Source organism: Esox lucius, chromosome 20 (genome assembly GCF_011004845.1).
Source record: "Esox lucius isolate fEsoLuc1 chromosome 20, fEsoLuc1.pri, whole genome shotgun sequence".
Classification (NCBI taxonomy): Eukaryota; Metazoa; Chordata; class Actinopteri; order Esociformes; family Esocidae; genus Esox; species Esox lucius.
In genome coordinates this window covers 9,340,000-9,484,178 of record NC_047588.1, presented here as the reverse complement: position 1 = coordinate 9,484,178, position 144,179 = coordinate 9,340,000, and the positions used below count along the sequence as shown (strand labels likewise).

The 144,179-nt window shown below is 41.4% G+C and overlaps 4 protein-coding genes across 5 annotated transcripts; 3 read left to right on the top strand and 1 right to left on the bottom strand.

Moving 5' to 3' along the window:
* The first annotated feature begins 57,780 nt into the window (after positions 1-57,780).
* gnl2 (guanine nucleotide binding protein-like 2 (nucleolar)) lies at positions 57,781-75,992 on the top strand. Its single transcript, XM_010885372.4, has 16 exons — positions 57,781-58,005; positions 58,657-58,747; positions 58,880-58,974; positions 59,710-59,849; positions 67,818-68,002; positions 68,213-68,279; positions 68,455-68,613; positions 69,555-69,668; positions 70,322-70,450; positions 72,309-72,413; positions 72,813-72,971; positions 73,476-73,583; positions 73,984-74,528; positions 75,099-75,178; positions 75,551-75,633; positions 75,791-75,992. Exons 1-16 carry the CDS (start codon positions 57,942-57,944, stop codon positions 75,932-75,934), a joined length of 2,268 nt encoding a protein of 755 aa, XP_010883674.2. The 5' UTR covers positions 57,781-57,941; the 3' UTR covers positions 75,935-75,992.
* A 2,775-nt stretch (positions 75,993-78,767) lies between these two features.
* On the bottom strand, positions 78,768-81,419 carry dnali1 (dynein, axonemal, light intermediate chain 1). The gene is made up of 6 exons (XM_010885373.4): positions 81,231-81,419; positions 80,872-81,008; positions 80,292-80,461; positions 79,916-80,094; positions 79,461-79,625; positions 78,768-79,151 (listed from the first exon to the last, which is right to left on the bottom strand). The coding sequence occupies exons 1-6, from the start codon at positions 81,309-81,311 to the stop codon at positions 79,116-79,118; spliced, it is 768 nt and encodes a 255-aa protein (XP_010883675.1). The 5' UTR covers positions 81,312-81,419; the 3' UTR covers positions 78,768-79,115.
* Positions 81,420-81,656: 237 nt separating this feature from the next.
* On the top strand, positions 81,657-84,837 carry snip1 (Smad nuclear interacting protein). The gene is made up of 4 exons (XM_010885374.3): positions 81,657-81,985; positions 82,302-82,425; positions 82,594-83,210; positions 83,608-84,837. The coding sequence occupies exons 1-4, from the start codon at positions 81,810-81,812 to the stop codon at positions 83,858-83,860; spliced, it is 1,170 nt and encodes a 389-aa protein (XP_010883676.1). The 5' UTR covers positions 81,657-81,809; the 3' UTR covers positions 83,861-84,837.
* A 15,596-nt stretch (positions 84,838-100,433) lies between these two features.
* Positions 100,434-134,052, top strand: si:ch211-1i11.3 (mitogen-activated protein kinase kinase kinase 5). 2 transcript variants are annotated; one of them, XM_010885375.3, is made up of 28 exons: positions 100,434-101,228; positions 101,361-101,500; positions 102,125-102,312; positions 105,985-106,153; positions 106,966-107,072; positions 107,292-107,462; positions 109,346-109,458; positions 109,592-109,751; positions 110,599-110,749; positions 110,901-111,005; positions 111,583-111,635; positions 112,790-112,885; positions 113,420-113,504; positions 114,338-114,471; positions 115,661-115,788; positions 118,288-118,424; positions 119,499-119,604; positions 120,784-120,941; positions 121,492-121,684; positions 121,947-122,112; positions 122,537-122,708; positions 123,344-123,529; positions 125,002-125,107; positions 125,204-125,435; positions 128,140-128,243; positions 128,831-128,928; positions 129,260-129,336; positions 132,412-134,052. In XM_010885375.3, exons 1-28 carry the CDS (start codon positions 100,883-100,885, stop codon positions 132,518-132,520), a joined length of 3,990 nt encoding a protein of 1,329 aa, XP_010883677.1. In that variant the 5' UTR covers positions 100,434-100,882; the 3' UTR covers positions 132,521-134,052. The 2 variants fall into 2 exon arrangements, with proteins under 2 accessions (XP_010883677.1, XP_019896942.1); XM_020041383.2 differs by having other exon boundaries at positions 101,212-101,260.
* Positions 134,053-144,179: the final 10,127 nt, after the last annotated feature.

Here is a 144,179-nt window from a genome sequence, read left to right as displayed (position 1 = left end):
AGAGTACTTAATTAGTGCTTAAACCCACAACCTTCTAACTGTCAACCAAACTGCTTACCTTACTGACATCAATATTCATACCCTTACACTATTTAAAAACATATTTAAACAATATTAAGTTGAAAACTAAGAACCTTTTGAATTCCGCTTGAATATCAGTGACATTTTTCAAATTGCAAAATACATTTTTCTAACAAAATGATTCACACCCAAAACCTAATATTTAGGTGCACATCATTTGGCTAAGATAACTGAGGTTGAACAGTTCTTGTAATCAGTTCTTCTAAGCACTTCTCAAGTTGCAACCTCCTTCCTCAGCTGCAAATCACAAATGTTTTGCAATGTTAGTAGGGTACTTTTGCCCAACTTCTTATTTCAGCTCTCTCAATGGGTTTTCTATTTGTTTAAGATTTGCATTAATTGCCTGTCAGTTCAGAATTCAATTCAGTTGGTCTTCCACTTGTCTTTCTTTCAGCAGTGTGGGCTTCCTGGGCTTCCTACTGTACCATTTAACCCTTGTCAGTTTAATTTTTTATACTTTTTTCTTTGTCCTTTGTGGTTGTGACACAAATCAAAGCATCGGTGAACACAACTTCTTTCTTGTATTTCAACATATTTGTTTAAGACATTTAAATACATGCTATGTCCTGATATTGTCATCTTTTGTTTTTGCCACTCAAACATGAGAAGACAGCAGAAATGTTTAAAAATGTCAAAATGAAGTTCAATACTGAGCGATTAGAAACAGTGATTTAAGGGAGCTCACATCCACCTCCACCACCAAAGTTAATGGTGCAAAAATGATGGAATGTTTGGGAAAATAGGTGAGGCATGAAAGATCTTGTGAATAGGCTGCCAGGCCCTGGGATTGGGTATCGTTCAGCGCAAAATAAGGCTGTTACAACGCTCTTCAGAATGAGCACCAGAGCTGGGTTCAAATACTATCTGAAATAATCTGGAATAATTTTTATGTGCTTAACTAAGTTTATCTGTTGGCATGGGACTACTAACAAAGTCCTCAAGGTGCAGATTGAACTCTGACAAACTTTGACAAATCTTTGAAGTATTTCAAATGCAAGCATTTCAAAGATTTAAAAAGCTATTTGAACCCAGGTCTGATGAACACAGCTCAGGGTAAAGACAGCGCTCCCTATGCCCCTCTTCGATTCCCTTCTCTATTTGTGTCTCTTTTCTTGTCTTGTTATTCCAGACAAACGGAGAGATCCAGGGCCATAAACGACCTCAGTAACACCAAGAAGCTAAATTTATGGGGTCCAGCACAGCAAGACAGTCTTGGTAATGCCAAACCCTCAGCACATGCATGCCCGGTTGGAAAGCACCATTAGCTGCCGCAGTCGATTCATCAAAAGGGGGTGGGGGGAGGGGTCTAATTTACAGGTCCTGTGGTCCACCACGAATGGAGTGTTGTGATTGGCCAGCAATGCAACTGCTCCAGCTTATAAAGTCTTATAGTATATTCTTATAACATGGGAAATGGGGAACTTAGCGATTCTGCTTGGCTTCTCCATTACTCATTAAGGAATACAAAATGATGTTCAATGTTCAGTCAATAGCTGGTTACGGTGACATACATGGGCAATGATTCCTTGACCAGAGCCCTCTTGCCTTGGCAGTGGTTGGTGTTGTTTGTGTTAGTTAACATAAGTTGGAAAGTCTCCTCCTTGGTTTATAGTCTACAGTATATTCACTGTGGGTTAATGCTTTAAACCAATATTCAATCTGCTTCAACTGGCCAACCAATATGACTTGGTTGGGCCAAGCACTATGTTTTCATTTGCACAAATCAGGTCAGAGCTAGGCCTAATACAACTCTGATTCTTTTAAGAAATCTAAGGGTCTGCATGCCGATAGTTAGTTCGGCTGTCTGTAAGTAAATGGCAGGTTGTAGGTACATTCTAGTGAGCCATCGGATGGCGTGCCCTGCAGCACACCAGGCAGCTGTGCTCTGGATAATTTGATTACTGCCAGCCGTGATTAAACTCCTGTGTGGGTAACTTAATCTATGTGATGACCACAGTTACACAGATCTCAGAACATTCAGTTTTGAAATACAATGACTTCACGACCAAAATGATCCTATTGGAAACATATAAAATACATTATCTATACAGCTAATATCGACCATGCCAATTGAAAAAAAAAAAAAGTTTGACATTGGGTTCAAATTGCTCTGTTCGTTTCTTCTTTGTTCATAGGATTTAGTTTTTTTCTCTCACTTGTGTATTCTTTATTTCAGGTCTAACAAAATATAAAAACACATCCAGCATGATCCATATGTTAGTGTTCAATAACAATATTTGAAACAGATACAGAGGTTAAATAAAGTGTGTTGTGAGTTTTTTGAAAATGGAAATATCACAAACAGAGATTAATCAAAGCAAACTCAATAAAGGAAATTTGCAGCGCTGTGGTATAGTGGTAACACTTCCTGGCAAGAGTCACATATACAACTTCCCACCAGAGACCAGGGGTCAATCCCAGTGTCCATTCCAGCATTTGACAGTTGTTTGACAATGCCATTTCTGATTAATATCAATGTCAAACAAGTTTTTTTCAACCAGAGAAGTGGGGTTTTCGTTCACTTGCCTTTCTGAAGCTTTGTAAAACAAGGCAACTTAGAATTGGAAAAGCATCAGAGCTAGTTGGATATTACTGGGACAACTTGACAAACTTTGTGTTGATGGCATTATAAACTGCTGAAAAGTCCTGGTGATTTATACCAAAAACATTGATTCGGTCAGATTTTTTCGCTGTTTTACAGGTTTATTGCTTTATTGTGCCAAGCTCCGGAATTAGCCTTTTCCATGCCTTCCATTTTGGATTTGTGGAATTGTTTTCTTCATGCATTCATTTCCATTTGGACCTTGTTTCTGAAGACATTTGCCATAGCACATGATTTTTCAGTGATTGGTGGATCAGTTGCTTGATCTTTTGGGTGATCCTTGGTTTGTCTGAAGGATACATTTTCACCATCAATTTCAGGCAACAGAGTGGTGCAGAAGGCGTTAGCTTTTGCACTGGTGGTGGTTGCTTCATATACCTCCAGCCATGTATGAGGGGTAATCCATTTTCCAAACTCTCTTAAAGGAGCATTTCACCATAGCACAACTAATAAAGGTACTAATGTTATCAATAATACGTTTGTGTCATAAAAGCACTAGATCTCCTTAACACAATCTTGAACAACCAAACTTGAAATTCCTTCCTCTGTATTGGTCTGTTCATAAATACCACAAGTTACATAATTTATAGCAAACATACAGCTCAGGAAAAAATCAAGAGGCCAGTGCAAATTGAATGCTTCTGTTCCTCACTCAAAACTTTCTTTTTCAACTTTTTTGGAAAGGAAAGAAAAGGGTGCAGTGGTCTCTTAATTTTTTACAGAGCTGTATATACAGCCTCACTAACAAAATGGCGATTGGAGAATATGATCATACATTTTAGATGAAAAAGACTGTTTGAAAAAAAGAAATCTCTATGTGCTGTCCTGTGTCTGTCTGCAGAAAATACCAGCCAACGCAGAATGTTTTTCATTTTGGTTCTCGTTTGCTTAGTGCCACCACAAGCAATGCACCCAGAAATGACAATAAAATCTCACTGGTAAAAAACATGTTCACGCTTACCTTCTCTTACCAACAATGACATGAACACATTTACCAGAGGAAATTATTTCTATTGATCATTTTCTTTTGACTAGCTAATTTTACATGACTAAATTGCAAACATCAACACACTTTCACCTGTAGGATAGAGGATGCCAAAATGTTTTCAATATAGCCATGCTAAAAAAAGAGCATGCCTGTCGGCATCACCCTGATGAAAGACTGATGATGTAGAGCTAGAAGGAATGTAAGAGACAGAAGTGATGTAATACTGTTAGGGTTTTAGGGTGCAAAAAGGGCTTCTCCTGGCCAATTATTTGTGAAATGAATTTCACTGCACTAGAAATCTCATAATTCATTTTACAAGTCTTGCTGGCCCGAGATCGTGTCCAAAGAGGATATCAGGGTGTAACGAGGACGCGCATGGAGGACGCGCGCCACCCCTCCCGACGTGGTGTTCGGCGCACGTCATCGCCGGCCTTCTAGCCACGCCGCTCCTCCTCCCACGGCACTGTCCTGTCTTGTTATTGCACACACCTGGTGTCCATTCCCTCATTAGATCGCTTATATAAGTTCCTGTGTTTCTGGCTGTCTTTGTGTGGTATTGTTCTATGTGCGGTGTACATTTTGTATTGAGCTGTCTGCACGCTTGAGTTTTACGCGTGCCCTTCTGTTATTATATCCTTAGCGATTGAACCTACCTCCCTGCGTTGGCTCCTTATTTCACGCACCTACTACACCGATTATAGAATACCACACCAGCCGAATGGAGTCAGCGGGGAGCGACCTGATTCTGCAGCATGGGAACATGATCGCGTCCCTGGGGTAGGCCGTGACGGAGATGGTCCACGCTATGCGGCGGTTGGAGGCGAGGCTGCCATCTGAGCAGCAACCCCCGACACAAGACCCGGCTGGAGGGCCCCTGCCATCGTCTCCACCGTCGCCGAGGAGGACCATACAGCTGAGCCTTCCCCAGGGATTCGGCGGGGACGCTGCCCAGTGCTCTGGGTTCCTGCTCCAGTTGGAGCTCTACTTTGCCTCCCTCAGCCCTCACCCGGGGGATAGGGAGAAGGTCTCGGCCCTTGTCTCCTGCCTGAGGGGCAAGGCGTTGGACTGGGCCTACTCCGTTTGGTCCACTAACGGGCCGGAGTTGGCCCATTACGGGGCGTTCGTCGGCCTCTTCTGGGCCGTGTTCGATCACCCGCCCGACGGCAGGGAGGTCGGCGAGCGTCTCGTGCACCTGAGGCAGGGGACAAGGAGCGTGCAGGCCTTCGCCCTGGAGTTCAGGACCCTGGCGGCGGGGTCGGGCTGGAACGACAGGGCACTTATCGATCATTTCCGGTGCCACTTACGGTCTGACGTCCGTAGGGAGCTGGCATGCCAGGACGCCATGTTGACATTCGACCAGCTTGTCGACATGGCGATCCGGCTGGACAATCTGCTAGCCATCCGCGGACGCACCGGGAATGATCAGCCCCCTCCGGTACACCCCGTCGCCGGACCTGAACCCATGGAAGTGGGAGGCGCCGCACGTAGGGAGACGGTGCGGTCTAGGGAGTGTTCCTTTTGTGGGAGGAAGGGACACTCTGCCTCCCACTGTTTCCAGCGAGAAAGGGCAGAGCGGAGGAGGCCTGACACCCCTACACTGAGTCAGGTGAGTAGACCACACACACTGTCAGGGCTCTCTGCGAAGCACATGACACTTTTGGTGGCCTTCCCTGATTTTCCTACTAACTCTCAGTGTAAGGCGCTCGTAGACTCAGGCGCAGCTGGGAATTTTATGGACAGCGGTTACGCACAGAAACTGCGCATTCCGCTGGTTCCATTGTCTCAACCTAGGTCCATTACGGGCTTAGACAGCAAACCACTAGGCACTGGTCTCGTTGAGCACGTCACGGTCCCTATCACGATGACCGTACAGCACGCCCATACCGAACAGATAGAGTTTCATGTTATTCACTCTCCTGCTTTCCCTGTGGTGCTGGGTCTTCCGTGGTTGTCGGGACACAACCCAACTATTTCCTGGTCGCAGAGAGTGTTGACAGGGTGGTCTCAGGGGTGTCAGGAGAGGTGTCTAGGTGTTTCCGTTGGTGCGACCTCGGTGGAAAGCCCAGACAGTGTCTCCGCAGTGCACATTCCCCCGGAATATGCAGATTTAGCACTGGTCTTTTCGAAGACCATGGCTAGTCGTTTGCCACCACCTCGGTCCGGGGATTGTGCTATAAACCTAAAAGGAGATGCTGTGCCGCCTTATTGTCATGTGTATCCCCTGTCGCAGGCAGAAACCGCAGCGATGGAGACCTATGTGGCCGAATCCCTGCGGCAGGGGCAGATCCGCCATTCCACCTCGCCCGCCTCCTCGAGTTTCTTTTTTGTGAGGAAGAAGGATGGGGGTTTGCGTCCGTGCATTGACTGCAGGGCGTTAAACAAACTGACGATCCGGTACTCATATCCTATCCCCCTGATTTCCCAATATATTGAGTCAATGCATGGGGAGCGCTTCTTCACGAAACTGGACCTCCGGAGTGCGTACAATTTGGTGAGAATCCGAGAGGGAGACGAGTGGAAAACCGCCTTCAGCACCACCACGGGTCACTACGAATACCTGGTGATGCCGTATGGGTTGATGAATGCCCCGGCAGTGTTTCAGTCCTTTGTGAACGATGTGTTTAGGGACATGCTGGGGCGCGGAGTTGTGGTTTACATTGACGACATCCTCGTGTATTCCGCTACGCGTGCTGAGCATGTGTCTCTCGTTCGCAGGGTGCTGAAGCGGCTGTTGGAGCATGGCTTGTACGCTAAAGCAGAGAAGTGCGCGTTCTTCCAGCGAGCCGTCTCCTTCCTCGGGTTTTGAATTTCCGCCGATGGGGTGGAAATGGAAGTTGATCGTGTGTCAGCCGTGCGTAATTGGCCCGTTCCTACCACGGTTAAGGCGGTGCCAATTTCTACCGTAGGTTTATACGGGGCTTCGGCAAGGTAGCAGCTCCTATCACTTCCTTATTGAAGGGTGGGCCGAGCCAGATATCCTGGACGGCCGAGGCAGACGAGGCGTTTCGCACCCTTAAGAGAATGTTCACCTCGGCCCCGGTTTTGGCTCACCCCGACCCGTCACTGCCGTTCATAGTGGAGGTGGATGCCTCTGAGGTTGGGATAGGTGCTGTGTTGTCCCAACTATCAGGTACCCCTCCTAAGCGTCGCCCCTGCGCTTTTTACTCGCGGAAGCTCAGTGAGGCAGAGCGCAACTATGGCGTCGGTGATAGGGAGCTGTTGGCTGTGTTTAGCGCCTTGACTGTTTGGAGACATTGGCTCGAAGGAGCGAGACACCCGTTTGTAGTCTGGACTGACCACCGAAACCTGGAGTATATCCGGGCGGCGAGGAGACTGAACCCTCGTCAGGCCAGGTGGGTGTTGTTTTTTACCCGGTTTGATTTCACGCTGTCATACGTGCCGGGTACGAAAAACGCCAAGGCAGACGCACTGTCTCGGTTGTGTGATGCGGGTGTGAGGCGGGTAGATGAGTCACCGATTCTGCCCGCCTCGTGCATTGTGGCGCCGGTTCTGTGGGACGTGGACGCGTACCTTCAGCGGGCGTTGCGTGACGATCCTGGGCCTCCTGGGTGTCCTGCGGGTCGTCAGTACGTCCCGCTGGATGTCCGTGACCGTCTCATTTACTGGGCCCACACGTCCCCTTCCACGGGTCACCCAGGCATAGACCGTACTGTGCGCTGCCTTACCGACAAGTACTGGTGGCCTGGCCTGGCCAAGGATGTGAGAGTGTACGTCTCCTCCTGTTCGGTGTGCGCTCAGTGTAAGGCACCTAGACACCTTCCGGCGGGTAAGTTACATCCTTTGCCCGTTCCACAACGACCATGGTCTCACCTGTCCATTGACTTTTTGACTGATCTACCCCCTCACTAGGCACACCACGATCCTGGTTGTTGTGGATCGGTTTCAAAGGCCTGCCGGTTCCTTCCCCTCCCTGGTCTCCCGACGGCCCTGCAGACCGCAGAGGGCTCTATTCACCATGTCTTCCGGCACTACGGGGTGCCGGAGGACATTGTATCTGACCGGGGCCCTCATTCACGTCCCGGTTTGGAAGGCCTTTATGGGCCAGTTGGGGGTCTCGGTCAGCCTCACCTCCGGGTTCCACCCCGAAGCCAATGGGCAGGTGGAGCGTGTGAACCAAGACCTGGGGAGGTTCCTGCGGTCCTATTGCCAGGACCGGGGGAGTGGTCGGAGTTCCTGCCCTGGGCAGAGTATGCTCAGAATTCACTCATCACTCCTCCACTTCCTTGACCCCTTTCCAGTGCGTCCTGGTTACCAGCCGGTCTTGGCACCATGGCAGAGCCAACCCGAGACCGGGCTTCCGGCGGTGACGACTGGTTTCCGGCGCGCCGAGGACACCTGGTCCGTAGCTCATCGGCATATCCGGCGCGCCGGGGCTCGCCAGGAAGTCTGCTTGCCGACCGCCGGCGCAGCGACGCCCTGGTCTATCACAGTGGGGCGACCGGGTCTGGCTCTCGACCCGGAACCTCCCTCTCCGCCTGCCCTGCCGGAAGCTGGGCCCGCGGTTTGTGGGGCCGTTCAAAGTCCTGAGGAGAGTGAACGAGGTAACCTACAAGTTACAACTTCCCCCTGATTACAGGATTAATGCCTCGTTCCATGTGTCTCTCCTCAGGCCGGTGTGGCTGGTCCCCTCCAGCAGTCTGAGGTGCGGGAGGTCCCTCCGCCCCCTCTGGACATCGAGGGGGGCCCGGCGTATTCGGTCCGCTCGGTCCTCGACTCGAGGCGCCGGGGGGGGGGCCTGCAGTACCTGGTGGAGTGGGAGGGGTACGGCCCGGAGGAGCGTTGCTGGGTGCCGGCGGTGGATGTTCTTGATCCGGAGCTCCTCGCCGACTTCCATCGTCGGCGCCCTGATCGTCCTGCGCGGCGTCCTCCGGGTCGGCCCCGGGGCCGGCGGGGGCGCGCTGCCGGAGCCGCGCATCGAGGGGGGGGTACTGTAACGAGGACGCGCATGGAGGACGCGCGCCACCCCTCCCGACGTGGTGTTCGGCGCACGTCATCGCCGGCCTTCTAGCCACGCCGCTCCTCCTCCCACGGCACTGTCCTGTCTTGTTATTGCACACACCTGGTGTCCATTCCCTCATTAGATCGCTTATATAAGTTCCTGTGTTTCTGGCTGTCTTTGTGTGGTATTGTTCTATGTGCGGTGTACATTTTGTATTGAGCTGTCTGCACGCTTGAGTTTTACGCGTGCCCTTCTGTTATTATATCCTTAGCGATTGAACCTACCTCCCTGCGTTGGCTCCTTATTTCACGCACCTACTACACCGATTACACAGGGTGCTTTGGTATCAGTTTGGTCTGGGGCTTTAGTAAAGTGAATGGAGTTATTTCCTGCCTTGTTGGTCTGGTCTGGGATAAACTTTGGACAGGGCCAAAGTGTTTCAAAGGTCAGTCTGTCCTGTCTCAGTCCCAATTCTTAACTCTGTAGTAGTACATGTGACAGGGGACAAGGTTCAGTCTGAATTATTTGCTATGGTGTAATTATTAGTTCACAATAAAACCTTAAAATCACCCCTAGCCTTAACAGGAAGCCAGTGTAAAGAGGCTAGTACTGGAGGAATGTGTTACATTTTTTTAGTTCTAGTTAGGATTCTAGCAGCCGTGTTCAGCACTTATTGAAGTTTATTTATTGATTTATCAGGGTAAATAGAAAGAAGAGCATTGCAGTAATCTAATCTAATTTCTTACTTTTTCTGCTGTAACCACTGGAGGGTCAACTTGGCCTTGTGCTTAGGGTCATTGTCATGCTGGAAAGTCCAAGAGTGTCCCATGCGCAGCTTTCATGCAGAAGATTGCAAATTGTCTGCCAGTGTTTTCTGATAACATGCTGCATTCATCTTGCCATACATTTTCACAAAATTCCCTGTGCCTTTAGAGCTCACACACCCCCAAAACATCAGTGAGCCACCACCATCCTTCACAGTGGGGATGGTATTCTGTTCACTATAGTACAGAATACCATCACACCAAACACCGCTTGAGGTTGTGACCATAAAGCTCTATTTTGGTCTCGTCACTCCAAATTACAGTGTGCCATGATCAGTCATATTTTCAAAATCAATGCCAAAATGTAACTATTTCTGCCAGGTTATGTAAACTTATTAGCACACCTGTACTTTGGAACTTTCCCATCACCGTGTGTGGTGGTGCATTTTGAAAACAGTGTGGCCATCACAGCCCAGTAACTCTTCAGGTACAGTATGTGGGGAGCAAACCGAGTCTCAGAGATTGCAGAAATATCTACATTGTTTAAAGTCAGAATGGCCTGGAACTCATCAGTCTTGAACTGGGATTCTACATCAGGAATGTTGTTATCATAGCATGATTGAATGATCTATAGTTTGTTAACTTTGATTAAGTTTGATGCTAGTTTCTTCTTAGATTGTAGTCTGGGTCTAGTGTGGTCACATCTTCTGCCAAGAATAATCCTAATTTTGTACAAAATCATCTTACCCTCTCTACATCCTCGTTTTCTATTTGGTGTTCTTTGTACTAATTTCTTTCTTAGGATTATTTGCTTTGTACCCCTTCTCAGCAGATGAGTTGCCGCAGTACCAGATCGTATAAAACTCTTGAGGAATTCCATAAAGTACCAAAGTACAAAACAAAGGCTTGAAACATGATACCACATCTAAAAAAGGCAAATTATCAGTAGGTAAACTGTATGTGTCATAATTGTAAAAATGTAAAGAATTTGATTATCGATGCAGTATAACATAGTTAAGGTAATTAATACTGAAAGGAGAGCTATGGATTTTAGCAAACTAATACTGGCATCGCTAGTAATTTCTGGCTGCTAGCTAATGACAACTTTGCCATCTGTCAGACTGCATTTGCTGAGATGATGATGATGGCAACATTTTCTACTAAATATAAGCCTACTTTAGCAATGCAGTTGTGTTATCAAACTCTTATAATGTAAATTTGAAAACAATTGTGGCATCTATGTTACTGACTTGGTGGAATATCTTTGTGACCGAATGACAGAGGTGCAATCCATGAATATGATTTCATATACCACAGCTTTCAGCCAGTCAGCATTTGGCATTCAAAACACCCAAGGCATAACAGACATTATACCTCTGGGCATTTGGGAGAGTACACTTTTTGAATTCTGGAAATTTGGTAATGAAAAGGTGGTTTAGAGAGCATAGTTATTTTGCACTGATAAAGTTTCCAAAAAAATTGTAAATGTGTAATGTATTGCCTAATAATGTAATAAATAACAAATAAATGAGATTGCCAATTCTGCTCCTCCACCAAAAAAAATTTTCAGCTCAATTTAACCCAACCTGTAACTCTAACCTTAATCCCTAACCCTAACAAATATGATTGGTTTCTGCCCTATTATAAAATAAGCTACATCCTGCATTTGGAAACAGAAATAAATTAAAACATATAGAACTATATGGCTACATTTCCAAAGGCAGACCAATTCTGAAATATATTTTCCAGAAATGTGTTTTTGACCAACAACATCAAGCAGTAAAACATTTCATTTGATTTGTAAAAGCCTGATATGGTTTGTCTTAAGTGAAAAAAATCACAAACCTTGAATTATTTCCCACTCTGGGAGCAGAGAAAGCAGACAAGGGAACAAAGATGAATGCAGAGAAAGAAAGAAAAGGAGGACTGCGGTCGCACAGTTTGGAAACTAATAATCCAGGAACTAATAACCACAACACAATGGCACCAGGGATGAAGGTTCTGATCTGCACAATGGTGGTTCTCCCTGGTCCCATACATTCTTCCCGGCCTAGGTTTAGTTCCTCTGGGAAACGGCACCCAGGTCAGGGCTTGTCCCTTTCCCCTGTAACAGCCAATATCTCAGATCTTTCCATGGGTCGAACTCGTAATTCTAAGCATTCAGGATTTGCATCACTGTAATATTTACACAACTTTACCTGCCCCACAATCTCTCTCTGAGGTGAAAATTGTCACACACATGGATGACACGAGTTAGATGCAGTCTGAGACAGTACCAATTTTTTTTTTCAGCTGGATATGAAATATTTTGTTTACATGTGTAGAATCTATAAGCTGAACCATTATCATACCTGAGATAGCCATGAAATTTGTTTGCTAGTGGGTGTTTTTAATGACATCTGGCACATATCTGCACCTACATGTCATACACAATTTTCGGGGACCCATTTTGGCTCGACATTGCCACTTTTACAAACAGTGGCCAGAAGTCCTGGTATGCATCTATAAAGATGCTTTACTGAGCTTTTGCATTATTTAGGCAAGACATTGCTTGTAATCTTTTACATTAAAAGTCCCCCCTCCTTCTCCCAGCATGGTGTATGAAGAACAGAAGAGTCTTGTGGACTTGCTGTGGCAGCCCTACCTCTAGCCCAGAAAACATCAAACTTTAGCCAACTCTCCACAGCTAGCACAAATATGTGAATTCAATCATGGCAAAGTGCTAAATAAATGTAAGGGATACTTCTGTTTTACTACATAAATGGAAGAAGAAAGGAGAGAGAGAGACAGGAGCAGCTGACCTTGCAATTCTTGACTAGACTATACTTTGTCCGCACATAAAGCTCCTTAAAAAGCTCTGCCCCTCTCGAATGTGACAGCAAGTTGTTTCAACACAGATTAAAGTTCCCCAAGCTGTGTCTGTGCTTGTGTCCTTAGCTGGTCCGTCAAATTTCAAACTGTGCAAACTACTGTACGTAGGGGCTGTTAATTGATAAACTGCCATTCTACAATTTTGCGTAAGAGAAAACAAAAGGAGTTATATTTGGTCTCCCAATTGTAACCCAGACTTTTCCCCAAAGGGGATAAAGCAATCCATGCTCATTCCACATTATACACATCTGGCCAAAATGAAAAGGGAGAAAATCGACATAGAGAGGTCAAAGTTGACTGAGCATTACTATAAATCTTGTTATTTGATCAGCTGGAAGACAAGGAGAAAAGAGGCACTCAAACAGAGTTAGAGGAAGAAGAAAAAAACACGTTTCATGAAAGAAAGCAGGAAAAGGGGATGATTTTCTTTCGTTTTATGACCACCTTTGCCGGGGTCATTAAAGAAACCAGAACAACAGTATTGTGGTTTGTTGGGACCGTGAGAGCCCTTAAGTAAACATGTCTTGAAGCAATGTAGAAGGGAGCCATTAAATCAGAGCTGTTTTTCTTCTTTAGCGGAGGTCATTGCAGGTTAGATATGGAGACCTGTGTCTGGAATAGGTTAGATTGAAATGCACGCACACAAACACAGAGTCATCCACAAAGACAATGAGAAACCCACCAATGCCAGGGGTGGCTCTCTGTATGTCCTTTAAAGGTAACACTTGCAGCATAGTGATACTCTGTTTTTGCTCCCCTGGCATACATGCTTGCAATGTCCCCAACTTTTAAGCACCTAAAAGGTTGCATTCAAAGATACCGGTACAAAGAAACACATTTCTTCGGTATCTTCCTTCCAGAAAGTCACTTAAAGACACTGTAAGCCTTCACTTCCGAGGATATTTAAAGTGAGACAGATATGATTGCTTCAGAAGTGGTTTGGATGAAAACCAACACAGTGAGCTCGATGAAAACAGAAGCTAACAAACGCAGGAGGTCAGAGCAGTCTGATGAGATTTTGTTTAATGAACATTTCCTGGATGTTCTCACTGAGTCACTGCAGCCCCAATTCAGAATTGTTTGCAAGTACACGAGTGTGTAAAAATATGAAATTTTTTGAAAACCTTGTTCAAGGGAAGCATAGTCAAAGTAAGTAAGTCAATAAAAAGGAATGCGAAAATATCTTGGCACACATCCACTTAGTCCATGGGTTTTTAATGAAACCACGCTGTTAGATGGTTTACCAATGGTTCCCTGGTGGTTGTGTTGAATAATATAACAAATGATATTGGATGTTGTGAAATTATTTTTGGAACTTAAAAGTTACTGATAGGTACATTTTTGTTATTTACCGGATATATTATCTCAGCCAATAGCATCATTGTTAATTTTGCCAGGTTGGCCTATGAAAATATCCAGCATCTAGCCATTTCACTGTCATCATGAACATCCTCTACAATCCTCAGCAGATATTTAATGTATCTGCAACACTTTCAGATGTTTTTTTCTCGATTTGTTGTGATTATAGCCTGACCCTTTCCTTTTTCTTAATTTGCTCCACTTTATCACTCCCAATCCATAATTGTGTGTGGGTTTTATTTTGGTTTTCCTTTCCAAAGGTATAATCAGTGGGCATTCATGGTGGCTAACATTTGGGGCACATTTTATGAGTTGCAATTCAACTTCTACTGCAGAACTTGTCAGCATCTTTCTTAGTTGCCTATTGTTTGAGCATCAATATATTTAGGTATAAATTAGGAAACTTAACACTGCATCCCATCCCAATATAAACCTCAATGTGTTGTTTTTCTTAAATCTTTTGAGGTGACACGTTGCATTTAAAATATTTGAGTAGAATTACCTGAAATCATGTTTTAGTCATTACTTAAACTAATAGCCTCCGTGACTTAGTGGGTAGATTATCCAATTTCATTTGTTCCACACCTCCAATGTTAATACAGTGTGCCTTGCCTTTTCCAGTGTTTATAGAGTTACCACCAATGATTGAATTAGTGACGGATACATGTTTTTTGAATTCATTTTAATCATGAGGCCTTTAGTGAATGGTAATATAATTACCAAAAAGTCTTTATTACATACTGTACATCTCATTAGGACCTATTTGAAGACCTTGGCGTTCATGGAGAAAGTATGCAGTTGATGGTAAATCTTAATTAACACATGTCACTTCCAGTTTATGTTTTACTTAAAAATAATTCCAATTATTAAAGTGGGGAGACGTTGGCTTCACCTTATGAAGGTAATATTACCAGTCAATATACAGCATATAGCATGTCAATGTGTGGACCATTTTTGATAATTGGACTAAAGCCTATAAACTGATTCATCCATTTACACAGCACCCCATGACACAATACCAAAGGTATCCTGTCTTTTCTGGGACTCTGAGTTTTTAGAGGGATAGAAAGAGGATCAGCACGACATCAAGCCATATACAGTACACATGGCATAAAGATAGGAATTCCGGAACATTTCATTCTTGTTACATCCCTCTGTGTTTTATATACACTCTGTCTAAAATTACTTTAACTTTAAGTGGCACTTTAATCAAATTTGAAATTTCAAGAGCCATGCCATAAAAAATGATTCTATTGCATTCACACTATTTGATGACCATTTTGGATGTGGGCTTCACATACTTGCATTTCCATATCAATTTAACACAAACCTGTGAAAGGAATGCCTCGGCAGAATGTTAAGGCCAAGGTAAGGGGAAATGTATATTTCTTTGTGGGTGTTCTCTTTGAGGCCTCCGACTGAATGGTACCTGGTACAAACAGACACATCCCAGGTCCTGTGTGGGACAGGCCAAACAGTAGAGGTATCCTTAAAGAAGGGACTGTTTCCATCTTGGTTACCATTCGTAACCTGAAATTCCATCCCACATTGTGACAGCTCCTGGGGTTGCTGCCATGACAGTGGCCAAAGGAGTTAGGGAGAGAGCACAAACAGGTCTGGGACCTGTCTATAGTTTATGAATTAATCAAGCTTTCAGGCTGGCTGTACACCTATGAAAACAATGTTGTCTTATCTCAGAAGTCCTGCAAATGGCTTGGCGAAGAGATGTATTGCTTTACCATTGGTCTTACTATACTACAGACAGGTTGATGGCCAAATTTGTTTAGAATAAAAGGCACAGATAAAGTAAACAGCCCCTAATCAAAGCAGCTTGTAGTTTAGTATCACATATATTTTTCACGAAATTCAAGAAGGAAATGTGAGGTACCAGAGCCTTTTCCGTCCTCCCCAGGCCCCCTCCCCTGGCAAGAGAAATGAGAGGTGGTGGTTTCTGGGTTCTCTTTGATCCAAACTGAATCAGGACTCTTTGGAAAAAGAAAAGTTGACGTAATCACCTGTGCTGCAGATAGCACAAGGAGAATAGCCTGAGCAGAGACTTATAATCAATCTCACTGCATGACCTCAGATGACTGCTCATCACTGGAACTTGGAGAGCGAGGAGTGCGTTTGTTTTGGACCAACTATAGAAAGACCTGCATCTGCCAGTTTCAAGCAAGTGTTCTGGCAGAGCGCAAACGGCTTGGGAAACGGAGATTGCAGGCGTGGAATCGTTTTTTGCGTTTCACTTCAAATTTGCTTTGGGTTTCTGAGAAACCCTCAGCCCTGCACATGTTTTTCTTATCAGAACTTAGTTATTTTATTGTTGCATTTAACACCCTGGGATAGCGTTCTTGACTTATTTGAAATGCTAGCCCCATAAGAAACAGATAGGTGTGTTTTCAGTCAAATAAAGAAAATGTTTGGTCTGAAAGTACTGTGAAACAGCTTTGTGCATACACACACTTGAAAAATGAGGCCTCTGGTTTTAGTGTTACAATTAAACATGCATGACCATGTACAAACGACATCTCACCAGGGACGACAACATGCTGCTTTGGGACACTTTCTGAGGTAAAGAGGAAGATTAACCCGAATTGATCACATGAATAGGGGTGTCAAAGTAAAAATGTACATAACAATGCTTAGCAGAATAATACTAATACTACACTGCATTTAAGCATAATACATATTCAGTGTTCATTATTTAGTGTTCATATTATAACACTGATTGATTTATTGATCCATTTCCTTGCATCATGATAATATCTTGACTTGCATTGACAACTCTTTGGTTATCATGTTGTGAGTCACCAGCAACTGACTCAAAATGCTAAACCTACAATAAAGACCAGATACTGACAGCTCTCTTGTGCATGAGCTAATGATGAATTAAACACCAGCCTAATAACAAACAACTGTGAAGCTAAGTGTGCAAATAATTTTGGTATCGGAGGAGTTTGTACAAAATGCTTAAATATGGACAAAAAGGCTCTCAAATTAAAGCTGACAGTTTGTAATATAACTTGACCATCACTGTATCATTTAGAATTCCACTACCCAGCTACTTATGTATTGCACTGTACTATCTCAAAAACTTCTGACTGGTGTAATAAAAATGTAGTCAGAACAAATTGTTTCTGTTTGCATAGTTTGTCAAGCTTTTGAAATAATCCTTGTAAAAAAAAAAAAAATACATATATAATTCTGATCCATTTCTAGTGTGGCTCACTAGTTAGTTATTGATGTTTTCTCAGCGATGTTTATGCAGCATGGTTGCTTAGATACTCCATTGTGGATGTCTACGTCATTATGTTGAGGTAAGCCCCTTCTCGCTACTTGCTATTTTCATTTATATATCAGTAATAATCCAAAATGTTAGATAAAGCCCTAGCTATAACTTAACAGAAAGGTTAGCAAATCTTCTGGGATTGTTCCATTTTGCTGGGAAATCTGTTAGTTCAGACAAGTACACTGTTTTACCAATTTTAAAGTCCTTGATATTGTTCCATCAAAACACCCTTGAAAGTATACTTATTTATACTTGTTTGGCGTATATGCCAGTAATAGGTCCAACATGTTTTGGAGATCACTATCTAATCAGATGAAACACTAAACCAAAGTGGAAAAGCGTTTCAGGCTAACTAATACATGCCTTACAATGTAGTAAATTACTTGAAAAGCTCTGACACACTATAAACATATTCAACCCCCACCTCAACTGGGGCAACGCCAGAATCAAAAATAGTATTCAATCAATCAACTGCATTTTATAAAGCCCTTTTTAACATCAGAAGTTACTATAAAGTGCTTACACAGATACCCAACTGAAAGAGCAATATATAAGGTCTTGAAGAACAGTGGTCAAGACTCCCTACAGCATTGACTTAGGAAGAAACCTAGACATGTGAAAAGACCCTGCACACTTACTGTGTACTGATATTCCCTGTTAACAGCATAATTATTGTTTCTTATATACTTCTGCTTTTATCTTTTGAAATTATTATTCATATAACTGTGTATGTTTAATGTGTTTAGGTTGAGAATTTTAGAGCACATGGCCTTGTACAGGTCATTCATTAAGACCTTCAAACATTCAGATGACAAGCAGGTAAAAAAAGACATACTCCTCAGGATTGTCGTTTTCAGTTGGCTTTTTATAACTAAGTGTTAAAAAAAATGCTTTTGTTTGTCAAAACTGATAAACAATAAATACATCTGACGAGCAAATAGTAGCCAACTAGCTAGCATTTGGTGTGATGTAGCAAGTTAACCTAGCTAACCTTAGCAATGCCTACTGCAAGCTAATTATCTGTGATGCAGATACACATGCATTTGATAATAGCTTCTGAGACGTGACATTAAATCCATGTGAATTGCTAACATGCACTTTTAAATCAACAAAATGTGTCTCCAGTCAAGTATTATGTCACATCCATTATAACAGGCAGTCATACTTCTATATTCATACTGACATAATGTGTCAAGGACACTCAGGTCTTTACTCCGGCCCATTTCTCATTTATCCAACACGTTGACTACGAGAACTGATTGTTCGCTTACCATCTAATCTACCCAGCCCTTGATCAACATTATTCGCGTCACCTGTGAGTGCTCATAATGTTTTGGCTCATCAGTGTATACTGGTAATTGGCTAACAAACTAATGTGATGTCTGCATTATGTAAGTGTGATTAAGTTACTTCATTAACTGTCCCATTGAGTGTATTTTTACAACAATAAAATAAAAGACCACATCCAGTATGAAAAAAAAAACAGACAGCTTACTGGTCATAGTAAACTAGGTTCTCAAAAAGAAAGACTTAAGATCACATTTCATAATTCATGTTTGACATTTCAAGAGCATCACTTGAAATCATCAATTGAACATCACTCATATGTTACTTATCATCTGTACAGCATGTGGCACACTTATTCTAGTAGCTAATAGCTAGCTACATAACTGTGTGTGTTGTCCTGATGAGACACCTTTTTCTTTGTACTGGAGCATCATAGCCCAGCCACTTCTCTGGCAAAGGTTGCTTATCAGTTAGTCTCTAGTCAACATAGTGACATTAACACACGTAAGGTCATTTTCATTAGGGTTAAGTTCAGTGCTTTGGTACAAATCCTGAGCGGTATCACAACTATACTGACTTCTTAAAATAGGTGTTTTTTTATGGTACTAGCATAAATACAGACATAAATGACCATAAGGCATCCACAGTTTTAGTTAATGTTTTCAAAATTAAACTCTGAGTGCCTGAAATAATCCCAATTTGAACTTTCTCAATGGTCCATCCATCAGTTTGCATTGATGAGGTTTAGGGTATTCCCCACACCCTAAACCACTCTGGACTTGCTAATACTCTTTTGGTCTTGTTCGGTAAGGGAAGAGGAGTGATGTTATTGTTAAAACTCAATCTACACACAGCCCCTTTCCAAGTCCCAAAATCTGACACATTTCTGTGAGACTGGTAATTCAACATTTTGATGTAGCTTGGTATTTTTATGTAGAAACCAGAAAAGGAACCAGGCAAGCCTATTTCAGCCGGCCTGCAATTAAAAGTGATAAATGTTGTTCCCTCAATGGATTCAAACACAGGTGTCCCACATCAGAGGCTGTGTCATTAACCACTACTCCACAAAGCTATACATTTTCTGAGTATCGGTATAACATCTCGGCATTAGATCATTTGTCACGCATTAACATCACGCCAAGTTAGAATATTTATACCAGACACAATTAAGCATTGTTTTAAACTGACTAAAGTTTCTTATAAAGTTTACCTCCACCACAAATAGCATCTATGAACTGTATGGCTTTTGCCACTGGCAGTGTAATCTTATTAGCCAGTAACAGGCTTACTAGTATCTACTAACTTACTACTGTACTTGGAATAGTCATAAGATTTGAGCAATTGCTAGCGAGACTGAAGATTACACTGACAAAGCTATTTCATGGCACAAAAACATTAGTTTTTCTTTAATTTGTGAATGACACTGATACAATAACTACAAATTTAGGTGACAGTAACTGACTTTTTCGTCAAGTGAAAAGACGAGAGAATCGTGGAAACACCTGCTCTTTTACTGCCCAAGTGGTTTTGATAAAGCCTATATTACTCCAAAAAGCATGCACAGATACGTACTTAAACAATCCATCAGTAAGAGTTGTAATATTGTTTAACTGTAAACAGTTTTAATTAAGGCTTACTATAACGTAGCTGCTGAAGTTTGTAGCCAGCGAAGTTTTCCTGATCCAAAAAGCAAACACAGATGCATACTTCCACCAGAAATTGTCACAATATAACTGTTTTATTTTAGGCTTACTACAGGGTTTTTCCTGGGTCAGAATGGGCCTTTGGGGGGTGACTAAGCACGATGTAAGCATGATCAGTCCCCACCCAGTAAAGGCATTGAGTTACCTTATGACAGAATTCTATGCATGTTCTTGTTATTTCTGACCATTTGATAAACAAAAATGTCAATCATGCTTGAATAAATGAAACCCCATTAACAAATAAAAATAAAATAATGTATTACAACATTGAAAGGGGGGAGGGGAGTGAGTTTGAGGGACAGGGGTGTGGGTTTGGGAGACTCAGTCAGTTGCAGAGGTCACATCCTGCTTCAGAGCATTTCACAATATTTTTATTAACAAAATAAAAGAATCTGACAAGGATGATAATACCTCAAATCAAAATCACAATTAATTGAACATTTTACCTCGATTACGATTAATGATTGATTTTTTATTTTTTTTTTACTTTGTTTTATAATGTGAAGTTTCCATTGTAACATTGTAATATCAAACACACTGTAACATTGAGAAAGGTGCTATATGATTTTTTTTATTTTATTGTTGTCACAGTTTTTACTTAGTGTGCTGAAGTAAAATATTATTCATATACAGTGGGGAGAAAAGTATTTGATATACTGCAGATTTTGCAGGTTTTCCCACTTACAAAACATGTAGAAGTCTGCAATTTTTATCATAGGTACTCTGCATTTTATTGCATGACATAAGTATTTGATACATCAGAAAAGCAGAACTTAATATTTGGTACAGAAACCTTTGTTTGCAATTACAGAGATCATACGTTTCCTGAAGTTCTTGACCAGGTTTGCATACACTGCAGCAGGGATTTTGGCCCACTCCTCCATACAGACCTTCTCCAGATCCTTCAGGTTTCGGGGCTGTCGCTGGGCAATACAGACTTTCAGCTCCTTCCAAAGATTTTCTATTGGGTTCAGGTCTGGAGACAGGCTAGGCCACTCCAGGACCTTGAGATGCTTCTTACGGAGCCACTCCTTAGTTGCCCTGGCTGTGTGTTTCGGGTCGTTGTCATGCTGGAAGACCCAGCCACGACCCACGATCTCACGATCTCCCCTCAATACGGTGCAGTCGTCCTGTCCCCTTTGCAGAAAAGCATCCCCAAATAATGATATTTCCACCTCCATGCTTAACATCCTTCTTCCTCCAAACACAGCGAGTGGAGTTTAGTCCAAAAAGCTTTATTTGTGTCTCATCAGACCACATGACCTTCTCCCATTCCTCCTCTGGATCATCCAGATGGTCATTGTCAAATTTCAGACGGGCCTGGACATGCGCTGGCTTGAGCAGGGGGACCTTGCGTGCGCTCCAGGATTTTAATCCATGACGGCGTAGTGTGTTACTCATGGTTTTCTTTGAGACTGTGATCCCACCTCTCTTCAGGTCATTGACCAGGTCCTGCCGTGTAGTTCTGGGCTGATCCCTCACCTTCCTCATGATCATTGATGCCCCACGAGGTGAGATCTTGCATGGAGCCCCCGACCGAGGGAGATTGACCTTCATCTTGAACTTCTTCTATTTTCTAATAATTGCACCAACAGTTGTTGCCTTCCCACCAAGCAGCTTGCCTATTGTCCTGTAGCCAATCCCAGCCTTGTGCAGGTCTACAATTCTTTCCCTGATGTCCTTACACAGCTCTTTGGTCTTGGCCATTGTGGAGAGGTTGGAGTCTGTTTGATTGAGTGGACAGGTGTCTTTTATACAGGTAACGAGTTCAAACAGGTGCAGTTAATACAGGTATAGAGTGGAGAACAGGTGGGCTTCTTAAAGAAAAATAGTGAGAGACGGAATTCTTACTGGTTGGTAGGTGATCAAATACTTATGTCATGCAATAAAATGCGAATTAATTATTTTAAAATCATACAATGTGAGTTTCTTGATTTTTGTTTTAGATTCCGTCTCTCACAGTTGAAATGTACTTATGATAAAAATTACATAGGTACATTATGTATTTCCTCTACATGCTTTGTAAGTAGGAAAACCTGCAAAATCAGCAGTGTATCAAATACTTGTTCTCCTCCTGTAGCACCTTTTTAAACATGTAAGAAAGTGCATAACAAGAACATCAGCACAGAAAAGAATATCTCTCAGGCCCTGTGCAAACATCTCTGAGGTGTGATTCACTGGAAAATATGCCGTCTCAAGGCATCTGTTGCGCAGCTTAAATTTATTGTCAATGTAGTGCAAAGTAAGGCCAAAGTATGGGTCCATCATCCTACTGGACCAGAGATCAGATGTGGCTGCAAAGTTCTCAACAGACTTCAGTTCAGCAACTATCTTTTTACTACCTGTTTTGTGCATGTTGGGCAGCACAGTTGAGGAAAAATATGGGCGGATTGGCACAGTGTATCTTCTGTCGAGAGTTTTAACGAGATGTTTAAACCCACTGCGCTCCATTGTAGCTATGGGAGCCATATCCTTCGCTATGCAGTAACAAATGGCGTCAGTTATTTCTTTTCATCTTCTTGAATCCTTTTCATAATGTGTAGCATTTGAAAATGCTTGTGTTATCGACACCTGCTTTGTGGAGGCACTTGTTGCTGGGTGCTTGTCAGTCTCTTTTTTTGAGCCATGTACTGTTCATATTCAGTAACGTGATTGTGCTCCAAGTGTGGAAACAGATTGGAGGTATTACCTTTGGTCGCTGAAACTGTTTTACTGTGTTTACATTTTACTTCATTTTGTTATGTGTCATCTTTACTGAAGCCAAAATGTGCCCAAACGAAGGACACTGTGTTTTTCTTTGCTACTAGTTGCTCAGTTGACTCGGCATTTGAGTTTCCATGTTGCTTCCATGCTGCTGACTGGACGGGGCAGAGTCAGTTGACTACACACGCGATAGTAGGTTTTTAAGGGGAAAGTATTAACAGGAAAAAACTAAACCAGCATGGGAAAATGACATCGGTTAGAGGATCTCACTAGCCTTTGGTTTATGTTCTGCTTGTTCAACAGTTGTTTGATAAATTGCTATTAAACACATTCGAAGAGGATTTGAAATGCTATTTTGTTTCAATTCTTATCATTTGGCGCTGGGGATTTTCCTTTGGCGCTCACTAAAACCACTTTGGGGGGGCGCCAAAAATTCCTCTATGCAGGAAAAACCCTGTTACTATAACGTAGCTACTGAAGGTTGTCTATCCAGAACAAATTGTCTATCATCAGACCGGCGTCACTTGAAACATTTTAAACATTTAAAAGGCTAGATTACACATTCTGGTAACATGACATCTATTCTTTGTCAAATGTATATATTTTAGCTTCTCTAACACTGCTGCTCTCATTATTCATCTAATTGTAGTCTATTCAGTAGCTTTTTTCTGCTCTTGACCATAAAGGTGTCACAGACCAACTCATTTTGGATGATCTTCCTCACAAACTAGGCAAAGTTTCAGCGAGTGTACCTACTATGTATACTTGGCCTCATCCCGTTGATGGAGATATAAATATTCACATTATTGTGGCTTATCTTAGCCCAAATGCCTCCCATAGCCCCTGCCAGCAGATAAAGCCATGATTTATGTGGTGTGAAAATCATGGCCATAGTAAGCTGAAGATCTAAACTTTTGGGGAGGTGAGGCAAAATAAACAGAGGTTAAAACACATTCTTAAAATATATCCCCATTAAACCAAAAAAAGTGGTGCTGTAATTCCATCCCAGCTGGGTTTTTCCAACTTTTTGTTTTTCATTTGTTCTAGTGATTCACAGTTGGTTCACATCTTTCCATCTTTCTCTCGTTTTATCCCCTACCAGGAATTCCAAACCTGTCAAATCCCACGTTTAACTGGCAAAATATTTCGATATATAAATTAGGTGTATGAGTGATCTGCAGGCAGTACTTCTATGTGGATGCGCTGGCCTGTTAGCTGAGTGTTGAGAAGCGGAGATGGAGGCCCAAGATAGCCCACTGCCTCATAGAATATAAGAAAATTGTAAAATGCTATATAATGACACTTACTGGCCAAAGCTGGGATGTTGGATCCTACTTAAAAATTGTTTTTGGCGTTACTGAAAAAAAAATTCCATCGCTACTGTCTATCTGGAATTTGTGTCACGACTGACACCCACCAAAGAAAATGGAATCTCGATCTTGGCAATCTCAATCTAATGCCTGCTTCATACTAAGCCCAAAACGTTCAGATTTGACCATACTGTTTGGACACATTCCCGCTGTGGGAACCAAAGCCACATTTACAGCTTTGAATCTAACACCTGTTAAACACAGAAATCCAGTATGAACATGGGGGTGGGGGGGTGGGGGGGGGGGGTACACACTATAATTTTGAGGGCAACTATGCTCATCTGAGTAAACCAATCCCTAAGATTTACAGAGATGATGCAAATATGGCTAGGTTGAACACCACCGCAAATCATATGTGAAAGTTATATAATGTAGAGGCAAACCAAATCTTGATGAAACGTTGAAGCTCTGCCAGGTAGCACTTACGTTAAGCTCTGAAACCCCTTTGTCATGACAGTACATTTTCTACACCAGGATCTACAGCACTTATCTGACAGAAAGAGGGAGAGATGCAGCAAAAGACAGTTTACTCTGCAAATCCTCTTTTTTGTTTGGAATGTTTGAAAGCTGTACAGTTTCACCAGACTTACGTATCACAATTTGACTAAAAGCTCAACTTCTTCAATACTAGGACTGTTAATGTAATTCATATTTTGGTAATCAAGTAATCTATGGATTAGACTGATGATTAATAAAGTTATTTGGTATAAAAACACACAATCTTTATCCACCGTTGAAATTGGATGCAGGCCTGTAATGGCCATGTTTATAACACTGTCTGCAGCATCTTTTCTTGCTGAGGTAAACATGGCCAAACTCAATGCATGAACTTGTCCATGACACCTGTTTGCTGGAAAAGTAAACCACATTATTATAACGATGTAAGTTTATATACTTTAGATAATGTTGTGATCAAAATTCATCATTACGTCAATACACATTCAGTTCATATTGCATTTGGTTGAAATCAATTCCTTTTCTGTTAGGATACTGATTTTCATTTGGCTACAGATTTTGCCATCTTAATAAAAAACAATCTCAGTGCTGGAGCGAGGGCATTGTAGAGAATTTAGCATTATTCTGCAGCACCATTACGATCATTCTCAACATTCTCTGATTTCACCGCCATGATGAATAGAAGATTTGAGGCAGTAAAATCTAAGCAAGGATTTTTTTTGGTAATTTAATTATACTTAGATTATAATTAGATAAATTATTACAGCCCCATTGCAAACCCTTTACCACAATGAAAACAAACAAACACAGTTATAGTAATTTTTTTTATTATTAAAAAAGAAGCTTCTTAAAAAATGTATTGCCCGTTTTAGTTTATTATGCTCATAAAGCTTTTTGGATAACAAGCCTTCATCAAAGCACCATGTCAAGGCGCATAATAATGTGAAAATTTTAAAAGAAATCCATTAACTATTACAATCCCAGTGTGACAGTCAATCAGAGTAACTCTCCTACAGAAAGAAAACTATAATTTAACATGTGAAATGCATGTGCTTTTTCCTTAAAGGCAGTTATTGCAATTACATCATAGCCACTCTTTTCTAAGCCAATAATAGAGAAGGACATTTTGTGCATTCAATATTTCATAGATCAGTATAGGGATGCACCGATTCCAAGTTTTTTCAGGCCGAGTACCGATACAGCTTTGGGTACTGAGTACTCAAAGCTGCACTAGGTCGGATTTTTTCAGGAAACAAAAATTCTGTCCCCTATAAACATGTTGTGGACCGGGTTCTGGTGTTTCCACGATTCTCTCATCTTTTCACTTGAAGTCAGTTATTGTCACCTATATTGATAGTTAAAATCATTCATGAAATGAAAGAAAAACAAATGTTGTGCCATGAAATTAAATAGCTTTGTCAGTGTAAAGTTCGTCCTCAGTCTCACAAGCAATTGCTCAATTCTTATGACTTTTTCAAGTAGTAAGATACTAGTAGGCCCATTTCAGGCTAATGAGCTATTAAAACAGCGAGTGGCAAAAGTCATTTGTTGTTAGCTAAAGCATACTGGCCACACACAAAAAAACGTGTGACCATAGCCTAAGCATCATACTGTAGCAGCCTCTTGAAACACTATCTCCAAACCTCCAATTCTCACAAATTCTCTAATGTTTCCATGACATGGTATGGTGTGGCATGGTATCAGAGTATGAGTAAATGAGCGTAGTATCGGCCCGATACCCAATACTGGTATCCGTGCATCCCTAGGTCAATATAAAGATTATCAATCACCAGATAGCCTGTAAACATGTTAATTCATAAGTAATCTTCAATTCAACCATTTAGGTTTCTCAAGCAGTCTGCTCTTCTCCAGGATGGCACATCCATACGTGATGATTTGCTGAATCTCCCAGTACAGTCTAAAGAGCATGGAGGAGACACCAGGAGATGGGCTGTTACATGAGGAGAGCTGGATAGGGCCATAGAAGTGCATCAACTCAACAGCAGGACTGGTATCTGCTCCTTTGAGCGAGAAGAAAAAGGAGGAGCCATGCCAGAGCCTTACAAAATAACCTCCAGCAGGCTACTTGTGTGCATGTTTCTGACCAAACTGTCAGAAACAGACTCCATGAGGGTGACATGAGGGACTGACATCTTCTCATGGGACCTGTGCTCACAGCCCAGCACCGTCTAGCTTGATTGGCATTTCCCTGAGAACACCACCATTGGCACCCCATTCTCTTCACAGAAGATCCCAGGTCTGGGATCAGGGCAACACATTGCTACAAAATAAATGTACTCTATACATACAAATGTGCATACCCTTTCACAGTACTACAGTATAGTACAGTATTGACTTTTCTCAGTAAACTTTTCCCACTGTTGAAACTGGTACCTAAAAATCAGAAAAGTAGAAGAAAACAAAAATGTATATATAACAAACATTTCCAGGGTTGAATGCCATGGTGAAAAAACATTTAAACATAACCAGTATGGCTCAAACAATGAGAAAAGAAAATGTTTCATTTTGGTGGCTCTGGCCAATTTACTGACACAATAACTAGGTTTTGAAGCATGAATTAAATATTTTGGGTGAGTTACTACATTTTGCAGACATGCCGTAGATTTGTGATGTCCCATGAAACAGTTGTGACAAATATACATACAGTTTAGAGAATGTTAAGAAAAAATTTGCCAAAGCAATTGAGAAAAACTGTATTTCAGCAAGATAATGCCAAACCACATTTCTGCATGTATTACAACAGCATGGCTCTATAGTATAAGTGACTGGATGCTAAACTGGCCTGCCTGCAATCCTGACCAGTCACCCATTGAAAACATTTGGCACATTATCAAACGATAATTCGGAAAACCCTGAACTGTTGAGCTGCTGAAATCCCATATCAAACCTATATAAAAACTACAGCAATTGGTCTCCTCAATTCCCAAACAGATTATTGTTAAAGTGGTGATGCAACACATTAGTAAATATGTCCCTGTCCCAACATTTTTGAAATGTGTTGTTGATATCAAATTCAAAATGTATTTTTCCAAAAACAAATTTCTCAGTTACATATATGTTGTCTATGTACTATTATCAGTAAAATATAGGGACAAATGATTTGCACATCATTGCATTCTGATTTTATTTGTATTTTACACAGCGTACCAACTATTTTGGAAAAGGGGTTGTACCATAAAGGCCAGATTCACGCAGTCTCCTCTGAACAGTTGATGTTGAGACAATTCTGTTACTTGAACTTGATTAAGCATTTATTTGTCTGCAATCTGAGGTGCAGTAAATTGCCAATTTCTTGGTCTGGTAACTATAATAAATGTGTCCTCTATATGAGAGGTAACTCTGGCTGTTCCTTTCCTTTGGCGGTCGTCATGAGAGCCAGTTTCATCATAGCTCGGTATTGACTGCACTTGCAGAAACTTTCAAAGTTCTTCACATTCTCTGTACTGACTGACCGTCATGTCTTAAAGTGATGGACTGTAATTTCTCTGCTTATTTGAGCTGTTCTTGCCATAAAATGGACTACTGCAGCAAGGTCATAATGATGACCTTCTGTATACCAACCATAACTTGTCACAACACCACTAATTGGCTCAAACACATTAAGAAACTCCAAAAATGTACTTTTAACAAGGCAACCAGTTAATTGAAATGCATTACGATTTACTACCACATGAAGATAGCTGAGAGTAGGCAATGAGTCTGCAAAGTTGTCATCAAGGCAGAAGGTGGCTACTTTGAAGAATCTACATTATGAAATGTATTTTGATCTGTTTAACACGTTTTTGTGTCATTTCATAATTTCGATATTATCACTCTTTGTCTACAATGTGGAAAATAGTACATCTAAAGAAACACCCATTAATGAGTGGGTGTTCAAACTTTTGGCTGGTATGGTATGTATCAATACATCTATTAATAAACGTGTTATTATGGGGTGAAAAGGTATAATGATGATTGCTCAATACCTGTAAATCTATAAACTGATGGAAAGCCATGGTTGAGTTCGGCATAGTGTTTAGCCATCACATAATTTATGTGCCCATTACGGATCACTGTTCTGCGCTCTGCAAGACATACCTTAAGATATAGTTTGTCTTTGACTAGGCCCCATAGGCAGGTCAGCATATATAAGACTTAGATAGATTTACAGTATATACAGCATCCTGGCAGAAACAAATCTTCCTCCCTTTTTAGGGGTAACATTCACAGTAACAGTGTTATGGCAACATGCACACCCTCCATATCGGTACATTCCATTCACAATGCCATGTACATTTGTCTTGAGATTAATTTGTTTGCATATTGTGTATTTTATAGTCCAGGCTCTCCTGGTAGCTTACTTGTTTCTCTTTTTTGAATAAGGTCTTTTCTTCCCATCTTTCTAATGTTTTTGTTAAAGTGCACTATTCCCATCCTTAGAATGTCCATACACAAACTAGTCTGGGAATGTCCTAGAGTGATCACAGTACACACTCCCCATCCAATTTGACTGAATGTGAGTGTAATTACAAGGAAGAATGTAAAGAAATACCCAAATCCAGGTCTGTCAAGCTGGTAAGGGCATAGTCAAGAAATCTCAAAACTGCAATAAATACCAAAGACAGTTCTACAAAGTACTGAACGAAGGGTCTGAAAAAAAGGAAAAACAGAATGAAATGTGCAAATCATATAACCCTATATTCAGCATAAAATATTACAAAATCAACATAAATGTTGAAACTGAGACATTTTATTCTTTCTTGAAAAAGATATGCCCACTTTGAAAGATGCCAGCAAAACATTTTTATAAAGTTGGGACAGTTCAAGTTGTGTAATGCAAAAAAAACTAAGCCTGGTGGAATATCACTAATATCACTAATTTGTAATAAAATAATAAATAAAAGATCCTTCCAGACCCCTCCAAGAACTGCCACCTTAACGTGGTGGAGGGGTTTGAGTACCCGAGTGACCCTAGGAGCTATGTTGTCTGGGGCTATATGCCCCTGGTAGGGTCTCCCAAGGCAAACAGGTCTTAGGCGACGGGTCAGACTAAGAGCGGTTCAAAACCCCCTTAATGAAGAATACCATTTTGAGTACCGTGACGTCGCCCGGTATGGTGCAGCCGGGGCCCCACCCTGGAGCCAGGCCCGGGGTTTGGGCTCGTATGCCCATGGGGCCCGGCCGGGCTCAGCCCGAACGGCGACGTGGGGCCGCCCTCCCGTGGACTCACCACCCACAGGAGGGACCATAAGGGGCCGGTGCAAAGAGGATCGGGCGGCAGTTGAAGGCAGGGGCCTAGACAACCCGATCTCTGGACACGGAAACTGGCTCTAGGGACGTGGAATGTCACCTCGCTGGTGGGGAAGGAGCCTGAGTTAGTGCGTGAGGTTGAGAGGTTCCGATTAGAGGTAGTCGGGATCACCTCTACGCACGGCTTGGGCTCTGGAACCACACTCCTTGAGAGAGGATGGACTCTTCACCACTCTGGAGTTGCCCATGGTGAGAGGCGGCGGGCTGGTGTGGGTTTGCTTATAGCTCCCCAGCTCTGCCGCCATGTGTTGGAGTTTACCCCGGTGAACGAGAGGGTCATTTCCCTGCGCCTATGGGTCGGGGATAGGTCTCTCACTGTTGTTTGTGCCTACGGGCCGAACGGCAGTGCAGAGTACCCGACCTTCTTGGAGTCTCTGGGAGGGGTGCTGGAAAGTTCGCCGACTGGGGACTCTATTGTTCTACTGGGGGACTTCAACGCCCACGTGGGCAACGACAGTGACACCTGGAGGGGGGTGATTGGGAGGAACGGCCCCCCTGATCTGAACCCGAGTGGTGTTCAGTTATTGGACTTCTGTGCTAGTCACAGTTTGTCCATAACGAACACCATGTTCAAGCATAAGGGTGTCCATCAGTGCACGTGGCACCAGGACACCCTAGGCCGCAGGTCGATGATCAGAGAAATCTGTCAGAGAGATCTTTAACTCCCACCTCCGGCAGAGCTTCGACTGGATCCCGAGGGAGGTTGGAGATATTGAGTCCGAGTGGACCATGTTCTCCACCGCCATTGTCGAAGCGGCCGCTCGGAGCTGTGGCTGTAAAGTCTCCGGTGCCTGTCGAGGCGGCAATCCCCGAACCCGGTGGTGGACACCGGAAGTAAGGGATGCCGTCAAGCTGAAGAAGGAGTCCTATCAGGCCTGGTTGGCTTGTGGGACTCCTGAGGCAGCTGACGGGTACCGACAGGCCAAGCGGGCTGCAGCCCGGGTGGTTGTGGAGGCAAAAACTCGGGCCTGGGAGGAGTTCGGTGAGGCCATGGAGAAGGACTATCGGCTGGCCTCGAAGAGATTCTGGCAAACCATCCGGCGCCTCTGGAGAGGGAAACAGTGCCCTACCAACGCTGTTTACAGTAGAGGTGGGCAGCTGTTGACCTCAACTGAGGATGTCGTCGGGCGGTGGAAGGAGTACTTCGAGGATCTCCTCATTCCCGCTGACACGTCTTCCATTGAGGAAGCAGAGGATGAGGGCTCAGAGGTGGACTCGTCCATCACCCGGGCTGAAGTCACAGAGGTGGTCAAGAAACCCCTCGGTGGCAAGGCACCGGGGGTGGATGAGATCCGCCCTGAGTACCTCAAGTCTCTGGATGTTGTGGGGCTGTCTTGGTTGACACGCCTGTGCAACATCGCGTGGCGGTCGGGGACAGTGCCTCTGGGATGGCAGACCGGGGTGGTGGTCCATCTTTTTAAGAAGGGGGACCGGAGGGTGTGTTCCAACTATAGGGGGATCACACTTCTCAGCCTCCCCGGGAAAGTCTATGCCAGGGTTCTGGAGAGGAGAATACGGCCGATAGTAGAACCTCGGATTCAGGAGGAACAGTGTGGTTTTCGTCCGGGCCGTGGAACACTGGACCAGCTCTATACCCTCTACGGTGTGTTGGAGGGTTCATGGGAGTTTGCCCAACCAATCCACATGTGTTTTGTGGATTTGGAGAAGGCATTCGACTGTGTCCCTTGCGGCATCTTGTGGAGGGTGCTTGGGGAATATGGGGTCCTGGGTCCTTTGCTAAGGGCTGTCAGGTCCCTGTACAACCGAAGCAGGAGCTTGGTCCGCATTGCCGGCAGTAAGTCAGACTTGTTCCCAGTGCATGTTGGACTCCGGCAGGGCTGCCCTTTGTCACCGGTTCTGTTCATAATTTTTATGGACAGAATTTCTAGGCGCAGCCAGGGGCCGGAGGGTGTCAGGTTTGGGGACCACACAATTTCGTCTTTGCTCTTTGCAGATGATGTTGTCGTGTTGGCCCCTTCTAACCAGGACCTTCAGCATGCACTGGGACGGTTTGCAGCCGAGTGTGAAGCGGTGGGGATGAAAATCAGTACCTCCAAATCCGAGGCCATGGTCCTCAGTCGGAAAAGGGTGGCTTGCCCACTTCAGGTTGGTGGAGAGTGCCTGCCTCAAGTGGAGGAGTTTAAGTATCTAGGGGTCTTGTTCACGAGTGAGGGAAGGATGGAACGGGAGATTGACAGACGGATCGGTGCAGCTTCTGCAGTAATGCAGTCGATGTATCGGTCTGTCGTGGTGAAGAAAGAGCTGAGCCGCAAGGCGAAGCTCTCGATTTACCAGTCAATCTACGTTCCTACTCTCACCTATGGTCATGAGCTTTGGGCCGGGCGATCCCTTAGAGATAGGGTGAGAAGCTCGGTCACCCGGGAGGAGCTCAGAGTAGAACCGCTGCTCCTCCACATCGAGAGGGGTCAGCTGAGGTGGCTTGGGCATCTTTTTCGGATGCCTCCGGAACGCCTTCCTGGGAAGGTGTTCCGGTCCCGTCCCACCGGGAGGAGACCCCGGGGAAGACCTAGGACACGCTGGAGGGACTATGTCTCCCGGCTGGCCTGGGAACGCCTCGGTGTCCCTCCGGAAGAGCTAGAGGAAGTGTCTGGGTAGAGGGAAGTCTGGGCATCCCTGCTTAGACTGCTGCCCCCGCGACCCGGCCCCGGATAAGCGGAAGAAGATGGATGGATGGATGGAAGATCCTTCCAGAGAGGATGGGTCTGTCAGAAGTGAGGACGGGGTGGGGTTCACCACTCTGTGAAAGACTGCACGGGCAACTAGTGGAACAATTTGAGAATAACGTTTCTCAATGTAATATTGCAAATAGTTTGGGGATCTCGTCATCTACGATCAATGCTTAATTGGTAAATTTAGTGCTCCAAATTGAATGTGGATCCTGTAAATATTTGGAAGGAACAAGGTATTATTATAATAATTCAAGTATTGCACCCAATCCCGAGATATGCCTAGCTAACTACTAGGGTTGCACGATATTGGAAATAATTGACATCGCAATATTTTGTTTTTCTGCGATATATATTGCAAAATGAAAGAATACAGGATGTCTTCAGAAAGAGCTTTGGCTATCAACCTGACAGTATGTATCCTACTTTCTTCCCCAGACCCATCCTCTACAATTAAAATTGATAAAACACATTAAACATTTTATATTTCAGAACAGGCTGCTAGGTAATAATATGTAACAGTAATAGTATAGCAATAACAACAGTAGTAAAATAGAATGCGCAATTGGGGAAAACTTTCCAACTGCAAGATGCAGTCTGTGGCCAAAGCACTGCAATCTGGTCCACTTGTTCAGGTGCAGCCTTCACCATGTTCGCTGCATTGTCTGTTGTAATCAACCCACTATCTTCCTTTTGCGTACATATAACACGGGTTCATACTTCACAATTTCGTGCTATGCATACGCCAAAGTCCTTTTTTGCGTGCAGTTGAGACGCGATCTCCCATTAATAATTATTAGTTTAATTGACACGCACCAACTTAAACCTCTTTGACGTCACCATCATCTAGGCTCGGATTTCCCGAAGATTGACGATTCGTTTAAAAGCCGAAGATTTACTTTTTTTCCTCGAAAGAACGTCAAAGGGTTGGTAAAACTTACATTTCGAATTTTTTCACCATAATTATTCATGGGAGGAGATTGCGTCTCAACTGCACGTAAAAAAAGGACTTTGCCGTAGCCTATGCATTGCACAATATTGTGAAGTGTGAACCCGTGTTATATGTACGCAAAAGGCCACTTGTGACAGCTCTTTTTCAACTTGTGCCTTGCATTTCTCATACAACTCTGGGCAGGCAACTTTCGAAAAATAGTTGCGTGATGGCATTACATACCGCTTGTATAGCGACCGGATAATGTTTTTAAAACCCTCTTTGGTAACAGTGTTAATTGGTACCATGTCTTTGGCAACGTGAAATGCTATTGAAACTGTGATTTCTCTGTATGGTGTAATACTGGCAAATGCATCCGAAATAGATTTTTGCTTTGGACGGCATTGAAGATTTGTGGTGCCGCCTTAAATGATCAAACAAATTGGTCATGTTGCCTGTGTTGTGGCAACAATTGCAAGGCACTCTCAACGTACCTGTTTTTGGTCAACATCATCCTGTCTGTAGCTGAAATATTTCCATGTAATTGGCGATGCATTTCTTTTTGCAAACAAATTCTCCATTTCGGTCTTTTTTGCCTGTTCCTCCCTCATCATTTCATCAGCAGAGCTTGCATATCAAAGAGCAGCAACGAACCGTGTTTAAAATAATAATAAACTTGTATCCAATAACCCATAAATCAGAGTAAATTACCTTATATCAGACAGATATAATGCTGGTTTTCCATTTGGAAAAAATATATATTTTAGACTGATATATGTTTACCTTACTAAATCGCATGTTCTGCGATGTGACTATTGCGGATGCGTACATCGCAATGTCGATGCTGAAACGATATATCGTGCAGCCTTACTAACTACACCGTAACATCAACATTACTATATCATAGTCAAAAACACTACCGCAGTTTCTGGAAAATTCTTATTATTACCATTCTGTTTACAGTTTCTCAATTGTTTTGGCTAATTTTTCATATGAGAATATTATTTTTCTAAATCATAAAAGTTCAAATCTCTGAACAATTAGTTTCTTGCTCACAGCTGATTAGAATTTATCAATTATTTAAGCAGATTGCAACTGTTTTGGCATGTGTGTGAAAGAATAAGTAAAATTTTCTACAATAGGCACAACACTTACATGCACATGGCTTGCTGATCAAAACTGATGACTGGGTTCCCAGTGAAATGATCTTACTCTTCACAACTTCTAACCATTCTTTCATTGTGTGAGCCATCACATGCAAAATGCAAAACATTTGATGTTGACAAAAATCTCTTGCCAGACCAACAAGGGCAAGGATGCCCACCAAGATGAAGGGAACTTGTAGTGTTACATACTGTGAGGAGGTGCAATTCATTGTTATTTACAGAACTACTGCAGGTTTTGATTATGGTTGCAATCTTTTGTTTTTCATGGATGTCATTTGTGGCGTATTTTCAGCTCACTATATATGATGTAAAAATTGACATACAAATGTGATTTTTCTGGTTACCTGTAACATATTGCTACAAAATAAATGTACTCTATACATACAAATGTGTATACCCTTTCACAGTACTACAATATTGTATAGTATCGACTTTTCCCGGTAGACTTTTACCTACTGTTGAAATTATCTAAAAAGCTCAGTCTGTTACACAATAGCATTCAGCTAGACAAAACTGACATTCTTGTATACAGTAAGCAAAGTAGAACAAAACTGAAATTTGGATATAACAAACATTTCCAGGGTGGACTGCCATGGTGAAAAAACATCTAAACATTTTGACCAGTACAGCTCACACAATGACAAAATTACTTTTCATTTTGGTGGCACTGGTCTACTTACTGACCAAAAAGTTAGGTTTTGAAGAATGAATTAACTGTTTTGGGTGAGTCACTACAGCCTTTTGACGGCCCTGTTGCTGGGTACATGATTCCGTGACGGCAATAGGAAGTATTAAAGAGGCTGGTCTCAGGTAATAGAGTAGACCAGTTGAGTAGGCAGGACATGTGTAGTTGCAGTTCCGATTAGAGAATCATAGGGAGGGAAAATTATCCTTTTTATAGCTGTTCATTCCATAATATAGGGCGCTATGGAGAACACTAACAATGATGAGATAACAATAGTGATACTTAATATTTAGTTGGAATACTCACGTTTGAATTCACGCACGAGTAATGACCTAAATAAAATGACATGATCCGTCTGTTTTGACTCCGCTGTATTCTACTGCCGAATTAGCTAATTCTCGTGCAACGCCAAGGACCTAGGGTGACGTCACAAAGTGGACTTTCTCACAGGCAGTGTTTTTCATTCAATTTCAGTTATTTTTGATCACTTTGTTGGTCAAACTCTCATGTTTAATAAGAAAACCTTATGTCAAATTGTGTGTATGTCCCAATAGGTACCAGAGAAATCTCTGTATGCAAGGGACAAGGCCGAAAACCAATAGTGGATGTCCGTGGTCTTCAGGCCCTCAGTCGGCACTGCATTAAAAACGGACATGATTCTGTATTGAAAATCCCTGCTTGGGATCAGGAACACTTCCGAAAACCATTGTCTGTGAACATAGTATGTCGCTGCATCCACAAACGCAAGTTAAAACTCTGCCATATGTGCCGGTGGTCCGTATTAAATCTGAATATGTACTACGACAACGCCACCGTTTAAGACAACACAGGTTCTTCAAATCAAGGTACAGAGACAGGATCTTCATACAAAGGCAATGATATTTATTTTGACAATGTAAAATGTTAGCTACTAAAAACAATTGTCTTTATTATGGGCAAGCTAAATTGGAAACCTAACAGGCTCTAAAATACAGCAACAGAAAAAATGAAGAGACCACTGCACCTTTTAATTTCAATTCTAAAAAAGTTGAAAAGGAAAGTTTTGAGTGAGGAACAGAAGCGTTCAATTTGCAGTGGCCTCTTAATTTTAACCCTTCTGTTCCTCACTCAAAACCTTCCTTTTCCACTTTTTTGGAAAGGAAAGAAAAAGGTGCAGTGGTCTCTTCATTTTTTCAGGAGCTGTACATGTACTTGCCAGCACCTCAGGAAGCCCAGGGCAGCATAATTGTCTGGGAAGGGGATGCTAAGCCCAGGCACATCTAGCACTGCAGTGAAACCTGTGAACACTCAACACTGCAACAGCATACAGCAAAAGGTGAATAAGTGTTTTTGTGAAAATGGCTTTAAACTTATCATACCTCATGCAGTGACCAAAATTCACTACTCCCTCACAGCGAGCGCCCACCATTTGAAATCAATTACAATATGCAGAACAGCTGCCCAGCAAGCAACACACCAGTGGCACACAGGCAGCCCGCTAGCTTTCTGCCACTGCGGCCGCCAAGCGTTGGTGCAAAGCGTCCGGCCAGCGGAAGTTTTTTTTATAGCGCGCGTCGCAGTCGGGCCACCGTTGGGCCGCTTTCATGACAATGCCTTCTAACAATACCCTTATCAGCGGCTCACCAGCTAGCCGCTTTGATGCACTAAACCCAGCGGGATGCCTCACACCCCATTATTAGGTTTTATTTATAATAATCCTTTATAATAATTTTGGTCATATCACTAATGACAATGAACCGAATAAAATCTAAACAATGTACTTCAAATAGTGCAAGATGCATACAAAAAAAACATGCGTTATGCAGCAAGCATACAAAATAAACGTGCAAATGAATTGAAATATATATATTTTTTAAATCAAATAGTGCAAGAAAACATGTCCAGTAACAGATATAGTAAAATTACAGTATTTTAATGTGAAAAAGTAAAATAAACATATCTCATCTTCTCATCTTCATCCACTTATCCGGTATCAGGTCGCAGGGGCAGCAGCTCCAGCAGGAGACCCCAAACTTCCCTTTCCCGAGCCACATTTGCCAGCTCTGACTGGGGGATCCCGAGGCGTTCCCAGGCCAGTGTCGAAATATAATCTCTCCACCTAGTCCTGGGCCTACCCCAAGGTCTCCTCCCAGCTGGAGGTGCCTGGAACACCTCCCTAGGGAGACGTCCTGGGGGCATCCTTACCAGATGACCAAACCACCTCAACTGGCTCCTTTTGATGCAAAGGAGCAGCGGCTCTACTCTGTGTTCTTCACGGATGGCTGAGCTTTTCGCCAGCCACTCTTCTGAGAAAACCCATTTCAGTCGCTTGTACTCGCGATCTTGTTCTTTCAGTCATGACCCAGCTTTCATGACCCTAGGTGAGAGAAGAAACGAAAATTGATCGTATATTGAGAGCTTTGCCTTCTGGCTCAGCTCTCTTTTCGTCACAACAGTGCGGTAAAGCGAATGCAATACCGCCCCCGCTGCTCCGATTCTACGCCTCATTCCCTATCCGGAGGAAATAAACATAATACAATACAAAATAAACAAGGGCTAGAACGACAGTAATATACATAAGTATGAACTAGCAGCAATCGATAGTTCATACTTCAATCGATAGTTCAATCGATAGAATCATAGATACATCAGTGCAATAAGCTTATGAATGGTAGCATAACACTATAACTACAGTCAGAATTAAGAACAATAAATATATTAAGACGATAATGCAATCATATATATAACACTGTACATAGCAGCACTTAAAAAAAAAAATAATAATAGAGTACTGTAGCTTAGCAGCAATATTGGTTGTGCTGGAGATGTCATTCATATTCACGGCAGATCCCTTGTACCGCCGCAACATCTTCTCCCACCTGCACGGTCAGCTGCCCCTTTCTGGTACCTGGGGACCTGGTTCTGGACAGCCTCGTCAGTGGCATCCCAGTTGGAAGGATTCTTCCTTATGGCTCCTGTAATACAGTAATCAGGTATTGTACTTTAATGGTCTGACATGATTTTGAGAATTGCATGACATTCAAGACAAATGAAATGTTTCATGAAGACAACATGCTAGCACAACTATAGTCTTGTTTTTACCTGATTGTAGAGCCAGCTGTGATAACTGCGCCCTCTGTTGCCTCTCCTCCCCCTGCAGCAGACAGGCTCCAGCGTTCGACATCACCGGCCTTCTGACACCACCGTCCATGTCATTATGCATTTCACCTGTGTCTTGTTTAGCGCACCTGGTTCTCATCCTCATCATTCCCCCCAGTATATATGTTCCCTCTGCTTCCCCTGTCTTTGTGTGTTATTGTCTCTCTTTATGCAAGAGTACTGTTAAGCTTCGCTGCTGTCGCTTTAATTAAACACAGCAAATACGCATTGCCTCGTTTTCCTGCTTCTCCTTCCCCCGAAGCCATTACAGAATAACACACCTACGATTAAATGGAGCAACAAGGAGCCGAAGGTGAGGCCGCTGTTGTGGAATTGGTTAAGGTACATTCGACTATGCTGGCCAGCCTAGGCACCGCGATGGAAACTGTTAAAAACGGTGCAGCGCCTAGAGCTGAGCCAGCAGAACCCCGCAGCACCGGCCGTATTACCGCCTCTCCAGGTTGTGTCGCCCGGCTTGGGGACAATGCACATCCCGCTGCCTAGGGATTATGACAGGGCAGCGGACCACTGCCAGGGTTTCCTGCTACAGGTGGACATCGCGCTCCAGGCGATCCATCCTGCACCGACAGACGCCCAGAAGATCTCCTCGCTCGTCTCCTGCCTTTCCGGGAAAGCCCTGGAGTGGGCCACCGCTGTTTGGAACACCGAGGGACCCACCCAGGGCAGCTACGCCGAATTCATCCGCCGCTTCCGAGCCGTGTTCGACCATCCACACAAGGGAAGAGAGGCGGGTGAACAGCTGTTCCATCTACGACAGGGGACGAGATCGGCGCAGGATTTCGCCCTGGAGTTCCGGACCCTGGCAGCGGGTTCGGGGTGGAACAAACAGGCTCTCATCAACCACTACCGATGCAGCCTTCGCGAGGACGTCCGGAGGGAGCTAGCTTGTCGGGACGTGTCCCTCTCCTTCGACCAAATGGTAGACATGTCCATCCGTCTCGCTTTTTCACTAAATTAGACCTCAGGAGCGCCTATAACCTGGTGCGTATCCGGGAAGGGGATGAGTGGAAAACAGCCTTTAGCACCACATCCGCCCACTATGAGTATTTAGTAATGCCGTACGGTTTGATGAATGCTCCATCAGTCTTTCAATCCTTCATCAACAATGTGTTCCGGGACATGTTATGCGAGGGCGTATTGGTGTATATCGATGACATCTTGATATATACAACTACCCGCGCTGAGCATGTCTCGTTGGTGCGCAGGGTGCTTGTTAGACTACTGGAGCATGACCTGTACGTGAAAGCCGAGAAGTGTCGGTTTTTTCAGTCGTCTGTATCCATCCTGGGGTATCGTTTTTCGAGCGCAGGTGTGGCTATGGAGGAGCTTCACATTGACGCCGTGCGTAATTGTCCGACCCCAACCACGGTTAAGGACGTGCAACGATTTTTAGGCTTCTCGAATTACTACTGGAGGTTTATCCGGGGCTTTAGCCAGGTTGCGGCTCCGATCACCTCCCTTCTGAAGGGGGGGGCGACCCGATTGCGATGGACCGCGGAGGCGGAGCGGGCGTTTGTGGAACTGAAACATTGTTTCACCACCGCTCCGATCCTGGCCCATCCGGACCCGTCGCTCCAGTTCATCGTGGAGGTGGACGCGTCTGACTGTGGGCTCGGTGCCATCCTCTCCCAACGGACGGGGAGTCGTAATACGCTCCGTCCCTGTGCCTTCTTCTCCCAGAAGCTCAGTGCGGCGGAGCGGAACTATGACGTAGGTGATCGTGAGCTGTTGGCCGTGGTTCGAGCCCTGTCGGCGTGGCGGCACTGGTTAGAGGGGGCTAAACACCCTTTCCTCGTCTGGACGGACCACCGGAACCTGGAGTACATGCGGGCAGCGTGGAAGCTGACCCCTCGCCAGGCAAGGTGGGCTATGTTCTTCACACGGTTTGTTTTTACTCTCACATACATGCTGGGGAGCAAGAACGTCGGGGCTGACGCGCTGTCCCACCAGCATAACACGGAGGAGAGGCCAGTGGATGATGCTCCCGTTCTCCCGGCGTCGTGCATCGTGGCGCCGGTGGTGTTGTGGTGTAGATGTGAGTCCTTGGGGTGATAGGAGCCCACGCGGTAACAATTTTTGCTCCTCTGGCGATACACACGTTCAGTCTCTCACGTGTCTAGGAAATGTTAAGGTTTTGTAAGCATTTACCTTGCAAAACATATTTTTATTCCAAGTTTCAAATTGTTATCACATTTTCAAATTCACCTGCATGCTTGATTAGCTTAAGGGACAGCCTCCCAGGTGTCTTTAGGTGGTGAACAAGTTCTGGCAAACTTGTCGTCGCTGAAGGACTGCCTGCTGGTGATGCTGTGTGGTGGCCAGTAGCAAAGTCCCCCTTTGAGCCACAGGTGTGGAACTACTGCCACACAGTCATCCTCCTCCGGGAACAAAACTACAGAAAACGTCATCACCTGAAAGCAATGTTTAGAAAAGAGCTTTAAAAAACCGGCAGCATAAGACACACACAGGCTAGCTAAGAACAATGTGGATACACAAAGACACCTCAGTAACAGAGCTTTATTTAGCTAGTCTAGCTACATTTACTGCCAAGAGTAAAGTTATCCACACAAAGAAACACAATTTAGTTAACGTTACGTATCAGTTGATAAAAGTTACAAGGAATAAGCACATATTATAACATTCTAACTTGTTGATACACTAAGGAACATGATTTAGACAAGATAGCTAACGATGTTACAATACATGTTCAACTGTTGATATGTGAAGAAGCACAAAGGAACAAAAAATAGTAAGCAACCAAACTTGTGGACTCACAAAGAAACACAAGGGTTACTGTAGGTATTTCATCTCAGGTCAACGCTGTTTTTTTCAAGCTCAGTTTCTATAACATGTTTTCTCGCCAATGATTTAGAATTTGCGTTCAGCTACCAGTGACTTTGACTAAAGAATTTGAAATGTTAAGAGAATATTGCAAACAGTCCTTGTTTAATACTAAACAGTTATTACGTTCTTACGCTAGTTATTTATAATATCGCAGAACGGAACTCACCATAGCTATGTAGGTGACTCCGCGTTCAATAATTTTTAGTCCGATGTCCAAAAAAATCTTGATCTTCGTTTGTTTCGTGAGTTCATCAAATTGTAGTAAAACAATGTCATAATCAACATGTTGTATTGTCCAATTCAGAGCATATAGCTTATACCTTACACATTTTGAACAAGAATTGTTCCTGTTCCTGAACGAAAAATCTAAATTATCCTACTAGTTTTCCCGGAACTACAACGTGGGATTCCTGGCTTTGAAAATGGCGATTGTCTTGCCTTATGTGCAATTCACATTCGCTATAGCGCCATCTACGGACACAGTGGTGTTCTTCTTCTCTTAAATGAATGGCTGTTCGCATCCATTGAAGGTGCATATACCTCAACCTTCCGTACCGGAGTGTGAGGCCGCTCACAGCCTGCCTTTCCTATATCCTCCTGCTCAGACCTGTAGCCCTGAGAAATCTACATACAGCCTTAGCTACCAACCCACTCTTCTTCCCGCCCCCCAGCAACCCCTCTATATCCCACTTCCTCCCCTCCCCTCTAACCTTCTCATACAACCTTTCCTTCTCAACATCATACTGTTCAATACATCAACACATGTTCAACCATTTCCTCCACTCGACACCCATCACACAGCCCTGTTTCATGCTTACCCACTTCCCTCTCACTTAATCCATACTCCTCCACCAACCCCTCCTGAACCCACTCACCAAACCCCTCTGTTCCAGAAAATATTCCAGCCTAGCCGTCACCATCTTCTCCATCAGTTTACCCAGGTTGGACGTCAATGCTATTGGCCTATAACTCGCCGCCTTCGTAGGGTCCTTACCTGGTTTCAGAAACAGTAACAGACAGTCCCAGACCTCCACACCTTATTATACAGCTCCAACACTGCTCGTCTCACACAATCCAGCGCTTTTTCAACCACCGCATAACATATCCGGTCTTCTCCCGGGGCCGTCTTCCTGCACCCCTCCAAGGCATTCTCCAATTCATACATAGAGAACTCTACATCCATCCCCTCACCGGTCTCCTCTGGTGAGGGGATGAGTACATCCGCTTGCCTTTGCATACCCTCCTCCGTGATATGATCACACCGATGCACACCGTCAAATGCCACACCTATAACATTGGCTTTATCCGGATTTGTGACCGCAGGAACACCACCTTCCACCAACACTGGAATCCCCCCCGTGTCCTTCCCCAACATCTTCTTAAACATCCTCCACACCTTATTCAGATCCATCCCACTCCCAATAGTCGAACAGTACTCACACCACGCCTCCATTTTCACGGCGGTGTTAAAACACAGTAAAGAACTGTCCCCCATGAAGCATTAAGTTGAGGCTATAGGCGAGTTGTTGAACCGGTACCATGCAGTGGAAAATGGCCATTAGTTTGGGAAAATATTATGGTAAGCAATCGCTGTACATATCTACACACAGGTCCTTTACACAAGCAATAATGCAAAAATATTTATAAACTACCAATGTTGACCAAGATTATGTACACTAAGTTTAAAATATTAAAATAAAGTTAATACACATAATCAGTACAAGTATAAAAGGGCTCCTACGCTCTTGATTACAACCTGATTAAAGTGCATTAAGTAATCGCTGTAAATAACAGGTCCCGCTTTACCTGAACACGGATACTGAACATGGCAGGGGAAAACCACATCATTGCAGTGTCAAAGTCCGCCACAAAAAGCACATTTATGGCACAAGAGATTTAAAACCTTGAAAAGGGAAAGGAGTTAGACCTTCCAACTGGAAACAAACGAAATCCACCGCATCAAATAAACACCTATGGGGGAAGTATTCGTGAGCTAAAGGTAAAGATACTTGCACACCAGCTAAACAGTTAGCAACCTACCTTCTAGTTGGCTAGTTCTATATCGTGAAGCTTTGCCCATAGGGGCTTCGCTCCTATTGGTTTACCACTCTGCCAATAGGCAGTCACTGAAAATGTAAATATGCAAATCACACCTGTCTGTGTTCCCACTCAGCCAGCCAGGTGATGGCCACATCGAAGTGCATTGGAGTGCATGGACCCCAGGGATTTTTGCGTTAGCATTGACTTGAAGGACGCTTACTTCCATGTCCGAATACTGCCTCGCCACAGGAAGTTCCTGCTGTTTGCCTTTCAGGGCCGGGCGTACGAGTACACATGGATTCCATTCAGATACACGTTGGCCCCCCACACTTTTACCACGTGCATGGAGGCGGCCTTGGGACCGCTGAGGTGTCAAGGGCAGAACAGGCCCGGGTTTACATGTTCAGGTTGGTGACTCAGCTCACTCACTTTTGGTCGGACGCTCGCATTGTGTGTTCTTGAGCGTCTGCTTGTGCGCCGAGTCCGGGTCTCCACTCATAAAGCTACGAAAGTATGAACTGAACAAAACTGTGTTATATAGTGCGCTTCCTGATTGCGCAATAAGGGCCAGTCCTACATAAACCCTTAGTGGTGAAACAGTAGCTAACTTCTACCGGTCACACATGCAGAGAAGAAACCATATATATATACAGGGTTGGGTAGGTTACTTTTTAAATGTAATCCATTACAGTTACAAGTTACCTGTCCACTTTTGTAATCAGTAACATAACTTTTAGATTACTCAAAATCAGATGAGACTGCTTTCATATTAAGAGGCAGGTAACTTAGAAAACAAATAGGTATAGCCTAACCAGTTGAACACCCTTTGCGGGATCAGTCAGTGATTTTGAATTTTAACTTTTGGGTTTCTAAACCATTGCTTTCTACATCACTATGATTGGGCTAAAAGTTACACGCTAAAGGTTTGTCAGATATTCAGTCATTCCAATTAATTCAATAACCCTCGATCTTCTTTGTTTTATTCATGTTTCTAAATGCTTCAAAAACATTGCTGAAAAATACATGGCAATTTCTCAAAAAGGGTACTGACGTTGATGTATAAAATCAAGATCTGTAGCTTTTCACGCGTGCATTAATACAGTAGTCTGATGTTTTGCTCCACAACCTCCCAGCCACGCGAACGCATGTTTGCAATCGTGAACATCCGCACACAAATACGTTTTACCTGGGCTAACCTAACATGATTATTAGGGCCACCAGCAATTGATTTTCAAATACATATATATAGGTACATACATACATACATACATACATATATATATAGACACAAGATACAGAAACGCTGCTGCTTTCTCTCGGCCCAAGCTCATTTAAAATGGACTGAGGCAAAGTGGAAAACTGTCCTGTGGTCAGACTAATCAAAATTTGAAATTGTTTTTTGGGAATCATGGACGCCACGTCCTCCGGACTACAGAGGAGAGGGACTATCCAACATTCGCGATGGTATGGGGGTGCATTAGTGTACATGGCATGGGTGAGTTGCACATCTGTGAAGGCACCTTTTATGCTGAACAAAATATACAGGTTTTAGAGCAACATATGCTGCCATCCAGACAACGTCTTTTTCAGGGAAGGCCTTACCTAACAATACAGTCTGCTATGAAGGATTCCCTTGAAACTAAGAACAATTTAAGTTCTAGTGATGTCTTTATTTTAAAAACATACAGTCAGCTCTGATTTCTTTTCTGGATAAAGATTTCCCATGTTCTGGATCTTTTTTCCAAGTACTAGGAGGATGTCAGGCAAAAACAGCCACCACAATGGAGATCCACATCCATCTAATGACTTGACTGGGTTGGTGCCACGCTACAGTAGGGATGCCGTGACCTCTCTCATTTGCCCTGGGCAGAGGCAGAAACGGAGTCAAGAAGCAACCCCTAAAGAGGACCCAAGAAGAATAAAGTAGAGAAAAGCAGCATACAAATCATATCTCTCTCCAGCACCTGAATGAGTGGCCAGAGGGAATGGGGGCTCCCCTTTCATCTAGCCCGCTTTGTTATATAGTCCTATAAAATCGAATGCAGAATCATTTATTTTAATATAAGATTGCTCTCTAAATCTGGTATTTGTTGCAGTGATTTGATTTAGCTGTGTTGGTTTGCTGCTTACTCTGTCTGCATAAGGGTACTGTGACCTCACTCCCATTATAAGTCACAGATTAGATGCTACAGAGTCTGGGAGCACTAATACATTCTCCATAAACCTGCCTGAACACTAGGGCATAAATAACCTTTCCACACAAATGGATGACAATATAGACCCAGAGTGATGTTTATCACATGATAAACATCACTTTTCCACATCCTAAATTGCAGCCTATTCCCTATATAGTGTACAATTGGAAATTGGGTGTCAGTTGGGACGTACATCCTGTCTGCTTTCCATCATTATAGGTCAAATATTGAATCGACTACGGAATCACATATAAAAAGTGACTTACAGTATACTGTTTAAGTTCTGCTTACATTATATGGCATACTCAGATTACAGGGAAAAAAATGTTTTGGTCAAAACATTTCAATATGTTCTGCAGTGGTTCCATATGGTGTAGAACACTTTGCGATATTACAACACTTTATGACTCAAAGAACAAAATGTTAACTAAGATAAACAGTAAAAGGGTATTAGCTATGATGACCAGAGTAATATAAATAAATTAGCCGAAATTGCACTTTCCTTGTAATCTAAAAGATAAGGAAAAAGCATACTTCAAGCCAAAAAGCCTGACACTGTTGCCTTTACTTTTTGAAAGAAAGTCACAGTTTTTTGGTATTTCCTCTGAAGTACCCTAATTAATTATCTTTCATGGGATGACCATTAACAAAACCTTCTAATGCTACTTAGTGGAACTCACCTTGCTTGTAATTTTTTTAAATAAATTGTTGAGGTGTATTAACTTGGACCTGGAACTCAAAGGATCTTGCCAGTAGCCTTTTTACAAATGAGTGGTAGTCAGGAATTTGGCCTTACCCAACCATTCGATGAGGTTGTCGATAGGAGTCCAAGTAACGGAATTCGGAACATGTGAAAGAAAGCAGCTGGATTCTAATTGTCTGCTTGTCTGTGACCCATTGGCCCTGGTAGAGGAATAACACAGGACAAGAGTTAACACATAAATAGTGACCTTTATTTATATCTACACAAAGAGGAATCAGGGCACTGGGATGGAAAAGAAGATGTATATTAAAATTGTTTTGTAAAGATAATCTGAGAGATGAGCAATCTTCTGTAAAGGATAAATACACAGCCTAAACAGACATGGAGTTTGATAGAATTAAATATGTTATGCATGAGGAAGTGATAATGAAGAAAACAAATAGAGCAAGGAAAATGTTCTAATGACCTTGTAATCACCTTAATTAATTTTATAAATAATTTATACATGAGCAGTTATCACAAAGTGCTAATACAGACAACCAGCCTAAAACCTCAAGCAAGCAACAACATACTGTATTTAGACGTTCAGGAGATGAACGTTAAGCCCCAGATCATAGTCACGTTGGTAGCCTGGTTATCACTGGCTGGTCCTACTAAGTCTTTTGGCACGGCTGGGCCTTAGTCATGTGCAAAAGTGTGAATCTCCATGAAAAGGTGCTCATAACCTGAGGGTGGAGCATCTTCTTTAGGGTTTAAACCACTTTTTCCTGTCTGTCTTAGTTTGGCCATGGACATTGGTCTATTTTAAAGGTGTTGGGGGAAACCTACCCGACAGAAAAGCTGAACTAGGCCGAAGTCCACTGATCGGGTTGTGGTGATTTTATAAAGGTAAAGACTTGTGGGTACTTCTTAGCTTATTTGCTAGTCAAGTATGAAGTGATGCCCAGCCTTCTTCACAGTACCAACAATATCCATTCCATTCCAATCATAAGAAACTAGAGTTCTCAATGGGCGGGACAACTCAAGCCCTGTCCAACCCAAGCCCGATAAGCTGAAGCCCAGGCACAGTCCAACATCACAGAAATGTAATGAGCCAAAACCACCAAGAAAGCAATATTTCTGGAGAACAGCTGAACCTTTCCCTAGACCGTGTATATATTTTGCTAAAGTTATTATTACTATTAATTTACATTGGTGTTGACAACGACATGGCAGAGATTGCTGCGAGCAGAGTGAGGAGAGAGTGAAAACCTCTTGTCATGGTTAAAAAAAGTGAGGAGAGGGGAAAAGCCAACTTGAATATAATTACCTACTCTTATGTGGACTCAGAGTTTATCAAACATCTGTACAAGCCTGTTTTTAAGCGCCTGTATGATTCTGTGAGCTCAAGCTGTCTCATAAACATAAAAAACAACAGAGGTAATGACCTATATTTCATATAAAAACATATGGAGAAACAATTATTTCATAAAAATGTTACAAAATGTTTCCTACATTTTTATTGGGCACACATACAGACAATATAGGTTTTAAGAAAATGTGTCAGACAAAAAAGAACAATGGAAAATGGGAAACTCAAATCCTGTCGGACAGTGGTAAACATTCACTTGGACATAAGTTAATATTTTCCCTACACTCACTAAAGATGTTTGGGTAGGCTGAGAAGAATCCAAGGTTTTTTTTGACTGATTTTCGGGTCTCTCTCCATATCTACAATTGAACACAACATCCATGCCAATAGCCTGTTAGGAAGGTTTGTCTCCAAACTTGTAAAAAAATAAATGAAACATTTTCAGTGCCATCATCCTTGGGATGAATGTATTTCTGAGTTGTCCCTATTGAAAATCTTGACGTCTATGCATATATTAGGCTAGGGAATACAGACAGTTGACATCAATGAGAAAATAGGACGAGACTTGACAGCCTGCCATTAATAAACCCAAGTGCTTTGCCAATGTCACAAACTGATAATAATAATAATAATAATGATGATAATGATAAGTGGTCTGTCCTAAATCCTCAAAATTACTGAGTTTTGTGAAACATTCAGTCACACGACCGCAGTGAAAATATGTAGGTATGTGCTGTTTTTCTTCTCTGTGAGGACTTTTCATTCTTCCTAATGAAACATAATTTTTGTCACAGGGGAGCCAGGCAGACAACAAAAGTAGCAGACAGGAAAGAAAGGGAAACCGAACACACAAAGTGGTAACCATAGCTAATGACATGACCTGGAATCTTTCCCTGTCCACTAATGTAATTGTCATGTCAGTCAGGCCAACTTTTTCAAAGAAACAATTTATTTCAAGCTGTTGCAGATTACAATAAAGTGTTATTAGGTCACAAGAGAATGTAAATAATTCAGGTTAAACTGAATGTTTTTTCCTAAGCTGGGCAATCTTTTCAAAAACACATGAGAGCTGTCTGGGATTTCCTTTTACCCTGATTCTAACACAAATATATTTGACATATTTAGCCATGGGCCAAAGTCACTGGAATACAAATATATTATCACATAACTACATTGCATGTTTTTGTCAAAATAATATTTACGTGAAAAGGTAGGCTGCCAGTTCATTCCTTCCTTGGACTAGGTAGGTAAGTAGTTCATTTTAACAGATTTTAGGTTCACAAAGCCCTCTTCAAAATTTACTGCAATCCTTTTTTGAAATATGTGATTAGAACTACACAGAACATCATCATCATGATTGCAGATCCATTGTAAAAATGAGAAGCCTCATTTTACATGCCTCATTACAAGCCTCATTTTAATGTTACAGCGTAGCGTAGCAATTACAGGCACTCATAGCGTCTACAAACTGTTGCCAGTTATCTCACCTGCCCAGTAACACTATGGAAGCATAAGATATTATTACACAGCATGTTTACTCTTCGTCAATAAACATAGTGATTACATTATAACGTTTGATGACTATATTGAAATGGTAGCAGTGACTTTACTGAATCGACTCAAACTAGGGTCCAACACGAGTGTCCACCACAAGGTGGCATAAAATAATAATAACAGCACCCTCCTCCCCAACTTAAACGGTATTTTCATACGAACTTCGCCATGCACACATAAAATGTAATGCAAAACAATGATTATGACCAAAATGTACCTATGAATGTAGCAAGCCTGTGTTTATTAATGTATATATTGACTTTAGCATGGTTTTGTGCCACAGTCAATGCCACTCAAGGCTAGCTATCGTATATTTCCCAAAAATCACAAACCCAGAGATGCCATATTGCTATGTAAGTCAGTTACTAATACACTTTGAACAAATTCATGTTTTGTCATACCCATGGTATTTAGTCTAATTTATTAAAGGTTTCAGCTAATCAGCATTCAGCGTTCAAACCACATACTTTATACATGTAATCATAAGCCGGGTGTCTCAAATCCTAAATGCTGTGGTATAAGAGACCAAATGTTATATTGCTCTAATTGCAGTAGTAACTGGTTTATATTATCAGTAAGGGGTTTCTGGTATATTACCTAAGAATAGCTATTAGCCATTGTATATTGTCCATATAACACGCATGTCTTGCTTGATTACTTTATTATACACATTATATATACAGTATGTAATACATTTCCCAGCAGCAGGTTTGTGCCAATGTACAACATAACCAATAAGCAAACTGACTTTCAGAGCAGTAACATCATGATTTGCGTTTTCAATACCACCATCAGTATCTTTGTACACAGGGCTTACTGTATTGGCTCAAGAGACCTTTGCTGTCAGACTGTCATTATGACTTCCGGCTGAAATTCACCATTGTTTTTTTATCAACCCGGAGTGTTGTTCTACAGACTCACATAAAACAAGACAAAGGTGAGAAAAGCTAATTCTCCCCTGCCCCCTCTCTCGGTCCTCGTCTTTTGTTTTGGAGCCTGTTATTATTGAGCCAGTTTATTCCTTGTACCACCACCACTGCGCCTCGGTCCTGCCTTACTTCGCACATCAAAAAGGCCAGAACATGTGACAGGATGTTTCCAATGTAGATGATGTGTTCTATTTCACATCCGGCATCTTAGAATATATTGTAGAGTAGCATCCTTCCCAAAATGTGTGGGAATTGATGCTGCAGTTTAAAGAGTGCTCTGCACACACAAATGACTGTTTGGAACTGATCCAGAACAAAAGAACATCCATTTATGGGAGAGTTTATATCTAAGAGGTTTTTAAAAAGGCAGATGAGTTTTTAATAAAGAACAGCCAGAAACCATAGAACAAGAAAATACTTTTTTCTTATGTTTTCTCCTGTCTGTCCTAACAATATTCCACACAACACTTTTAGAAATGATGGTTCCACATGGGTACTTAGGCTTGTCCCTTAAGAGAACAATCTTTATTGTTCCATTTATTGTTCCATTCCAGTCCAGATAGAATCCTTCTAGATTGTAGAACACTCACATTACACACAAAGAATCAGTTCCAAAAGGGTTCTTCTGGCTGTTTATGTGGGGGAATCTCTTTCTTTGTTCCAAACCTTTTTGGTTTTAGGTGGAATTATTTAAGTTTCCAGGTAGAACCCAAAATGCTTCCAGCTAAAATTAAAAGTTACCATTAACCATGAACCAAATATTTGAAAAAAGGTTCCCTCTCAAGGTAAATAGAAGAACCCTTACTGAATCCTTTTTCCAGAGAGCTTGCATGGCACTTTGAGGGGGAAATACTATATATACTAATTACTTTATATCTTTTTTTCTGATTAGAGGAAGTTTCATTCATTTATTTATGTGCCGTGTATTGCTGTTGCCATCTGTTCCAGTTGCATCTGTATGAAATTAAACAGAGAGGATTTCCTTGGTTTGGTCAGGACTTTTCTCCTGAGTCCTGCTACTGATTCAAACTTCCTGGATTTGAACACTGGCAGACCTATCTTTATGTGCAGAAGTTTGGTACAGTGCCCAGTACTGTAGGTATAGGGTAGTATACTACTACTATAACCTTTAGAAAATGCAGAAGGGTGCTACAGTGCCAAATACTGTAGGTCAAATTAGAGAAAATCCCATGCAATAATGTTTGCAGACCAAATTCTAGATTGGGATGCTTTGGTATAGACGATCATTATTAAACTGGATTGGTTTGTTACTGACAACATGCTAAATATCTGGATGACATTATTTACAAATTCTTTCTCCAACTTCTTTCCTATGACCTTGCAGAGAAAAAATAAATTCCAACAATATATTACCAAAAGCTAACGCATTTAGGCTGTCCTTTATTACGTCAATCCGTGGACAAGTGGTGAGAATGCCTTGGGTTCAGTTCAAATGAAAGGAAATATACAAGTAGCCTCAATATATGACAAAGAGTAGCAGTTGGTCCAGGACTTTATAAACAATGTTACAGTGTTTAGGTCTATTAACTGGCCTCATGCATAGGTTAAAAAATAAATGGTAAATAGTTAAAGTGCGACTGTTCAACTCAAATGCGAACGCTATTTGTAATCCTCAATAATGACAAGACAAAATATTTCAATATCGGCCCTATGTACACTTCTGTGCATAATCCTCCTTGACCCAGCATGAGAAACCAAAACAAGTGTGTTGCACCCTCTTCTGGATAAAAGAGCAATGTGCAGCATTTTGGATGCCAGTAGGTGTAGAGCGCATCTCCAAATTCCAGGACTACCTATCAAAATAATATGTCCCACAATAACAGAATGGTTCAGTTGGCAACAAAAACAACAACAAAATACATTCATATAAAAAAGTAAGTACAGCCCTGGAAAGTTATACATACATTCGGATACAGTGTACGTGAATATCTGAGCTTAATTCCAACCACTTTTATTGATGAAGGTAACCCAAAAAACGTTGAAACCCTTGAAATGCAATGGAAATCAACCAGAATGCAATGTGATGGTGTGCACACCTAGCTCCAATAGCTGGTGTTGCCCCCTTTTTTGCTGAATTGCCATTTCTTGTGACTGTCTAATTAGTCTTTCACATCGACTGGGAGTACGTTTTGCCCACATTTAAAGTATTGCTTGAAATGTAGCATGTTCAAGCGCTTTATTTACATGCATCCATAACCCACCATTTTGTCGTTTAGGTTATGCTTTTGGAGAGATGACATCGCATTCTCCTGAACAATTCTCAAGTACAATATGAAATTGAAGATTGATCCAATTATATTATTAAAGGCCAGGCCCTGATGAAGCAAAGCAGCCCCAAACCATAATGCCTCTAACTTCCTGCTTTATGATTGGTATGATGGTTTTCTGTTCATACACACTGTATTTCGTTTTCACCTAACTTTGCTAGCACCTTTGACTCATCTGTCCCAAGTAAATAGTTCTTGTAATTTTGGTCTTTACCCAGGGTTTGTCTGGCAAACGTCAGTTGTGTTTTGATATTTTTTTGAGAGCAGAGGTCAATTCATTCTTGACCACCCATGTAGGCCAAGTTTGTGCAGACTCATTCTGACAGTTGAACTTTGGCATTGACTGTGGCACGGGACCTGTAGATCCCTTTATTAATAGAAACCTTGGGTTTCTTAGAGACTTCTTTGAGAATCTTTCAGTCAGCTCATGATGGGACAACCTGACCTAGGTAGATTTCCAGTGGTTTGGAATTTTCTCCATTTGTAGATTATCTGTCGGACAGTGGATTGATATATTTTTAATTGTTGTAAATGGCTTTGTAACCCCATTGTAACCTTTTATGTTGATTCTAAATGTATACATTCTATGATAGGATAGGGTTATACTTACTTGTTTGGCACTATGAAATTAAACTTATATTTATTTTAATTTCAAAGTTCGATTTTTTGTGTGATTTGAATGTGGTTCAATCAATGAATGTGGCAGGAATTTACATCCTTTTGTGGGGGAAAAAAATTCAGGGGGTGTACTTACTTATTCACATGCCTGCACATACTTTATTGGTCATTCTGGGACACTGCTTACATGCTAAATAACTAGCCCATTTCTGAAATTCTTATGAAATTCTGAAGACCTAAATATTTGTATTGAAAAAGCCTGTTTTCTAAATATGTAAGGATTTCCCAAAGAATTTCCCTTTGACTTTAATCATTATGTTTTTTTTGTAACTCAGATATCGGTGGTTCCATTGATGTTGACCACATAAGACAGGACGGTGGAACATGCCCATTGGTAAAACAGTTGACCCCTTTAGCATGATTTCTAATACAGTGTCATACTGATGTCTAATATAGTGCCATACTGATGTCTAATATAGTGCCATATTGATTTCTAATATAGTGCCATATTGATTTCTAATATAGTGCCATATTGATTTCTAATATAGTGCCATACTGATGTCTGATATAGTGCCATATTGATTTCTAATATAGTGCCATACTGATGTCTAATATAGTGCCATATTGATTTCTAATATAGTGCCATATTGATGTCTAATATAGTGCCATACTGATGTCTAATATAGTGCCATATTGATTTCTAATATAGTGCCATATTGATGTCTAATATAGTGCCATACTGATGTCTAATATAGTGCCATATTGATGTCTAATTCAGTGCCATATTGATGTCTAATACAGTGCCATATTGATTTCTAATACAGTGTCATATTGATATCTAATACTGTGTCATGTTGATATCTAATACAGTGCCATATTGATTTCTAATATAGTGCCATATTGATGTCTAATACAGTGCCATATTGATGTCTAATACAGTGTCATACTGATGTCTAATATAGTGCCATATTGATGTCTAATATAGTGCCATATTGATTTCTAATATAGTGCCATACTGATGTCTAACATTGTGCCATACTGATGTCTAATATAGTGCCATATTGATGTCTAATACAGTGCCATATTGATTTCTAATACAGTGTCATATTGATGTCTAATACAGTGCCATATTGATTTCTAATACAGTGTCATATTGATGTCTAATACAGTGCCATATTGATATCTAATACTGTGTCATATTGATATCTAATACAGTGCCATATTGATTTCTAATATAGTGCCATATTGATGTCTAATACAGTGCCATATTGATGTCTAATATAGGGTCATACTGATGTCTAATATAGAGCCATATTGATGTCTAATATAGTGCCATATTGATTTCTAATACAGTGCCATACTGATGTCTAACATTGTGCCATACTGATGTCGGCATAATACTCACATTGTTCCATACCCCAACAGTAAACTGGAAAAGATAGCTTTAACCAGCATGGACCGGAGGCTAGCAAAGTGCATTGTCCTTTACATCTTCGACTACAACAAAATTATAAAAAGTGTTTTTTTGTTGAGTAGTTTCCCCTTCTGGGTGGATATTAAACCTAGGGAAAAGTTATTGTCTTCATAATTTGCTGTCAGATAAATAATGAATCCTACTGATTCTTATGGGATCCTGTTGTCTGAAATTAAGTTATTTTTGAATATATTAATAAAATGATGACTAATGCATTTACCAGTTGCATAAAACATTGATTATCTGTAATGGTTTCATCCATGCTAACCTTTTTTTATGATTATTCTTCCTTTTTCACAGGTGTTTCTGGCTGAAGACCTGTCTCCACACTGTAGCTAATAGAAACCCTGAAAGGAATATCGTCTCCAGTACATATGTAAGACTAATATTAGCAATGCTGATTTACCCACCTTCGCTGAACTTGAGTGTTCAGTCAAAATTAGTTTGATACTACTAATATTAGCAGTATCACATTTAGTAAGATGTTTGGCAGTGATAACAATACTTGAATGTAATTGCTATCCATCGAATCTTATGTCATAAACAAACACAGTATTAAAAAAGTATTTTCTTTCGGAAAGTAATAAGTGTACAAAAATGTATTTGCTGAACAACAGAGATTTTGAGAACAAGAACAACTGTGTAAACTGTTGAACACTGTTTCAATCAAAGGTCACAGTAAACTGTATCCTTCATATTGATGGTTTATTGCTTAAATGTAACAGGTCTGCCAGTTCTCAATACCCATTCATCCATGTGTTATTACAAAATATAGCTAGCAAATTTTTGTAGCTAGCTATGTTGTTTGAAAGTGAGCATGATTCATATGTTACTGTAACTGAATTGTGCCAGTGCATTGAAAATCAACTAATAGTGACATCTTAGTCACAAATATTGGCTTAGTTGTTTCTAGATAACCAACAAATTAGTGATTAGCTATCTATTCAATTTAGTAGTTCAGAGATGTTTTATGTAAGTTCACATACATTTTCAGTTACAACAAAGTTTTGACTAGCAATCTAGGCAGTAAGACATTGTATGCTTCTGGCATGGGAAGCAGCAAACTTTTTCTCATTACGTCACAATTATGCAAATCACCAGCTGTGAATGCTCAGCAATAAGCAATCACAAGGTTTGCTGTCTGTGTTTTGCTGAAATGTCTTCCGTTTTTTTCAGACGAATGTTGGATCCCTTCAGGGCTTTGCTAACAAGAAATGACAACAGAGAATACTCAGGGCCGTTGGTAACGCAAGGAAAAGTTGTTATGATTCACAGGGCCCATTTCTTGGGGGGTCCACTGATCGCAATGTCATTTATAAGTGAGGGGGCCCAGGCTCATATCTTTTAAGGGGGCCCAGAAGTCCTGGTATGGCCTGTGTACTCCATTTAAGCATGTAGGGCCACGTGGCTTTTTGGAGAGTTCTATTTGCCATGTAATGCAAGATGCAACCCTGCCCAATTGAAACAAAGCATGCTCTATGAAAATGTCAGCTGTTGTTGCACATGTTTCTTAATTCCAGTTGGGTTAATGTCAATTTGCAAAAACATGCAGACATATCTTCATCTTCACTTTTTGTAATTAGATCAAATGTCCCAGAAGCCCAGGCCTCCAGGCCCAACTGCCCGAGCCGTCACGAAAGACTGTGAAGTGCATGCACCGTTAATTGCTAATGAAATACACAGTATCAGATCGCAGTAAACTCTTCTCAGGACAGAATAGAGGCCAATGGAATGGCCAAAGCTAAATACCAGCAACACTTTTACTACAGCACAAACAGTATATTTTTCACTATTATCAAATTATTCAATTACAATCCATAGTCATTCAGGACATTCATATGATACCAATTTAAACCCCAAATTGAATGGTCAGTGTTAATAAATATAAATCATAGTAAATATTTAGTCAATTTAATGTCATATACGATGAATGTTCACTTTTTAACTAGTATGTGGAAAACAGTTAGTCTGAAATGTAGTGACTCTTAAGTACTTTGTATATGTGTTTTGCTTACAACAAAGATTTGTTTTTACTGAACTAAAACAGCCCATAAGCTTTTGCTTAGGAGGATATATGAAGCCAAGAGGGCACAATGTAGGAAAGGTGGTGGGCAGAGCCAAGCACAAACTAGCTACATTATAGAAATGATGTGGAGTGCACCTGTCCAATAATTCCAATTGCCCCTGCATTCTTTCAAATAACTTTTGAGAAGCTTTGACAAAGGGTAAAATTGAAAAACTCCCATACTGAAAATAAATACATTTTAAATATATTTCTTTAAACATATTTGGGATACATAAAAAAATAAAATGGGATAAATAATGTATTTACAGAAATTTTAATTAATACATTTACAAATATATTATGTAACAAATGCATATAATATTTAACAAAAAATGGTGGAGATGCATTTGAAAATGTATTGGAAAATACATATATTTTTTGGAATGCATTTTAAAAATGTAACATTCAGCTGGCTGTGTATCAATCCCATAATGTTTGGTTTCCAAATCATATGTGCTAACCACTACTCCAAACAGGGATATCTGTTTCAGAAGGACGAGTTGTGGTCTTACCGAAGTTGCCACAGTACGTTAGACTATATTGGTGACTATTTATAGATATATATTTTGTAAATATATATCTATAAATATATATGTAATTCAACACCTAAAAGTGATGTCATCAATATGTCACTAATGATTAACATTTTGAAAGTGTTTGTATATTAACTGTGTGAAGACAAGTGCGCTGCATTTGTTTATAAAATCCGGTCCTATTTTTGGCTGTAATATAATATTGATTTCAGAAAATAAACCTGGGTTACACTTAAGGGACCACACAGTCCTTGCCAGGCCCAATATCCACTAAAATGTAAGGCATGTAAGGGAATAACACCTTTGTTTAGCTGTAAAAGAGATCTTGGTCCCAGTTTGTGTTCCTTGTTGAAATAACGGTAAAATAATTTTCAGGTCAGCTGTGAAATGTCACATGAATGTCATTTTGGACTCTGAACATTAGTTGTTTAGCAATGCATTTGGACAAACTTGAAATGTGTTTATACATTTTGACACACATTTCGGAAATAAAATGTGAAATACCTTTTCATACCTGAAATGTTTTAGTTTTTTTTAACGGATTCGACATATATTAATCAATTAATCATACATTCTACATGCATTTTGCATTGCAAAAATATATTTATTTTCTGTATGGGCTGTTCCTCTGTGTTTAAAACATATTTTAAGTTGGGGAACGCAAATCTGGATTGAGTTCAGATGTTTCATTGTGAAGAAATTTGGCCCCACTGTCACTAGGCTTCCTCTGAAAATGACGATGTGAAGGTTGGCTCTCTGGTTACCTGTCAATCTGGAACTGGTCTGGCCAACTTGATGATTGGTTCAGACTCTCAGTGGGTTTTTTCTTGTCGCTCTTTGATGACGTCTTTCTAGTGCCTGAAGAAGCTGCAGTGAGAACACGTGCATCGGGCAGATATAATTATTTGAAGATCTTATTTGACATTTCGGTGTTTTTTTTAAATTTTTCATCGTTAAGGTCCAATACACTACCAAGATGGTGAAGCCTCGGTTTAAGGGGAAAAGCACGATAAACACCTCGGCGGCCAGTAGTAATCCTGGTGAGATGTACTATGAGTTGTCTAAGTAGCTAACTGCTGTTTGTTTACAGCTAACAGCTAGCTATGTTTTGGTTAACGAGCTAGATAACATATATACTCCCTGTGAAAAAATTAACATAGTTTAGTAGCTATGCAAAACGTTAGTTTCATGTTGTATCTACGAATATTTTTTTTTAGATAACCATGTGACCTTCATGGAACTGACTTAGTTAACTTTACATATCCGACTCTGTTTATTAAACATGTAGCCAGACCAGCTGTTTATAACTGCAATCCATAGAACTAGCTAACTACAACCATTGGTTCACTTGGGATCTGGGAAGTTTGGGAGTCCTAATTTCTGCTTTCTAGTATCTAAAATATTAAACTGCAGTCTCTTTTCGACCATACCAGGAGCTCAGATCCTGCTAACTCCTGCCCACTTTAACCCCTGGCTACAACATTAAGAATATCTCTTCCCTCCATGGAATAGGCTGAATGTCATTACTGTGTGTATTATGGCAAACATTGTTACATGGCTACCACATGTCAAATCCGTATTAGCTTGCATCTGTGACACTGGAATCGAATGAGTCCAAGTACTATCACATCTCTAAACACTGTGTCATGCCATTGTTATAATACCAGTCATATATCTTTAACCGTTCACAGACCGACCCAAGACTCCTGCAGGTTCAGGCAACAGCATGAGGGACCGAGCAACTGTCAGACGTCTGAATATGTACAGGCAGAAGCAGAGATGGTAAATAATGAACATTTCTTTTATGACCTTTCCATTGATTTCCATATTAACATTGGGGGGAAATGTATCACCAGTGATCTCCGGTGATAAATGTGTACAAACATTTCATTGCCATGCCTCTGTGTTCCCTAGCAACAACAGAGGGCAGGTGATAAAGCGTTTGCAGTATCAGTCCACTGTGGCACCTGGAACGCAGGCCCGGGTGGAGCCTAACATCAAATGGTTCAGTGAGTAGTACTGTTAACTTCGGTACCACACAGTCACAGGTTGTCCAACAATGGCTGTGTTGATTCCAATTGATTAGACTTGTATTAAGTCTCTTTATGCTAGTTGAGTTAACTTTTTCTTTTTTGGACAATCTGACTAAGTTTCTTTTATTAGCCTACTGTGCACCCCAGTCTCCACAAAGTAAACTATGAGTTCTATAACACATAAACACTAGAGCTTTTGGAGGTGTGCCATTGCACTTGATTACGTTGACAGGGGGGGTAATCAGAAGAAACAGATAATCATACTGAGAGTTTGTATGTCCCTGATAAACTTCAGGAAATAATAGATTTAAGAAACTGGTCTGTTTTATATTGGCCAGTAAAGCGTCCAGATATGAATACAGGCACCCTGTAAATTCAGAAGAATTTGAGCAATTTGCTGCCGACGTCAGACAAATTACCAGTACAAATATGCTGCAAATTTATGTTTGCTACAAGAAGCATTTGTCTGGTTTTGTCCAATGACGTTTGTGTTTTTCACGCCTTATATTTTCAGGAAGTTTACTACAAAAATGAGGCTGGTTATGCAATATTGAAAATCTGTAATTGGACATGGGACATTAAGGCAGTTGTTATAAAAAGTACACGTCTGCCAAAAATATATAAGAGACAGAAATAGATGGACATAGATACCTGCCTTAGCATGATCGCGCACTGTTAATAATGCTTCCTCTCTGACTGCCTTTGTCTCAGCAAACACTCGGGTCATTAAGCAGTCGTCCTTGCAGAAGTTTCAGGATGAGATGAGTGCCGTGAAGAAGGATCCATACCGCGTGGTGATGAAACAGAGTAGACTGCCCATGTCCCTCCTACACGACAGAGTGAAGGCCCACGTGAGTAACAGGGTTACATTCATTAGGGCTACCCAGCTACGTTTCTATCCGATTGGTGACCGATTTCTATGTGCATATTCTAAAATCTGCATGATGGAAATGCATGCATTTTGTGACTAGTAGCATTTCCTCCAAGCAGGCTTGATGCTGTAAAAAGCGGGATGATAAAGGCAAATCTGTAACTTTGTGAACTACATACTCTCACCTTGTTTTACTATGGGATGACCACAGACGTTTCCGATTCGATATGATTGCTATTCTATTAGTATTTACTAGGGATGTCACAATACCAGAAATGTTGTAGTCGATACCAATACCAGTGAAATTCCACGATTCTCGATACCCAATTCGATACCATGGTAAAAATCTAAAACAAAATAATAAAATGCTTCAACATAAATTCCTTTATTACAAACTTTTCTACATTACAAAAAACAACAACAGTGGCATGTAGGCTCGGGTTGATACTGTGAAAGGAAAACTGAGATTTCAGTTATCAGCTGAATAACTGTAAGAAAACAGCAGAGTCTACACACACACACACTCCTCTACTCCGAGTGCAAACAGTAGTTTAAATTTACTGACATGGTGATGGACCATTAGTCCGGAAATATTAATTTAAAATGCAGACGTTATGTTTTGATGACAGACTACACAGACTGAATGGTAAGGATGGTAGCCTACTTCTACAAGCTATGGTTACATTACATTAGCCTTAACATGGTAGCTTTTAGCATTTGGCCATTGCGAACGTCGTTTGGAACATAGTTGGATAGGCAACACAGCAATGCCAGCTGCCAAAAATAATGGTAACGTGTATTTCAGGCTAAGAATATAACAAGGATATCACTTTGGATATGTTGTAATGTGACATGAATTCAAACTCGCTCACCTTGAATTCTTTAAATAAATCTGGATGTTTTGTCATTGAGGTGCTTCACAAGTTGGAAGCGTTTCCTTTATCATTTCTTTGACAAAAAGATACCAGCATGTCAAATAAGCAAATGTGCCGTCATTGTATGCTTTATTGAAAGAGAAGGGAGATCATGTTTTGTCTGTTGAATTAGCAAAAACTGGATATAAATCAACAACATTGTATAGTAGGCAGCAGCTTATAAAATGGTTGGGTGGAAATATGGTTTTGTCATGAGTGTTTGCCCCAAGCTTATAGTCTTTCTTCTTCTGTCAGGTGCATAAACACTGCCTTGTAAAAGGTTTCAAACCCCTGACCAATTCTCTAATTACAAAAGCATTGATACATTTGCCTAATTCCCCTATCAGTACATTGAAATGTTGTTCTCTTGGATATTTTCGGATGCTGACTCTCAAAATCAATTATTGTAAGGTAGAATTGGTTTTATGTTGGAAAATATGATAGAGACTGTAAAAAATTAAATATATTGCTTGTATGTGTTGGAAAGATTTGTTTTATGACTGTCATTTCTGAATTTAATTATTTTCTTAAATTAATAAAGGGATGAGATCTGTGAGATGTTCCTCATTTCTGGATTATCGTTAATTCAAATTAGCAAGCACCCATCTTACATTAAAGAATCCACAATCATACAGAATTCATTGATTACATAAGGATATTTGATATAGTAGGCCGTTTTGCAGACTCACGCCAAATAGTTTCACGCTGCCAAAAAAACGTCGTAATGAGATTTGAGTAATTCTATTGCATCCATTGCTATAAAAACACTATGGTGAGTTAATGCCATGATTTTAGGGAGCATTACAACCTAAATAACAGTCCTGCAGGCTGTGTTTTTCTAATGCATGCTATGTACACAAAGCTTCATATTTTGTTGATGAGTGTTTGTGATGAGTTTATTTACTAGATAATTGACAACTTTACTTTAACAAGCCAAACTAGCTTGCAACAATAAAAAAAAAAACACTATCTTTGGACCGTGATTTACATGGGAAAATGTGTGAGTGCTTGCTTGTGAGGTGAAATAAATTTAAAAGGATCTGCCGTCCCAACCCCCCACACACTCTTCTTGGGAAAATCAAACCAAGAAGCCAGCGTAGCAACGGATGCAACATTCTGGTCAGACTTGATCGCAGACTTGATGGCAGGTGATCGCAATGGCCCTAACAACGGACCGTATAAGTACTTACTCAATGCAAGGCATTGATTCTATCCTGAAGGGAATTCAAAATGTATTCTCAGATGAAATTTTTATTTTCCTGCCTTATGTCCAATATTAGAGGCCCCTATGAATAGCTAGCCTTCATATATGTAATTGCCCCTCAAAACTAGATCCTGAGATTCATCATAAGACATCAGATTTCGAATGAAAATATCAACATTTCAAGTGACTCTCCGTTCCATTCTGTAGTAGCTGGAAGCTGGAATGCCTTCTGGGTGGCGGCTGGTTAATAGGATACACATTGGATTATTTTAACATTTGACTGTCCATAGGTGTATTTGACGTTACCTTATTGGTTCAGTTAAAATGGCATGTTGGGGGCTATTCTTTTGTTTTAAGCCATATTAATTTGTGGCGGGCTGTGTCAATTCCTCTTGTAGATGGCTTAATAGCTTTGCAGGTTGTGTCAGTCTTTAAAATTCAGTCTTGTAAATGTTACAGGGCAGGATTACGTTTTAACATTCATATCCTGACCGTTGATCCTTCAACAGTGTTTTTCTCCAGAAAATGTGATAGCAATTTTAGTGTTTCACAGATGGGGGCCAGTGGTTAGGTAATTGTTTCCAATTTCTTTAATCTGTGTAAACTAGGAGCTTCCACAGCACAGGGGTTGTGTACTTATGCAAGCAATTTTTTGGCAAATATTTAGGACCTAAAACCAATGTTATCATACGATAACGCACTTTGAGTGTCATTTTTGTTGGTCAGGGCTTTGAATACATTAACCAGTCACCATACATCTTTTATTAAGATGCTGCTCTTCTTGGGGTCCAAACAGAAAAGGGGAAAAAAGGCACAATACATGTAAAAACACATAGTACTGTAACACACAGCCCAGTAGGCCTAGAACAATAAAGTACACAAAATTGAAGTGCATAATTCAAACAATGTCTGTGTCTTCTCTTATAAATGTGACCCCGGTCAAATGAGGACACAAAGTCCCTCCACACTGGGATGTTTAGTTGGCTTTTTGACGCTCAACAGACCTCCCCCCCCTGTGCTTTCATGTTTGTAGTGCTGTTGTTTTGGGCTACAGGGAGTTAGAGCTGCGTGATCTAATACATTCACATTGATGTTTTAGCACAGGGTTCCAAATGGCAGTATTCCCATATCGGCAGTAAAATGTTTGTTTATGAGCATTTATTAGGGTCTAGCTACCATATATGTTCATTTGTTAGCAGTTTGCTTTTTGGTCTCATCTGCTCCTGTGTTCTGTGTGTGCCTTCCCATTCACACGCTGACCAAGCCCCTTCCTCTTCCATCTGACAGCCAAGATGAAAGACACCGTTTTCCTTTGAGTCTAACAACAAGCTTTTATTTCAGATGTTTCAAGGATTATTCATGAACTGAATTGCTCCCCCTTCCCGATTTTGTGATGTTCTCTTCATGAATATGCCCTTGCATCGCCATAACTACTCTAAAGACCTGTCCACTAATTAATAGATTTTACTATTTGGCCATATTTCCTCGACGTACAAAAGTGTGTCGGAAATATTTGATCCCCCAAGATGTTATTGAATATTGTGGCAAATCAACAGTGGTTTGTCAATGTGGGATGAAAGTGAATAATTACTCAGGTAGTGTATTATACCTTAGTTACATCAGACTGTGCGTGCAGTCCGTTTTAAACAGGGTATGTTTCTTAAGCTATTGTTTGTGAAATATTCTGCCAGGTGGATCCTCCTCTCCACCTGGCATATTCCCACTCGTTTCGCTCGGCTTCACAGTGCAACCAACCTTCCTGTTTAGGGTTTTGTTTTGCCAACTTTGCAAACCCCTGTTACCGAGGAGAAAAAATACTCAAACAACACTTCTGTCCAGTTCTTCAAGTTCTCTGAGAACATTGTTGTTGACTGAGAACTTCAGTGTTCTTTTTCCTCTAAATGGCTCCATGTGCGTGCAAGACCTCTAAAAATATTTCAGCCTGTTGGAGGTGAATGGCCTTATCCTTTTTAATCTGCCGCCTCCTCCGTCATCATCTCCTATTGTTATTTCATGTCTTATGCCTTTTAGAGTATTGAACTTCATGCAAAAACTGTGAGAGAGTCCTAATGAGTAGAAATGTAAGCATTCATTTTAATGGAATATCAATTGTCTTCTTTCAGGTCCTTACTGATGATTGACTGGGTGTTTTTACTAAGGTCTTTTTCTGGTCATGTATTGTTTTGTGTCCTTAGTTTTTCTCTTAAGTTAGTCAAAGCTATTAGGTTCATATTTCCATTTAACATACATGCTCTGTTACAGTCTAGAATTGAAAAGTTGTGCCATTTGAGCATATGATAAGTAAATAGTTCTAGCCCAGCTACGCTCATGTGAGCAATGACTGGTGTTGATTCATTTAGACTGCACACTCGGTCTGTCTTGAGCAAAAACAAGCATCCATCAATCCAGTTGCTGAGCTTATTTATTTCTCAGGAAAGAGATTTACAAAGTAAACCTTTTTTGCTGAACAAACAAATGTCACCATAAAGAATATACAGCTACTGTTGATAGTCTGCTAAAAGAAAGCTACTAACACACATTCTCCTTGGCTAGACTACTGTAGTCAGTGCTGGTTATTTCTTTCAAATTATCTTGAAGGGCCAAGTAATTCTCAGTACAACACTTTAGAAACTAAAGTGTGTGCAGTTAAAATAATAATCACATTTAAAAGTAATAAAAAAATTATTCAATTATTTACTAATATATAGCTGCATATACAATATATAAAACACCAACCTAAAGGCTCTGTGTAACCCCAATATAGTAAAACAAATTACACTCTGTCCAGGACAGTAATTCTGTATAGGCAAGTACTCTTTTGCCCAAATGACAGTGCCAAATAGGAAAACATTTACCATTGGACCATTACTGGTGGGTGACAGGAGGGCACCAACACGTGGGTTTAGAAAGAACACCTCCAATTGTAGTGAATGGTCAAGGCAAAACTGAAAATGTAAACATAATTGTTTCTGACAAGATCCATGAACGGTTTGTTTTCACTCTCTACCAGTGTTGCAATAGGACTATGGCTGCATTTCACATCAAACCTGGCTCAGAAAAGGCAGTTTATTGGCTGTTACACTACGTACTTGGGGTTCTGTGTGCTGTATTTGCTTTTTCTCCACCTCTGTTTACTGGTGGAACTCCTGGAACATGGCCGCCAGCTCTGGTGGATGAACGTTTGTACCAACTAACTATAACCTAACCGATACCAATCACATGGCACACACATCAACAACACTTTCTTTCTCTCCACTTCTGTTTTTACCTTCATTTTTTCTGTTCCCGCTGTAAGCTTTTGACTTACTTTGTTTCTTCGCAATTAGAAATAATCATGTCTTCTTTTATTGAAAGCATTTGTTTTGCATGCCGCCTTAAATTGACATTGTGATACAATGCAGCTGCTCTCTGGGCCCTCTTTTTGGGTAATGAGTTTGAGGCAACTTAACATCATGGCAGACATTAAAAAGATTTTTGACAATGAAGCCTACTTACTTAGAATCTGAACTTAAATTAAATAACTCCTCTGTGGAGGAGTTGCTAGCTAGGGTTATTACTAGCTAGTGTTAGCTCACTGAAGTCTGTGGTTTGTGCAGTTATTGAGCTTATCCTAGTTAGGATTGTCACGCTAAATAACTTAACTTCCTTTGTGCTGGAAGTTACAAAGACATAAAAACCTGGACCTGCCTACTTGTATGTATTTTGAGTGTATTGTTGGAAAATTAAGGGTAATGTATGCTCACATGTTGATGCTGTTTTTCACAGTAACCATAAAAAATTGTCCGGTAATGAATTAATGATCTGTACATTAAAGATTCTAGCCACAATAGCTGTGAGTCACCACAGTCTCCAAATTCAGCAGCTTCATAAAGTTTAGCCTGCTGTTATTCTGGCCAGGTCAACAAAGTGCTTATTACAATTTATAGCCCATTTTGAATCAGATCACATTTTGTTTATATTCAAACTTGGACTGATTAGTCTAATCAATCAATCAATCAATCAATGAACACAGGATCTGATCCAGACAGTGTAGATTTTTAAATATGCCCAAACTTGAAGGACATGACTACACAATCCAAATCTATATATAGTGAGAATTTTTAAAGTTTGTCCACTGACAAAGAAATTATCCGTCTATCATTTTAATGGTAGGTTTATTTGAACAGTGAAAGACAGAATAACAACAGAAAATCCAGAAAAACGCATGTCAAAGATTTTCTAAATTGATTTGCATTTTAATGAGTGAAATAAGTGTTCGACCCCTCTGCAAAACATGACTTAATCGTTAGTGGCAAAACCCTTATTGGCAATCACAGAGGTCAGACGTTTCTTGTAGTTGGCCACCAGGTTTGCTGGTGGCCTCCTCCAAACCCGAGTTGATTTGATGCCAAAGAGCTAAATTCTGGTCTCATCTGACCTCAACACCTCCACCCAGTTCTCTTCTGAAACATTCAGATGTTCATTGGCAAACTTCAGACTGGCCTGTACATGTGCTTTCTTGAGCAGGGAGACCTAGCGGACGCTGCAGGATTTCAGTCCTGCACGGCGTAGTGTGTTACCAATTGTTTTCTTGGTGATTATGGTCCCAGCTACCTTGAGATCATTGACAAGATCCTCCTGTGTAGTTCTGGGCTGATTCATCACTGTTCTCATGATCATTGCGACTCCACTAGGTGAGATCTTTCATGGAGCCCCAGACCAAGGGAGATTGACAGTTCTTTTGTGTTTCTTCCATTTGAGAATAATCGCACCAACTGTTGTCACCTTCTCACCGAGCTGCTTGGTGATGGTTTTGTAGCCCATTCCAGCCTTTTGTAAGTCTACAATCTTGTCCCTGACATCCTTGGACAGCTCTTTGGTCTTGGCCATGGTGGAGACTTTGGAATTTGATTGATTGCTTCTGTGGACAGGTGTCTTTTATGCATTTAACAAATTGAGATTAGGAGCACTCCCTTTAAGAGTGTGCTCCTAATCTCAGCTCGTTACTTGACACCTGGGATCCAGAAATCTTTCTGATTGAGAGGAGATCAAATACTTATTTCACTAATTAAAATGAAAATCAATTTACAACATTTTTGACATGCATTTCTCTGTATTTGTCTCTCAATCTTCAAATAAACATACCATTAAAATTATAGATTGATAATTTCTTTGTCAGTGGGCAAACGTACAAAATCAGCAGGGGATCAAATTTAGATTTTTTTCATTATTGATCAATCATGTTTTCTTTCTCTGTATTTGTATACAAAACTGCTTGCTATTCTTATCTTTAACATATCATTCTTATGTGTTTTAACTGTCTAGAAGTGTTTTAATTATCCACAAGGTCAGGAGTTCAGACCTGAATGGAAAAGACTCAAATGAACTCCGTTGGTTGGGTTACCAGATCAGGGAAACCTACTAGCTCTAGAAAGTCATTTTTTCCTTACCATTCCAAGTGCCTTTATTACAGTAATAATTCTGATATTTGTCTGAAGTAGCGAGAAGGAGCCTTTGTGCATTTTTATCATGCTATCCCCATAGACACCTCTAATCATTTCATAGATTCTATAGAATGCAATATATGATCACTTCTGCTTTGACAATATCAATATTAGAAAGAAAACTGTATATCCTATGATTTAAGAAATGTGTGTGTGTGTGTGTGTGTGTGTCAAAATTGAATCATTGTGGTCACTGAACCCCCCCCCCCCCCCCCCCCCCCCCGCTACTGTCTTTTGGAAGAAGCTGTTGGAAAATGTAATTCCTCCATTGGGTTTCTTTGTCAAACATTAATGTTGTGTTATTGATCTCTTTCAATCTCCTCCCCATTTCCTATTGTCTTCTGTAGAACTCCAAGGTGCACATTCTGGACACAGAGGGCTTTGAGACCACGTTCGGCCCCAAGGCACAGCGTAAACGGCCCAACCTGATGGTCGGAGACATGAAGGACCTGGCGGAGCAGGCCGTTGCCTCTGGGGAGACCTACAGCGCCGACAAGGACCGTGACCTGGTCACAGAGGACGACGGGGTCAGGTGAGGGCTGTCTTAGCATTGTCATTGGCTACTCTAACTGAACTTTCAAAACACTGCGCTTTACACCAAATCAAAGTCTTACCATAGCTACTCTTTGAGTAGCACTTAATACAGCCTTGCTTTTGACTGTGTGTTGAACTTCATGAGCACGTACATTCTGCTTATTGTGAAGTTGTGGTGCCTGGTGAACCACATGTTCTCTACACACAGAGATGAAGCTCGGGAAGAGATCTTCAAGAAGGGCCAGTCCAAAAGGATCTGGGGAGAACTCTACAAAGTACAGCATCTTTCCATCCATTCTAGTTATTGATATATTCATCAAATAAAAATAGATTTTCTAGATGCACGGTTTCTATTTGATGTTGAGAGCAGCGAAGACTGACTAATACTTTTCTCTCCCCCGCCTATGGCCATACTGCCCTCCTCTTTCCATCCGTATCGTCCACCCTCAGGTGATAGACTCATCGGACGTGATCATCCAGGTGCTGGACGCCCGCGACCCCATGGGCACGCGCTCGCAGAGCATCGAGACCTACATGAGGAAGGAGAAGCCTTGGAAACACCTCATCTTCGTACTGAACAAGTGTGACCTGATCCCTACCTGGGTCACGGTACGCTTATTTTGTTTTCTTCAAACCTTCCCCTGAGACCAAGGCATACTCTTTAACAGCATTCTGTAGTACCCAGATGGAATGTGCCAGTTCTGAGGTTTTATTTTTCAACCCTGTTTTGACACCAGTCAGTACATCTCAGTTTGGCTCAGCTCAGTAGTAGGCAAAGGCTTGTTGACAGCTTCAGTCGTGTTATTTTTAAGAGTAAAGCACCTTCAGGACACTGGCAGTGTTTTCAGGGGGAGCTAATATTTCCAGGGTTTTCAGGGGGAGCTAATATTTCCAGGGTTTTCAGGGGGAGCTAATATTTCCAGGGTTTTCAGGGGGAGCTAATATTTCCAGTGTTTTGCTCAACAAAGTTTTATGTGAGTTGTTATTCACAGGTTTTTTTCTCCCTGAATCAGGGGTCCTTGCTCAAATAATTTGAATTGGGACTCTCCAGCCTCATCAAATTTAATAGTGCATTTCATCACAAAGGGTAGACTGGCCTCAAATAATCTTTCTCTGTGTCTGTGTATGTGTCTGTATCATTTGTGTTTCCAACTGTTCATGATGTGCTCTGCTGGCTTTTGTTCTGAAATACTTTGAAGATTAATGTTCAGAACACATTGTGAATGACTGCTCTTTACACATGTCAGACTAAAATTTTAATCCGACATTGTTTGTGTCTGTTGTCAAAGCTTTATCATTTATTTTTTCAGAGCTAATCTTGTGTAACTGTCCCTCATTCCCACTCAGGGGAACTGACATTTGAATAAGGCTCTCTACCCTTTTGCAATGTCCAACTTAAAGGAATCCATGCAGAATACTTCACAGCTTTGACATTTGCTAGGTCATGTTGACACGCGTTGCTCAAATGAAGCGCAGGATTTCCGAGGTGATGAGTAAATGGATATGTCTGCCTGTCTGACTTATGTCTGTCTGATCTGTCTTTGAACCAGAAACGCTGGGTTGCCGTGCTCTCCGCTGAGTACCCCACCCTGGCCTTCCACGCCAGCCTCACAAACTCTTTCGGCAAGGGCTCCCTCATCCAGCTCCTCAGGCAGTTTGGCAAGGTAAGCCCCACTGGCGTTCTCCCACATTATTCCCCCATTCAACATGGCCCGAACTGAACTCTTTTCGCATTTTATAGTAAGTCCCTTTGGGCAGAGGTTGGTGAAATGGTCTACTGGCACCTTGCACTAACCCCACGCCTTAAAGACTACATCTGGGCACACGGTCTCACATCTGCTGCCAAGCTATTTTGGGTTGGTGCAAGCCATAAACCAGGGCCTTGGAGGCTCAGAGGGGAGCTCAGGCTTAGTTAACATAAATCCAGTTGAATGGTAAACGGCCCACATTGTTGGGTTCAAGACGAATGTTTGGTTCAACTCAGAACACTGAAAACATACACATTTTTCTAATATGCTCACACTGTAGATTTTGTTTGTAGGTGTCTAGTGACTTTTTTTCATACTGTTTAAAGCGAAATGGCTGTTAGTTATTCTTTGGAGGCAACATGGGATGTATGCATACATTTATTTGCTTCCAGAAGCTATTGTTTTCAGAGAAAAGGTATAAGCCTTTTGTAGATGTCGTCCTTATTTTCTGACCAGATAAAATGTAATGCTTTATTAGTAATGGCTGCCTTCAAATGGCCTTATAGAGTTATTGTTTGCTGGCTTAGTATAGGCTGTTGTGCTGTTTTAACCTAAGTTTGCCTCTTTAGCTCCACACAGACAAGAAGCAGATCAGTGTGGGTTTCATCGGCTACCCCAACGTTGGAAAAAGCTCTGTTATCAACACACTGCGTTCCAAGAAGGTCTGCAACGTGGCACCCCTCGCCGGTGAGACAAAGGTTAGACAAATGCATTACCTCCTACACACCCATCCTACCACCTTTTGCCTTCTACTGTGTAGTCTCCGTAACGGCCAATACACTGATTACCATGATTGCTGTTAAAGAACATTACCTGCAAATGTGCAGGCAGACAGCACAGCTACTCATATCTGAAGTAAAGCAGTAGCCAATTATATTTATGTAATCTCTCAAAAAACTATAAATTTGAATATCTGGCTAGAGAAAGGGCTGAAAAGAAAGAAAAACTGTTGTTGTCATTTCCCATTTCTGGAGCTGTTTATCCTGTTTGGAACCAACGTGATATCTGGAAGTCTGGAAACCCCACAGTCCAAAGCACTGGGGGGAACCGAGGGGGTTGATGCTATCGGAGTTGGCCGTCCATTGCCACAGCTGTAAGCTTTGAGTGCAGTGTGCAAGAGGTGCTCTTTTTTTCCCGCCCCTTTCAGACATCCGATGGGCACGTTGCCAGAAAGTGTTTATTGCCTAAAGAGAAGTGGCTCCTGCCAGAAGCTGTTTGCTGCTCACCTCTGCCTGTTAGTCAGTTTGTCTGGCTGATGGTCGGTCGCTTGATCTGATGGTGGCTCGGTCTGTCTGTCTGTCCGATGGTGGCTCGGTCTGTCTGTCTGTCCGATAGTCCTCATAGGTAGCCAGTCCCCATAGGTAGCCTGATAGTGACTAACCTCTTTTGGACAAGACTACATATGCAGAAAGACTACAGGTGTAAATAAATGGTTGTCATGAAACTTTCAAATGTCTAGGATAACCAGGAAAGGAACCAGGCATGCCTAGTTCTGCCAGCCTGCAATTGAAAGTGATTCATGTTGTTGCCCGCACTGGATTCGAACCGTGGTCACCCAAATGAGATTTAATATTTCGCTAGACACCATTAAGCATTGTGTTAAACTGAGTAACGTTCCTTATTATGTTTAGCTCCACCACAAATAGCATGTATACAGGTGCTGGTCATAAAATTAGAATATCATCAAAAAGTTGATTTATTTCAGTAATTCCATTCAAAAAGTGAAACTTGTATAATGTATATATTCATTCCACACAGACTGACATATTTCGAGTGTTTATTTCTTTTAATTTTGATGATTATAACTGACAACTAATGAAAATCCCAAATACAGTATCTCAGAAAATTTGACCAATACAAAAAAAATATTATGCTATTTAACGAGGGGTAGTCAGTCAGTCAGTCGCTCACCCATTCACTCACGCACTCAGTAAAAGACAATCACTCTCCTAGGCAAGCTGTTACTATAGTTGTTAAGGACAAATCAATTCCGATTTCCGGAAGTGAGGGGACATTTTGCCCATAGGCTTGCCAGTTACATGTGAAGTGAAATGGTTGAGGTCTTCATCCCATTTTCAACCTCTTAACACGCATGGACCGTAATCTAGCATCTGACCAGTTTCGCAAGAGTTTGGAACTGGGATAAGAGATTTGACTGTGACAAAACAAGGTTGCTCAGCTCTCAGTTGGCCCTCCTGTCACTGTGTCTCTTTTTCCCCATCTCTCTCTTGTCTTTCTTTTCTGTCTCCCACTCTCGTTTTCTCAGTTTGTTGGAGCAAGCCTTTTTGTCTGTGCATTAAAGCCTGTCCACAGTTTCCTCCCGTCATCCAATCTGGGACTAATAGTTTTCAGGAAGAGGGAAAAATTGGTGTGTGCCCGTCTGAATCAGAAACAAAACAGTCTGCTCATGGGTCCACTGTTATTTCTGCTATTTCTCATGATAATGCTTTCATTTCGTGTGCCTTATTCTCGGAGTACTTTTAGATCATGGGTTTTATTTGGTGTTTCTGCTCCATTATCCAACTGAATGTTTTTGCTCGGGCCTGAATGGTCCAGGTGTGGCAGTACATCACACTGATGCGACGCATCTTCCTTATCGACTGTCCCGGCGTCGTGTACCCATCCGAAGACAGCGAGAGTGACATCGTGTTGAAAGGAGTGGTAGGTTCTTACTGTTTTTATTATACAGTTTTAGCAAGCAGGGTAATATATATAATTAGTTGTGGTCATATACAAAGGGTGATATGAGTTTTAGTCAAATTGATGATTATACACATTTATACCCATATCGAACCTTGATTATACCCATAATATCGAACCTTGATTATACCCATATTGAACCTTGATTATACTCATATCAAACCTTGACTGAAGTTGTTTGGGGTGGACAGGTGGGAAACAAGGTTTCTAAGATCCATGCCTCGCTTTTCACTTCTTCATAGTTGGAGCCACAACAGTCATTGCTGTACGCTTAAATGCCTTTAGCCGTGATCGGTTTCTGTGTAAAAAATTTAAACTCAGACCTCATTGGATGTGTCCTCTCCCTGTCCTATTTAATAGGTACAAGTGGAGAAGATCCGTAACCCAGAGGAGCACATCCCGGCAGTCCTGGAGAGGGCCAAACCAGAGTATATACAAAAGACGTACCGCATCCCCACATGGAGCTCCCCAGAAGACTTCCTGGAGAAGCTGGCCATGCGCATGGGCAAACTCCTCAAGGTCAGGACCCATGTCGTTTAGGCACGCGTTGTTCTGAGGGAAAGTGCGTCAGTTGGGCTGAATTCACAATCCAGGGTTGTTCGCTGTAACCTGGTGGCTCACATCTATTTGTGCCTAATGGCCAACTTTTCTGGTTGCATTTGAACCATGAAGATGGACATAGTTCTCATCTGTACAACTGTGCCATTATAGTGTCTGTTCCAGATGCTATGATGGGACTGTTTGATGGAGGACATTTTAGCAATGTCACGTTTTGCCGACAATGTAGATCTGAGGGACCCAAATACTGGTCTGAGCTGGTTATCTTCTTTGACCTGTGTGCTGCTGCACTCATGATATTTATTTTTGGACAATGTGTGGGTCAGTGGGAACACATTTGTCTTCCCTAAATATTGACTTACTTGAAACTCACTCACTTGAAACTTGCTGAGTGGCACACAATTGACCTCCATTTATTCTGTTGTTTCAAGTGTTCCCTGATGCACAGTACTTTATCTTTTACAGGGGGGTGAGCCGGACCTTCCATGCGTCTCTAAAATGGTGCTTAACGACTGGCAGAGAGGACGGATCCCCTTTTTCGTTAAACCCCCAGGACCTGACGGAGATCATGAGGTGGCTGCATTATATCATATGAAATCCTCTGTCTCTCATGCTAAAATAGATTGCAGGAGGTAAATCCCTTATCCTGGTACCTGTCTGCCACCTTCTGGCTGGATGGTAAATCACCACTAGCCTTGCCAGGATTGGGAAAGAGTGAATGTTTACAAGGTCATGTAGACTTCTGTTAGCTTAAGGCAATAACAAAATATTCTCATATGTAAATCTGGGCTGGATGCCCATTTTCTAACATGCTCACATTCCACATGTGTTTTTTAAAGCACTGGATGGGTAAAGCCTTGGCTGCATGGAGTTTTCATTATTTAATCCATGCAAGAGGCACACTTAAGAGAATGCTGACAATTGGAAGTGCGGCCCTGTTGTTGAAAGGTGTATTGATGTGTGTCATTCTCAGGGCCAGCAGAAACTCCCTGTGGAGGTGGCAGCTGAAGCTACAGAGCAAGTCCCACAAGAAGAAGGAGCAACAGAGGAGCAGGGCAGCGAAGAGGCTCCAGGCGTATCCGCCGAGCAGGAGGCCCTGCAGAAGCAACTGAGGCAGAAAAAGGTGCAGGTGCAGAAGATCCTCTCCAACGTCCGGCAGAACTTTGGCAAGATCAGCGTGGCGCCCGAGTTCAACGACGAAGACCTGGTGCCTGTGGGGGCGGGTGACCTAAACTTCTCGGACCTGTCTGGCTCTGACATCGGCAGCGAAGACGAGGAAGTAGAAGAAGAAGTAGTAGAAGAAGAACAAGAAGATGGAGAAGAGAAGGGGGATGGCAAGAGAGCTGCTGGAGATGGAGAAATGGAGGCCTCCACCACCACCATCGTCGCCACCGCCGTCGTTCAGCCTGCCGAGGACAAAAAGAGTTCACGTGAGACGATTCGCGAGCTGGATGGGAAAATAGCAAAGTACAAGCAGTTCCTGGACCGAGCAAGACTCAAGCGCTTTTCTGCCATCCGGTTTGTCTTATTCTTCTCTGTTCTTCTTATCACTTATCGTGTTTTTTTGATTTGTTCCATGTTTTCAATTAAGCCCACTACAACTCAGAGCTTTTACGATATTCGGGCTTACGTCTGCTGTAAGTTTCTACCTATTCCTTATACAAGTGCACTACTTTTGACCAGAGTACATCTGGACCAAAGTTGCTCCCAATATAGAAGGGTGCTATTTGGCATGGTTGGCGTGGAGACATGCTGTGCCTGGGGCGCTTTGAAGTGAAATATGCGCCGTTCTTCACTGGCCAGGCACCTGGAGATGGACAGCTACTCATTTTGCTCGGGCCTAATACATGGGCTGTGTTCCATCCCCGTTAATGTCAAGTTGTTTCAACGCACTCATCCACTCTTTATCCGTTGCTGGTGAACCTCAGCTCACGCCCTGCTTAAGAACATCACATTTAGAGTCGACCGCAACCAATTTGACAACCACTGTTGGCTGAGCGGATTCCAATGGAATGAACTATCTGAATGTTTGGGGAGTAATGAGGTAATCTGATGTCTCTATTTGCTTCTTTTCTTTTTTTTGTACAGGATTCCTAAGGCGCTGTCTGACAAAGTGTTAACAGACGTAAAAGTGAAGCCAACGGCAGCAAGTAAACCAAAACCTGAAGGTAAACGTTTGTTTCTACTTAGAAGTCTCTCTCATTCTAGACATTCCTGTGGCCCAACCTGATTTCTCAAATGTAGGGTGAATGTCGCCTCCATGTCCAAGCCTATCCATTAATAAAATACAATGTAAGCCAATGTGACTGTCCCTTACACAAAGTACAGATATCACACCAGTCTTGTAGTAGCAGGTACCTTGTGATAGTACGGATATACAGTACACTGTTGATTGGGAACATGCCAGTCTACCTGAAACCAGGTAGAAATAGAATCTATTAATGAATCCCATCACTAGAGAAAAGCGGAATAACAAAATGCCATATAAATTGGAAAATGCTCAACCAAAGTGACTCACTAGCTATCCTTTTATTCTTCAGCTGTAACACAGGTTGGCAAGAAGAGAAAAGTGGAAGAGGTAGAGGACCCCACACATCAGCAAAGCAGGCTTTCGTCTAAGCAGGTACTGAATTTTACCTTTGCCTGCTGTGTGATGGAGTGCACCCCTGACTGGCGCTGCTGCTCCTCTGCCACTGACTTTAGTGAAATTGCCTTCTTTCTCAGGCTCAAATCTCAAATTGTCTTTTGGTTTTCCCTCTGTCTTTCTCACTCTTTTGCAGAGAAGAGCTATGGAACGTGCTCAGAAGGTGAAGAAAGTGGGAGCCCGTTTTTATGAAACCCATAACGTCAAGAACAAGAACAAAAACCGAAAGATACCGACGGTGCTAAACGAGGGCAAGAAAGCCAAGAAATCAAAGCGCTAGTTTGGGATCCAAGAGACTAAACTACTGGGACATTTCTAATAAATCCTTTTTTTTAATAGCCCTGTTGTATGAAATGGTTGTAAAATATCTTGATACCATTGGTAACTTGATGCAAAGAGTGGGCATCTATCGCACAAGAAACAAAGATGTATTCTGGGATTGTAAGTGGTACTGTTGAGATACAACTGGTCCCCAAAGACTGTAACGTATCATGTGCCCCATGTCATAAAAAAAAACATACTTTCAAAACTGAGTTATGATAATGATTCTACATGTAGATTATGCACACACAGTACTGTACTGTGCAAAAGCCTTCTATACCAGAAAGTCCTACTAAATCGGTGTTGGCGTGCGTGCCAATGTGTATGTATACTGCCACTGGTTGTTATATGTGTGGGTGTGTGTATACAGGTACTGGTCATAAAATTACAATATCATCAAAAAGTTGATTTATTTCAGTAATTCCATTCAAAAAGTGAAACTTGTATAATGTATATATTCATTCCACACAGACTGATATATTTCAAATTCAGTATCTCTGAAAATAAGAATATTACTTAAGACCAATACAAAAAAATGATTTTTAGAAATGTTGGCCAACTGAGAAGTATTAACATGAAAAGTATGAGCATGTACAGCAATCAATACTTAGTTGGGGCTCTTTTTTCCTGAATTACTGCAACAATGCGGTGTGGCATGGAGTCGATCAGTCTGTGGCACTGCTCAGGTGTTATGAGAGCCCAGGTTGCTGTGATAGTGGCCTTCAGCTCTCCTGCATTGTTGGGTCTGGCGTATCGCATCTTCCTCTTCACAATACCCCATAGGTTTTCTATAGGGTTAAGATCAGGCGAGTTTGCTGGTTAATTAAGAACAGGGATACCATGGTCCTTAAACCAGGTACTGGTAGCTTTGGCACTGTGTGCATCTCCATGAAGCTGGTAAGCAACAGGAAGCATGAAGTGCTCTAAAACTTCCTGGTAGACGGCTGCGTTGACCTTGGACCTCAGAAAACACAGTGGACCAACATCAGCAGATGACATTGCACCCCAAACAATCACTGACTGTGGAAACTACACTGGACTTCAAGCAATGTGGATTCTTTGCCTCTCTTCCTCCAGACTCTGGGACCTTGATTTCCAAAGGAAATGCTAAATTTACTTTCAGCAGAGAACATAACTCTGCAGCAGTCCAGTCCTTTTTGTCTTTAGCCCAGGCGAGACGCTTCTGACGCTGTGTCTTGTTCAAGAGTGGCTTGACACAACCCATGTCTTGCATACGTCTGTCCGTGGTGGTTCCTGAAGCACTGACTCCAGCTGCAGTTCACTCTTTGTGAATCTCCCCCACATTTTTTAATGGGTTTTGTTTCACAATCCTCTCCAGGGTGCGGTTATCCCTATTGCTTGTACACTTTTTTTCCACCACATCTTTTCCTTCCCTTTGCCTCTCTATTAATGTGCTTGGACACAGAGCTCTGTGAACAGCCAGCCTCTTTAGCTATGACCTTTTGTGTCTTGCCCTCCTTGTGCAAGGTGTCAATGGTCGTCTTTTGGACAGCTGTCAAGTCAGTCTTCCCCATGATTGTGTTGCCTACAGAACTAGACTGAGAGAACCTTTAAAGGCTTTTGCAGGTGTTTTGAGTTAATTAGCTGATTAGAGTGTGGCATTAGTTGCCTTCAATATTAAACCTTTTCACAATATTCAAATGTTCTGAGATACTGAATTTGGGGTTTTCATTAGTTGTCAGTTATAATCAAAATTAAAAGAAATTAACACTTGAAATATCAGTCTGTATGGAATGAATGTATACATTATACAAGTTTCACTTTTTGAATGGAATTACTGAAATAAATAAACTTTTTGATGATATTCTAATTTTATGACCAGCACCTGTATACGTGTATATGTATGTATGTATGTATGTACAGTGGATATAAAGTCTACACACCCCTGTTAAAATGCCAGATTCTTGTGATGTAAAGGAATGAGACAAAGATAATTCATGTCAGAACTTTTTCTACCTTTAATGTGACCTATAACGTGAACAATTCAATTGAAAAAACAAAAATCTTTGCGGGGGGAAATTTAAAACTCACAATAATCTGGTTGCATAAGGGCGCACACCCTTAGACTTTGTAAGAAAAGGCTTCCATCTTGCCACCCTACCCCATAGCCCATTCATATGAAGAATATGGGAGATTGTTGTCTCATGTAGCACACAGCCAGTATATGCCAGAAATTCCTGCAGTTCCTTTAATGTTGCTGTTGGCCTCTTGGAAGCCTTCTCGTTTTCTTCTCGTCTTTTCATACATTTTGGAGGGATGTCCAGGTCTTGGTAATGTCTCTGTCATGCCATATTTTCACGACTTGATGATGACTGTGTTCCATGGTATATCTAATGCTTTGGAAATTCTTTTGTATCCTTCTCCTGACTGATATCTTTCAACAATTAAATCCCTCTGATGCTTTGGAAGCTCTCTGCGGACCATGGCTGTTGCTCTGAGATGCCACTGAGAAAATGTCAGGAAAATCCAACAGCTGAACTTTATTTGTGATTAATCAGACTCACTTTGGCAGGTGTGTAATGACTTCTATTTAACATGAGTTTGAATGTGATTGGTCAATTCTGAACACAGCCACATCCCCAGTTATAAGAGGGTGTGTACACTTATGCAATCAGGTTACTGTAAGGTTTTTATTTTTCCCCCTTGCAGATTTCAGTTTGTTTTTCAATTGAATTGTTCACATTATAGGTCACATTAAAGTGGAAGAAGTTCTGACATGATTTATCTTTGTCTCATTCTTTTACGTGTGTGTGTGTGTGTTATTGTCATCCTAACCAGATTATATTACTAGCCTAATTCAAGACATTTTGGGTAGTCATCCAGGACACCAGAAATCAGCAAGGGCCCACAACCAGACAAGATCAAATTGTACAGCACTATTGAAATAACATCTGTATCAATTGACAGAAGAAAGTATGTTCAGCTGTTCATGTCACACCATAAAATAATTTGAAAGTAATTGGCAAAACAGTGAGAGATTGAAATTGGTGGTTCAGTGGGTTTATTGTGCAGAAGTATGAAGCTTCATGGCTGTGATGTAATGTTTTATTACATAATGCTATATCAGATCATTTGAAATATGTCAGTTTCAGTAGTAGTTGACTTATGGAATGAAGAGGTCACTTCTTTGGGGCAATAATTCCTTCCAGTTGGGCCTGTAAAGGATAATGACTATGGTCAGAAACTTTTGAGGGTGTCTCTGAAATTGCTGATTTGAAGGTGTGTTACACAAAGGCTAGACCCAATATACAGTGTTTATCGATCTCTGTACAGCTTTTTGGTGCATAGAACTGTTTAAAAAAGTATCAGTTGATTCGAAATATCTTCTAAGCATTTGGGGAATATCCTAGACATGTTATTAACAGATGATGAGGTAAGAATATATATCATATTTTCCTTACTAATAGCCTACATGCCTTTTGTAACTTAGAGCGCTAAATGCACGTGATGATCCAGTAACTTGCCTTGAGCTGCTGGTTGGTTCTCTTCAGGAACTGGATCTCCTCTGTGTGTTTCTTCTCTTCCACCTGACGCCTCTCTGTCTCCCTCTTCTCAATGGCTTCACACTTGGCCTTCTGCTCGTTCACCTGCCTCTCCAGGTCCCGCTTCTCCTTCTCCAAATTGGCGATCTGCACGATAATTAGGTGCAAATCCAACAGCTTTTCATTAATTAAAAAAAAATTATTGTATTGTTTAGCAGGAAACTTGGAATTTCTTCTGATTATTTAGAAGTTAACTCTGAGCTCTAAGATGTCGAAAGGGCTAGAAAGATGGCGCCCTCTGGTGTACAAAAGATAAGCTGTTAAAAAAGAGTTCCCTGTGAAAGTGAATAGGTTAAGTGTTCAAAATGTTTTATTTATTTATACATCCATCTGCTGGTGTCTAAAGTGTGTTTGCGTCATAATATGCTGTTTTTTACCCTTGTCTCCATGTCAGACTTTCCCTGCTCGGCCTGAAGGGCTTTCCTCATGCCAAAGGCCACACTGCTCTCGTATAGTGTCTGGTAAGCAGCAATGGTCATACGAATTTCGTCTCGTACCCTCAACAACAGCAGTCCTCTCTCAGCACAGTTGATGGTTACCTGTCTGATTAACTCATCTATACAGAATAAGATATAGAGTTAAACTTGCAAAATCACAGTGGCAATATTCATTTCTTTATTAAGAACTAGGTTTAAGCTAGTTGAACATATCTCTGGGAAAGGAGCCTCTAAATGCTTTTCTGCTGCTTCTCCTATTCCTACTAAGTACTTATACTAACATCCCTTCATCTAATTTTCCCTGTCCCCTCCGTACCAAAGCACTGGGAGTAGAGCTCCCTGCGGACAGGGCAGATGCCCGTCTCCCTGGCCTGTCTCTGCTGCAGCTTTATGTCCAGCTGCTCCTGTAGGTGCACCACATCCATGCGGGTACACGGCGTGCTGGACACCTGCTGCACCCACAGCTGGTTGGTCTCCATCCATTCCCTGTAATGGTGGTATTGCTGGGGTGAGTGGCGTTGTTAGCCCTGGGCGTCCAGGGCTATAGCCCCGGATCTGTTATGAATAGCCCCGGATCTCAAATGGAACAAAAATAATAATAATAAAAAAACAGCCCCTGATCTATTCATCAATAATTCCGATCGCGCAATGTGGACGTGTAGCCCACTAGCGTGTACATCGAACTTTCCGCATGTACATTCAAAACCCTGTACTTTCAGTCTCGGGCGGGGCGGGAGAGTGGGCTAAGCCCCGAATGTATTGTGATCCTAGCGACGCCTCGGGCTAAATGTATAGTTGCCACATTTCAGATGTATCTAAACCTGACAATGTTAGTTCATTTTCCTATCTGAATAAAGGAAAGAGAATCGGGGTGTTTGTTAGTAAATATGTCATACCTGGGTGGTAGGATGGCATTGAGGATTTCCTCAGTTTGCTGCTTGTTGGTGTCAGCTGAGAGGTTCTTGGGTTTGGGTGGCGGTGGCACTGGACCCGTCATTACAGGCTGTTGCGGTGCTACTTTCAGAGGCCGTGCCTGAATTTAATAATTTAGTTTATTTAGAACACGAAACTTAAGCAAGTTTTAATGATGAAAAAAACAGACGGATATGGCTTGGCATGACTAAGGTAATGTAGACATTGATTTAAGAAATAGCTGTCGTCAGTAATGAATGACACTGTATGTCGTCAGTAATGCTAGTTAGCTACGTTCAATGGTACCATGCACACAGATAGAGCTTTTAACGTTATACTGTACCTTTGGGGACTTCTTTTCTGTGTTTCTGCTCACTAAGACTGGGTTGTCATACTTCAGCAGAGAATCAGCTGGAGGAATCATTGCGATACTTTGACTACAAAAAAATAAAAACGTGCCAGTATCTAGTTAACGTGTCAATTAATGTGTATGTTGTTGAAATGTGAAGTGAAAAACTTATCTGTGTACAGTTACCATGGCAACGTTAATTACATGCTCTCCCAACTAACCTTTCCGAACTTAATATTATATAATCGAAGGCGTACGTTTTATTAGAAAACAATTTGTTACACATATTTCATTAATTGTATATATTTTTATCTGTGGTAAATGCAAGACTGTGGTTGACAGATGACCAAAAAATCTGCGAAATTACTGCGGAACCAAAATGATACCATTCATTGTTGTAGTGAAATATATTTCCAACGTTCAGCCGGAACCGGAAACAGTTTCCTTTGGAGTAGTTTCATCTAACCCAACGCGATTTTCAGCGGAGATTGTAATTAAGTTTTTATACATATTTATTTGTTATGAACTTTATTTAGTCGATTTACGGATAACAACTTTTGGTTAAGTTTCATAATGGAGAAAGAGAGACGTCATAGAAGAGTGGTTTCTCCAGTACGGGAGTCAAAACCGAAAATCAAACAAGAGAAACTTAGCCCTACTAGGCCACAGAGATCACGACGCTATAGTTCTGGATCAAACGGCAGCCCTCCAAGGCCAAGCCTACCGCCGCAGCGAAGAAGAACGAGCAGGTAAACTTAGAAATCAAATTACATAACAGGGTTGCAGGCCGTGGTGTTGCACAATCCCAGTACTAGAAAGCTAGTACATAAAGCTAAAGATTTTGCTAGGTATGAGCTGTTATTGTTTTGCTGTATTGTTGGATGTATCGTTCAGATAGTCATGCCAGTAATAGGAGTTGTCCGTTTTAGCTTACCCGGCTACTAAGTGAAAATTATAGGTATGAAGTTTTTCAACGTATTGGCAGTGAATAAAGTAGTGTGTATATACTATACAAGTCAACATTTAGTTTTAAAGCATTTTCTCCTTGTTGATTTGATTGACTAGATCGCCACCCAGGACGAAAGATCGTTCGCCAGGTAGAAGGGCTTTGGGCAGGAGGGACAGATCACCCAGAAACACAGGCAGGAGCCGAAGTCCTCCCCGTGGTGCTGATGTGAAAATAAAGCGGGTGATTCGGTTATTACTTCTGAATGAAATGTAATAAGTGGCCAAAGTGATGCATACGCAAATCTGAATGCCACGGCTTAATGCAGTCAAAATAACACCATATCGACAACATTAGTCAACTTTCTGCTTGACTCAGGCTAAGTCTCCCATCCCTCTGTCTCCCCAACAGGAGCGAGATGACCACCGCGGTGCCGATGACCGGAGGAGGCGTGACCGCAACGACCAGCCGGAGCCCCCCGATCCGCCAGTGCGACGCAGCAGGTGGGAGCAGGCCGACGGCCCCCGCGAATCCGACCCACCCAGGGAGAGAGAACGGGGGGAGAGGAAGCGCGGGGGAGGCGGGGAGAGGCATCGGGAGCGGGACTCAGAAACTTTCCAGGAGCAGCAGGCCCAGAGACAGCAACACGACGATCGCCGGCGGGACAACCGGCGCCGGTTTGAGCAGAACGACAATGAGGACCAGGCCTTCGGACGGAGGGTCCAGGAAGGGGGAGAGGGTGAAAATAGCCCACCGGTTGACAAAGAGAAGCCCAACTTTGAATTATCTGGGGCGCTCACAGAAGATACCAACACGTTCAGGGGGGAGGTGATCAAGTACAACGAGCCCCCCGAGGCACGCATCCCCAAACGTCGGTGGCGGCTGTACCCCTTCAAAAATGACGAGCAGCTCCCAGTCATGTACATCCACAGGCAAAGCGCCTACCTGATGGGACGGATGAGAAAGATTGCCGACATCCCAATCGACCACCCCTCCTGTTCCAAGCAGCACGCTGTGTTTCAGTACAGGTGAGTACAGTCACCTGGTCACTCTGATGAAGCCCTCACCGTTAGTTTAGATGCTGACATTTAGAGAATTCGCTCAGACCGTCTCTTCACACACAAGTGGTCTTTGCCACTGTGTTTGTTTTGGTGTTACATGACTTCTGGGTGATGTAGTCCTGCTGTGTGTGAGGGATTTTTGCCGCTGGGTAATGTAGTCCTGCTGTGTGTGAGGGATTTTTGCCGCTGGGTAATGTAGTCTTGTATGTGAGGGATTTCTACTTTTGGGTAGTGTAGTCCTGTGTGTGAGGGATTTCTACCTCTGGGTAGTGTAGTCCTGTGTGTAAGGGATTTCTACCTCTGGGTAGTGTAATTCCTCTGCTAACTTGTTCTCAAATCCCTGTTCTTCCTGTGTTCTTTCCAGGTTGGTGGAGTTCACACGTTCGGATGGCACCACCGGGCGGCGGGTGAAGCCTTACATCATCGATCTGGGTTCAGGCAACGGCACCTACCTGAACAACCAGCGCATCGAGGCACAGCGATACTATGAGCTCAAGGAAAAGGATGTACTCAAGTTTGGCTTCAGCAGCCGAGAGTACGTCCTGCTACATGAGTTTTCCGACACGGCCGAGGTGGATGCCAGAGCAGAGGAAGATGACGAGGGCCTGGATGAATGAGGACACCCACTGGTCCTTCTTTCACATGCTTAAGAAGTATGTCCTTTCGTCATGTCTTCCTTCGAAGAAATCGCAATTTCATTTAGTTGGATATGGTTTTGCGTATTGGGATGTCACTTAGTTAACCCGGTCTAATAACTTAGTAATGTGCTTTCCTCTAGGATGCTTGAATGGAAAGTGCATTTTTAAAGTATTCAAACGGGGCTGTGGACTGACTTAAGTGCATTGTTGACCTAAGCCTACCACTTGTTGGCCATCATTAAAACGCCAATGGGACAATTAACAGAATGGATGGCCTGTTGGCTTAAACAGATTTCAGGGTTTAATAGAACAAATCAAAGTGACAGGTGATGTCTGTGCTCTCTCTTACAGTCATACAAACTTGCTCTAACCTGCCGTAACCGGTCTCAAGACTCAATTCTCAGGACATTAATTTGCTATAAGAAACCCACTGTACTTTTGCTGTGAGTACAGCTGCACACAGCAGCCGTTTGGGAATGGTCGCATAGAACATTGTCTCGAAAAACAAACCATGTGCCATTCCAAAATGCCTACTCTGGCTTCTGATACCACAGGGACCAAAAGTCTGGTGTCCTCATCACAGCTTTTTCCCTCAGTGCAGTTATAATTACAGGAAGCGTGAGCTTGGTATCTTCAGGCTAGACGTTGATCGTACGTATAGTAGTCCTCACAGTTTGCCCCCACCCCAATATCTGACAGTGCTTGTTTTGTTTCTACACAAGTGCTCAATGCCAGAAATGTTAGTTTACGAGAAATTATTTTATTATTATACTGTATTTTTGAATTTGAACCTTTAATACAAAATGAGTATGTGGCTAAAGACTAGCTCATGTCCAGACCATAACTGTAAATACACTGGATGTATTGAATGTGAGTGCTGGATTCATCATGGTGTACCGTTTCTGTGTTTGAGAGTTGCGCAAAGCAATGAGGAATAAACAAAACATGTATTTGTAGTTGCTTCTGTATTGATGTGTAGGAACGTGTGCATAGGCTATTCCAAGTAGTCTGTTCTTTTACTCAGTCTTTACCACTAAACTGGCTGTAGGTGGTAACCAACAAATCCACACACTCCAAAGCAAATCATGACTTGCAGCTACAGACCTTTTAAAAAAAATAACAGATATCTTCTTTTTGAGATGTTTTATATTTTAAAGGGGAATTACTTCAAATCGTCTATCAATAATGTGCATGTACAACCTCGTTTCCAAAAAAGTTTGTAAAAATGTAAAGAACAACAGAATGCAATGATGTGTGAATCATTTAAACCCTATATTCAATTGAAAATAGTGCAAAGACAAGACATCAGATGTTGAAACTGAGACATTTTATTGTTTCTTGAAAATCATATGCCCACTTTGAAATTGATGCCGGCAACAAGTTTTCAAAAAGCTGGGACAGAGGCACCAAAAGACTGGAAGAGTTCTGAAATGCAAAAAAACTAAACCTGGTGGAATATCGCACAACTAATTAGGTTATTTGGCAACAGGTCAAAGGTAACATGACTAGGTAATACAATATCTTTCCATAGAGGATGGGTCTGGCAGATGCAACAATTTAAGAATAAAGTGTGTAAGTAAAATTGCGACAAGTTTGGGGATCTCATCATCTAAAGTACATGATATCATTAAAAGATTCAGAGAATCTGGAAAAATCTCTCTTTGCAGGGGACAAGGCCAAAAACCAATGTTGAATGGCTGTAATCTTCAGGCCCTCAGACGGCACTGCATTAAAAAAAGACATGATACTGCAGTGGAAATCACTGCTGGGGCTCAGGAACACTTCTGAAAACCATTGTCTGTGAACACAGTATGTCGCTGCATCCACAAATGAAAGTTAAAACTCAACCATGCAAAAAAGAAACCAGATGTAAACAAGATCCAGAACCGCTGCATTCTTCTCTGGGCCCGAGCTCATTTACAAATGGACTTAGACGAAGTGGAAAACTGTCCTGTGGTTTGAAGAATATAAATGTGAAATTATTTTTGGAAATCATGGATGCCATGTCCTCTGGACTAAGGAGAAGAGAGAACATCTGGCTTCATATTAGCATACATTAGTGTACATGGGACAGGAGACTTGCACATCTGTGAAGGTACCATTTATGCTAAACAGTATACAGTTAGGTCCAGAAATAATTGGACTCTGACACAAGTTTATTTTGTCTGTTTACCAAAATATATTAAAGTTACAGTTGAATAATGGGCTTAAACTACAGTCTCTCTGCTTAAAGTTGAGGGTATTCACATCCAAATTGGAGTAAGGATTTAGGAATTACAGCTCTTTAATATGTATCCCCCTTTTTTTCAAGTGACCAAAAGTAATTGAACAATTGACTCAAAAGCTGTTTCATGGACAGGTGTGGATTATTTCTTCAATTAAGCAGGTAAAAGGTCTGGAGTTGATTTCAGTTGTGGCATTCACATTTGGAAGCTGTTGTGAACCCCCACCATGCAGTCAAAGGAGCTGTCAATGCAAGCGAAACAGGCAATCCTTAGGCCGCAAAAAGAAAAACAATTATCCATCAGCGATAGCAGGAACAGTAGGAGTAGCCAATTCAACAGTTTGAGACATTCTGAGAAAAAAAAAGAATGCACTGGTGAGCTCTGCAACATGAATAGGCCAGGACGCCAACTGAAGACAACAGTGGTGCATGATCGTAGGATACTTTCAATAGTAAAGAAAAACTCCATCACATCCAGCCAAGTGAAGAATACTCCAGGAGGTAGGGATATCATTATCCAAGTTATATAGAGTGGTTCACCATAAAGTGCAAACCATTCATACGCCTCAAGAATAGAAAGGCCAGATTAGTCTTTGCCAAAAAAACGTTTAAAATAGCCAGCCCAGTTCTGGAACGGCATTCTTTGGAAAGATGAAACTAAGATCACCCTGTACCACAATGATGGGAAGAAAAGTACAGGGAAGGCTTGGAATGGCTCATGATCTGAATCATACCACATCATCTATAAAACACGGTGAAGTTCATGTGATGGCATAGGCAGGCATGGCTTCCAATGGCACTGCGTCACTAGTGTTGATTGATTTGACAGAAGACCGATGCAGATTGATGAATTCTGATGTGTATTGGGATAGATTGTCTGCTCAGATTCAGCCAAATTCAGCGAAGATGATTGGACGGTATTTCACTTTACAGATGGACAGTGACCCAAAACATACTGCGAAAGCAGCCCAGGAGCTTTTTGAAGGCAAAGAAGTGGAATATTCTGCAATGGCCAAGTCAATCACCTGATCTAAACCCGATAAAGCATGCATTTCACCTGCTGAAGTCAAAACTTGAGGCAGAAAGATGCAAGAACAAACAACAACTGAAGACAGCTACAGTAAAGGCCTGGCAAAGCATCACAAAGAGGGAAACCCAGCGATTTGTGATGTCCATGCGTTCCAGACTTCATGCAGTCATTGCCTGCAAAGGACTCTCAACAAAGTATTACAAATTTACTTTTTTTTTGTGATAGTGTTAATTTGTCCAATTGAGCCCCTGAAATAAGGGGACTGTGTATAAAAATAGATATTGTATGAAACTTTTGCAATTCCTAAACATTCATATAATACTTTTAAATTAAAACTGATAGTCTGCACTTCAGTTGCATCTTGATTGTTTAATTTAAAATCCATTGTGGTGGCGTACAGAGCCAAATGTATGAAAATTGTGACACTGTCCAAATATGTATTCAGGTTTCGGTGCAACATATCCATCCAGACAATGTCTTTTTCAGGGAAGGCCTTGGTTATTTCAGCAAGACAATACCAAACCACATTCTAAACATATTACAACAGAATGGCTCCATTGTAGAAGTGTCTGGATGCCAAACTGGCCTGCCTGCAGTCTAGACCTGTCACCCATTGAAAACATTTAGCGCATTATGAAATGAAAAGTACGACTAAGTAGACCTCAAACTGAACAAAGGAGAACAGCTGAAATCCTATATCAGGCAAGAATAGGAATACATGTCCCTTTCAAAACTACAGCAGTTGGTCTTGTCAGTTCCCAAACGCTTACACAGTATTGTTGTTAAAGGAAGAGGTGATGCAACACAGTGGTTAACGTGCCCCTGTCCCTACTTTTTTTTAAACTTGTTGCTGGCATCAAATTCAAAATGGACATGTATTTTTCCAAAAACAATACAATTTCTTAGTTTCAGTATTTGATATGTTGTCTTTGTCCTATTTTCAATTAAATACAGGGGTACATGATTTGCATATCATTGCATTCTGTTTTTATTCACATTTTACGCAACATACCGACATTCTGGAAATTGGGGTTGTATGAATCAATCTGTCTAAACTCATAGTTTCACTGTCTTTTTAAGTACTCCACTTTCGACCTCCGGTTGAGCAAGGTACTGCTACAGCAAGGCTTGCTTTAAGAAGCTGCCTGGATTAAAATGCTACCTATGGAGAAAAACAAATGTTGTAACAAAAATTAAAATGTATTGAAGCCAAATTGATTATTCTATTGGCTATGGTTTTTTTTTTACGAAACATCAGTATCTTACTTTTTATCACCTCTGCCAAACAAAGAAGCATACAGCCAGTTATGAACCAGCTTCATGAAGTGCAGTTTTTCTGGCAGTCAGCCTATGCCTGTTATTACAAAAAATATGTTATCAGTCAATCTGGGACACTTATGATAATGTAACGCCTCTTGTGGTTTGAATGCTATGTTTCCTCATTGGTAGGGAGGGCTGTTCTATATGACCTTGTGAAATAAGCTTTGGTGTAGCTGTACCTCACACTTCATGTTTGAGAGCTCAGTTCTTTGTCAAACAATGAGTTGGAGGGATTTGAGATCCTGTACACATTTTTGGTATTTGCCATTATTTGTCTTTTTGTTTAGCGGATAGAAGGGTTTAATCCACGAAAATGAAATTAATAGAACAGATGCATCATTCACTTAAACTGAGACTTATGTTGCATGTTTTCATTAAATCGCATCCATAAAATCCAGGTAAAAAAAAATTATAATTTGTCTCAAGGATTGGCCATGGTGGAAAGGAAGAGTTGTATCTGTCTCTGTGATTTCCTCAATGGATGTTGCTGGACAGTAGAGGTCACTCATCTCTTTTCAGAAAATCCCCATCAGGTTTAGCAGATTAAAACTAGAAATTTAATTTAACAAGCGGAAGGATATGCAAGCTAATAAGCAAACTACATACACATGCGTGACCAGAAACAAAAATTAATCCATTCTAATTTTGTTTCCGTTCTCAAGTACTTAGTCTTGTGGTGGCTTAACTAAACAAGTGAAAAAGGAAACCAAAATAGGCCGGTGCCATTCTGTGCCATATAGGGCCGACATGATCCACAGCCACTTACCCTCTTCTGGTTCAAGAAGTCAAATGACCAAATGGGTACATGGATCATTTTCCATTAATCCATTTCAACAACTTTGAATTGTTTTTTAATGGGTACAAATTTCTTCATTATTGGAAAACAAATGCAATCAGTTAGAATAGCTATATGGTGAAAAATGTAGGTGATTGCTATGTTAACTCTAACCCTATGGTTTAAATTAAAGTTTTTAACTGTAGGCCATTTGCAGATGGTAACAAAAAACACTAACAAGAATTGAAATAAATATGCGAACCTGGCTATTAGCAGAAAATGATTGAGAGAGCTACATTCTTTTCCTTTTGGATACATATTGTGAATGTTTGTTTATATTTTAAATGAAATGATTACAATGTGGTTAAAGTATAGATTATAAGCTAAGGGGTATTTGTATACATATACACTAGTCTTGGCTTGACTGGTGTTTCTAGTTTTTTGTCATCATTTGTGTTCACATAACAGACCATGTCTAGTCTTGATTCAAAGCATTGCATTTGCCTTTGTAGTCTGCTGTCGGGCTCTTAACATGAGGACCAAAGAGTTATCATTGAAAGTCAAGAAAGATATTATAAGGCTTACAATTCTGAAATACACCATAACATTATTACCGCTGATAGGCGAAGTGAATAACACTGATAATCTCGTTATCATGGCACCTGTCAGTGGGTGGGATATATTAGGCAGCAAGTGAACATTCTGTCTTCAAAGTTGATGTTTTAGAAGCAGGAAAAATGGGCAAGCGAAAGGATCTGAGCGACTTTGACAAGGGCCAAATTTTGATGGCTGACTGTGTCAGTGCATCTCCAAAACTGCAGCCCTTGTGGGTGTTCCCTGTTTGCAGTGGTCAGTACCTATCAAAAGTGGTCCAAGGAAGAAAAACCTGTGAACCGACAACAGGGTCATGGGCTGCCAAGGCTCATTGATGCAAGTGGGAAGCGAAGGCTGTCCCATGTGGTCCTATCCAACAGATGAGCTACTGTAGCTCAAATTGCTGAAAATGTTTATGCTGGTACTGACAGAAAGGTGTCAGATCACACAGTACATCACAGTTTGTGACGTATGTGGCTGCGTAGCTGCAGACCAGACAGAGTGCACATGCTGACACCCGTCCACTGCCGAAAGCACCTACGATAAGCACGTAAGCATCAGAACTGGACCACAGAGCAATGGTAGAAGGTGGCATCTGTGGGATGTGCTAGACAAACAGGTCCAAACCATGGAGGTCCACCTCGCAACTTACAGGACTGCTGCTAACGTCTTGGTGCCAGTTACCACAGCACACCTTCAGAGGTCTAGGTATTGTGGCCTTCAGCTCATCTGTATTGTTGGGTCTAGTGTATCTCATTTTTCTTTTGACAATACCCCATGGATTCTGATTGGGGTTCAGGTCAGGTGAGTTGGCAGGCCAATCAAGCACAGTAATACCATGGGCAGAAAACCAGTTACAAGTCATTTTGATGCATTTTGATGCAACTCCAGCCTCAGTCCACTCTTTGTGAAACTCCCCTAAGTTCTTGAATTGGTTTTGCTTGACAATCCTCTCAAGGCTGCCGTCATCCCTGTCACTTGTGCACCTTTTCCTACCACTCTTTTCCCTTCCAGTCAACTTTCCATGAATATGCTTTGATACAGCACTCTGCAAACAGCCAGGCCTTTCAGCAATTACCTTCTGTGACTTACCCTCCTTGTGGAAGGTGTCAATGAGTGTCTTCTGGACAAGTTTCAAGTCAGCAGTCTTCCCCATGATTGTAGTTGTCTGTACTGAAATAGCTGATTAGAGCTCTTCTCAGGTCGACATTCTTGTGTTGTAGATTTTTATAGTAATATTTTGAAATACTGGATATTTGATTTCCATGAGCTGTAAGCCATAATCATCAAGATTGAAACAAAAAAGACTTGACCTCAAATGTTTCACTTCACGTATAATGAATCTAGAATATATGAAGGTGTCACTTTTTGATTTGAATTACAGAAGAAGAAAGAAATCCCCAATGTTAAAACTTTCCGAGATGCATGTTCATTTTGTCCAAATGAGTGTTTTTGTGTGTGGAATGTATATGTTTGTGTTTCTGTGAGTGTTTGTGGAGTATATATGTTTGTGTTTCTGTAAGTGTGCATGTGGGGAGAGTCTAGAAACAATACTAAAGGGATAGTTGAAAAAGGAGATTTTATAGTCAAAAGTTCCTTTCTACCAGCAGTTTATGGGTTTGCTGGCTTGAGATCATTGACTATTGTCAGGGCTATCCTCTGACACTGCTGCTGGAGAGAGCTTGAAGGATAGCTTTGCCCCAGTAAAAATGTTGCTGTTTGCCCCAGAAAAGAAAGTGGCTTTTTGTCCCACATTGTAAAGTACATAATGAAGGAAAGTGGTGCAGTTGTCATACTAAGCAGTATCCATCGGTGTGTTTTAAAGTAAAGTTATTTTGTCTGAAGCCAAACGGAGGCTGATTGAAAAATATTTATTAAATTGTGTATAATGTATACAGCACTGTTTGAAAGTATGTGAATGGGATATTCTGATGTTCACCATAAAATCTTTATTTAATCAGAAGCAGTCTCTTAGCTGAAAACCGGTTTATATTTACCATTTCCATATATTAGTTCAGAAAAATGTATGTGTGTAGTAGAAAAACTAAATGAAAAAGAAATTAGTGCAGGATCAAGTGAAACCAGGGTTGCGTTCGTTAAATTAAATCAAGCAGGTAAGTAGAATCAAGCAAGTACCAAATGAACCAATCAAAGGAAGGATCTTCAGGAAAGAGTTTTGGTGGGACTTTGATAAATGGAGGCAAGAAACCTGGTGAGTTAGGTATTACCCATACAAGTGAAAAGAAAACACACCATGCAGATAGGAATGGAAATCTCAGAGGTTGAAGGTGGAGGGAAGAAGGTAGTGAATGGACATCAGTCTGGAGAAGTCCTTCTCAAAATTAAAGTGGACGCCAATCCAAAGTAATAAATTGGGCAAATACCAACCCAGACATAACATTTGCATGCCACCCATGCTGCATCACAGGCTACTATGCACGCCTCAACAATAAGAAGGACACTGAATCTAAATGGCATTCATGGGGGGGTTGCTACGAAGATGTCTCTTCTGTCAAAAAAGATGCCACGGACCACCTGGACAATGTTTAAGGTTCTGAAAGTCCATTTTCTGGACACGGGCCCATAATTGACCTTTTTGAACACAATCCAAACCACTATGTTTGGTATAAACCCAACACTGCCAACCACCAAAATAAAATTATTCCAACATTCAAGCATGGTGGTCGGAATGTCAAGATCTGGGGCAGCTTTTCCTCCCCTGGACCTGGTGGTCTGCACATGATTAAGGTTACTATAAATTCTGAGGTATACCAGGAGATTCTTGAACAGAACATGAAGCCATCAAAATCAAGCCTGTTTCCACAGGGGCAAAGCTAGGCATTGCCCCCCAGCAAGCAACACACAAGTGTTTTTAATAGCGCAGTTGGACCGCTGGTGGGCTGCTTTCATTACAATGCCTTCTAACAATATCCTGATCAGCGGCTCGGCGGCAGTTAGCCGCTTTAATGCACTAAACCCAGCGGGATGCCTCACGTCACAATATTAGGTTTTATTTATAATAATCCTTTATAATAATAATGCCTCACGTCACAATAATATCACAAATAACAATGAACCGAATATAATCCAAACAATGCATTTCAAATAGTGCAAGATGCATACAAAAAAACATGCATTATACAGCAAGCATACAAAATAAACATGTGCAAATTAATTGAAATAGTGCAAGAAAATGTGTCCAGCCTCAGATATAGTAAAATTACAGTATTTGAATGTGAAAAAGTACAAAATCAATATAATACAATACAAAATAAACAAGTGCTAAGGTGGCAATAATATGCACTCACCTAAAGGATTATTAGTAACACCATACTAATACTGTGTTTGACACCCTTTTGCCTTCAGAACTGCCTTAATTCTATGTGGCATTGATTCAACAAGGTGCTGAAAGCATTCTTTAGAAATGTTGGCCCATATTGATAGGATAGCATCTTGCAGTTGATGGAGATTTGTGGGATGCACATCCACAAAGCTCCCGTTCCACCACATCCCAAAGATGCTCTATTGTGTTGAGATCTGGTGACTGTGGGGGCCATTTCAGTACAGTGAACTCATTGTCATGTTCAAGAAACCAATTTGAAATGATTCGAGCTTTGTGACATGGTGCATTATCCTGCTGGAAGTAGCCATCAGAGGATGGGTACATGGTGGTCATAAAGGGATGGACATGGTCAGAAACAATGCTCAGGTAGGCCGTGGCATTTAAACCATGCCCAATTGGCACTAAGGGGCCTAAAGTGTGCCAAGAAAACCTCCCCCCCACCATTACACCACCACCACCAGCCTGCACAGTGGTAACATGGCATGTTCTCATTCTGTTTACACCAAATTCTGACTCTACTATCTGAATGTCTCAACAGAAATCGAGACTCATCAGACCAGGCAACATTCTTCCAGTCTTCAACTGTCCAATTTTGGTGAGCTTGTGCAAATTGTAGCCTCTTTTTCCTATTTGTAGTGGAGATGAGTGGTACCCGGTGGGGTCTTCTGCTGTTGTAGCCCATCCGCCTCAAGGTTGTGCATGTTGTGGCTTCACAAATGCTTTGCTGCATACCTCGCTTTTAACAAGTGGTTATTTCAGTCAAAGTTGTTCTTCTATCAGCTTGAATCAGTCGGCCCATTCTCCTCTTACCTCTAGCATCAACAAGGCATTTTCACCCACAGGACTGCCGCATACTGGATGTTTTTCCCTTTTCACACCATTCTTTGTAAACCCTAGAAATGGTTGTGCGTGAAAATCCCAGTAACTGAGCAGATTGTGAAATACTCAGACCGGCCCGTCTGGCACCAACAACCATGCCACGCTCAAAATTGCTTAAATCACCTTTCTTTCCCATTCTGACATTCAGTTTGGAGTTCAGGAGATTGTCTTGACCAGGACCACACCCATAAATGCATTGAAGCAACTGCCATGTGATTGGTTGATTAGATAATTGCATTAATGAGAAATTGAACAGGTGTCCCTAATAATCCATTAGGTGAGTGTACATGAAACCTAGCAGCAATCAATAGTTATTGAATATTATAGATACATTAGTGCAATAAGCTTATGAATGGTAGAATAGCAAATTACAACTACAGTCAGAATTAATAACATTCACACACAGCTTTATATATATTAAGAGGATAATGCAATCATTTACATAACACTGTACATAGAAGCAGTAAAAAAAAACTAAAGAGATTAGATTAGCAGCAATATTGGTTGTGCTGGAGATGTCATTCATATTCACGGCAGGTCCCTTGTATTGCTGCAACGTCTTCTCCCACCTGAACGATCAGCTGCCCCTTTCTAGTACCTGGGGACCTGGTTCTGGACAGCCTCGTCAGAGCCATCCCGGTTGGAAGGATTCTTCCTTATGGCTTCTGTAATACAGTAATCAGATATTGTACTTCAATGGTCTGACATGATTGAGAATTGCATGACATTCAAGACAAATTAAATGTTTCATGAAGACAACATGCTAGCACAACTATAGTCTTGTTTTTACCTGATTGTAGAGCTATCTGTTTATCAGAAGCTAAAAAGCTAAAAAGCACAATGAAATGTCAATATAGTAATAGTGAAATAAAACTAATTTCAGAAAGGCTGTGCAGTATTGCATTTTAGTAAAGGGCACATGTTCAGACAAATGCAGTTTCATGAAGACAAGATGCTAGCGTAAATATGGTCTTGTTTTTACCTGATTGTAGAACCAGCTGTGCCCTCAGCTCGACCTTCTCTTCAGTCAGCCGCTTGATCTTCTCCAAATGTTATGAAAATAAAGACAGGCAGTTAATTATTCAGTCCTAAATATCTGGTTATTTTACAATCTGAACTCAAATCGCAGTGTCCGCCAATATGTTCATTCATACCTTCATGTGCAGAGCTAAAACATCCCCCTACCTCCGCCTACTTGCCCTTCAAATTAAATTGAAATTGACAAATAAAATTGGATGCAACATTCTTTAATAACAAGTTAAGCATCTGGGTATAGTGAATGAACCCACACATATCTATGTAGCAGTCCTCCACATGGTGGCATGGAGTACCTCTCTGGCGCCTTGGAGTACGGTGCTTGCTCCATCCTAAAAATAAACATAAAAGTTTGTGAACAGGTAAATATGGTGAAACCAAGTAAACATTGCAGCAATTATGAGATCAACATGTAATTCACATACCTCCAGGGCTGCAATCCACAGGGTATTGTGGTGTAGATGTGAGTCCTTGGGGTGGTAGGGGCCCATGGTGGAAAGATCTTCGCACAATACACACATCCGGTCTCTCACGTGTCTAGGAAAAGTTCAGGTTTTGTAACCATTTACCCTGCAAAACATATTTTCATTACTAGTTTCAAATTATAACGTTTTCAAATTCACCTGCATGCTTGATGAGCTTATAAGGGACAGCCTCCCAGGTGTCTTAAGGTGGTGAACAACTTCTGGCAAACTTGTCATGGCTGAAGGACTTCCTGCTGGTGAAGCTGTGTGGTGGCCAGTAGCAAACTCTCCCTTTGAGCCACAGGAAGTTTCCCTTGTGCTGATGCAGGGTTTTATATATTAGACATTTCATTTTAGGTGTCACCAGCCCCACAACCTGCTCCTCAAAATAGGCTCAATCATGTATGCTCTGTTTGTGCCGCTTAAATGTTTGTTTGTGCTGCAACAGTTTTACATTTCCACTGGATAGCGCACTGGCTTTATTCTTTCCACTTTAGCTCTGTCACTATCGGTAAAATAGTTGCAAAAACAAACCTTTATCGGCACAAAAGGAGCACAAATGATTGAGCCTATTTTGAATTAATTTGACCTATATAAAATATGATTTAATATCTAAAAAATGATAGCAGCACAAACAATTTTACGGCACAAACCAGCACGAAAGATTAAGCCTATTTTGCCCTAGTTTTGCGCTGGATGGGGGATCATCTTTACACTGGTAAAAGACTTTTATGGATGAATTTGAAGTATTTGGGGGGCTGAGTGACCTCTGAGTTATCTATAAAATATTTTTTAGGACTAATATCAACAGTATTGTAGCAGCACAACTGGAGCAGAAGCGATTAATGGTATTTTACCTGTGTAAAGATGGTCCACCGCAAAACTAGGCTAAATCGTTCGTGCTGTTTTGTGCCGTAAATTGTTTTTGTGCTGCTATAATTTTTTAGATATTAAATAATATTTCATATAGGTCAAATACACTCAAAATAGGCCAAATCATTTGTGCTCCTTTTGTGCCAATAAAGGTTTGTTTTTGCGACTGCTTTCTTATCAATAGTGACAGAGCTATAGTGGAAAGAGAGTGCTATCCAGTGGGAATGTAGTACCTAAAACCATAGACATAATAAAGAGTAGACGCTGCATAGACCGCTACTGCCTACTGGCGCTGACGAGCCGTGGGGCCACCATCTTGGACCGGTCAGCCACTCCACTCAGTGTAATCTGTTTTGGCAGGTGAAATGAGCTGTCAGTGCATTTAATTAATCATACCTCAGTGAATACCTTACTGATTTTCAACTGGTTTTTTTTGCTGCCAAGGTCATACATGTAGCTATGATACAAGATACATGGTTTGGCATATATTAATATTCATAGTGGGCTTAACAGTAATAGAATATTCTGATATGATATAGTGACCAGACGTCCGAGATCAAAACTGGGAACATAATCCCCAAAAAGGGAGAAAAACAGGGGCATTTCCAGTTTGACTATCATTCTGATTGAAACATCAGAATGACTGTGGCAGTAAATAGTAGCAGTAAAGTAAGATATATATTATTATTATATTTTTTTTCTCTCTCCCTCTCTTTCATTTCGCAGCCCCCCTCCCAACATACACACACGGGTCCCAGTACTCTATCTAAAATAGTAGGATGAAATGAAAAGTGACAGTTTTTATTTAAACTGCACATAACTTTGTTGAAACTCCCTTGAAAAGTCTGCAAACTTAATGTAGCAATTTTCAAAACACAGTTACAAAGTGCTTTACAGAACCCAGAGGGAAAGAGATAAGGGTTAAGACAATCACAAACACAAAGACATAAAGTAAAGATAAACTTCACAATACACAATCTTGCAAACCCACTGTAAGGCAAAGGAGACCAAAATGTTGATTCCTGGAGACACACACCATGAGGCTAGAGTTCATGAAACACAAACAAACAGAGGCATTTACAGACCCACCAACACCTAAAGCAGTATTCACATATAATTTGACAGACCACTGTTTCCAGGCAGTTTTAAGCCATTGCTTTCAATTTCAGTGTTAATCTTGTCAGAATGATGACAAATATGACATAAAGATACTATGTGTGATGAGTAAGATTAAAGTACAGATATAAAGCTTAGAATTAGTTTTGAGATGCCGGAATTTAGGATTAAAATCTTGAATTGTCGTGGACCCACACACACGCACACACTCTAAAACCCCTGAAAGAGGACAGTTTTGCAGAGCTTCTTCCTCGTGCTCCCTTTCTGCAGTTCAAGAGAGGTGAGTTTGGTAATGTGATGCAGCCTTATTTTGAGAAACACAGACACAACCAATGACAACAAGTCAGAATGATGGTTGTCGGTGCCAAACTGTGTCTCCTCAATGTGTTCCCCAAGCAGAAAAACATCCTCCGCTCCAATCTCCTCCCGGACGATGTGTGTGACTGTCGACACCTCAGGAGCTTGCATTGGTGAAGCTTGGCGGATCACCCTCTCTGCAGCACTCAGCACCTTATTAAAATAATAATAATAAAAAATACATTATATTTATATAGCGCTTTACACAGTGCTCAAAGACACTTAACAAAACAGAGAAAATAAGAACAAAGCAACCTTAATATACAAAGATTAAAATAATTTTAAAAAACAAGATAATAAAATCAAACCTTCACTCTGCCTTGTGATGGAATCACTAGGCCGCCGTTGTTTTTCAGGGTTAGAAGGTGGTAGCTCTTGTCAAATGAAGATGGTACAGCATCTCAGACCAAGTTCGCACAGCACACATCACAGGACAGTTTTCGTAGAATCTGCCGGACTACAAACCCTGCTATGTAGACCAGAGCATTTTCCACCAGACCACCAAACCGAGTGGGGAGATAACTGTGGTCACACACAAGGGCCGAAATGTTGACGAATGTAGATTGACACAGGAGTAGGCTAGTTCACAGACATCCCAAGTCTCCCAGAAGTTCCGGGAGTCTCCCGCATATTGATAGCGGCTCCCTGGTGCCCGCAAATGAGTTAAAATATCCCGGAATTTAGAACGAGTGATCAAGGGCGCGCATGCGAGACAGAGACTGTGCTTCAAACCGTGTAGCGCGCGCTCGGCAGAGAGGGAGAGGGAGCGAGAGACCTTGCGTGTGTGTGTGCTAGTCTGCGTGTGTGCCTCATGAAGCGCATGTAATACAGAGAGCATCCTGATTGGCCTGTTTCGGTAAGTCAACCAATCAATTGTCAGTGTGGGCGGGCTTTTATCTCCTCTCGAGTCCCGAACTGAATACTCTGTCAGTTCAGTAGAGAAACAAGAGCGCATTGGCAGAGGGAGAGTTCCCCAAATAACGCTAATACAAGACACATTTTACGCAAGACTACACGAAAGTGTACCCCTGTTTTATAAGAGTAAACAATAATGACAGTCTTGCACGCTGTACAGTTTGCAACAGCGACTTCAGCATTGCCATGGTGGGTTAAATGATTGTAAAAGTCATCATTGTCCTCCTTTTTATTGGGGGGGCTTCGGGATACCTACCTGAAATTACTTTTTGCAGGTTGGGATGTCTGAGTTCACTACATAGGAACTCAGTTGTGCTAATTTCACATGACAAGAAAAGTGTAGCTTGTGTGGCCAAGCTACTTGGTAAATAAAGGAGTTACTACTCCTGAAAAGTTACTTGATTCTGGAAATAGTGAATAGTGATATGCTACCACCAAAATACTAAGTTACTAGCTAAGCTAGTACTGCCCAACAATGATAATTCCGTCTTTTATATATATCATACAGTCTGTGCCACTTGTGTAAAATTAGCTGGCCAATGTTATACCAGTAATATGTTTTATTTCTACAATAGCATTATTGTGTCAGTTGTAATCTAAGTCCGTGTTATGGAATATTACTTATCTAGTCTCAGTTCATAGCTGGGTGAACACTGCTGGTGCAGTAAACATAGCCTAGCTAGCTGGCTACGATTTCAGTACAGTAATATCAAATATCATTGCTCCTTATCAAATCTCTGGTAATATTCTAGTCAAAAAATACAACCAATAGTACGGTAATGAATGATCACCAACAATTAAATGTCTAATATATAAAATAACGAAGCATCAGAAACGAAAATGTTAACTAACCGGCACAAACGAAGCACAAACAAACAATACTATTTTTGTTGATTTCGGAGGATGTTGGGGGGTTGAGTAACCTCGAATGACCTATAGAATATTATGTAATATCAATAAAATGATAGCAGCACAAACTAAAATTTTAACGGCACAAACGGAGCACAAACGATTGAGCCTATTTTGACGATGTTTTGCGTTGGGTGGGGGGCCAACTTCACGCAGGTTATAAATGGGCATATTTTTTATCTGGATTTATCTTGACTATATTTAATAATAGTCAATAATAATAATGTTGCAACACAACATAATAAAAAAAGTCCAAGGCTGGAGGAATTCAATATTTTATTAAAACTTAGTTATGTAAAATGTAAAAACGGCTAAGGGTAAAATATACCCCTTGGCGGTTCTAGTGTTAACTAAACCACTTTTGTTAAATAAACAATGAAAATATATTTCTATCCTTTATTCTGGATATTTTATTACGAATTAGGGTTTGAATAATTATTCAGAAATAATGACCATCCCTCTGGGGTCTCCAAACTTTCAGGCAGCGCAATGTATCTGTGATTTCCATTGCACCTATGTAGTATTACAATCGAATACAATACATGTGATTCGTACCTATGCACTGATTTCAAGTGTTTACAAAAAGTAAACATTACTGAATAAAAAATTAGTTAGCCAATTAGAAAATAGTAGCATGATGCGCAACAACCAATTGAATTGAATGGGATGAATTGTGTTTAATACGTTGTCATGTTCGTGATACACAAAATATCGCAACAGCATGGAGGAGGATTCTGTTTTCACTTGTTAACGTGGTTCCTTTTAAAACCATGAACTTCCTTCCCATTGAAAACCAGTTAGACAATAGTAAGGAATACGATTTTTTGAAAATACTTGTTTACGTTTCTGGCGATGACAATACAGCCTTCTTAACAACATGAGCGAACGGAACAGACGGCTTGTTGTTTTTGAGAAGTTCGCTAGTCCCTCCCCGCTTTCGCCCAATGACGTAACTGGGCATATACCAATTTACCCAAGACTAGACAGAACTCACTGTCTTGCTGCCGTAACCAGGATCCGAGTACTGTTGTGTGTAGGAGGGGTTAAAGGCGTGCCGGTGGGACTGTTAGTGATGTCATAAGGGACATTCTAGACGCACCTGGTACATTTACAGGAAAAGCCACAATGAAAGGTAATCATTTTTTGCGCTCTTAGATACCAGGGAAAATGTACAGGACCGAACGCAAGCGAATGAGCAGGCGTATGAGCCTGCACGAGGTAAAGAGAAAGGATCCTGTTTGGGTATCAGCAGGAAGTTTGTGGCAGGACACTTTGGCTATTGAACTTAGCACCTCGAATAATAAGCACATTGTTTCACCCCGGAGCCGTACTAGGGCTGTGGATGTCGCGTACATTGTCACTGAAGATGCATCCCGGCAACAGACAGAAGAGAACTTGTCACTCAAGTGTCTAAAAGAAGCCTGCGCCGACGCACACGCGGTGTTCAAAACGATCCCTTTTGACAGGATATCGCTCGGAACAACTGATATTCTGGATAGCTTCTACAATGCAGGCGAGTATAGGCATGTCCGCAGTGCATTGAGTGTACGTTACTACTATCTCATTCTTACCAATGGTTTTCCGAAAAAAAAGAAGTAATTTGACTAGCCCAAGAAATGTGTAACTGACACTGCTCGTTTCACAGATGTGGCAGTGGTGGAGATGAGTGACACTTTCTGCCAGCAGTCGCTCTTCTATCACCTGGGCGTGAGAGAGAGCTTCAGCATGACAAATAACATAATCCTGTATCGCTACAATCAGGAGAGTGATCTACAAGCGCTCAAGGTAAACCCAGAATAACTAGAAATTGAAACATTATTCACTGTGGGCTTTTGGCAGCTCACTTATTTGTGTAAATTGGGCTTGTGAACTAACAACTGACATCTCGGAAGGAGATGCATTAAAGATGACCCCTTCAATGGCAATAGTCCCACCAGCAGTTGCATAATATTGCTAACAGCTGTTGGTATTTAATGGGTTTGTGATATAAAAATAAAACACAAATTACTTGGATATAACTGATCCTAAAGGATATTTTTTTCCCTCTCACTTAAGTGCTGAACAAAGGTTGAATTGCATGCTTTCATAGGTTTATAGGTCAATGGATTTTCTTAAGGTGTGTGTGTGTGTGTGTGTCTGTTTAGAGTAGATGGAACATAATCAGCTCTGGTATGGATAATGCAGAAAGTAAAAACCTACATTTGTCATGAGTCCCCAGGCATGCATTTAACTATCGTGTTCACAACCTAATTTGTATACATAGTGCAGTTACGAAAGTTCTAAATGTATATCTAATTACTCAAAACAGTTTTGTCTGATAGCAGTGTTATGGTCACATGCTGTGTTTTGATGGCACTTGTGGGAAAGCTTGTGTGTAAAATTCCCACTTGTGCATGTCTCTTCCCTCAGGAGCAATGTGGGAGCAACACGTTTATCCCATATGTGGTGTCGCCCCAGGGCAAGGTGTTTGCCTGTGACGCAACAGTCATGAAGGGCATTAACGAACTGATGCAGCCAAGTTTTCAGCTGGAGCCCCTGCTCACTCCGCTGGTGGAGATTCTCGTGCAGCTTCTGGACAACGTGCACATTCATGCCAGGTCAGTGTGTCTTGTCACACCGCTGAAACCCAAACTATTCTCTGATGCTCTTCAGAGAAGTTTTTTGCTGCCCCAAACCTTTTGGTTGAGTTGTGTGGTTGGGTGAAAGAACAGCCCCTGATACACTAGAGCTTTAAAACTTGAGTCCTTAGCTGAAACATCAACAGTGCCCCCCACCCCCCCACCCCTTGTTTCTGTTTTGGTAAATAACTGAGGGATGGGCCTGGTGAAATGTGACCATTCTCAAATATTGAGATGTTGATGAATGCACTGTCCATCCATTAAGTCAACGCTCTGTTGTTGTGAGTTGATGCAGTGTCTGTTTACACTTGCATTGTTTACAGACAGTGGAGTAAAACTAGCTTTTTGGAGTCTGATTGGATAACGTTATGAGGCATTTTATTCAAGGATGGATCAGTATATGGGTCCTTCTTTCAATTAATCCACATAAGGGTCAACATCTTAAAATGCTTTGATATAAGGTGCATTAAAATATTACCGCAGAACTAGGATTTGCCTTCTTCAAAACCTTTTGAAGAAGAGAGACTGTGGTGAATCAAGGAAATGCAATTGAGATTATCTCAAGGACAGAGGAATTAGCTAACTGGATGGCTAACTAGCTCATTTGTAAACACTGGATTGGAAGTTTAAAGGTCATAGTTAGCTACAGTCAAAGAGTGCCTCGAACCCTGTTGCCTGGTAGGTACCGCAGTTGGTGACTGGCACGGCTAGTGGATATATAAGAAGCAAGGGGGACTTCCCCTCTGTGTGCAACGGAACATAAGGCGTCTGCTGTCTCAGAAACCTGACCCAAAAGCACCTTACCAGGCTGTAGGTTACTGGTCCACTAGACTCCCTAACAGGCCAAACCAACCAGTAACCATTTACATTAAGTTGATCGAAGTTACACTAATAGGAATTACTGCTTTTTACATATGTGGAGATATGTGTTGTTGCATGGTATGTGCAGCTTGGAATGTTTTTATTACATTTTTATAGACGTGTTAGAAGGGTGAACTCCCATTTCAGAAGGACTGGAAAGGCTGGCCGTATGGTTGACCAGTACAGGCATTCCGCATTTAACAATTTAATTGAAATCAAATGTTTTGTATGCAAAACAAAACAAGGAAAAACAAATAACTAAAATGAACATGGCCAGAATGTACACAGACCTAGCTCCCCAAATAATGTTTGTGGACGATAATCTTTAAACATAACTAAGTAATCGGGATGTAATATTTTCCATGTGATGCTTTTCATATTTTTCATATTGTTTCTCTGTCTACTGTTTTTCAGTTCGTTTCACATGTGGCATCTATCACAACTTTTATTCAGAAATTCCTGTCCTGAATCAGCAGATGTAACATGATAATGTCCACTTTGTAACTAACCACTAGACACCAAATGTTTGTCAGAGGACTGTTATGCATAATAATTCAAGAACCCTGATAATGACACTATTCTTTTGTTGTTCAAAGTGACTTTCTGTTTGAAGTAGTGTTTTTTCATATACATACATTATTTTCAATGTGTGACCTAGAAAAGTATTTCCACCACGTAACGTATGACCTGTTACATGATTCCACAGCCTTAGGGTCCTTGTCGCTCATTGCACTATGTGGGAGTTTCACGGGGCAGTGCCTATTGGCCTGATAGAGTTTCTATGTCCAGTCATTTCAAACAAATCCATTCTAAAAGCTTTACAATAGCATGTATTTTGTTTCATGTGAACAGAATCTCATTTTTAGGAAGCAGATTATTTCAGTCATCCCAACTACACAAACATTTGAGTCCATAGCTGCTATTTTGATTATATTGTTTCTTTTTCCCAGGCATTTTGTGGACAGGGATATGGTGAGTTTTTGTTGAACACCAAAAAAACTCCAGAATTCCAAAAGGGAATCAGCTAGTTGTTCAAAATTGAATACAGATAAAAAAACTAATTGCATAAGTATTCACCCCGTTCACTAAGACACACCTGACGTGACTGTGGTGGAAACAGTTGTCTTTAGAAGACATGTAATTAGTTGGAGTCCACCTGTGTGCAATTAAGGTCTTTCACATGATTTCAGGTCAAATACACCAGTCTCTTGTTCCCAGTCTGCAGTGGTCAGTACCCAGTCTGCAGTGGTCAGTACCTATCAGATGAAGGAACAGTCAAAGCAAATCTGGAAGACGGTTTTTGAAAAGCACCAATTAGGGGTAGGATAGAAGAATATTTCCAAGGCATTAAATATCCCCAGGGGGTGTGGTAAAGTACATTATTAAGAAGTGGAGAGAATACAACAAAACTGTGAACCATCTGTCCTCAAAATCATAGCATCTGGATGAGATGGGCCCTGCAGTGGTGGCAGCATCATGCTGTGGGGATGTGTCAGGGCTTGGTAAAGCTTGTGATTGAGGGCCAAAGGGATGCTGCGAAGTACAGAACAATCCTAGAAGAAAATTTGCAGAAGTCTGCAAGAGCCCTGGGATTCATCATCCAGCGGGACAATGACCCCAAACATACAGCCAAAGCCATGCTGGATTGTCTTAAAAACAAAAAGGGCAATGTCCTGGAGTGGCCCAGTCAAAGGCCAGACCTCAATCCAATTGAAAATATGTGAAAAGAGTTGCAAATTGCGTATCACCAAAGGACACCAATAAACTTGACAGAACTTGAGCAATTTTGCAAATTACAGCAATAATTGCTGTGTCCAGATGTGCAATGGTGGTAGAGACTTAAAATAGCCAATAGGTTCTTTTGATAAGTAGTCAATATTTGGTAGTGGAACCTAAATGGGGTAAATGCTTCTGCAATAAATTTTGTTTTTTATTTGTACCATTAGATTTTTTTTTAGTTTTTATTTGATTTTATGTTTACCGGCAAAATGTCCTATTTCCATTTGGATTTCATGTTGTCACACAGTGGGGGAAAGTCTCCATTGTATGCACAATGGAGACAGTTGACCTCTGGACCACTCTAGACCATGATTACATTGTTTTTGTAGGAGATTGAGATAATACCCAAGGTGCATGAAAGGAAAGTCTGGCCCATGTCTTTGAGAAACCTAGAAATTAGGAAGTTTTTTGTTTTCTACAAACTGCAAATGGTTCCACTTTATACAGGGTAAACCTGGGTAGAAAATAAGTTTAAAGTAAAAGCCAAAAACAATCTACAAGATGTAATTGGTCTGCAGGGATTTCCCCTTTATGCCTCTGTCACATTGAATACAAATCCCCCTAAAATACAAATTAAGAAGTCAAAAAATTTAGCATAATAATATAAAAACAATGATATTGTGTAGTGTGCTCTGCCACGGTTTAGCAAAATCTCTTGAGGCAATCCATTTGACAGGGTTTAAACAGATTTTGACAATTTTTTATTTTGAATTTATCTGTATCTAGATATGAAAATATCACATGCAAATAAATGCAAAGTGATCTATTTCTTTGGAACAGTTACACTACAAGAAATGCTCGCTTATGCCCTCGTTTTCAGAGACTCCTGTTGTTTAAGCTAGTATCCTTAGTTGCTACCTGTACATTGTTTTGTTTATTCACATCTGCAAATGTATTTAGGATACAAGTTATCACCAAAATACAATATACACTCCTGGATGGAGAGAAGTTTTTGTGTGGCAAGTGTTTTTCTCAAGGGTACAACTGACTCTGGATTTCTTGTTTTATTAGCGAGTATTTCCGTGAGTCCATACGACACGAGATTCGCACAGCTCGGGAGCGCTTCAGTGGCCAGGAGTTGAGTCGGGAGCTGGGCCACATCCAGAAGAGGCTGGACACGGTGGAACTGCTTACTCCAGACGTTGTTATGAACCTTTTGTTGTCTTACCGTGATGTCCAGGTGAGGACAGAGCAGCAGTGACCTGGGCCATGTTCAGTAGAGTAAACTGTCAAATCATTGTGAAATTGAAAACAACAGTTTATCTTCGGGGTATTCACCTGTGAAAGTGATCAAGATCAAATGGTGGATTTGGAGATGCTGCACTGATGTTTCACCAGTAAAATCACTCTTGACTGACTAAAATATGTGAAGGGAGAGTGACCACGTGTGTTAAGTAGAGGTGAAGAAACATGCAGATGGTGATTCAACTCGTCACAGCTAGGAGAAAAAGGGATCCTAGGGGTCAGGATGTGGTTGTTACCCACATAGCCACAGCAGCATCTTTTTTTTTACCATGGATTCTCTGTTACAATGGTGAAATGTCTGTGATGCATTTCTGATATGACGTGTGTTTTAAACCGAGACTTAGTGATTATGTTATCAAGAGTAACGGGATGATCTTCACAGAAGATTAACTTGCAGGCTGTCTGCTTAAACGTGATACAGTAGCTGCAGGACTGGAGCAGTTTCCAGCTTTAGCCTCGCACCTCATACTTTTGTTGTTAAACCTGCCCAAACTATGCCTGACTGTGCATTGCTGAATCGCGTGTTTACAAACACACGTATACATATTGAAAAATACATATACGTATTGAAAGGGGATTAAGTGCTATCTGCGTACAACTAAACTACGTTGGTCAAAGTAAATTAATTTGAAGCTGGATCTTCATTTCAAAATTGACTGTGCCTTGTTAAAAATGCATTGGAATCTGTGATGGTCTTGATATGTTCTTAAAGTTGTTGTTTTTTGTAATGAAATCCTCTCAATTCAGGACTATGATGCCATAATTAGTCTGGTGGAGACTCTGAACAACTTACCTATGTGCTTGGTAGCATCCCAGCCGATTATACAATTTCACTACGTATTTGCTTTAAACAGGTAAAATATTTTGCTCCACATTCTTTTTAACTGATAGTCATTCAGATTCCCCCAATTACATGTTACACACAACACTAAATGGGTTAAAGCCAACCCCATTTTAACACCTAATTGATGACCACACCCACATTTTACTTGTTTTTGTAGTTTTAACAAAACATTGTGACCTGCAGTTGAGGATTCCAACTGTCTTACTGTTTACTACCCTTTGACCCCCAGGAGGAATCGTCCAGGTGACCGTGCCAAAGCCCTGGAATCGATTCTGCCCATTGTGGAGTCAGGTGGTAGGGTGGCGTCGGATGTATACTGCCTCTGCGGTCGTATCTACAAAGACATGTTCTTGAGCTCTGGCTTCAAAGACACTCGAAGTCGCGACCAGGCCTGCGACTGGTAAGACACGCTATTATGATGGCCGTATTGGTCACAGGGAGTTGTGAAACTGAGCTGCCAACCATCCTGATATGCACAACATACACCGATCAGCCATAACATTATGACCACCCTTTTGCTGCCAAAACAGCCCTGACCCGTCGAGGCATGGACTCCACTAGACCTCTGAAGGTTTGCTGTGGTATCTGGCACCAAGACGTTAGCAGCAGATCCTTTAAGTCCTGGGAGTTGCGAGGTGGGGCCTCCACGGATCGGACTTGTTTGTCCAGCACATTCCACAGATACTCAATTGGATTGAGATCTGGGGAATTTGGAGGCAAAGTCAACACCTTGACCTCGTTGTGTTCCTCAAACCATTCCTGAACCATTTTTACTTTGTGGCAGGGCACGTTGTCCTGCCGAAAGAGACCAATTCCATCAGGGAATACCGTTGCCATGAGAGGGTGCACATGGTCTGCAACAATGCTTAGGTAGGTGGTACGTGTCAAAGTAACATTCACGTGAATGGCAGGACCCAAGGTTTCCCAGAAGAACATTGCCCAAAGCATCACTGCCTCTGCCGGCTTGCTTTGTTCCCATTGTGCATCCTGGTGCTGTGTGTTCTCCAGGTAAGTGACGCACACCCAGCCATCCACATAATGTAAAAGGAAACGTGATTCATCAGACCAGGCCACCTTTTTCCATTGCTCCGTGGTCCAGTTCTGATGCTCACGTGCCCATTGTAGGTGCTTTCAACTGTGGACAGGGGTCAGCATGGGCACCCTGACTGATCTGCGGCTACACAGCCCCATACGCAACAAACTGCGATGCACTGTGTTCTGACACCTTTCTATTAGGACCAGCATTAACTTTGTCAGCAATTTGAGCTACAGCCACTCCCCACATGCATTAATGACCCTTGGCCACCCATGACCTTGTTGCCGGTTCACTGCTTTTCCTTCCTTGGACCACTTTTGATAGGTACTGACCACTGCAGACTGGGAACACCCTACAAGTGCTGCAGTTTTGGAGATTATCTTACCCAGTCATCTAGCCATCACAATTTGGCCCTTGTCAAAGTCGCTCAGATCCTTACGCTTGCCCATTTTTCTGCTTCTAACACATCAACTTTGAGGACAATCTTCTTGTTGCCTAATATACCCCTCCCACTGGTGCCATGATAATGAGATTATCAGTGTTATTCACTTCACCTGGCAGTGGTCATAATGTTATTGCTGATCGGTGTATCAGTGTTATTCACTTCACCTGGCAGTGGTCATAATGTTATTGCTGATCGGTGTACATAAAGCATTGCTTCACTTACTACAGAGCCTCAAACTTTTTGTCCACCAGCCAGTGTGGCCGGTAGATACACCCGCCTAAAAAGTCACATTTTTTTTAGACTGTGGAATGCTTCCCAGTAAGAAGTGGTGTATTGCTCAATTTCCTTGAGACCCTGAGTCTTTTAACAACAACTTTTCAGCTGGTTATTAATCACTGACTGACTAATCCGTCTTCTCTCTAACGTAGGGAAAAACCACCAAGCATGTGAACAAAACAGCCAAGAAACATGACGACAGTTTTTTACTATGGTAGTTAATGTTTAAAATTCTGCTGTGGTGGTTTTTTATGTGCTATGATTTGCTTCTTAAATAGACTAGTATTTGACTTTTAGATTATTTTCTGTTGCAAAATAAGTGAGTAAAATCCTTGCACACCTTATTAGAGACTTAATGGAGGAACACAAGTAAGCTAATGACTCTCACATTGCAGATCATTCAGCACGTGAGGTCACGGTCACTAAACCAGTAACCTTCTATTAGCATTCACCTGCCTGACGGCATTGCTAGGGTGCAATGAGCTTAGGTGAATTCTCATTTTTAATCTCTATGGATTCCCCCCAGGTATGGAAAAGCCTTCAAGACCGAGCCCACCCTTCACTCTGGCATCAACAACATTGTCCTCCTGATGGCTGCTGGCCACACATTTCACACCTCCATTGAGCTTCGCAAAATGGGTGTGTTTTTCTCGCCGCATCTCTACTTCACTTGAAAGGCTGCCTTTTGAAGGGAACTAATGTGTTCTTATGTTTGAATAATGTTTACTGTCATCACAGTTTCCTATCTTTACATTTGTGTATGTCTGTCCAGGTGTGACCATCAGCACCCTGCTGGGGAGAAAGGGCAGTCTGGAGAAAATGCAGGACTACTGGGATGTGGGCTTCTACCTGGGGGCCAGCATCCTGGCCAACGAACACAAGAAGGTCATGGAGGCCTCCGAGAAGCTCTACAGACTGAAGGCCCCTATGTGGTGAGAGGAGTCTCCATTCAAGCTGAATTCTGGGACCAGGCAAACAATAGCAGGCATTATTGATGTGAAATAGAAGGATATAGATCTAAAACATTTACACAAAAACAATGGTATTTACCATAACCTTGTTTCCGTGATGGTTTGAACCCGAATGAGGACACATTTCTAAATGTCTTATTAAAGGTCCCAAAGTCATCCCCCGATGCCCATGTAAAATAAGATTAAGGTTCTCTAATGTCTAACTAGAAGGTTGAAATGACCAGCTGAGTGGACGGGGAGCTACAGTAACAAGATCAGCAGGCTGGAAGCTAATCAGCTCAGTAGGGGCAGGGAGCTACTGGTCTCAGTAGGCGGGGGAATCCCCTTGACTGACAGTCCTACTCATGCACTTTGTATACAGAGAGCAGTGTTGCAATGAGATTAGGAAGTTAGCTGTCTGGTTAATCTTAGGGAATTTTAGCTAAAACTCCGTGGAGTGCAACTCAAAAAAACATTGACTGCAAGACAATATCCGTAATGAGCCATGACTCACCATGATGTCAGACCACACCCATCTGCAAATCACATGTTCTGCTATGATGGTTATGGTTACAAGACAGCGCCTATTTGAATTAGTTTAGGAAATAAAACATTTTCATTAGTGTGTTAAAATGAGTGCTTCATGTGTTGTCACACGCTTTACATAATCTGAACAACTGAATTCTTGTACCACCAACAGTCGGTTTGGATAGTTTGGTCAACCTACTTTGATCAGGTTTCATCTATGTATGTTCAGTATGATTTTCACTGTGAATACGTTTTTTAATTTTTTTTTTATTTAAAGGCATGTTTGCATCTTTGTGTGCAGGTATGTGGGCTCGATCATGGAGACGTTTGTGTTGTACCGTCAGTTTACCAAGTCCCCGGAAGTGAAACTTCCTAGACAGGAGGCTGTGGACTTCTGGATGGAACTGATGCTGCAAGCCTGCAAGCCAACTGTTTCCACTGACCGCTGCCCAGTAAGATGTCCCCACCGCTCCCAGTACATTCAGCTATATTTGGAGCAATTGAGATCATAGCTGCCTGGTGCCAAGAAAGACACAACGCTCCTTTGCGAAACCTCCATATCGCCAACAATTGTAATCACCATTAAATTGTGCCATTCCTCAGATTCTGATCTTGGAACCCACCAAAGTGTTCCAGCCCGCCGTTGTATGTGTGAGTGAGGAGGATGACAGCCGCACAGTTCAGCTAAACCACATCGCACCCGTTAAGGTATGGACGCCGTTTTGGATGATCAAGGCCCCTCAATCTGGCTATGCAGCGTGAACAGATCTGGGACTGGTTCAACAAATTTACCACCATGTAGATTCTGTAAATCCTGTTTACCAGGCTCTTGTGTAGCTATTCGGTAAGTGCATGGCACCTGTGACGCTGAGGTTGTGGCTTTGATTCCCACGTCGACCAGAATGGGATCAAGTCTGAAATGTATTCCCTCAGGACTGTAACTCACTTGGGATAATATCCAAACTGACTTACATGTAAGGTATAACTACTGAGTTCTACTTTACAGCCAGGCCTACAGTTTTCAACATGGCAGGACATAGAAAGTGGCAATTCAGGAATGGTGGTCGCCTCAAGCAACCTCGGTTTGATTCTAGCACACTTTTGAACAGTGTTTTCCTGTTAGTGTTTAACCCCAATAGGAATTGAGTGTTTTCATGTGTCGGGGGAAAGAAGACATGCCTCATTGCTTGTGGTTTATTTCTTTGTGTTTGTGCGTCTGTGCGCTTTTATATTTTGGTGAGTATAGACTGTTGAGGATCATTTGACATATATTTTCTTCCTTTAGCAAGGCCAGAAATCCCAGTGGACATTCCCAGCCTCGCAGATCCGGGGAGTGAGGTACGGTGACAGTGTGCTAACATCACTATGCTAACATTCCAGGCTTGTGTTCAGACCTGCAGCCAATACATGTGACTCGGGCAGTCTACTATGAATACTATTGGAAATATTGCAAATTATTCTGGTCTAGACTGAAATATGAATACTTTTGCCACTGTTGTTCCGCTGCAAGCTCAATCAAGCCTTGATAAATCATTTGTGTATTAGTATTTATACCAAGGCCTTCTGTAAAATGAGTCTACCTCCTTGTGCTGTCTGATGGACTTGGCCATTGGCCATCAGGAAGTTTTCTGTGGAGTTTTCTTTGCGGCTGGATGTTTGTCTCCCTGTGCCTACTTGGCTGTGGATCAATGTCAATGTGTACTGTAAAAATGCTACACTATTTGCGACATGTTTGGTTACTATGTGGCATTCATCTTGAGACAATGTGACAGTTCTTTCTCTCCGAATGTCAAGATGTAATTCAAAATAAAATCTTGGCAATTTTTCAGCTTGAAGCGGTGCAATTGGACATGTCACAACAACACCACAAGCTTTCATTAATTTCAAGGGAATTGTTCCCTCAGCGGCTGATGGGAACGCCTGATGCTGATAGCTGTAGTTTCATTCTGATCTCTTGATGGCTTCAACAGAGTCAACAAACATAATTTTTTTTAGTCTATACCTATTCAGTGTTATCGTGGGTCTGAATTCATATTCTCTAAATTGTGTTTACCTCCTGTTGTGGAGTTATTGAAGCAATCAGTGTTTAATGTGGGGGGGTTTTCTCATGCAATTTTGCTGTGTGCTTAAAGAGAGTTCACTTTATTTTAAACATTGCTTATTTGTATACAGTTGAAATTATTTTTTACTTAATCAATGTCCTGAATTTCTTGGCTAGCATTTTAGAGCTAGCCAAACATTTGCTAAACATTCAAATGCATTACAAACTTTAAAAAGTTAAGTATACTTTTAATTGTTCATGTAATTGAAACAGGCATTCTTGCTATTTTCTTTTTACAGGTTATTGCAATTATACGGTGCCATTTGCACCTTAAAATGTTTTAAATATTTCTTATATCCTATCTGAAACAGGTCATGACCCGGTTGCCTGTGTCAGCTTTGAAGTGTTGTGTAGCTCCTAATCCTCTGTTTAATATTTGTGACCGGCTCAGTGCTTCCAAGTTTGATGAGCGAAGCTGCTTCCTGTATGTCCTGGAGAACTCTGATGACTTCCAACTCTACTTTCCCAGCGAGCTGCACTGTAGAGGGTGAGTCGTACGCGCGTACACAGGTGCCCGCCTACGCTACCACAAGGCAGGATTTAGCCAAGGCCTCTAGGAGGCAGTTGTTTTTCTCTAAACCAAACCTACAACAATGGGTTTTGTTCGCTCAGCCATTAACGACTATATTATGTTGAAAAGACAACTGCTAATGTATTTTGCACAGTGGTCTAGCAAAAGAGGAGCCTGCTTCTCTCTCCTCCTAATGTCCAATTGGGTTGATGTGTTTTTACTACAAACTGCATTGTTAGGGGGGTCTTAGGATGAGATGAATGACTAGGACACTCTAAGAAAGGAAATGGAAAGTGGTTCAGTGTTTGTGCACTCAGTGAAGGGCAAATAAATGACAATCAGAATGTAACTCTGAATGCATCACTTCATACTGAGTTATGATTGATAAAGGTGAGGGTGTTATCTCAGAGAACACTGATACCATATGAAAACATATGTAAGAGATGTTAGTTGCTTATGTGTGTGCACACTTTTTGTCTTTTAGTTTTTTGGGTTTTATTTTCCTACTAGGTTCTGTGAACTAGTTAACTCCATACTCCACCAGGCAGAGTCCCCAGTGGAGGTCTCCAGCCAGCTAGCCGGAGAAATACTTGAGGTCAGCAATGCTCTTTGTCTTTCCGTATGTCCTTGATTCTTCACACACACACACACACACACACACTCTCTCCCTCCTTACCTCCTTCCTCAAAACCCATTTGAGAACCTGGTTTGAGGGAAGATGCCTCGGACCTTCAGCCCACATGCATTTCTTTTTTGCATTTGTATTCTTAATATGTTCACCTGGCACAGCCAGAAGAGGACTGGTCACCCCTCTGAGCCTCTCTAGGTTTCCTCCTAAGTTTTGTCCTTCTTAGGGAGTTTTTCCTAGCCACTAAAATTCAACACTACTGTTGTTTGCTCCTTGGGGTTTAAGGCCAGGTGTTTTGTAAAAGCACTTTGTGACAACTGCTGATGTTATAAAGGGCTTTATAAATACATTTGATTGATTGAAAATTTGATTGACCTTCTTCTCCAATACAATTGAGATGGAGACTTTTTAGTCAATGTTTTTCTACCCTAAAAGTACACAAGTCCTGTCACGATTGGGTCAAATGTTCAAATGTTATCCTTTGACCCACTGGTGCTATTTTTGTTGGATTCAGTCATGCAATGTCAGTCCAGAGGTTGAACTGTTCACAAAACTGCCAGGTCCGCCTATCCAGCACTTCAGGCAGGATAGAAAATACTTAGTATTCTTAGTAGTATTTTTATTTTTTTTGTATTTAAACCCATATCTGCAGTCCAGAGCTGCAGATGTTTTGGTATTGCTTGTAAAACTATTTACCGTATGTCTAAGACATATGTCCTCTAAAATCTTTTCACTGAAACACACCATTTGTTTCACGTTCATCATTCAGGTCAACTTAACATCTGTCTTACCTCCTGCAGTTTATCTACGAGACTACAGAGAATGGAGAAAAGGTGGTTCTGGGTAAGGGAACCTATGGTGTGGTGTATGCCGGGAGGGACTTAAGCAACCAAGTCCGCATCGCCATCAAGGAGATCCCAGAGAAAGACAGCACGTATGGAAAATACATTTCCACTTGTATTTTATTGCCTGTTCCCAGATCTGTTTTCAATGTATTCCAACAGTTACCTCGAATCAGACCAGTTTTTTTCCCCCATTAGACCGTTGAACCGTTTTCAGTCCAATCAGTTTCCCTATCTTACATTAATCTATCCCAAGATATTTATTGCACTATATTATACAGTTGTGAGCGAAGTGGTTCATGATTTATTAATAGATGTTCTCAGATGTTCCTCAGTTTGACAAATGTTTTCTGTTCCAGAGGGAAACATTTTGTCAGTGAGCTTCCTCTTCACCCTTGACTTTTTCCCATAGCTGTACTGGAGATTGAAGAAATTGATGTTTAGTTAGATTTTCGCCTTGCTTCTTTACAACTCGTTGACCTCGACAGAGCTTTGCCCCATATAAATATTAGCCCTTAGTTCCCCTGAACAAATGACTACAGGCCAGGTCAGCACAACTTTAACAGAATGGAATAACACAGTAGCTTGTAGATCACTCAAGCTTACAGTGCAGTCCGTAAGTATTTGGACAGTGACTCCAGCACTTTGGACTTTAAATGATACAAATGCAATAGGTTTAAAGTGCAGACTGGCAAATTTCATTGTAGGTTTATTATATTTAATGGTATTATTGTATCGAATGAACCATTTAAAAATCACCATGTTTTGAGTTAATGGAGGAATGGTAACGTGTGGGGAGCGTGTGGGGAGTTGGGAAAATAACTGGTATACCAAATTAATTTGGACAATTATGGCTGCCACTGCGACTGGCTCATTTGTCTTCATGATGTTACTGCTCACAGCATCAGTAGGCAGTTATTCTTACACAGTTCACGCTTTATGGATGTAAGTAGCCTTATAGCCTGGATTTGAAATGAAATAATGACTAATGCAATGTGCTTGGAGTGCAGAGCCAAAGTAACAGAACTTTCCAAATATTTAAACCAACACTGTATATAATATTTATGCGTCTAATAATGCACAATGTTCATATCTTTGCACCTGCGAGATGATTGTGTGGCACATTATAAACATAATAATAATAATAATAATAATAATAATACATTTATTATTATTATTATTATTAACTGCAGCTGTAGTGTAGATTGTTACTGTGCTAATGCTAAGTTATTGTATGAATTAATACCAATGCTAACGCTTGGTTGTCTGTTTGAATCTCAGTTATTCGCAGCCTTTGCATGAGGAGATTGCTCTGCACAAGAGGCTGAAGCACAGGAACATTGTTCAGTACCTGGGCTCTATGAGTCAGGGTGGCTTCATCAAGATCTTCATGGAAGAGGTTCCTGGAGGTACAGAACCAAATATACCTAATCTAAATATAATCAATTTCATACCAGGTGAAATCTCTATGATATTGAATCCTGTAAACCAAGTGACATCTTTTAACATTGAATTAAATGTGTCAACTTTTGTACCTCTCCATTAGTTTGTCTCTCTCCATTACTCCTTCCATCATGCACGAGGCATTCTCTTACTGACAGTTTTTTTTAAGGTATTTTCAGGCATTTATTGGACAGGAATGGGGACAAAGAAACAGATTTTTTTTTGGCGAAAGCTAGAGGAGACTTTTTGGGGAGGGAAACGGTATAGAAGGGTCTTTCGGGGGCAGAGGACAGTTTTTGCTGAAAGAGCCGTCGGCAGGATTCAAATCCATGCTGCCTCGTGCACAAATGACATCAGGCTAGACCAAGGGTCCCTTAGGTTTTGATAATCTCACTGTGTAACAAATCTCTTTTCTTTTTTTTTTTTGGGTAGTAAGTGTTATTTCCTAATTGCTTATGCCTCAATTATAGGAAATGGCTATTATTCCCTACAAACCTTGCTTTTGTGACCATGACAGTAACCTTGCTGGATGTCTTGAAGTGTGGTCAGTATGGCTGGGAGATTATAGGAGACTTCCAAATGTTGGCATTCCTGATGGGTCTCCGAGGTGGTTTTACCAAGTTTCACTGCTATCGTTGCCTTTGGGACAGCAGGGACACCAAGGCTCACCACCACAGGTGAGACTGGCCACAGCGTGCCAAGTTCTCTGTGGGGAGGAACAACGTCAAGTGGGAGCCACTGGTGGAGCCCCAGAAGGTGTTGATGCCACCACTGCACATCAAATTGGGCCTTATGAAACAATTTGTCAGAGCTCTAGATAAGGAGTCGACAACCTTCAAATACCTTCAAGACTTCTCTAAGCTGTCTGAGGCAAAGATCAAAGTTAGTGTCTTTGTCGGAGTTCAGATAAAGATCCTGGGGTGCAATGAAGCTCACTAGTATGGAGAAAGCGGCTTGGAACAGCTTTGTTGCAGTGGTTCAGGGCATCCTCAGCAATCACAAGGCCGAAAACTGTGAAGCTGGTTTTTACTCTGGTGAAGAACTATGGCACCATGGGCTGTAGATTGTCCCTCAAAGCCCATATCCTTGATAAATTCAAGAAGAATATGGGAGCGTACTCGGGAGAGCAAAGCAAGCGCTTCCACCAGGATATACTGGACTTTGAACGGCGCTACCAAGGACAGTATAATGAGAACATGATGGGAGACTACATTTGGGGGCTGATTCTTGAAAGTGATTTACGGTATAATTGTAAAACTTAAAATTACTCACTTCTAAATTTTCTGTAGTAATTTTTGGTTGTTGTTTTTTGTCTGACTTTTTATGTGAACTCAAATGTGCCTGTTTTCTCATTGGAAATGGGTACATTTCAAAATATCACTGTCCTGGTCACAAAAAATAACATTGTGGGGAATAATAGCATTTTTTAAATACTTTTTAGGAATAAGCAATTACAAAATAATACTTGCTACCCATTAACAAAAATTGTTACATAATGTCTTCTCTACTTGAACTTTTAAACTGGCCCATGTATTAGTGATTTATGCAGTTTTCTCTGTTTGTATGTGTCAATGTGTTTCTCTACTTCTGTTTCTCTAACCCAGTCTGGCACTGTATTTACTGTGGAGCTACCACTTAAGTGAGAAGAGGATAGCATAGCATGCACATGCTATGATTATTAGGACAGCACAAATCACACCCTGCCGCTTCAGCTACATGTATGCTCTTGTGAGAGTTAGTGAAAGCCATGTGGAATGTTGTGAAATTATTGCATATGACCTTTCAGGAAGTCTACATCTATACTTTATATTATTTTTCGCCTACTTGCTTAATTCAGTGGAAGCTACTGGGAGGAGATCATACAGGAAGTGGGGTGGTTTCCAGGATTCCAAGATACATTTTTTTCTATTTAATGGGCACACCCCTTGTTTTCAAAGAAATGTACTATATACAGTGAGCTAGTCTGATGTTTTAATAATACACTGAAACATTAAATATTGCACCATTTGAGGAGACATTCTATTATAATTATTATTTTAAGAGCAAGAGATCAAAATGAACAAGACCGAACCCTTTACATATTATGATGAGCACACGTGCATGCTCAAAGTAACTGCTCTAATGTAAAATACACTGTGTAATTCACTTTGACATTGAGGATTGAGAGTGCATTGCTACTTAGCAAAAATTGCCACATAACACAATGCCACCCCTGTGTCAAATTTTAATGGAATGTGTAATTTACCTGCTTACTATGTCCACCAGATGTGTTGCCAGATATTAATCTCTCAACCATAAGCCACTTCCTGAATTGTTTTAAAGAGTTTGATGGCACGTCCAACCACCATCACAGACGCAGACCGCGTCTAAGCACTCCTGCCCGATTGATTAGTTATTGGTGTTGCAAATCCTACACTGAATCCTTAGCACATCTTACCATCTCCAATGCCATGCCCCCTGTGTAGGAAGCTTGTCTTCTCTTCTGCGTTCCAAATGGGGACCACTGAAAGACAATGAGGCCACAATCATCTTCTACACCAAGCAGATCCTTGAAGGGCTGAAGTATCTCCATGATAACCAGATAGTCCACAGAGACATCAAGGTGAAGTGGATGCATTTTTTTTTAATGGTTGAAAAGGGTGTAATGTCTTTTCATTTGACCAGAAATGGCTAAATTTAAACCACCTGAAATGTGGAGAGACCTCTAGAAGTGTAAATTGCAATAATTTACAGTGTCTTCAAAGTGTTCAGACCCCTTGATTTTCTCTGTTAGACAGTACACTTAATTTATAATTGATTATATAACCTAATTTCCAAAACGGGCCTAGAGACTAAGTTTCTCTTATTTGAATGACTTCGTATCTCGTTTGAACAACTTTTTTATTATTAGTTTTGACTTTTTTACTAAGTCATTCAAACGAGAATCATTAGTATTTCTAATTAGACCATATTCATAATGCAGTAGCATTACAAGGCCATGTAATTGTTGCTACAGCCCATTGTTCTTTGATTCCATCCATTGATGGGCCTATAATAGATCATTAATAGTTTTTAAACCCTAAAGCAAGGATATCTTTAAACTCCAAGGCATTTAGTCAACAGTGAGCAATTGGCTGAAGGGTGGCATGTTGGTGTGAGGTGATGACGCATCAAGTATGCCATGACATTTTGCTCAAATTATAAAACATTGTATGTAATACAAAACTAGATTGTCCCATAAATATTAAATCCACTCGTCATTACAACACCTTATAAGTTGCAAAAATATTCTTTTTAATCAGTTAGTCTAAATGCTTATGTTCAACTTCTTGCACAAACTGCAGCTCCAATTGTCATACATAATGGTTCTAGATAGAATAACCATCCTATTTGATTCAGTAATGTTTGTCTGGGTGTTTCCATATTAGCCCCGGGTCTTTGATCAAAGTCCAAAATATTTGTTATATAGAGAGGTGAAATTATGCAGTAGCCATATTCTAAAGATGACACCTGACTAGTGCTCAGTTTATATAAGCATGGTGGTATGTTCGTTTTGAATGGCGGAGGGTTGTTAGGCTGTGAAATGTACTAGCTGCAACTGGTCACAACTAGTCCGCAACGCTTTCTCTATTTGCAATGCTTTTAATCCGTTACCATGTCCTATGGGGAAAGTATAACTGTGTATTTTTCCTCACAGGGTGACAATGTGCTGATTAACACCTACAGTGGTGTCCTGAAGATCTCTGACTTTGGTACCTCAAAACGGCTAGCGGGTATCAATCCCTGCACAGAGACCTTTACAGGTTTGTGGGTTGACATGTGGGTCTATATTTGAAATGGTGCGTCCATGAGTGGGTTTATGAAAATGTTGCTTAAAAAATCTGTCTGAAAGGCAGGCACCCTGTGGATTAGATACCTTGATAAAGTGACATGTATGGTACTCCAGGGCCTAAAGAAGTGGGTACAGACAGTTTGCTCATATTCTTACCCTCAGCACCTGAGACTTACTTATGGCACAATAGTCACATGGAAAAACACAGACAAAGTTGAATATGATAAAAATAATGGCCTTCATAAAAAATTGTAGACCAGTAGTTCCCAACCCTTTTCTGTTATTGTACCAGCACTTAAATTTGGCTCTGCCCATACTTCCACTGAAGTACACCCTGACGTGAATTTCGCCGGTTGTAAACCTATGGTCTCTTGAGTCCTTTCTAGTACAAGCTATGGATAAGCCGTGGACCCAAATGTGTCCTAGTACCCCTGTTTTAGAACCCCTGGTTTAGACAATGTACAAGTTGTAACACAGAATGCCAAAATACATCTTACTCTAAACTGGTTTGAGGGCTATTGTATAGTATGTCTTCCATCACTCACCTCATTCACCTACATCCCTCTGACAGTCCACTGCCTCTGGCTCTGGCTCAGCGTGCTGAATTAATCCACTATCACAGTTAGATGAACACATTGGACTTTCCCCTCTGCAGTTCAGATCTAGCTAGGTTTTATCTATTGATCTTCCTGTAGTACAACACATACTCTGGTGGTGTGCTAGTTACTGTCTTTGGTTTTGTGCCTAATGTCCCCAGGAGCTTACTTCTGTTTTTGCTTTCCTTATTTAAAAGATTGCACGTGGGTTGTATTCAGGCTGTGGACTTGTCAGGCTTTGAAATAAGAGTAATTTCACCAATGTATATGCTTTAATTATCATGTACTTAAGCAGGTGCGGTCATGGGCGAACAATAGTTCATCAGCATTTTACGGAAAACATTTATGATCTGTATAATCCACTTTATTGAAACCACTTTATGTGCCTGTGTGTGAGTTAGATATTTTTGAGTGAGTTTGGTTTGGGATTTGTTTTGTATAGGAACATGTTTGTTTGTTTGTTTGTTTGTTTGTTTGTTTTTGGTGTAAATATTATTACCAGTTGCCAAACAGTTTGTTTGGGCAGTTGTCTGAATGTCTGTTCGGTGTTGTAGGAACCCTGCAGTATATGGCTCCAGAGATCATTGACCAGGGCCCGAGGGGTTATGGGAAGCCTGCAGATATCTGGTCACTAGGTTGTACCATCATAGAGATGGCCACAGGGAAACCTCCCTTCCATGAGCTGGGCAGCCCACAGGCAGCCATGTTCAAGGTAATCTTCCTGTAATAAACCAAAATGTCTGGCAGTAAGAAAGTCAATACCTTGTTGCCTGGACTGTTCTTCTGGTGATGTCACAAAGACGCTAGTCAGGGATGCGCATGTGTCTAGGAGGCAAAAGAACATAAAACTCTATTTGGGTCTTATGGAACAATGACACCCTGCTAGTGATCTAAATGAAAAAGATTATGTATATAAAAAATGTAGCGTCTGCTGCATAGCATATGGATAATCACCGTGGCATCTGTTACAAGTGATAGTGTAACAACTAGGTGAACAAAGTGTGTTCATGTTACATATTTGTGGTGAAGTCAATCAAGTGCTGTCGGTTAGCTTGTTTTTATTAACACGCAAAGGCCCCTATGTAGCCGTTGCAAAGTCTTTTACGTTAATATCCCTATTGAACACGGCCAACTCTGTGTCACCTAGGTTGGTGTGTCTGTGTCACCTAGGTTGGTGTGTCTGTGTCACCTAGGTTGGTGTGTCTGTGTCACCTAGGTTGGTGTGTCTGTGTCACCTAGGTTGGTGTGTCTGTGTCACCTAGGTTGGTATGTTCAAAATTCACCCGGAGGTGCCAGCGTGTATGTCCGATGAGGCCAAAGCCTGCATCATGTGCTGCTTCACGCCGGACCCAGACAACAGGGCCACAGCCTCTGGGCTGCTCAAGAACTCCTTCCTCAAGTCCCCGTCCCGGAGGAAGTTAAAGCCCCAGACGGAAACACTGCCTACAGATGCTGGTGAGTCATCATGCCCGTCATCATGACCTGGCATTGCACCCTCTTTCAGCCATGCCGGTCTGTTCCCCCTTTCATTTCTCCCTTCTTCTCACAATGTTCTTCTGAAGAACATAGAAAATACAAAAGGGATCTTCTTTTCATATCCTTTGGCGAAGTTATCATTATTATAAGCAAGAATTTATTAATTCCATGTCTGTGTTTTTGTCTTCTTAATTCATAAACACTCTTATTACTATGGTTGTGACTGTGCCTTGTCCTGTAGGTGACACATATCAACGAAGTATGTCTGTGCCAGTGCTTATAAGTGTAACTGACACAGACAAGGACATTGACCGGATTGACCTGTCATGCTCCTGGGACCTCCGGAGAAACGCCATCAGAAGAAATGACACCTCTGACAACACTCCCAGGACCGCCAGCTTCTTGGTGTGAGTCAACATGACCTTTTTGATTTAGATTTGTGAATCAACTCCCTCATTGATTCCCCCATTGTGTTAGATTATGTCAACAAAGGCCACGCTCCTTCAGCTGTCTGAAAAGTCCAACTTCTCTATGAGGTGATTCCACCTTATTGTTCAACAATCACTGCAGGTAAAGAAGGCGAGATGAGAGGTCTGAATTTTCAAGAACTGAGATGATGCCTACGTTCGAATCAGAATCATCATGTAATGGTGCTGCTAGCGATAGACTAGTAGATCTGAAGTCACATCCACCTGGATGAAGGGCATGTGGCGACCGCTAAATATTTCTGTGGACCGTACTGTATTGCTGAGACCATATTTGTATGGCAGAATGTTTAACCTCCGCGTAAGACTGCTCTCTTTCTGCCCCCTCCCCCCTCGTGGTGACTAGAGCACCATCAGAACCCAGCACAGTGGACCCGATGGCCAGCCCAGCCACAAAAGGAGAGAACATGGGCCTGTTCCTACTAAGGAAGGACAGCGAGAGGAGGGCTACTCTGCACCGGGTCCTCTCTGAGTACATCACTGACGTGGTGCAGAACATCCACGACACCCTTCCTCAGGTAGAGGGGCGGTTCTGGGGCTGTGTCTCAAAAGTGACTGACCAGCAGGGTTTGTCCAGGATCCATTTAGCCCTTCGGATTATATGGAAATGATGCGCCCTGTGTTCAAAAGTCATTTAACAGAAAAAAGCCCCACCAGGAGAAGTATCTAGTCCATTATTGAGAATGCATCTAATTTGTGATACATCTAATAGTTTAGGACTGTTCTGAGGGCATGCATATATCCGGGGCAATTAAAGACAATGTTTTAGTCTTGGAAATGGGAGTCAGTTTATTTATTTTGTATTGTTTTTTTAATGTTAAAAGCAACATCCCTTGTATGGATACAGTGCCATAGATGCTTAATAAATTACATTTTGAGCAAGCTAGTGTATATAGACGAATCTGCAAAACTCCAGGAGTAGCGAGTTCAGGGAGTTGGTCCGATGGTCAGATATGAAGTCATCAGCCTCCCCTTTGGTTCAGGAACAAACCAGACATGACACACCCTGCTTATGTATTGTCTGGACCACCAATGAAAATTAAACGATGACTGTTATCAGGTTTATATTAGCTTTAAAACCATTTTATAGAGTTTTTGTGTCTTGTAATTTTTCTCTGCCTACAATTGCTTTATGTTCCCTTTGGTTAATTAGCACCCCGAGGTTGCGTCTGTGACCACAGAACAGATTTCCGAGCTGATTGGCTGCCTGCGCGAGAACATCCGTTCACCTGACAGGAAGAACCTGACCAACAGTCTGGTAAAACTGCGCTTCAAAATGCTCGCCGAGGCAGTACCGCTCAACAACCTGCAGACTGTGCTCTTCAGCTTCCAGGATGCGGTAAGTCACTGGAAAATAGCTGTCAATTTAAGGGCATGACTTGATTAAAAGCTACAATAACTGGCTCCAAATCAATGTGCATACCACCCTATACTATATAGCAGGAGTATTAAACTCTTACCCTACAAGATCCGGAGCCTGCTGGTTTTCTGTTCTACCTCATCATTAATGTCCCAGGTCTAAATCAGTCCCTGAATAGTGTGTTGAAATGAAAACACGGAGTAGAACTGGCATTGGGTTCATGAGTTGATTTTGAGGGCAATGTAGTATGTCAGATTGAGATTAGCATGCCCCAAACTATAGTTGCGTTCGAAATAGTATGCCATAAGTGCCTGGGTGGTCTACTGTTTCTGATGGTTTTTTTCAAATATGTAACCCTGCATGCTTTTTGGGCTATTCTAGACCACGACCCCATGTGCAATTGAAGAGGAGGGGTTTGCAACAGTTCTCCCATCTTTTCACTTGACCAAAAGCCTTGTTAGCATCACCTAAGTTTGATAGTTATTGAATCGTTGTAATTTACGTATAGAAAGGAATATTGTTGTGGGATGAACTGTAGCATGCTAGCTGGGTTAACATTGTTAGCTAATTTAGGCGCAATACATTAGGTGTTGATGTAGGTGGTATCTGCTCAAGCAAAGTTAGCTTTGGCAGTGTGAAGTTCATCTGCAGTCTACTAGCAAAGTAATAATACTAATACATAAAATTGAATTCAGTACAAGGCTTGATTCTGCCTAGCTAAATATTCAAACTTGGCCGGAATTTGTGTGATTAAGTTGTCTAATTTCCAGACTAATTTTATAACGAGGTAGTATATCCCAACACTGGTTTACCAAACCTTCAGTGTCTAGTTGCGAATTGAGATGTGAATTGATATGCAGCCACTGTCTCTATGGAATAGTCAGGTAGTCCCTCCTTGTACGACTGTATCTATTAAGAGGGAAGGAGAGAAGAGGTCTTTGGCTGGGGGGACTTTTATTACCAGATGTCTGTTGTCACTGTTTGTGTTGCATTGTTTCTTTCACTTCCATTTTTATTTCATTGGAAGGCAAGTGAGTTCCCTTTGTCCCTTTTAATTCTGTGTTCAATGTCAAAGATATTTGAAATATGTATGAAAATGTTCAGTGTATGTAATTTGTTGAACATACTGTACAGACTTGGGTCAACATTTATATTCCTATGATTGTAATAATATATATATTTATTGCCAATGTAATTTTCCTGCACTTTTGCTTCGTTTGCATCAGGTTATTTCATAGGGTTTTGCCAACGGCTCTTTGGTAGTGTTATGTCATGTTTTGAGGTTAAAGGCACTGTCACAGCAGCCATTTTACAACCTGGCCTAACTCTCTCTGAATACATGACTCTGGCCAGGAGACTTACCCTAATACCACAGGCTCTGCATCACAAAGGTGTGTGTGTGTGTGTGTGTGTGTGTGTGTGTGTGTGTGTGTGTGTGTGTGCGCGCATAGGTGAAGAAGGTGCTGAGACAGCAGCAGGTGAAACCTCACTGGATGTTCGCTTTGGATAACCTGCTCAGGCAGGCCGTGCAGGACGCCATCACAGTCCTGTTACCAGGTAAGACCAGGCAGGATCAGGCCCAATCCTCCACAGTCTGACTCACCTCCCCACTCACGAAAATGTGACCGGACGCACACCTCGATGCCTTTACAGAGCTCAAACTCCAGCTTCAGTCCCATGAACCAGAGGACGTCATCCCAGAGAGAGACCAGCAGCCTGGGCTTGCAGATCACCCAGGTGACCAGGTGGTAGCGCCAGCAACAGACATGGACAGGGTCGAACTGTCAAAGGAGGTACCAGAGAGCACCAATTTACCTGGTGGCCTCCAGAAAACCAACAGTGTCCTGAGTCAGGAACTGAGAGACCTACGGCTGGAGACCAACAGGTACCGTTCACCTCTGGTGGCTTGTGATTTTCGACAGTTAACATTTGTTTCTCAGTCCAGCGGGGGATGAACCAAGAGCCCGGGTAGGGATGTAGGGTTTGAGCGTTGCCTGAAGATGGGGAGGAGGAGCGCCTCTTGTTGCTCCGTAGGCAGAAACCACAGCCTTGAAGCGGATTCGATCTTCCACTGGAAGTCTAGGGTGCGAAAAAAGCAGGGTGACATGGGATAACTTGGGAAGGTTGAAGGCCAGCTGGGCTGCTGCATTCTGAATGAGTTGCAGGGGTTTTGGTTGCCCAAACCAGGAGTCCCACCGAGAGTGAGGTGACAAGTACCTGTGCTGCTTCCTGAGTGAAGTAACTGCCTTGATGTTAGCAGAGAACCACAGCGTGCCGTCGAGTGTCATGCCAGGGTTTTTGCACTCTGGGAGGACGGTTTATATTTTATTTATCTGAAAGATATCAGTATGTTAGTGGGGACGGAATACCCTCTGACAAGTCAAAGGTATGCTTTGGTGTTCCTCAAGGCTCGGTTCTGGGCCCATTATTGTTCTCACTATATATGCTGTCTCTGGGCGATGTAATCTGAAATCACAATGTACATTTTCACTGTTAAGCTGTTGACACACAGTTATATATTTAAATGAAGCATGGAGAAGCCCCAAAATTAGCTACATTGGAAGCATGCGTTTCAGATATTAGGAAGTGGGTGACAGAACTTCTTGCTCTTAAACTCAAGGAAAACAGAAATGCTTGTTTTAGGACCCAAGAAACAAATAGCGTTGTTAGCAGATCTCACTGTGAACCTCGACGGCTGCATGGTCGTATCCCAAAAAACTGTAAGAAACCTCGGCGTTACCTTTGACCCTGACCTCTCCTTTGATGAACATATGAAATATGTCTAAAGAGTTGCTTATTTTCATCTTCGAAACATTGCAAAAATCTGAAACTTTCTATCAAAAACTGATGCAGAAAAACTGATCCATGCTTTCGTTTCTTCTAGACTAGATTACTGCCATGCTCTTCTCTCTGGTTATCCAGACAAATTAATAAATAAACTTCAATTAGTGCTGCACATGGCTGCTAGAATCCTAACTAGAACAATTTTTTTTTTAACACATTACTCCTGTCCTAGCATCCTTACACTGGCTGCCTGTTAGGGTTAGGGCTGATTTTAAGGTTTTATTCTTAACCTATAAATCAATACATGGACTTGCTCCTACTTACCTTGCTGAAATGATCCAGCTATACCTACCTACACGTAACCTACAATCGCAAGATGCAGGCCTTTTAATTGTACCTAGAATTTCTAAACAAACAGCCGGAGGCAGGGCCTTTTCTCATAGAGCTCCACTACTGTGGAATGATCTGCCAATTAACGATAGAAATGCTAACTCAGTGCAAACTTTCAAGTGTCTACTAAAAAATCATCTCTACAGCACGGTTTATGATTAGGTGTTGCCTGGGCCGGGGGCGTGAAGGTGACCAGTAGGCTTGATACTGTCCACCCTTGCTGTCTTGCCAGGGCTTTTGTCGCCACTGGGATGCCCTCCCTCCAATGCCTTTCGGGGATAGAGTCACTTGCTTGTTGTTGTCTCTCTGTTGCGCACTTGTGCAATTGGGCTGTACTCTGCTGGCAATACTCGGCCCTCATTCAGGGTGGTTGCGGTTGGTGGGTGTCCCTTTGGTTGATCCCTGCTTAGGGAGTTTTTCCTAGCCACTGATATTCAACACTACTGTTGTTTGCTGCTTGGTGGTTTAAGGCCGGTTGTTTCTGTAAAAGCACTTTGTGACAACTGCTGTTGTAAAAAGGGCTTTATAAATAAATATGATTGATTGACACTGTGCCGTTGTCAACCCTGACGGCCATGTCCTGGAGCGGACTTATCTACCAGCAAAGGAAAAGCAGATCAGCTCAAGGTTACGCTTGAGGTGGTGGGCTGTCTAACTGGAAATGTCATCCAGGCATGCTGAGATTCATGTTGTCATTTGGGTGTTGGCGGGGGGAGGGATGGGTGGGGGGGCATGACAAAGCCGTGAGACTTGAGGTGTATAGAGGAGATTGCCAACAACCGAGCCTTGGGGAACGCCAACAGTAAAAGGCTGCGCGACAGTTCCTCTCCACGTCACCTGGTAGGAGCGGCCTGCCAGGTAGGAAGCAATCCCAAAGTGAGCAGAGTCTGAGATGCCCAAATCTGAGAGGTTGGAAAGCTGGGTGCTATGTTTCACAGTGTCAGTGGATAGATAGTTAGCTTGGACAGTGTGAAGAGCTTTCGTTATATGTAGGAGGAGAGCAGTCTCAGTGGAGTGGGCTGTTTTGAATTCTGAATGGTTAGGGTGGAGGAGATTTTTCTGAGAGAGAAAAGAAGAGTTGGCTGGGGACAGCACGCTCAAGTGTCTTGGAACGGAAGGACCAGAGGGTTACTGGCCTCTAGTTGTTGACATTAGATGCGTCTAATTTTGGTTTCTTGAAGAGGGGAGCTACTCTGGCCATCTTGAAGTCCTCTGGAATGGGGACAATTCTCAGCAAAGCGTTGATGTGGGAGGTGAGGAATGGGAGGTCTCCTGAGATGGTCTGGAGATGGGTGGAGGGGATAGGGTCAAGAGTGCATGATGTTGAGTGGCCAGCCATCACTAGCTGCAGGACATGTGTAAAAAGTGAAATGGTCTGTTCAAAGTACTTATGGTATATCAACTGTTTTATACAGATTACTGACCGAATTGAGGGAAAAGGAGAAGGAGTACCAGGAGCTATTAATTAACTCTGTCTGCACAAAACAGGACCAGATCGACGCCGCCAGGACAACTGCAGGTAATATCTTTGCCTCCTGATTCCTTTCTAAAGCTGTCAGTGTCGCTGTCGTCTGCCCATTCAGAGCCTGCTGTGGGGATTACTGTTGACGTTTTGGTGGAGTAACTCAGTGAGCCAAATTGCCACACCTCACGGTGGAGCAGAATCATCATCATCAGTGATTGTGTCCTGTGTGTGATTGTGATCCCTGAGGTCAAAAGTTGCATCATAGCGGCCCTACCAGTTGCAGCCTGCCTTTTAGATGGCTTCCCGACAGGCATGATACACCCGAGAGTCTTGTTTTTTATTCCATAGCCCTACAGGGCTTGTGATTCACACCCGGGTCTGTAAGTCACTGTCCACACCTCCCCCATGGGCATTGTGGCTTTGTCAGTCCTAGTTAAAACACGTAGGAAATAGGAAAATGCCAAACTATATTGTTTCCAAGCCCCAAATTCGCTTTCTTTGCATCTGTCTTTTCTTTACTCATGTATACGTGCTTTTGTGGAACCATTACTTAACCCTTGCTTTTGAAAGACACTTCATCTTTTGTAGCATGATTGTGCGAACTGGTGACTAGAACATCCTGTCTTCCATCCCTCCTGTAGACACAGAGTCGTCTCTGCCCAGAACTTATAACCAAGAAGTCCTGGCCTTGGTTGGCTGGCTGAAGGCTATCCCAGTAGACCAGGACACTATAGACAAGGCAAGGGCTTTCAACAATTCGATTAAGTGAGGTGTTGTCGGTTGCCAAAATTTTGGGTGCCTCTTGGTTGATGTTTAACTAAGCCCTAAAATGAACTATGTAAAGGAACATCACAAGTCACAACAATGTAGAATTAGTAACATGTCTATATTATGATATTTTACAAAGCTTTTCCTAAAATTTCAACAATTATATATTTGTATATAGATAAGTAAACCATTATAACAGTTTTATTTATAAGCTGGCTCTGTTTCAGTCATAGTCTGCCTGAGGCTAGAGGGTTGTTGTTAATGTCATGTGAGTGGAGTTAACACTGTGCTTTGTTTTGTAGTTACTTTCACAGAAGTTCACCTTGGAATGTCTACTGACCATTGCCTGCAAGGATGACTTGATGTACTGTGGCATAAGGTGATCTAAAACAACTGAGCAGCACTAATGAGGAAATCACACTGTTTATTATTAGGATTATTAGGAACACCTGTTCAATTTCTCATTAATGCAATTATCTAATCAACCAATCACATGGCAGTTGCTTCAATGCATTTAGGGGTGTGGTCCTGGACAATCTCCTGAACTCCAAACTGAATGTCAGAAAGGTGATTTAAGCAATTTTGAGCGTGGCATGGTTGTTGGTGCCAGACGGGCCGGTCTGAGTATTTCACAATCTGCTCAGTTACTGGGATTTTCACGCACAACCATTTCTAGGGTTTACAAAGTGAAAAACATCCAGTATGCGGCAGTCCTGTGGGTGAAAATGCCTTGTTGATGCTAGAGGTCAGAGGAGAATGGGCAGACTGATTCAAGCTGATAGAAGAGTAACTTTGACTGAAATAACCACTCGTTACAACCGAGGTATGCAGCAAAGCATTTGTGAAGCCACAACACGCACAACCTTGAGGCGGATGGGCTACAACAGCAGAAGACCCCACCGGGGACCACTCATCTCCACTACAAATAGGAAAAAGAGGCTACAATTTGCACAAGCTCACCAAAATTGGACAGTTGAAGACTGGAAGAATGTTGCCTGGTCTGATGAGTCTCGTTTTCTGTTGAGACATTCAGATGGTAGAGTCAGATTTTGGCGTAAACAGAATGAGAACATGCCTTGTTACCACTGTGCAGGCTGGTGGTGTTGGTGTAATGGTGTGGGGGATGTTTTCTTGGCACACTTTAGGCCCCTTAGTGCCAATTGGGCATGGTTTAAATGCCACGGCCTACCTGAGCATTGTTTCTGACCATGTCCATCCCTTTATGACCACCATGTACCCATCCTCTGATGGCTACTTCCAGCAGGATAATGCACCATGTCACAAAGCTTGAATAATTTCAAATTGGTTTCTTGAACATGACAATGAGTTTACTGTACTGAAATGGCCCCCACAGTCACCAGATCCCAACACAATAGAGCATATTTGGGATGTGGTGGAACGGGAGCTTTGTGCCCTGGATGTGCATCCCACAAATATCCATCAACTGCAAGATGCTATCCTATCAATATGGGCCAAGATTTCTAAAGAATGCTTTTAGCACCTTGTTGAATCAATGCCACGTAGAATTAAGGCAGTTCTGAAGGCGAAAAGGGGTCAAACACAGTATTAGTATGGTGTTACTAATAATCCTTTAGGTGAGTGTATATACAAATCAATTTCCAAAAAAGTTGACGCTGCGTAATATGCACAAAAACAGAATGCAATGATGTGCAAATCATTTAATCCCTGTATTTAATTGAAAATTGTACAAATCAAATCTTGAACCACAGAAATGTTATTGGTTTTTGGAAAAGTACATTGAACCACTTTGAATTTGATGCCAGCAACACATTTAAAAAACGTTGGGACAAGGGCATGTTAAAAGAAGAGATGCAACACAGTAAAAAAAGCATACTCTGTAAGCGTTTGGAAACTGACGAGACCAATTGCTGTAGTTTTGAAAGTGAAATGTTTTCCCTTTTTTGCTTGATATATTATCGCTGTTGCTCAACATTTCGGGGTTTCCTTTGTTGTATTTTGTGTTTCATAATGCGCCAAATGTTTTCAATAGTTGACAGGTCTGGACTGCAGGCAGGCCAGTTTAGCAACCAGACTCTTACTAAGGATTCATGCTGCTGTAATACGTGCAGAATGTGGTTTGGCTTTGTTTTGCTGAAATAATCGAGGCGTTCCCTGAAAAAGGCATTGTCTGGATGGAAGCGTATGTTGCTCTAAAACCTGTATATATTGTTCAGCATTTATGGTGCCTTCACAGATGTGCAAGTCACCCATGCCATGTGCACTAATGCACCACCATACCATCACGAATGTTGACCATTGAATGGTGTACTGATAACAAGCCAGATGGTCCCTTTCAGTTTTAGCCTGGAGGACACGGTGTCCATGATTCCCAAAAATAATTTCACATTTTGTATTTGTCAGACCACCGGACAGTTTTTCACTTCGCCTCAGTCCACCCTAAATGAGCTCAGACCCAGAGAAGGTGGCGGTGGTTCTGGATCTTGTTTATATCTGGTTTCTTCTTTGTATGGTAGAGTTTTAACTTGCATTTGTGGATGCAGTGTCGAACTGTGTTCACAGACAATAGTTTTTGGAAGTGTTCCTGTGCCCATGCAGTGATTTCCACTACAGAATCATGTCTGTTTTTAATGCAGTGCCGTCTGAGGGCCCGAAGATCAAGGCCATCCACTATTGATTTCGGCCATGTCCCTTGCGCACAAAGATTTCTCCAGATTCTCTGAATCTTTTAAAGATATAAAGTACGGTAGATGATGGGATCCCCAAACTCTTTGCAATTTTACCCTGAGAAACGTTATTCTTAAATTGTTACGCTATTTGCCCGTGCAGTCTTTTACAGAGTGATGAACCCCTCCCCATCCTCTCTGTAATGATCTTTTAATACCCAATCATGTTACTGACCTGTTGCTAATGAACCTAACTAGTTGTGAGAGGTTCCATAATGTTCTTTATTTTTTTGTATTACACAACTTTTCGTCTTTTGTTGCCCTTGTCCCAAAAAATTGTAAATGTGTTGCTGACATCAAATTCATAGTGTACTTTTTAAATGAACAATAAAAAAAATTATAATAGTTTCAACATTTGATATGTTGTCTTTGTACTATTTTCTATTGAATATAATGTTTAAATGGTTTGCACATCTTTGCATTCTGTTTTTTTTTTCCATTTAACACAGCGTCACAACTTTTTATTTTTTATTAACTACTGTAAATGACTGACAAGAAATGGGTCCATGTGGAATAATGCATTACAACTACTAAGAACCTTTAGTTTTTTTTATTTCATACAGTGACTGGTGATCAGTATTCATCCACCTGATTTTATTTGAACACCTGACTGGATAAATGTGAATGGCAACATGGATCTGTACACTGTGAGGGTGCATAGGTGTGACATAAACAAACCCAGTGTGTATGTTTGGCAAACAGAGGGTGTATTGTATTGGTCTTGAACTGTTCCGGTGTCTCCTTCACAGGGGAGGGATGCTGTGCCGTATCTGGGCAGCCATCACAACACGGAGGAAATCGAAGCTTAAATCACAGCTCAGCACAAACTATGAAGAGAGCGAGGACACAATTCTGTGATGGGTCTTGTCCCCATGGTCTGATATGCTTTAGGCTGGTCCTAAAAGCAGCTTGGAAGCGTGCGTGCGTGCGTGCGTGCGTGTGCTGTGCTGTACTGTACTGTACTGTATCAGGAGCGAACGGATATCCTCAAACTGGTTAAATCCGAAAAACTGATGGGGACAGTTTTCTTGTCCCGATTTTGAAAAATGCTTGAGTGTTAAAGGTGGGCTTTGTGGGTCAAGTTAGGGTAAAGTTTAGTTTAGACAGAAGTTAGATTGTTGAGGGTAAGGTAGGGTAAAGATTAGTAAAGTATGATTTATTTTTTAATGGCAATAAACTTTGGTGTCCGCATACAGCTAAGTTAACGTTTGCATGTCTTAAATTGTGTTTTGTTTTCGGGAAATAAGATAATCAGTTAGTGATGCTACCTTGGTATTTACTCAATGTCTTTATATTGAAACTGAATTGGTTACAAAAATGTCTTATTGTGAATATCTTTATTTAACAACAATAACCAAGACTACATGTGTTGGAATGTGCAGTTTGGGGGAAAGTATTTCAATCTCACAGCTATGTTTGAATTGTCATGCCTCCACTATTCTTTATTGTATATGCCTTAGTTTAAGGTGCTGCAGGCATCAAAATAACTACTGTGTGTTGTGACTCAGTAATTCTGTCTCAGCAAAAGCGATTTTATTTTGTATTTGCACACTTTGTGCACTGGTCCCTGGGAGTGGTGGTGTTCATATCGTTGGTGTTTTAGTAGATTTATGTCTACAATATATAGTTGGGTGCAAGTAAGGGAAACGTAATCCCAAATTAACCCTTCCCCACTCCACCATGTGCCCCAATTTTTGCTAGAGTGTAAATGATCAAGGATGTGAGGGCAAATTACACCAGTAAGTGTTGACACAAATACAATTACCAAGTGGCACGCCGAGCAAATTTGTAGTGGGTAGGGGTCAGTTTGATATTCGCTTCCCAAGACAATGAGTAAATATAATTTTATGTCCGACGTCTGGAGGAGGCCGTAGCAGAGCGAAATGCGGGGATGTTTTTGGATATGGCTATTCCTTGGAGTCCATTTAAAAACTATATTTTTATATGCTCGCTGTTAGTCTGTTGGCTGCTATTACATCTATGGTACATGTATGTTGTCCTGAGCTGATGATAAAATGTTTATATTTTGTGTACCGAGGCCCCAGCTTTTTTGCAGACACACACGTACTCAGCAGTGCAGTCTGGTGGAAAAACTGATGCAACGTTGCCCACGCTGTAAGATTCCAGACGCTTCCTCTGTCTGTTTTGCAGTGTTGACATCCCCTTGGAGACAAGTGCTTGGGCCTTCCTGTTGTCCAAGGCTGTAGTGCTTGTGTGTTTGTGTTAATTCATTCAATTGTCATACTTCTGTTTTCTCAATGCCCCCCTCTGTATTTGGTGACAGTCAATGTTTTTTTTTGCAATCTTGAATAAGTGATGAAACTGTTTGAGGGTCATGTGACATATGAGTCAACTGAAGCACTGTGTCATAAAGGATATTACATAATTTAGGGATTCGGCTTGGGTGTGTTTTTATTTTAATGAATACTGCCCCATAGGTGTTATGTCGGTATTGTCTGTATATATATTTTTTATTTATTTTTATTAGTTACATTAGAGTGTTTTAGAGACTTATATAGTTAGCTTTCTCAATGCTATTGCATCTAGTTACACTTGTTGACCAAGAGGGGGCACTTGTGTACATGATTACAAACATCCAGACCAGCACACCAGATGGAATGTTATGTCCTTGCTGTACTTTGACTAATTATATGATAATCCAACACTGACGCATAGATACAATACTGTAGGCACATTCCCAAGCACATTTTAGTTCAGCCAAAGGACTAGAAATAAAGTGAACAAAACTACAAACCGCCAGAATTGTAAATAGAATTCTGGAATGTGATAAGATGCGTATGCTTCCTGTCTTAGATTTCTAAATGTCAACCTCCGTTAGGTTGTCTTTTGTAGTCATAATTCAACATGAAGACTAGGGAGCTGTCTATGAAAGAAAAGTTGGGCACTGCCAGATCAACAGTTTGGAATTAGTTTGATGGACAGAACCTTAATCAAAGTGATGGAAAGGCAAAAGTGTGTGGAAAAAAAGGAACTTCAGATTATCCAAAGCATACCACCTCATCTGTGAAGTATGGTGGAGGTAGTGTCATGGCATGGACATGCATGGCTGCCTCTGGAATGTGGAATGGGCTCATTCATCTCTATTGATGATTTAACAAATGATAGCTGAAACAGAATGCATCTTGGCTAAAAGGATCTTAAAGGATGATATCAAGACATTGTGGATGTCAGTGGGTCGCTAACTCACTGCTGTTATTACATGCAAGGTATTTGGGCCTAAATATTAGCTTTTATACTTCTTACCTTTGCTTTAAATTGAACGGTCCCAAAACCTAAACTCACATGAAGGGCCTTCGCCGGGAATCCTGGGCCGACTCATTTATAGACAACTTTGACATTACGATCAGTGGGCCCTGCCAAGCCCTGGGCCCCGTGAATCATACCCAGATTTCCCTGAGTTAGCTATGGCCCTGCTTGCTTGAAATGGGATGGAACACTGAAAATGTAGTTGTACTTAGTTGCTAAAATACAGTGGGGAGAACATGTATTTGATACACTGCATTTTGCAGGTTTTCCTACTTACAAAACATGTAGAGGTCTGTAATTTATATCATAGGTACACGTCAACTGTGAGAGACGGAATCTAAAACCAAAATCCAGAAAAATCACATTGTATGATTTTTTTATAATTAATTGCATTTTATTGCATGACATAAGTATTTGATCACCTACCACCCAGTAAGAATTCTGGCTCTCACAGACCTGTTAGTTTTTCTTTAAGAAGGCCTCCTGTTCTCCACTTATTACCTGTATTAACTGCACCTGTTTGAACTTGTTACCTGTATAAAAGACACCTGTCCACTCAATCAAACAGACTCCAAGACCAGAGAACTGTGTAAGGACATCAGGGATATAATTGTAGATCTGCACAAGGCTGGGATGGGCTACAGGACAATAGGCTAGCAGCTTGGTGAGAAGGCAACAACTGCAATTGGTGCAATTATTAGAAAATGGAAGAAGATGAAGGTGAAAGTCAATCTCCCTCGGTCGGGGGCTCCATGCAAGATCTCACCTCATGGGGCATCAATGATCATGAGGAAGGTGAGGGATCAGCCCAGAACTACATGGCTGGACCTGGTCAATGACCTGAAGAGAGCTGGGACCACAGTCTCAAAGAAAACCATTAGTAACACACTACGCCGTCATTGATTAAAATCCTGGAGCACACGCAAGGTCCCCCTGCTCAAGCCAGCGCATGTCCAGGCCCGTCTGAAGTTTGCCAATGACCATCTGGATGATTCAGAGGAGGAATGGGAGAAGGTCATGTGGTCTGATGAGACAAAAATAGAGCTTTTGGGTCTAAACTCCACTCGCCGTGTTTGGAGGAAGAGGGATGACTACAACCCCAAGAACATCATCCCAACCGTGAAGCATGGAGGTGGAAACATCATTCTTTGGGGATGCTTTTCTGCAAAGGGGACAGGATTGGTGGACCTGATGCATATACTTTCTAAGCATTGCGCAGATAACTGTCCTCCACTAAGGACAATAAGTTTAGCAGAGTTAAGTACATGGTGCAAGAAGCCTAAAACAGTGTCCTCATACGGTGGATCTAAAAAGTCTATACGCCCCTGTTAAAATACCAGGTTTATGTGATGTAAAAGAATGAGACATAGATAAATCATGTCAAAACTTTTTCCACTTTTAATGTGACTTATAATGTGAACAATTCAATTGAAAAACAAACTGAAATCTTTAGAGAAAAACATAATAATAATAATTACAATAACCTGGTGGCATAAGTGTGCACACCCTCTTATAACTGGGGATGTGGCTGTGTTCAGAATTAACCAATCACATTCAAACTCATGTTAAATAGAAGTCATTACACACCTGCCATCATTTAAAGTGACTCTGATTAATCACAAAGTTCAGCTGTTCTAGTAGGATTTTCCTGGCATTTTCTTAGTTGCATCTCAGAGCAAAAACCATGGTCAGTAGAGAGCTTCCGAATTATCAGAGGGATCTCATTGTTGAAAGATATCCATCAGGAGAAAGGTACAAAAGAATTTCCAAAGCATTAGATATACCATGAAACACAGTGAAGACAGTCATCATCAAGTGGAGAAAATATGGCATAACAGAGACATTACCAAGAACTGGATGTCCCTAATAAATGTATGAAAAGATGAGAAAACTGGTCAGGGAGGTTTCCTAGAGGCCTACAGCAACATTAAAGGAACTGCAAGAATTTCTGGCATATTACTGGCTGTGTGCTACATGTGATAACAATCTACCATATTCTTCATATGAATGGGCTATGGGGTAGGGTGGCAAGACTGAAGCCTTTTCTTACAAAGAAAATCATCCAAGTCCGTCTGAAGTTTGCCAAAACAAACATCAAGTCACCCAAAAGCATGTGGGAAAATGTGTTATGGTCTGATGAAACCAAGGTTGAACTTTTTGGCCGTAATTCCAAAAGGTATGTTTGGCACAAAAACAACATTGCACATCACCCAAAGAACACCATACCCAAAGTGAAACATGGTGGTGGCAGCATCATACTTTGGGGCTGTTTATCTTCAGCTGGAACCGGGGCACTAGTCAGGGTGGAGGGAATTATGAATAGTTCCAAATACCAGGCAGTTTTGGCACAAAACCTTCAGGTGTCCATTAGAAAGATGAAGATGAAGTTCACCTTTCACCACGACAACGACCCAAAGCACATATCCAAATCCACAAAAGCATGGCTTCACCAGAAGAAGATTAACGTTTTAGAATGGTCCAGACCTAAATCCAATTGAACATCTGTGGGGTGATCTGAAGAGGGCTGTGCACGCAATATGACATATTTGGAGCGCTTTTGCAAAGAAGAGTGGGCAAATATTGCCACGTCAAGATGTGCCATAATAATAGACTCTTACCCAAAAAGATTGAAGGCTGTAATAAAATCAAAAGGTGCTTCAACAAAGTATTAGTTTAAGGGTGTGCACACTTATGCAACCAGGTTATTGTGAGTTTTTTTATTAATAAATAATGGTCCAGTCGTCCTTTACACCAATTGTCATCCAAATCCATTCAGCTTTTTCAGAGGAAATGTCGTTTAAGTGTGTTTTGATCAACGGCAAAATCGTGAGAAACATCGGTTATGTTTATAGCGCCACCAAGCGTTATTTCTGTATGGGAGTTTTTCTGTCCATTCCTAGCAGACACATTTACGAGTATGATTTGTTTCGTAGCTGTTTGATGTTCCATTTGGGTTTAATGGACGTCTAAAGTCATAGACCCGCCCAGCTCAATTTCATTTGTTGATTTCGGCCATATTGTTTGAGATATCAACTTTCCTTATATAACTTTTAAAGATAATGGTTCAAAGGTCCTTCACACCAAACGGCATGCAAATCCGTTCAGCAGTCTCTGAGATGTTGTTAATGAGTTTTTCACAGAAGTCAAAATGGAGGCCATATTGTTTGAGATATCAACTTTTCTTATATAACTTTTAAAGACAATGGTCCAGTGGTCCTTTATACCAATTGTCAACTAAATCTGTTCAGTGGTTTCGGAGGAGATGTCGTTTAAGTGTGTTTTTATTAATATCAAAATCGTGAGAAACATCTGTGATGTTTATAGCGCCCCCAAGAGGTATTTCTGTATGAGACTTTTTCTGTCCATTCTTGAGAGACACATGTACTAGTATGTTTAGTTTCATAGCTGTTTGATATTCCATTTGGGATTAATGGACGTCCAAGGTCATAGACCCGCCCAGCTCAATTTGATTCGCTGATTTCGGCCGTACTATTTGAGATATCAACTTTCCTTATATAACTTTTAAAGATAATGGTTCAAAGGTCCTTCACACCAAACAGCATGCATATCCGTTCAGCGGTCTCGGAGGAGATGTCGTTAACGTGTTTTTCACCAAATTCAAAAATGAGGAAAATCCAAGGGGCGAATTTGAAAGACCCCAGAGACTATTTTGGTCAGCATGAGAAGGGGTATATCTGGAACTTGGTTGCATGTCTCTACAACATTCGGTTCACGAGATCTGAGCTTCACTTTTTCCATTTTCGCCTGAGCGCTACAGCGCCACCATGAGGAGTATGGGTACCATGACGGCCAAGGTCCGATCTACAATCAGGCAAAGTTTGGAGTGTTTTGAGCCAGAGGGGACCGAGCTATGGACCTCTGAAAATGGCCCTGGAGAATAATAATAATAATAAAACGTACAAACATAAAAGGGTTCCAGCAACGTCGTTGCTTGGCCCCCTAAAAATATTTTTTGTTTCAATCAATTAAACATAGACAAATGCCTCAGTAATAAATGCTGCAACCTGTGAAAATCTTCCAGGTAGATCATAGCACAACATTACTCCAAACACTATTCCATCAGCACATATTAGAAGTTGGGATGTGATTTATCTGTTTGAAAGTTAATTATTTATTTATGAGGTCTAACCAGAGACATTTTTGGGGAAAGGCCACCAACTACAGTAACTGTTTCAGAAAACATATTTCTGTCTGATATCATCTAATGATTGTATCAGGAGCTGGATGAGTTCTTCTGCACACAACTCTGTTCATGTAGGAAGACCCCACCATAAATGATCGTCATAAGAATCGAGCGATTGCTTGCGAGTCTGCCAAAGCTATTTCATTTCATGGCATAAGAACGTGTTTTTTTATTTCATGGCAAAACAACGTACTTTTCATTCGTGAATGATATTTATACAATAACTATCAATAAAGGCGATGATAACTAACTTTTTCATCAAGTGAAAAGATGAGAGAATCGTGGCATCTACCAGAAATAATTAATGTCGTTGCTCTCAATAGATTCGAACGTAGGTCTTTCATATGAGGCACCGTCTTTAACCACAACGCCATAGCATCAAACGTTTCAGCAGTCGCTAGACTCCATTGAGGATTGTGTTAAATAGGCTTACTAGTATCTACTAACTTCCTATGAATAATCATAAGAATTTAGCAATTGCTAGCGTGACTGAAGATTAACTATTCCATGCCAGAAATAGTCTCAATATAACTGTATACAGTTTTCGCCAATACACAATAGTTCACAATACGTACTTCGCTTCGCCTGCGAGGAACTACCAACTCCGGACCTATAGTTCATAATTCAGCTTCTCTAACCACTACGCTATTTAACAACGGGTAGCTAGTCAGTCAGTCAGGCACTCAGTCAGTCAGTGTCATTCGCTCTTACCCGGTTCTGCTTACGCAGTCCGGCAAAAAGATGAATGGAGCCAAGTACAGACAGATCTTTGAAACAAACCTGCCCCTGAGTACACAGGAGTTTACACTAGTGCAAGAGTCATCTTTCAGCACGACAACCCAAAGCACACAGTCAAGCTTGAGCCTGAGAGGATCGGCAGAGAAGAATGGGAGAAACTCCCCAAATATAGGTGTGCCAAACTTGTTGCGTCATACCCAAGAGACTCAAGGATGTAATAGCTGCTTCAACAAAGTGCTGAGTGAAGGGGTCTGAAAACGTATGTGAATGTTTCTTTTTAAACATTTTAGAAAAAATTCAAATAAACAATGATTCCTTTGTCATTATGGGGTGTTGTGTGAAGATTGATGAGGAACAAATATCAAGTTAATGAATTTTAGAATAACGCTGTAACAGAAAACAAAATGTGGAAAAGGTGAATGGGACATTTAATAGTGTTCAGCAGACTATATGAGCTGGCTGGGCGTACGCACTCCTGGGACATTCTAGAAATTCCTGCTATTGTTATTTAATTAATGGGCCACAGATGACCTTGGCCATTCACACCAGCTGACCTCCACTCATTGTAAAGGTGGACGCTTGGCTTGGAACAGGGACCATGAGGGATCTGTGACCACTGCAATGCATCCTCAACAACTGTTGCTCACACACTCCTAAGAAAACAGTTCAGAACAAAAATTTCAGATTAATCATCAAATGTTCAAAAGGGAACCGACAATCAGATCAGGAAAGCTGGGAGTGTTATATTTAGCTAAATTCGTTAACTTTATTGGATTTCTGTCGTTCTGTATGGTATCAACTGTCTTTCAGGGCAAGATCTGTTATGTCTCTAGATTTACTGTACATTTTCTTGGTTCTCTGTTCTTTGAATTCGCACTGATGTTTTCTGGGTTTCTTTTTCTTAGTTACAGTGTCAGGCACCTCAGTCATTTTTATTTAAATCCATGTCCCCCTAATTTCTGCCATTAACTGCTGTGCTTAAGGCTTTCCTCACACAAAGCAATCAGCAGCAATGAGAGTTGTGAGAGACGTGTCTGTATGTTTCTTCTTGCTTTCTGCCTTCTAGTGGATATTACATGTATGGATTTGAGGTTTTCTACCCCTACAAGTGTCAAACAATGAGAGGACAGCCGCAACTCTCAAATCTGTCCGTTTCTTTATGAGTGACTGAATTGAGAGAGAGCAGTGTTGAACCTGAGGCAATTAATTGTGCAGTGCAATGAAGTCCTACATTGCCAGGCTATGTTTTCTTCTAGCTCAGGAACATAAGGAGAGCACGCCAGAAATGTATTGATGTTGAGTATATAATTGAACAAACAACATGCAATTGAGTTAACTCAATGTAATTACACTCAGTGTAATAAACTCAAGTGTTTTGGATTCAAGTTGTTTTTCACTTCTTCAACAAATAAAAAAATTATCATAATTTTAACATGTGCCAATAGAAACTGTAAAGAGGTCAATGGAACTTGTCACGAATAATGAAAATACAATGGAATCAGGTGGCGGAAAGATGTCGTGGGAAAATTTTCTCATTACATTTAAAACAACCAAATAAATCATTATAATATAAATAATGAATTACTAATTTGCTACGTATCTTTTTGTTAGATCGGACGCTTTCAGTGAGTGTTGATGATGTTTCTTCTTGTTTTAGCCCCATCGTATAACTTCCATTGACATCTTTACCAGATCTTTAAAATTCCTCATAGAAGAATCTGGCCTTTTGTGCATACCTGGGAATATTATTTTTCTCTAATCTTCCATAAGACCATTCTGTAATGACTTATTATTCTCTTGTTGTTAATACTTATTTTTAAGTGTCACTGACTTCTTTGTTTGCTCTTATCATTAAAAATGTCCTCAGCACACAGAGAAACAGTCGTGATAATTGTTATTTGTTGACAGGGAGATGACTTATCCTAAATAAATAACTTGTAGATACAAGTTCAAAAGATTTCTGCAAATGTTGAAGCCTGTTTGTACACAGGTGCATTTATGTGGGTGCGTGTGTGTGTGTGGATTGAGATGAGACAAATCCGGGTAGAGAAAATCTTATGAGAAACCTGGTGGTCATTGAGAGACCGATGTAATGATGTGACACTGCTGAATACACTGGTGCACATTAGATGAGTGTCATTTGCAGATCTTTTAAAAGGTGTTGGAAATTAATTGTGCTCAGAGAATGAAAGAATGCATTATGGTTTCATCCACCGAGCTTGAATTTGAAAGTGTCGTTGAAATACTCAGGTCTTATGACATTTATTTTCTGCTCCCCATGGCCCATTATCTAGCCTGCTCATTGCATCCATGTGAGAGCTAACAAACTAATTGATTATTTCTACACAGACACTAAATGCAAAAATTTTATCAGGGCCATTTGGGTGATTTCTGTTATCAATATTATTTAAAAAAGAGCCAAACAACTTTGCAATAATAAATGGTTTCATATGATCACTATCCTTGAATAAAAGACAGCTTTTTTGCATGATCAGTCCATCCATCCATCCATCCATCCATCTTCCTCCGCTTATCCGGGGCCGGGTCGCGGGGGCAGCAGTCTAAGCAGAGATGCCCAGACTTCCCTCTCCCCAGACACTTCCTCCAGCTCTTCCTCCAGCTCTTCCGGGGGGACACTTGACGTGAAAGACTGTTACCTATATTAATACAGTAGTTATTATATTAATGCCATCCACGTATGGCAAATAAGCTGTTAAGTTGGCCAGTGGCAAAAGTTATACAGTTCATAGATAATTTCATAAGAAACGTTACTCAGTTTAATATAATGGTTAATTGTGTCTAACGAAATATTCAATCTTGATCTGATGTTAATGCATAACAACATTATATAATGTCAATATGCTATACTGACCCAGCAAATGGTAAACTCTGGTGTTGTGGTTAAATACACAGCCTTTCACGTGGGCGACCTAGGTTAGAATCTTGAGAAGGCAGCCATGATCAACATTTGCCAGCTGAACTAGGCTTGCCTGGTTTCTTGTTTTTTATTCAATTCGCCCCCTTTAAAATACAAGCTCTTGCAGCCTTGGCTGTTTCAGACGCTTCAGCTCGTAGTTCTGGATGCACATTCACCACAGCAGCATGGGTTCAATGTCCAGCCCAATGCTTCCCCAATGTCGTTGTCTAATAAAGCATGAAGAAATCATCTCACAGCCAATCCAAAGTGTATGGGGACTTCAAATTGGCTCAGCATAGTCCGTGGTGGACGGGTAGGATCTTGGACAGGGCTGCCTTGTCTTGAAGCAGAACAGCATGGCCGTAATTGCAAATTGGATCTCATGAAATTGGGAGGCCAGAAAAGGAGCGGGGGGCAATCAAATGTAGTATATGAAACCAACCATCGATCTCAAACAGCCACATGCACACACAGCCCCCTGCCCCCAACACACTCACACAGACACCCCCCGCCAAACTACACACCCCTTCAGCAGAGCACACCACCCCACTCTTTTCCAGTTGCGGTGACAGGTGGCTCTTGGGGGTTTATGCTAACATGGCTGAACAGCTGCACAAAGGAGCCCCACTGGGTCTTTTTTTGGGGGATGGGATGTCCCCTCTCAAGCGTGCCGATTAGCCCCCCCCCCCCCTTGGCAGATGCTCATTGAGATCCACAGGTGGTGGCTAGCGTGCTTCAGTTGGAAAGAGTGAAGAAAACCATTATATGGGGAGCTTTTTCAGTGCTTGATAAACTCATGAAAAGAACAAATCGGAAAACAGATTACAACACAACTTTACTTAGCATGCAGTAGACATGTGATCTGCTAATTTATGTCATAAGGACCACTGGCTGACATTATGTATGTTTGAAATCAAGTATTATAAAATAAAGAATTGTTTAGGTGTTGCATTTAGCCATACCTCTTCAGCAGTGTTTTGTCACTTATCTGATTGGCATGGTACTTCTGCAGAAACACTGCTATGCAGTGAAACCTCTGCTTTGAGTGGAGCTCTTGTTTGGCAAATCAAGATATAAATCAGATCACAGTATAAAACAAATTGATCAGACTCACAGAACAGCTGGATATTCTCTTTAAAAGAATTTTACATTCTATCACAATTATTGTTTTAGTATGCCGAACAAGTTATCATTAATTGTGCCATTCTGTAGCCTTATATGTTCAATGTTTTAACTGTGTGCATCAGCATATTTTATGCACTGAGATCAGAAACCTAATTGAAGTGAGTGTACAGCTTGCTCAGCGGTCACAGGTCAGGAGGTTTAAGGGTGAACAATTGCACATGTTCATTACAAAATCCCTAGGGACTAAGCTCTTTTAGAAACTTTCT

Bases quoted from the DNA above. Each gene is read 5' to 3' on its own strand.
- snip1 (XM_010885374.3), top strand. From the start codon at position 81,810: ATGGAGAAAGAGAGACGTCATAGAAGAGTGGTTTCTCCAGTACGGGAG. The intron at 81,986-82,301 runs GTAAACTTAGAA...TTGATTGACTAG, and splicing joins CAGCGAAGAAGAACGAGCAG to ATCGCCACCCAGGACGAAAG. The intron at 83,211-83,607 runs GTGAGTACAGTC...TGTTCTTTCCAG, and splicing joins CACGCTGTGTTTCAGTACAG to GTTGGTGGAGTTCACACGTT.
- dnali1 (XM_010885373.4), bottom strand. From the start codon at position 81,311: ATGATTCCTCCAGCTGATTCTCTGCTGAAGTATGACAACCCAGTCTTA. The intron at 80,095-80,291 runs GTACGGAGGGGA...TATTCTGTATAG, and splicing joins GCTCTACTCCCAGTGCTTTG to ATGAGTTAATCAGACAGGTA. The intron at 79,152-79,460 runs GCAAGTTACTGG...TATCCTTTACAG, and splicing joins GAACCAACCAGCAGCTCAAG to GCCCAACTGGAAGGAATTAT.
- si:ch211-1i11.3 (XM_010885375.3), top strand. From the start codon at position 100,883: ATGTACAGGACCGAACGCAAGCGAATGAGCAGGCGTATGAGCCTGCAC. The intron at 106,154-106,965 runs GTGAGGACAGAG...CTCTCAATTCAG, and splicing joins TGTCTTACCGTGATGTCCAG to GACTATGATGCCATAATTAG. The intron at 128,244-128,830 runs GTAATATCTTTG...TCCCTCCTGTAG, and splicing joins CGCCGCCAGGACAACTGCAG to ACACAGAGTCGTCTCTGCCC.
- gnl2 (XM_010885372.4), top strand. From the start codon at position 57,942: ATGGTGAAGCCTCGGTTTAAGGGGAAAAGCACGATAAACACCTCGGCG. The intron at 74,529-75,098 runs GTTTGTCTTATT...TTTTTTGTACAG, and splicing joins AAGCGCTTTTCTGCCATCCG to GATTCCTAAGGCGCTGTCTG. The intron at 75,634-75,790 runs GTACTGAATTTT...ACTCTTTTGCAG, and splicing joins GCAGGCTTTCGTCTAAGCAG to AGAAGAGCTATGGAACGTGC.